This window comes from Hemitrygon akajei, chromosome 13, assembly GCF_048418815.1.
Source record: "Hemitrygon akajei chromosome 13, sHemAka1.3, whole genome shotgun sequence".
Taxonomy (NCBI): domain Eukaryota; kingdom Metazoa; phylum Chordata; class Chondrichthyes; order Myliobatiformes; family Dasyatidae; genus Hemitrygon; species Hemitrygon akajei.
In genome coordinates, this window is record NC_133136.1 from 101,587,396 (window position 1) to 101,731,574 (window position 144,179).

Here is a 144,179-nt window from a genome sequence, read left to right on the forward strand (position 1 = left end):
GCTGCTCTGCCGTCCTTCCTGCTAGTGTCCCTAGTGGGGTCTGGGGTCTGAGGCCGGGCTCTGGAGGCTCGAGGCTTGCATAACTGGGAGGCTGGAGCTTGGAGGCAGATTAGGAACTGTACATCAACATAGAGCCGGGACTTCTCCTTCGACAAGCCGGGACTCATCGTTCACAAGACACTAACATGAGACTGGCCAGTACATAGACATAAAGCCGGGACTTCTCCTTCGACAAGCTGGGACTCAACTTTCCCTCCACACCAAGGTGGGGCAGGATCATCCATCAGGTAACGGCAGAACAGCCTGACTTACCTGACAGAGGCAAAGACAAGACAAGACAGATTCCCCCCCCCCCCCCAGGGCAACAGCAGAACGGCCTGACTTACCCCACAAAGGAGAGGACAAGACAAGACAGATCATTCTGCAGGGCAACGGCAGAACAGCCTGACTTACCCCACGGAGGGGAGGACAGGAAGAGATAAAAACCAAAGAACGACAGACAGTTCCATCTCTGCATCGGGGTTGCTTGAGTTGCAGTTACGGCCAGCAGCCTTGGCTGGCCACGGAAACAACCGGATCCCTACCTAGCTCGGAGTGGCTAACAGCCACCCAGCTGGCCCGGGAAATGGCCAAATCCATACCGCAATGACCGCTCCGACTCGGACAGTAAGGCTCCAAGAAGCAATGGTTCTCCAAAGCAGCCTAAAGATGGCAAGTGGCCATTCTAACCTTCCACTAGCCATTTGATCCCAGGGAATCTTGACAAGATGACCCCCCCAAACCACATTCAATCCCAGGACCACTTATATTCCCAGCCCCAAGATGAGCATCAGGTGTTTATGGTTTAGTCCAACCGAAACAAAGGACAGCCGGAGGACCCGGAGTCCGGACTCTGCGGACCGGACCGTGACAGAATTCCTCTTTGTAAGAGCATGAATACTTTACACACATGCACAGAACCTGATTATCAACTAGTTTTCTCCATCATTTTGACCTCCACAATTCTGTGCTGATATATGACATTACTTGAGAATGTATAACGTTCTGTTTCAATTCAGGCATCGCTCCATGGCCAGATAAGAAATGGATTCACTACCAGAAATTCCTTCAATACCTTTGGATGCGTGCTTTGCTACGAATGCAGATCAATGTACATTTTTCTAATCATAGTTTCAATGCACATCAAACATTATTTCAGACCACAAACACAGATAACCATCAATTATGAGTTCTGATGAAGGTTAGAGTTCTGCAAACTATGGACTCACTGTAAAGGCCACAACAACTCAATTCTCAGTATGACTAATCAATTGATTGATTTTTATTATCATTATTAATTTACTTATTATTTACATAGTTTGTCTTTTTTGCACATTGGTTGATTGTCAGTCTTTGTTTGAAATTCAAAGTTCAAGTAAATTTATTATCAAAGTATGCATATATCACCAAATTTCATTTTCTAGTGTGTATAATCAACAAATCCAATAACCATAATAGAATCAATGAAAGACAACAGGATGGGCGAACAACCAATGTGCAAATGCAACAAACTGTGGAAACACAAAAAAGAAGAATAATAGTTATAATTACATAAGCAATAAATATTGAGAACATGAGATGAAGAGTCTTTGAAAGTGAGTCTGTAGGTTGTGGAAACATTTCAATAATGACACAAGTGAAGTTGAGTGAAGTTATCCCCTCTGCATCAAGAGCCTGACAATTGGGGGGGGGGTAATAACTGTTCCTGAACCTCGTTGTGTGATCCTGAGGCTTCTGTACCCTCTTCTTGATGGCACCAGCAAGAAGAAAGCATGACCTGGGTGGTGAGGGAGGGGGGTCCCCAATGATAGACATTGCTTTCTTGTGACAGTAGTCCATGTAGCTATGCTCAACGGTGGGGAGGGATTACCTGTGGTGACTTTGAAACATTGACTGCTTATTCCCTTCCATATATGCTGCCTGACTTGCTGAGATCCTCCAGCATTTTATATGCATTGCTCTAGATTTCCACCACCTGTAGAATCTCTTGTGTTTATAGCTTCATCATGTCCTGCTTCTGTGTCACATTGTACTTACTTCTCCTGTGACTCTATTTCAATTAGCTGGAATTGCCTTCCTTTGTTATTTTCTGTAATTGTCAACTCTTAAATTAGACTTCATTAAACTCAATTGCATGTGAAAGAGCCAAGACATTAGCAGCTCGTGATGATCATGCTATGCTATTTATTTAGTGTTTGTTTTATGAGTGCACCTGGCAAATAATCTTGATGCCCTGATGTTAACCAACTTTAACCAGTTAAAAGTTCAAATCTTCATTTGTCAAATGTATGTAAAATCTTCAGTAGGCTCTTGTCCATGTTGATCCACTCTTTCACAGTGTGTCAGTAGAATGGAAAATACTTGTTAAAGTATTTCCATGAGGGTTCAATTAACACCTTTCTAAGAGGATTTGACTTCATTCTGCAAATTAGTACAGGAATACATCCTTTAAGGTATGTTTACAGTGAAGTACTTCTGACTGGGTTCATCCATGTCCAAAATATTGAGCTTGCTGAAAATTCTGGATTCTTCCAATTTTTTAACAGATCTTCTGATGTTCTGATGCAAAGGATATTGTTCATTGTAACCTTGTAATCACAATGCTATCAAGCTCCCTAGCCTGCCTTGTATTTGACTGCTATTAGAGTTAGCCAATCACCATCAGCTAATGTAAATAGGACTCCACTTCTTTCCAGTTTTGCAACTTCTACTTCCCCTTCAAATAGCACTGCTGAGAGGCCAAATCTGCCTGTTAATGCTTTCAATTGCCAACCAGTGAATCAGAGACTAGAGCAGCTTTGTTTTGCAAAAGAAATAGAAGCCTAAATATATTAATCAACATTTAGCACATTTCTCACGTGCAGGTTGTTAGCCTTGAGGAAGTACTTGGCCTTAAATAGCTGATGTGCGCAGATGCTTATTTTACACCTGTAAAAGACCCTCTGTCTCCAGCCCATCTGTTTTGGCAAATTTTGTCAGATATTAAAGCCGACATATCCATTAAGAGAATGTAGCTTGAACCAAGTTACTATCTATGATTAGATGGCACCATCTAATTCCTGTTACTCTTTATAAAAACATTGATTTTTGAAGGAGGGGTGAGAGGAAGTCAAATGGGTGAAACCAGATTGAAACCAAACCTCCTGTCATTATGGTCAATTTCTCATTTTCCCAGATGCACAACACTGACAGCTGCCAAACCACATTTCAGTGGAAATACTCCCCATCTGTTGTTAACATCAATAGTCATACCTTCACTGACTAAAAGTCATGACTGAGTGTCCTCCAACACAGCACACCTGCAGTCGATTAGAGATGGCAGAAGAAAACCTTCGACAGTTTAGTCCTATTTCAGATTTTTCATGTACTGCACAAGAAAGAGGCACATTCCCAAAACAAAAATGTTGTACTAACTGTTTAATTTGCCATGCGAACTGAAGCCCAGGAGGGAAATTTCTAACTCACTGCTTGAGCGTAAAAACATGGAAGATTGGTTGCACATTATAACAATTGCCTGGGCCAGAATTTGCTGCAATAGGGAACATTGTGCCCTGCTCTTTCGATTGGACTACAACTATATAATCAAATAAGGTTTACCCGTAAAATGTTAAAAGTGAAAGCTGTTAAGAGTACACTATAAACAGCAAGAACTTGAGAAAGGTAGGGAACAATATTTACACAAAAAATGTTTCAGTGAAGCATTTATAGTTTCACAAATCCACAATAGGAGGCTAATGAAAAAGCAAATAATAAACACAGGAGATTCTGCAGTCGCTGAAAGTTTTGAGCAATGCACACAAGATGCTGGAGGAAGGGAATAAACAGTTGAGTTTCAGGTTGAGATGCTTCATCATGACTGGAATGAAAGGGGCAGAAGTCAGATTATTAAGGGGGGTAGGAGGAGAAGGAGTACAAGCTGGCAGGTGATAGGGTGAGACCCAAGTGAGATGAAGATGGGTGGATGGGGAGGGGAAATGAAGCAAAAAGCCAGGAGGAGATTGATGGATAGGGGTGAGAGGGTAACCGGAATGGGCAGTAGAAAAAGAGAGAAGGAGGGAAGGGGGAGAAATTTCCAGAAGTTGGAAAATCGACGTTCATGCCATCAGCTTGGTGGCTACACAGTAGCTTGTCCAACCTGAATTTGCCCTCTTCACGGCAGTAGAAGTTTTAAGAATAAATTGGATAGATACATGGATGGGAGAAGTCTGGAGGGTTATGGACTGGGTGCAGGTCAATGGGACTAGTGGAATAAAGTTTCGGCACAGACTAGAAGGGTCAAAAGGCCTGTTTTATGTGCTGTAGTGTTTTATGGTTCTAGAAACGGTTATGTACAGACATGTCAGAATGGAAATGTGAACTTGAATTGAAATGGATGGCCACTAGGAGATCCTGCCTTTTGTGACGGAAAGGGCAACGGTGCTTGACACAACCTGCATTGAGTCTCACTGATGTAGAGGAAGCTGCATCCGGAGCATTGGATACAATTGATAACCCTGACAGACCTGCAGGGGATCATTCACTTCACCTGGAAGGACTGTTTGAGGCCTTCTATGGCGGTGAGGAAGGAGGTGTCAGTGTAGGAGGTTTAGAACTTACCACATTTGCAAGCATAAATCCCAGGAGGGAGATCTGTAAAGAGGGACGAGCAGACAAGGGAATCAGAGTGGAGGGAGGGAGAGATGTGTTTAATGGTAGGATCATGTTGAAGATTGCAGAAGTTACAGAGAATGATGCGCTGGATATAGGGGCTCATGATTTAGTCTAAATTCCAAGAACCTGAGTTTACAGTTTATAGCTTTTTTTATGTACTTAAACATTGTTAGGGTCTTTTCAGGAATATTACTAGATAAAATAAGGCATTGAGCCCCATAAAGAGACACGTTGTTGAATTGTGCTTGGTTAGGCTAATGTCTCTGACAGATCTTATGTGTACACATGCCAAAATATTCAAGTTTTAAACATCCCATCGATGCATTTTCGGTGCATCTGCCCTGTTCCTCTTCACTGGACATTCGCTTGAACACAGTGATAGTGTACCGGCATGTTGAAGAGAGGGTCCAATTGCACTTTGTGTCCAGCCTCAGCTTTACAGTAGGAGAGGTTAGCATTCTTCTCTTTCATTTGATAAAGAATAAGGGGCAGTTCACCCTACCACATCCTTGTCATGACTTGAACTAGACATTGTCGCTGCATTAGGACTTGCCACCAGTAGAGCAGACATAATTGTCCAAACTGGCCAGCTAAGCTCTGAGAAAGGCTTGCAGATACTTCTTGAGTCTTTTGGAGATGAGAGGGTCATTCGGGAACTCCAGAAATCTATGCCGACTGTCTATGCTGGTTTTGTTTTGAGGCTCTTTCCAGCAGATCGCACTGCAATATTCCAGGTGTTGCTGCAGCATAGAGATCCCAAATGATGCAATAGCAATAATGTATTATTGAGAAACTCCTGTCAATGACTCCTCATCAATTGTACATTGTCAAAAACTGCACATTATCTTTACAATCTGCAGGCATTGTTCCTAATAAAACATGCCTAAGATCCTCTTTTTTACAATCATTCTGTTTTCCATTCTGCCCATCACTTTCTCTGTGTACCTTTGCTTCACTCGATACTGCCAGGTTGATGACCTAGGCTGTTGCCAGGGACATGAGGCTGATTGATAGTGCTGTGATTTAATAGCTGGTCTGTAAGAAATGTGATTAGCATGTTCTTCTGTCTCCTGGGCGCTAGCATTTCCAAAGGGGAACATGAAGTTGAGTGATTACAATAGCTTACTGAGGAACAAAGTTCATTTGAAATTACAGGAAGACTATGGGATCTAGCCAAGTGAGAAATACTTTAAGGAAAAAATGGATCTAAATGAAGACAGGGGTCTTTCTGTCACCTAGCCTCTTACTTTTCCATCATTTAACTCTTCCACCGACTAGCATTCATGGATTTCCAGATCTACCTCTCTGTGTGGAGTGAGGAAAGAATTAGAGAGAGGTTTTTTGGAAGTTGTCAGTTTCTGCAATGTTTTACTTGGGATAGGAGGTATTTAGGCATTTGGTAGGGATATGGTAGAGTGCACTACTCATTATTCATTATCAAATGAATGGGAAGACATTTCATTCACCAACATCTATCTTCTAGTGTAAAGCCGAGACTAGACACGAAGTACAACTGGACATACTCCCCAGCATGCCAGTGCTCTAGCCCTGGGCTCAAGAGGAGGACCACAGAGGAGAAGACAGATGCACCAACAATGAATCTTCAGTCTTCAACCTTATCAAGAACAAAATATACAGTTATCAGCAAATGAAACCTAATGGAGGCTTACAATTGTTGTGATATGGCCATGTTTGTAAGTCAGTCAGCAAAGAAACACTACAAGTTACTTATTTCGTTTCATTTACTCACTTAGAGAGAAAACACACAATAGGTTGTTACAGCCCAATGAGCTGCATAGCCCAGAAACCCCCTCTTCAATCCCAGACTAATCACAGGACAATTTACAATGACCAATTAACCTACTAACTAACCGGTACGTCTTTGGACTGTGGGAGGAAACCAGAGCACCCAGAGAAAACCCAGGGAGGGCTTACAAGCTCCATATGGATGACACCGGAACTGATCCCTGGTCTCTGACACTCCAGCTGTAATGGTATCACACTAACCGCTACCATGGTGCCTCCAAAAGTTAAAAGCTGTAGCTCAACAGTATCACTCTCTGTCCCGTCCTGAACATTTCTAAAAAACGCAATCTAATGCAGCAAAAGGCAGATATATTTACTTAAATGTTAAATGTTTTTTTAACAATTCTTGTCATGTCATGGGCATGGGACATTGCAATATTTGGTTGAAGTATGTGGGACTATGGAGTTGGTATTCATTATTCTGCTTCAACTAGGGTAGTTCAAAGTGTAGCCCTTTGAAGTGTCTGATTTCCCTGAAGAAATAAGTACTTCACTTCTCAAAAACGATCAGACTCATGTTGAGAGACATTTCCAGCAGCAGTGTCCATGTTAGTGCGGTCAGGAATCTACCACTCTCTTCATCTTATTGCCAATGGGCATCATTATCCATCAGAAAATAGATGCATAGGTCTCTGCTAATTCAAGCAGAGTACTGGAAATACTGTCTGCCGTCAGTAATGATGGATTGTAATGTGCTGATAATGTTCCTTGAGCTGGATATGTGTAATTGAATGGAAAAAAGTCTTACATGGTTCAAATTGTATTTAAATACTATGACAGTAATTTACATGTTCTATTTGCAGAGAAGATTGTAAAATTTTAGGTTAGATATGGTACAGCAAGTACAGATTATGATCTATTTTTGATACAGCAGCCAAATGTCTCCAAATATATTTCTAAATATGAACTTAAAATACTTTAAAACATTTAAACTTTGAATGTTCTAGAAGTTTAAGATAGTGTGAATTAATTTCTGGTGAATTATTTCTGCATAACCGGTTAGCAGTGGAGATCAGGCTTCCAGGAAAGGTTCACCAACATCACATGAATTGTCAAGATCAGTGAATGCATCCATCTGACCACCTATACCATTTACATCAGCCATAGTCAAGTTCTTATATCCCCTCATTCAATTCTCAATCAGGAATCAAAACAATATCTACATCCAACTTCTCACCCAAATCACATGGACATTAACAACCACATTAAACAAACAGTTTGCACTTGTAGATAACACAATGCTCACAGAAACTTTTGTCTCTACTGCTATTTTTTTCAGGTTTAATATCACAGGCACACGTCATGAAATTTATTGTTTTACGGCAACAGTGTATCGCAGTACATAATGATAAAACACTATACATTTTAATAAGTAAACAGTATATTTAAAAAATTAAATCAAATAGGTGGCGCAAAAAGAGAGGAAAAATAGTGAGGTACTGTACACGGGTTCATTTTCCGTTCAGAAATCTGATGGTGGAGGGGAAGAAGCTGTTCCTGAAATGTTGAATGAGTGTCTTCAGACCTGTACCTCCATCTTGATGGTAACAATATAAAGAGGACATGCCCTGGCTGTTTCAGGTTCTTAATAATGGATGCTGTCCTTTGAGGCATTTAATTCTGAAGGTATCCTTGATGCTGGGATGGCTGGCATCCTTGATGTAGCAGGCTGAGTTTACAACCTTATGTATATTTTTCTGATCATGTGCACTGACCCCTCCATACCAGACAGTGATGCAACCAGTTAGAATGCTCTCCATGGTGCTTCTGTGGAAATTTATGATTGAATTTGGTGACATACCAAACCTCCTCAAACTCCAAATGAAATATAGCCACCATTGTATCTTGTTTCTAATTGCACCAATAAGCTGGGCCCAGACTAGATCTTCAGAGATATTGGCACCCATGAACTTGAAAGTGCTCAGCTTTCCAATGCTGATCCCTCAGTGAGAATTGATGTGTGCTCCCTGACTTTCCCTTCCTGCAGTTCACAATCAGTTCTTTCCTTTTATTGATATTGAGTGCAAGGTTGTTGCTGTGACACCATTCAGCTAGCTGATCTATCTTGCTCCTGTATACCATCTGAAATTCTGCCAGCAATACTCATATCTTCAGTAAGTTTATAGATGGTGTTTGAGTTGTGCCTAGCCTCACAATTGTGAGCGCACAGAGAAGAGCAGCTGGCTAAGCATGCAACCTAGAGGTGCGCCAGTGTTGATTGTCAGCAAGGAGGAAACGTTATTCCCGACCTGCACAGTGGTCTCCCGGTGAGGAAGTCATGGCTCCAGTTGCAGAAGGAAATACAGAGGCCTAGGTTTTGAAGCTTGTCGTTGGTATTGAGGAGATGATGGTATTGAATGCTGAACTGCAGTCAATAACCAGCAGTCTGACATAGATATTACTATTGTCTAGCTGATCAAAGCTGAGTGTAGAGCCAGTGAGATCGCTTTTGTTGTAGACCTATTGTAGCAATAGGCAATTTGCAGCCAGTCCAGGCAGAAGTTGATTCTGGCCATGACCACCCTCTCAACACTTCATCAGAGTGGATGTGAGTGCCACTGGCTGATAGTCAGTGAGGCATCTCACCCTGCTCTTCTTCGGCACTGATATGAATGTTGCCCTTTTGAAGCAGGTGAGAACCTGAGACTGCAGCAGTGAGAGATTGAGAAGGTCTCCTGGCACAGGTTTCAAAGGCCTACCAGGTACACTACCAGGCCCTGATGCTTTGCGAGTGTTTGCACTCTTAAAAGATGTCTGACGTCAGCCTCCGAGACAGAGATCACAAGGTCACCGGATTCACACAGGTGTAGTACAGGTCCACAATCCCTTATCCAGAATTCTGAAATCTCCAAAAACCAAAGTTCTTTTTTGCCAACAGCTGATGTCACTCAGGTGTGACGTGGCAGCACGAGCAGAGGCCGCCAGACGGCAGTTGTGGCTCAGCGCTCGTACTGGTTACACGTGCATTTGCTGTTCGCTGATATTTTGTGTTCACTGTTGACTTTGTGTTTAATTTCACTGTGAAAATGTCAAAAAGAGCTGCAGATACTCCTATGGGTAACAATGAGATAATGAGAAGGGAGTATCTATCATTATCAATGACACAGAAAGTGGGGTTATTGCCGAAGCTTGATCGTGGTGTGTCTGTGCGGCGTCTTACTGAAGAATATGGTGTTGGAGCTACCACTGTATATGATTTAAAGAAACAGAAAGACAAGTTACTGAAGTTTTATAGTGACAGTGACATTCTACATTTATTCCAATAAGTTATTTACCATGTATTTGATTCAGTTTGTTTGAAGCTGTATATTTTTATGTTTTATTGAATGTTTTTTTTGGAAATAAAAAAAATTCTTGTCACTGTTCCCTAAACAATACAGTATAACAACTATTTACATAGTATTTACATTGTATTAATTATTATAAGTAATCTGGAGATGTTTTAAAGTATACGGGAGGATGTGTATAGGTCCGGAGCTCCGCCAGGTCCTAAATTCAGGTTAAATAAGGGACATGAGCATATGTGTCTTTTTGTATCTGCGGAGGGTCCTGGAACCAATAAAGAGGGATTCTGAAATCCGAAAAATTCTGAATTCTGAAATGCAACTGGCCCCAAGGATTTTGGATAAGGGATTGTGGACCTTTCAAAGTATGCATGAAAGGCATTGAGCTCATCTGGGAGTGAGGCATCACAGCCATTCATGATGTTAGGAAGTAGTGATATGCAAACCCTTCCAGATCTGATGTACTTCTGATTCTGTCTCTCACCTCAATCAGAATTATTTACTCTCTCTTAAATTAGCGTTCCATTAGTCATACCTGGTTTTCTTGTACAGTTCTGGATCAGCAGTCTTGAAAGCCACAGAAGTACCTTTCCTTTCAGAAGTATGAATCTCCTGGTTCATCCATGGCTTTTGGTGTGTGTGTGTCCAGTATGTGCTCAAAGGCACACATTCATCCACACAGGCCTTGATGAAGTCAGTAACAACTGTAGCATATTCATTCAGGTTCAAAGATTAATATTATCCAGTCCATTGACTCTAGGCATGGCTTTGTAAAGGGCAGATTGTGCCTTATGAGCCCAACTAAATTTTTAAAGGATGTGACTAAACACATTGATGAAGGTAGAACCTTAGATGTAGTGTGTATGGATTTCAGCAAGGCATTTAATAAGGTACCCCATGCAAGGCTTATTGAGAAAGTAAGGAGGCATGGGATCCAAGGGAATCTTGCTTTGTGGATCCAGAACTGGCTTGCCCACAGAAGGCAAAGAGTGGTTGTAGATGGGTCATATTCTGCATGGAGGTTGGTGACCAGTGGTGTGTCTCAGGGATCTGTTCTGGGACCCTTACTCTTCGTGACTTTTTTAAATAACCTGGATGAGGAAGTGGAGGGATGGGCTCGTAAATTTGCTGATGACACAAAGGAAGAGCAGAGGGGTCTTGGGGTCTGAGTGCTTGGACACTCAAAGTTTCTGGGCAGGTTGACTCTGTGGTTAAGAAGGCATATGGTGCATTAGCCTTCATCAATCATGGGATTGAATTTAAGAGCCAAGAGGTAATGTTGCAGCTATATAGGACCCTGGTCAGACCCCACTTGGAGTACTGTGCTCCATTCTAGCTGTCTCACTACAGGAAAGATGTGGAAACCATAGAAAGGATGCAGAAGAGATTTACAGGGATGTTGCCTGGATTGTGGAGCATGCCTTATAAGAATAGGTTGAGTGAACTTGGCCTTTTCTCCTTGGAGCGACGAAGGTTGAGAGGTGACCTGATAGAGGTGTATAAGATGATGAGAGTCATTGATCGTGTGGATAGTCAGAGGCTTTTTCCCAGGGTTGAAATGGCTAACATGAGAGGACACTGATTTAAGGTGCTTGGAAATAGGCACAGAGGAGATGTCAGGGGTAAGTTTTTTTACGCAAAGTGGTGAGTGCATGGAATGGGCTGCCAGCGACGGTGGTGGAGGTGGAAACAATAGGGTCGTGGATGGGAGCTTAGAAAAATAGAGGGCTATGGGTGACCCCAGATAATTTCTAAGTTAAGGACATGTTCGGCACAGCTTTGTGGGCTGAAGGGCCTGTATTGTGCTGTAGGTTTTTTCTGTTTCTAAAGCAGTTCTGGGAGTGATGCTCCACCTCTTCTTGGTGCAGACCACTGATGCTGCAGTCTTTAGTCACTGGGAGTAGAAGTACAACCAGGTGATTAACTTTGCAAGGTGTGGACTTGGGATAGCATGGCAAGCATTTTTGACGGTGGTATAACAGTGGTTAATTCTGTAGGCTGCTCTGTTTACAGGTGATACGTTGTTGGTGGTTGTTCAGAGATTTTTTCAAGCTGAATCCACCAGAATGATGGAGAATGCGTCAGGGTGTGCTGTTTCGTGCCTGCTGATCACCGTGCTCGGCTCCTCCACTGCCTACCTGACACTGGCTGAGGTGAAATGTACACCACTACCAGAATGATGGCAGAAAATGCCCTCAGCAAATAAAATGGATGACATTTGACTGCCAGATGTTCCAGGCTGGACTTGTGGGACTGAGACAGAACCATCATGTCTGTACACAATGATGAGTTAATCATAAGGCATATTCCACCTCCTCTGCCTTTAAAAGAATGAACTGTCCCACCTTTGCAGAGAATAGTGAAGCCATCAGTCTGCAGTGCTGCATCCAGAGTGGTGGGGATAGCCATGTTTCCACAAAGCAAAGTACAGAGTTCTCAGGTTGTATCCTTGAACCAAAATGTTTGTGCTTCCTAACTGTAGTTGGTGATTGATCCTTTGACTGCATTTTGTAACCAACTCAGTGGTTCCACCAGAACCTATGCTTTCACTCTGTTCTTTTTGACAGTCTATGCACTCTGTTATTCTTTAGATACTAGTTTTGAATTTGTGTTAATATAGAATGACATATTGAAATATCAGTTTTGATTATGGGTTTCTGTTGTGTATTAAATATTTGACTTGTAAATATATTATTTGATTAAGCATTCTTTGTTTAAATAATTCATTATGCAAAGTCAAAGAATGGCTTACATCATAAGTGCATGTCTTGGTAAAGTAAAAAGGAAACTAATGTAAATACATTCCAGACTCCCTTGTTTTTCTTTCAATTAGTTTTATGTTTTGGAGTTACAAAAATTAACAGTGGCAACAAGGAAGTTTTAAATGAACCTGAGATGACTAGGAACACCCACTACCCAGTTCATACTCTCTTTTCACTTTTGCTAACAGGAAGAAGGTACAGGAGCCCCAGGACTCACACCACCAGGTTCGGGAACAGTTATTACCCCTCAGCCATCAGGCTTATGAACCAAAGGGGACAACTTCACTCAACTTCACTTGCATCATCACTGAAATGTTCCCACAGCATATGAACTCACTTTCAAGGACTCTTCATCTCATGTTCTTGATATTTATTTATTATTACTTATTTCATTTTGTACTTACAGACTGGTTGAATGCCCAGTTGGAGTGGTCCTTCAATGAATCTGTTATGGTTATTATTCCATTATGGATTTTTCAAGTATGCTCACAAGACAATGCATCTCAGGGCTGCATACAGTGGCATGCGTCTACTTTGAACTTTGAACTACCTATCGAAGCACAGCAAGATGTTAGAGTTTTTAAAAGCACGGCAAGAAACCATTGAGGAGAAGAATGGTTCAACACGTGCTTCTTTGGAAAGGGACAGAGAGTCGAATTAAAAATAAGGCAGAAAACAGACTAATTAATGGGTTCATAAACTGTGAGGACTTGGTGATAATAATCATAAAAATATATAGAAATAGGTGGCTACTTCAGAAGGATAGACACGTTTGAGTGCACAAGAGATAGATCTACTGAGAGAATTGAGCAATATTTTAAAGCAAGTAGAATACCCGTGAGAAATGAGTGCATTGGGTGGAAGAGCGTACAGTTTGTATAGAAGCTTACTGCTCCAACCAAACATGCCGATCTAAGCTTTGCTGATTTTATGAATGTACTGTAGAAACAATTATAACCAAAACCTTTGTTAATTGCAGAATGATTTACGTTTCTTCAGGGGAATCAAAGGGAAGAGGGATTAATTTTGGCATATGATACTGAATTGTTGTCTGAGTATTATCAGTCTAGTGTTGGGCTTAATGATGCACTGAGAGATTGTTAGTGTGTGGAATCTTACAAGAAAACATTCAAAAATGGTTCCTAACTGAAACACGACTCATATTTAAAAGAACAGTTGAAATTACTGTATCAATGGAAACCAGTAGGCAGAGAAAAAAATTGAGCTGCAGTCAGGAATGAAAGTGAGCATGACAAACTTGTAATGTCTAAACGGAAACCAACCAGGCCAAACAAATTGTTACCATTGTGGCAGAGACTCATGTACATCAAACCAATGCAGATTTAAAGGTGGAACTTGCAGAAAATGCAACAAAATGCCAAATGAGAAAAGGTTGAGTGAACTCGCCTTTTCCCCTTACAGCGATGGAGGATGAGAGATGACCTGATAGGGTGTATAAGATGATGAAAGGCGTTGATCATGTGAGTAGTCAGAGGCTTTTTCCCCAGGGCTGAAATGGCTAACACGAGAGGGCACAGTTTTAAGGTGCTTGGAAGTAGGTACAGAGGAGATGTCAGGGGTAAGTTTTTACACAGAAAATGGTGAGTGTGTGGAATGGGCTGCCAGTGACAGTGGTGGAGGCGGATACAACAGAGTCTTTTAAGAGACTCCTGGGCAGGTACATGGAGCTCAGAAAATTAGAGGGCTATGGGTAACCCTAGGTAATTTCTAAGGTAAGGACATGTTCAGCACAGCTTTATGGGCTGAAGGACCTGTATTATGCTGTAGGTTTTCTAGGTTTCTATGCTACTATGTTCTAAAATAGGACACAAGCAAAAAGCATGTCGGGCACACCAAAATAAATGGACTGCACAAGGACGAGAGAAAGATGAAAAATCAGGTTGCAGTTTCAAAAAGAGCATGAATCTGCATGCTGTTGATGAAAACTCTGATAATAATGAGTGACACAGGAGCAGGTAGCCACTTGCAATTTGAAAACTAAAAGACAAGCAATATGGCTTTCACCAGAAGAGAACGGAAAATTAATTAAAATGGAATTGGAGTCTGGCTCGACTATTTCAGTCATTGCAGAAAATGAGTTAGAATGGCATTTTAAAGAAGTTGAACTGAAAATGTCCAATTAGGAACTTATAATGGAGGAAAGGTGACTCCTGTGGGAATGACATTTGGAACAGTGAAATACAACCAACAAGCCTCATTGGGCTTGTATGTGATAAAAAATAGGAAGTCCTGCATTATGGGACCATGATTAGCTGAGACAACTGCAACTTGATTGGAGATCCATCCATCATTTGCATGCCACGTTCCCTGCAATAGCCAACTGAATGTGAATTAAGACAAGTAGTGGAAGTTGCTACAGAAGTGTTCAAGGATGGCATTGGAAAAGTCAAACATATCAAGGGTAATATAGTGCTAAATGAAAATGCTGCATTCAACTTTTGCAAAGCCCATCCGGTTCCTTATACCATCCATGTGGAAATCACCAGTGAACTATATCACATGAAGGTTGAAGATATTCTTTCCAAGGTTGAATAGAGCTCATGGGTAATGCCAGTGGTCCCAGTAGCCAAGAAGAATGGGTCAGTCAGGATCTGTGGTGACTTTAATATCACCATCAACCCAGTACTGAAAGTAGATCACTACCATCTGCCCAGGATAGAGGACATCTTTGCAAACCTTTCCGGAGGGGAAACACTTCAGCAAAGTGGACTTAGCTGAGGCCTACCAACAGATGGAGATAGAAGAAGAGTCTAAAGTGTTTCTCATGGCAAACACACACAAAAGCCTTTATCACTATAATAGGCTTATTTTTGAATCTGTGCTTGTACTCTTGCAGAAAGCCATGAACCAGGCAGACAATGTTACCTGGATGACTTCATTTTTACCAAGAAGAATGACAAGGAACAATCTCAAGAGAATGTTAAAAAATATTCGAAGATTGTGGGCTCAGTGCATGAGGCAACAAGTGTGAATTCTTTAAAGCAAGCATCAATTACTGTTGACACACAATGATTACAGAAGTGCTCTGAGAAAATTTAAGCTGTGGTGGATGCTCCAGTGCCCAAGGACATGTCACAGATGTCGATTTAGGATTTATAAATTACTCTGATCATATCCCTGCAATCCAGTCCTTGTTGCTGCCCTGACAATACATTTATCCTGTAACTCATTAATGGTGGCAAACTACGTACAATGAGTACCAGGATATCTGTGCTGCACTCTGCTCTTCCAACATGATGGCTGAAGCGATGTCAGCATCAAATGTCTTCCCGCAAGTTTCCCATTCCAAAGTATATCTGCTCTCTACCTTCTTCCTGAAGGAAAGCAAGCATACGGTAGGGAAGAGTCAGCTGATCTTGAATCGTTAACACATTAGTACACAAGGTTTCTATGCCTGAAGGTCAAAAACATTTTTGGCTTCTTTTTTCTGTCGTGTTGAATTGTGTTGTGTTGAATCTCCCCTCAAGTTTCTACCACTTGCTTACACACCAGATGCAATTTATGGTGAACATTTATACTGGTGCCTAAGAAGAATGTATTAATCTGCCTTAAAGACTATTGCCCAGTTGTACTTCCAGTAAATCCGCTATGATGAAGTGCTTTGAGAAGTTGGTAATGAAACTAATCAACTTCTGGTGAGGAGCGATTTGGATCCACTCCAACTTGCCTACTGTCACAACAGGTCAACAGCAGATACTATTTCACTGGCCCTTTACACAGCCCTGGATCATCTGGACAGTGGATACGTCAAGATGTTCGTCATTGACTACAGCTCAGCATTCAATACTAACTTCCCCCCAAAACTAATGAATAAGCTCCAAGACCTATGCCCCAACATCTCCTTGTGCAACTGGAATCTCAATTTCCTCGTGCAGACCCCAATCAGTCTGATTGGCAGCAACACCTCTACAATCACCATCAGCAATGGTGCACCACAACGTTGTGTGCTTAGCCCCCGCTCTACTCACTTTAGACTTATAACTGTGAGGCTAAGCATAACTCCAGTGCCTTTCCTTTTGATACAGTGTGTATTCTTGGATTTTAAGCTCCCAAATATAATCTTCTTTCAACGACAACTCTGTGACACCCTTTGCTTGTTAACCAACAGCCCAATCCCCAGCACTATCATTCTGGTTCCCATTCAGTTACCAAATTAATTTAAACCCTTCCCAACAGCTCTAGCAAACCTGCCTGCAAGGATATTTGTCCCCCTTGGGTTCATATGTAACTTGTCCCTTTTTTACAAGTCATACCTTCCCCAGAAGAGATCCCAATAATCCAGAAGTCTGGAAAACTGCTCCCTGCACCAGTTTCTCAGCCACGCATTCATCTGCCAAACCAGCCTATTCTTGTCTTCTCTGGCCCATGGCACTGGCAGCAATCCAGAGACTGATACCCTGGGGGTTCTGCTTTTCAGCTTTCTACCCAAATTCTCTCTTGAGGTCCTCTTCACTTTTCCTACCAATGTTGGGTGCCAATATGTCCCAAGACTTCTGGCTCTCACCCTCCCCATTAGAATGTCACATTTAGAATGCCCCTTCAGAGACATTTTGAACTGAAGCAATTTCTACCGCATTACATAATCATAATTTAATATGTTTTAGTATAAACCATACCTGTCTTATGTTTATTGAGCATCTTACAAACCACAGTGTTAAATCTGAAAATCAAACTTAATAAAAACATTTAATACAATTTTTATAAAATGATTATAATATAATTTGGTAAACAATTGTAAATGAAATTTTCATTCCTTAATATAATGAAACACTTCCAAACCAAAATCTTTAAGTCAGAAAATATTGTAAAAGACAGTATATTGAAATTAGTCTGTTATTGCACAATACTGCAAATTTAATTAACAAACCGATCTCAACAACAGTAAAACAATTTTGTTTTCTGTTTTTGGTCCAGTGGATGTCCCTTTAGTTCAGTGATAAAATTGTCACTCTAGGCCACTCTGCTTTTGCCTTCATCAATAATGAATATTATGGGACTTGTCAGCTTTGCAAGTCTACATGCCTGAAACAGAAATCATCTCAATTCTTTCATGTATGTAAAAGGTACATTGGGTTTCCACAATATTATTCCAAATATTACTGGCTGGCATTATTCTTACAACAACATTTACAATAGGTGTATTAGAAGTTACAGCAGGGAAGGGTTCAAACCCTTCACTGTAGCTCCCTTGAAACATGGATGGCTGGCAGTTGCCAGGGTCAGGTGTGGTAGTATGGGGTAGGACAGGAGAGAAGGCAAATTACAACCCCACCAATGCCCTCTACAGAAGCTATTTGTGGATGTGCTTGAAAAAGGATGAGCGGCAGTTTCCAAATGTAAACGAGGGCTTACAAGTTTCAGACTGCACATTTGAATTATTTGTACCAGGCACTGAGTAGCCAAACAATGGTACGGAATAAACTTAATAAAAATGTATTTTTGTGAGGTTAGAAGAAACAGAAGAGGTTTCTGTCCTGAACTTTTCAATCCATATTCTGTCATTTTTGGGCAATATCTGGGTTGTCCTTTTACATATGTAAATTAGAAAACAGCCAATTTGTATTTGTGATTCTCTGGTCTAATTTTCCATGGGGTTGAAGGCCAGACAAAAGAGGCAGCAAAGCATACATTATGGAATTCATGCAGCTTGTCACTGTACAACAGCAATGGATGCATCTGCTCCTTAGGTGTACTCACTGCCACCTCTGCCAGGAGCATAATTTTATTACTAAACATTAGGAAATACTTCAAATTAAAAAAAAACTTACATTTTCTATCCCGTGTGAATATTTTCCCATGAAGAAACAGGTAGAACTAAATTTAAGCGGAAATTTTGGAATTTAACATTTACTGCTTACTGTGAGGTTACCAGTAGGGCTTTTATTAATGTCATATGATCATGTGATAGGGAACTAGCAGCCTTCATTACATCTCTCCTGATTCTTTTTGTCCTCAATGGAAATAAAAATAGGTTGATATTTAAAATGAAAAGTAATTCACTGTCACCAACTTGTGCACTAAAGCACAATGACCAACTTCCTTCATAATGTTAACATCACCTTTTGTGTCAATTTATAAATATTCTAGGAGGCAAAAGCATGATTAACATTTCAGTTTTAGATTGTTATGTCCTGCACATTTTCTGGGCCTGTGCTTCCTCTTTAACTTGTGTTGTGGTTCCCTGGGACACCTGCAATTGCCCTTCTGTTGCCAACACCTGCTGGGGACTGCTTAAAAACAAAGCCACTCCCACTCCCACTCTCCCTCTCCCAGTCTGCAGTCAGCACTGCCACACCACACATCACCCTTTTCCCCTTTATCTTAACTTTAATAAATACCTTTTGTTTGTAATTTCTGTTGTGGCCTGACTCCTTTGTGTTACTTCCTGAGAGCCGAGGCTGTAACAGAGAATCTCCATTGATCTTCACCTGCAACGTTGACCATCCCAATGCCTTCAAAGATGACATTTGAGCTGTTGAGTTCCTCTAACACTGCGTTTTTTCCCTCTGGATTCCAGCATCTGCAATCTGTTGGGTTTCCTTATATATATCCTACCTCTATAATGGAAAATAGACTTCAGCCACTTACAATAATAGGGTAAGTACTGTATAATAGTGACAGAAGACAGTACTCTATTCACTGACCTCAAGGCTACCTAAGTTTCAGCAATAGGGAACAAGTGCAGCTGCTAATATATGTGCATTTAGTGTAACCAACAAACATGGGGGCTCTGGAAGGATGACTAGATTTGTGGAGATATTGAAATTCAGATGTACCAGGAATCATACCAGCTTCAGCATCAACTCTCCAAACTGATTATGTTTATCCCCGTTACGTTTTGTAACTCCAAACATAAAAGCTAACTGAAAAGAAACGTGGAGCCAGGATAACTCATGTATGTTATTTGTTTTCCGTTTAGTGAGTTAAGCATGTATGATGTGGTAGCATCATAACGTATGCAATTCACCTATTTTTATATATAATGAATTATTTAAACAAACATGAATGCTTAATCAAATAATATATTTACAATATTACTCAAATATTAGTGAAATATCAAATACACAACACTCCTCCCTACTTAGTTATAAACTCCAACTCAACATAGAATGCATCTCAACTTATATATACAAATATCCAGTATACCATATAATACTATTATAATATTACTACTAATATAGTATACTATACTATAATATATACGATACTATATATATACTACATAGTATAGTATATATAAATATATACTATACTATAATATATATTACTAATATAATATTATTGATTACCTGACTGGCAGACGTGCGCTTGCAACACTGTGTGTCAGACAGAGTGGTCAGCAGCACTGGGGCTCCACAGGGGACTGTCCTGTCTCCCTTTCTCTTCACCATCTACACCTCGGACTTCAACTACAACACAGAGTCTTGCTATCTTCAGAAGTTTTCTGATGACTCTGCCATAGTTGGATGCATCAGCAAGGGAGATGAGGCTGAGTACAGGGCTACGGTGGGAAACTTTGTCACATGGTGTGAGCAGAATCATCTGCAGCTTAATGTGAAAAAGACTAAGGAGCTGGTGGTGGACCTGAGGAGGGCTAAGGCACCGGTGACCCCTGTTTCCATCCAAGGGGTCAGTGTGGACATGGTGGAGGATTACAAATACCTGGGGATACGAATTGACGATAAACTAGACTGGTCAAAGAACACTGAGGCTGTCTACAAGAAGGGTCAGAGCCGTCTCTATTTCCTGAGGAGACTGAGGTCCTTTAACATCTGCCGGACGATTCTGAGAATGTTCTATGAGGCTGTGGTGGCCAGTGCTATCATGTTTGCTGTTGTGTGCTGGGGCAGCAGGCTGAGGGTAGCAGACACCAACAGAATCAACAAACTCATTCGTAAGGCCAGTGATGTTGTGGGGGTGGAAATGGACTCTCTGATGGTGGTGTCTGAAAAGAGGATGCTGTCCAAGTTGCATGCCATCATGGACAATGACTCCCATCCACTCTATAATGTACTGGTTAGGCACAGGAGTACGTTCAGCCAGAGACTCATTCCACCGAGATGCAACACTGAGCGTCATAGGAAGTCATTCCTGCCTGTGGCCATCAAACTTTACAACTCCTCCCTCAGAGTGTCAGACACCCTGAGCCAATAGGCTAGTCCTGGACTTATTTTCACTTGGCATGATTAACTTATTATTATTTAATTATTTATGGTTTTATGCTGCTATATTTCTTCACTATTCTTGGTGCGGCTGTAATGAAACCCAATTTCCCTCGGGATCAATAAAGTATGTCTGTCTGTCATACAACTACGACATAGATATCCAGAGCAGAGTAAATTTTAAATTCTCCCATTCAGTCCTAAAGATTTAATTGCTGGGGAGGCTTTCTTATTCTTGTGGGATAATGTCTTTGCTGACAAGGGATATCACTGCATTTGGCAAGTGAGATTTGCTCTGGGAAACAATCTCAGGTTTTGGGGCCTCCTCCATTCTGGTTGTAGGAGTTGACTCTGGGTCTGCAGCAACTGGTTCTGACAGCTCTGGACTCATTTCTTGTCTAACAATTGATCCTGCTCTCCTCAACTGATCAGGATCAGAGTCTGGTTTAATATCACTGGCATATGTCATGAAATTTGTTAACTTTGCAGCAACAGTACAATGTAATACATGATATAGAAAAAACTGTGAAATGCAGTAAGTATATATATAAAGTAGTTAAATTAAATAAGTAGTGCAAAGAGTAGGAAATAATACAAAAACGTAGTGAGGTAATTTTCATGGGTTCATTGCCCATTCAGAAATTGGATGGCAGAGGGAAGTAGCTGTCCTGAATCACTAAGTGTGTCCCTTTTGCATCTGTACCTCATTCCTGATGGTAGCAACGAGAAGAGGGAATGTCCTGGATGTTGGAGGTCCTTAATGATGGATGCTGCCTTTCTGAGGTACCGTTCCTTGAAGATGACCTGGATACTACAGCAGCTAGTGCCCATGATACAGCTGACTACGGTAATTTTACCACTCTCAGCAGCTTACTTTGATCCTGTGTTGTTAACACCACCCCTCCCCCCCATAGCAGGTGGTGATTCAGCCAGTCAGAATGCTCTCCATAATATATCTGTAGAAATTTGTGAATGTTTTAGGTGATACACCAAATCTCCTCAAACTCTTAATGAAATATAGCCGCTGTCTTGCCTTCTTTATAGCTGCATCAATAAGTTGGGACCAAGTTATGTCCTCAGAGATATTAATCTGAAATTGCTCATTCACTCCGCTTCTGATCTCTCGATGAGGACTGGAGTGTGTTCCTTTGCCTTACCCTTTCCAAAGTCCCCAATCAGCTCTTTGGCTGAACTGATGTTGAGTGCAAGGTTGTTGCTGCAACACCACTCAACCAGCTGATATATCTCACTTCTGTACGCTCTCTTGTTGCTCTCTGAGATTCTGCCAACAATGGTTGTATCATCAGCAAATTTATAGATGGCTTTTGAGCTGTACTTAGACATACAGTCATGGGTGTAGAGAGAGTAGAGCAGTGGGCTAAGCATTCATCCCTGACTTGCACCAGTTTTGATTGTCAGCAAGATGGAGATGTTATTTCCAATCTGCACAGATTGTGGCTATCTTGTTAGGAAGCTGAGGATCCAGTTGCAGAGGGAAGTACAGAGGCCCAGGTTCTAGAGCTTTCTATCAGGACTGTAGAAATGATGTTGTTAAATGCTGAGCTGTAGTTAAAAAACAGCATCCTGACATTGGTATTTGTATTGTCCAGGTGATCCAAGGCTGTGTGGAGAGCCAATGAGATTGCATCTGCGGTAGACCTATTGTGGTGATGGGCAAATTGCAGTGGGTCCAGGTCTTTGCTGAAGAAGGAGTTAACTCTGGTCATGACCGTAGATGTAATCTCAAGATGACATCAAACACAATCTCCACTGTGTAAGAGAGTGGTCGTGTTCTGTTCTTAATCTTTCCGAGGACTCACTTTTGATCTCATCAGTAGTGTCTCGCCAGGACTGCTTGCCCAGGAGTGAAATTTCAGACTTCTTTGTTTGAGGAGCCTTCAGTTTGTCTCAGCTGTTTGTCCTGCATCCTGCTTCTGAAATTGTGTTTGAGTAGATCCAAGTGTGAAACCAAGGGACGACAAGGAACAGCATAGCTAGTGAGTTGTTGGCCGTGGAGTGTGCTGCATTGCAATCTCCAGGGAGGAATTTGATGAGCTCCTGATTCAGTGTCAAGGTTTTGTGATCTGCTGACACTCTGGTCACTCTGGTCTTTAAACTCTGGTCAATCCTTTCAATCAGGCTATTTGTAGTGGGGTGCAATGGTGCAGATGTAATATGTCTTATTCCATTCATTTTCAGGAAAGATTGAAACCGTTCCTGAACAAACTGTGGTCCATTGGCACTGACTAAGTGTTCTGGGACAATTGCAAAGACGCTTCTTTAACATATGAAGTGTGCAAGGCTGTAGTGAAGTCTATTGAGAACATTTCTGGCCATTTTGTAGCTGCATCCACTACTACCGAGAAATTTGTGCCCATAAATGGTCCAGCAAAATCTACATGAATCCTCTGCCAGGGTAATGCAGGTGATACTCAAGGATAGAGAGGCACTGCTCTTGGCATCTTCTGGATGTGTTGGCATCCTAAACGGTACATGGCAAGCTGTTCAATCTGCTGATCAATCCCAGGCCACCAGACAAAGCTTCCAGCCAGCACTTTCATTTAAACCATGCACAGATGACCGGCATGCAGTTCGTCCAACACTTTAGCTCTCAGCTTGGATGGTACAACAAATCTCAATCCCCACATAAGGCAACCTCTGCAAAGGGCAAGGTCATCCTGGCACTGGTAAAAAATGGATTAAGTGGAGATCATGTTGCACATTCCAGCAAAGTTTGGGTGGCCATGGAGACCTGAAAAAAATCTGGGGTCTTTTCTTATTTCCTTTTTGATCATCTCTACCAATAAAGGGAAACTTCTGATTTGTTTAAGGAAAAATATGGCAAAAAGATTGTCCTCTTTTGTAACTTTTTCTGATATTTTCTTTTTCAATGGTGAACAGGATAATCCATCAGGATCATTATTCATCCTCTTGGATCTAATTTTGTTAGGTTATCGCCTTCAAGAAACGGAGCCCATCTCTTCAAACGTGTTGCTGCTGTTAGTGAAACACCCTTCTGTGGATTGAAAATGGACACTAGTGCTTGACGATCAGTAATCAGAAGAAACTCTCTCCCATACAAGTACTAGTTGAAATGTTTTACACCCCAAACTAGGCTCAAGTTCACTCCGTCAATCTGTGCATGATTTGTTTCTGCAGCAATAAGCAACGTGATGCAAAGGCTATGGTGTGTTTATTTCCATCACAGATAACATGTGACATGACTGCACCTACTCCATAAGGCGAGACGTCAGATACAAGCTTTACTAGATGATGTGGATCAGAACGTGTGAGCACAGTGTCTGACGTCACTATTTGGTTAGAGCAGTTAAAATTCTAAGCAAAAGTATGTCTTTAAACCCAATGCACTCAGCAAAACTGTCACTTGCAGTTTATAGAGTATTTCATTTGCTTCAAAATACTGCTCAATTCACTCTGCATACCTGTACATTATCCGTTATTCAGTTGAACCAATTTATCTTTCCAATGTAGCCACTCATTCCTGCTTTTTTTAAATTTATGATTATTTTCACCTGGTACTCACCGTTTATGAACCAGTGAATTTGTTCATTTTCTGCCTTTTTTTAAACTCAACCATTTATCTCTCTCCCTTCCGAAGAGACATGGGTTGCACTTTTTTTTTGCTCAACCATCTTGCTGTGCTTCAACATGTAGGCAATTATCTCAGTTTTGTTTTTAAAATACTGCATTGCCACTTAAGCTTTGTAACACCAAACATAAAAACTAATTGAAAGGAAACATGGAGCTGGGATAACGTTCTTAGCTTTACTTTCAGTGAGACACGCACATATGATGTGTGGAGTCTTGCGCAATTCACCTACATTTACATATAACCCATAAAGAATTACTTAAATGAACAAGAATGCTTAATCTGTATATTTATTATATTGCTCAAATATTAAATATACAACACTCCCCTTTGTTAAATGTATACACTGGAAGGAGAACAACTTGAGTTTTAAACAGTTGGATGTAGCGAAAATTCAGCCTCATGGATAAATTAATCAAGGGTTCTAAAATTCCAAGGGAACACTCTGAAGTCAGTGAAGCCCAAAACACTTTCATCGGATGAGCTAATTAAGTTAGAAAATTGGTAAAGCAAATTGAGCAATTCTCAGAGCCAATCCATTATGGAAGAAAATGAAAGATATTCTAACAGACTCGAGGAAAATAAAATAGAGTTTGCAAAACCTTAACTGTGTAAATTTACTTCACTGTAAGTTATTATCTGCAAAATATTTGTAAGTAATCCATGCTTCTTCTGAGGCTGTTAGAGAGAATACAAGGTGTGTCAACTCAAATTGGTCCACTTAACAAGCAAATTAGCCAGCAGAGCTAAGAAGGGATACAGAGAATATTGGAATTTATTTTTATTTCATCCTAGGGCAAAAACTGAGAAATTAAACTGAAACGAATCTTCATTGAAGATTCAACATTTATTTCATGTTGTTTGCTTTGATGCTCTTTATTGGACCAAGTGGCTTTGAGTTTTACCAGGCAGGTCTGTCTCAGCCCCATAACTGTGCACCAGCATGGAAACATAGTCTTTTCCAGCGGTGAGATGGATGTCCATCTCCAACTCCAACAGGAGACCGTTGTCACAGCAAGCATAGCCTGTTTCATTTGGATAGTGAATCACTGACTTTCATTATCAATGTAAAAGGAACATGATTCTTTTCACCCTTTACAATTATTATTGGTGTTTTCAATTAATTCAGATGAGGAAAAAGTGTTTTAAGATACCTTGATTTAACTTTAGATTTGTCAAAGGAATCTGTTAATGAATTGTTTCAGCACTACACTTCCAGTGGTTACCTACAGTACAACTGATCTTAGCTTTTATGGAGTAAGGTCATTCTGTGTAAGTGAGAACATCATTAATATTAGCCAACCTGTACAAATACATTAAGCAAGCCATTCATGAATTGCCAGCACTCGATCTAGCAATCCAAAAAACTTTAACTTGATTGGTAATGGCATGAAGAGACAGCATAAATTTTGTCAAGTGCCAGGATTCACCACTGTTCAAAGAGACATAAATGGCACTCTGTTAGATTCTGGATGTTGCACCTGATTTCCTCTCATTGCATCCTTCTCCTTGTTTCTTCCAAGCCCTTGGCTGAAGAATAACAATGGAATACCACGTGGCACAATAGAAGGGCTTCTCAGTCTATCTGAACTATATTTGACTTTCTCACTTGACCATGGATGGTGGTTTCAGCCTTTGAATTTTTTCCTTTCACACTGGAATGTATTCGTTTACATATGTGAAAGATTCACTGAAAAAAACAGCTGAAACATCTTGATCAATCAATCTCTTCATTTAATTTGCCAGTTCTCAATAGCTAGCTCTGTTTTCATGCCCTCATAATTCCTCTTATTTAACTTCAAATATTATTCTTGGACCCATTATTCTTTCTCTCAAACTGAATGTAAAATACCTAAAGGTATTTTCACAACGAGGTTATTAATTAATCATAACTTGTTGCACAAGACTTGGTGTAATATAGCCTACTCTGGATAGGTCCCGAATGTACTTTCCTCAGAAACTACCCTGAAAACTCTCTATGGACACACCATTTGACTGTGGACTTCAGGAAAGGCGAGTTGGGAGAACACACAGCAGTCCTCATCAGGGAATCAGCAGTTTCAAGTTCCTGGTGTCAATATTTATGAAGATCTATCCTGGGCCAACATATTGATGCAATTTTTAAAAAGGCATGCCAACAGCTACAGTATATTTAATTCAGAGTTTGAGGAGACTTGGTATGTCACCAAAGACTCTAGCACACTTCTACGGATGCAGCCCATTCTGACTGGTTGCATCACTGTCTGGTATGAAGCTGCTAATGCACAGGCTCCGAAAAAGCTGCAGAGGGTTGTAAACTCAGCCAGCTTATTCAAGGGTATTAAACTCTCAACCATAGAACATTACAGCACAGTACAGGCCCTCCAGCCCTCCATGTTGAGGCGACCCATATAATCCTTAAAAAAAGTACTAAACCTACATTACCCCATAACTCTCCATTTTTCTTTCATCCATGTGCCTGTCCAAGAGGCTCTTAAATAGCCCTAATGTTTTAGCCTCCACCACCATCCCTGGCAAGTCATTCCAGGCATTCACAACCCTCTGTGTAAAAAACTTACCCCTGATGTCTCCCCTAAACTTCCCTCCCTAATTTTGTACATATGCCCTCTGATGTTTGCTATTGGTGCCCTGGGAAACAGGTACTGACTATCCACCCTATCTATGACTCTCATAATCTCGTAGACCTCTATCAAGTCCCCTCTCATTCTTCTACGCTCCAAAGAGAAAAGTCCCAGCTCTGCTAACCTTGCTTCATATGACTTGTTCTCCAAACCAAGCAACATCCTGGTAAATCTCCTCTGCACCCTCTCCATAGTTTCCACATCTTTCCTATAATGAGGTGACCAGAACTGAACACAATACTCCAAGTGCGGTCTCACCAGAGATTTGTAGAGTTGCAACATGACCTCTCTACTCTTGAACTCAATCCCCCTGTTAATGAAGCCTAGCATCCCATAGGCCTTCTTAACTACCCTGTCAACCTGCACAGCAACCTTGAGGGATGTATGGATTTGTTCATCCACGCTTGGGTGTGGATTGAGGACATTGAGGACATCTTCTAAGGATGATGTCTCAAAAAGGTGGCATCCATCATTCAGGAACTCCACCAACCAAAACAGGCCTTCTTCTTATTACTACCATCAGAGAGGAGGTATAGGAGCCTCAACATTATAGGAAGAACAGCTTCCCCTCCGCTATCAGAGTTCTGAAAGATCCACAAACCCATGAACATGACCTCGGTATTTTGCTCTATCTTTGCACTACTTGTGGATTTATTTTATATTTGTTGTTGTAACTTATAGCATTTTTGATTTACTACGCTCTACTTCTGCTGCAAAACAACAAATTTCATAACATATGTCAAGATAATAAACCTGATTCTGATTCTGCATGAGGCTGTCTCTATCTATCTGATTTGTGTGTTCTCTATGTAAACTAAAATTCTTGACAAGCTTCCATTATTTCACCAGTTAAATCTCTTCCACTATATGAGAGCCCAGGGAGCTGAATGTCACTTGCACAAATAACTTCTTGCCTTTATTTTCTCTTATCTCCATCCAAACCACTTCTATATCCTGGTGTCCTGAACAAAGAACTTCCTTTGCTATTGTGCTTAGACCTTTAGCAGAACCATTCCACACCTTTTCCTACAAACTGTCTCATGAGAACTTCCACTAAACTCAAGTAAAAATACAAACCTTTGAGATTCTGCTTCTTCATTGTTCACCTAGCTCCTTAAGTAGACCCTAAAGAACCTTTTGCCTTTGTCCTGCCTATATTATTGGTATGAATATGTACCATGATAACTGGTTCCTCCCCCTTCCTCTCCACACCTGATATCTGGAACACTGCCAATGAGGTTGACAACAAACGTTTCCAGACTCTTGTTTGCAGCAGAAAGCAGTGTCAATTCCCATCTCCATACTGTCACGTCATACTACTACTTTCTTCATTTCTGCCTCAAGGGCTTCAGTGTCCAATTACCAATGTCATGATCAGTTAACTCATCCACCCTCATCGAAACAGGTTGGAAGATTATTAAACCCACTGAACAGTTTCAAGGCTGAAGATCCTGCAGTCTTTGAAAAAGGCTATTAGGGTGATCCAGAATCATGGCCTTTGGATATACTGCCTGAGATCTACAGTACGCTCTACTCATAGATTGCTACACATGGTGGGATAGACATAGCAACAATTCCTGCTGTCTTATTTCAAGCATGATCTGACTTGCTGACAAATGTTTCAAGGGTGATGTAATGTAAAGATGATATGATCACACAACTGAATCTACAAAGTAGCTTGAGATCTGAAGAAGGATTAGTTCAGCTTCTAATTGTTTTTTGGTGTGGTAGTTCACTGGGTCTGTACACACTTCACTCAGTCTAGCATATATACCCAACTGAAATTTAATGCTGCTATTAGATGTAAAAACCATTTTAGTAGCAGGTAGAGCAAAAGGTTTTGATAGTTTTGTTTTCAGATGTTTGGTTAAGAGGAACTAGACAAATTGATAAGAATTGGTTGAAGATCTGGTCTTGTGGGTGGTCATAATTATACCATCAGCTTCTCCACATCTCATTATAACAAAGCAAAAAATGTCTCCCATTTCCTAGAGATAACTACATGTCACATATAACTGAACTACAAAGCTTTTATACCATTTACTGGTAATGGGCGTTAATAGGGACAAATGTTAGGGTTGCCAGTTTGGACCTAACAACAATAGAATAGAAAAATCAAAGTTCTGTTGGTTAGAGAGCCCAGAACCAGGTCAAAGATTTAAAATTAAAAATAGGTTTCTCTAGATACAGAAGACCTGAAGGAAACTTAGAATAATATTTGCAAATACCTATTACAAGTAGGACATTTGTTCATTTAAAATCGGAGTTTGATAAGTTTTAGTTGGACAAAAGTGCAAATGTAAATCTAGGTCATGGGCCATCCATGATTCTAGTAAATGGCAGACAAGCTTTCAGAGCTAAATTAACTACGCTTGATCCTTTGGTACTTTTCCTATTGGTTTCCTCTGTATGAACAAGCAACAATATATGGCAGCATATTAGATTACCTCAAGATGATACAGGAATGTATATACATCTCTGAGGCCTAGACCACACTTCATCCAACCTGCATTCTGACTAGTCCTGTAGCCTTTATACTGGTGGCAGGAACTAAAGTTCTGCTTTTAGAATGGCTGATGGTCTTCTGATTTTTAATACTTTAAAATCTTAACGGTATTAACAAAAGTGGTTAAAAATTTTAAATTGCTTAAAAACATTTTAAGGTCCTGTTAATTAATTAAAGTATAGGCATCTAGCCATATAAAGAAAAAAAAACAAATGTTTAGCTAAGCTTATGTCTTTATTTAAGATCTGTAAGTTCATGCAAAGTATTGGGGCCATGTTAAACAGGCCAGCTGTATGAGGCATTAAGCTAACATGACCAATATGAAATGCATTTAGTCCCTCTGCTCAACAAATACAGAATGCTTCAGAATTCACAAGTGAGTCCAGAGCAACAGAAAGATTGAACACAATCATGTAGAACTAAGATTGATACCACTTTGAAGTCAATATTGTAGAAATGCAATCATCTGTCCCATTTACCTAATCACCTTCAATACCAGTATGTTAACAGCAAATACCATTTCATTGGCTTGTCGTTCAGCTTTGGAACATCTGGACAGTGAAGATGCATATTGTACATCAGAATGCTCTTCATTGACTACAGCTTGGCAATCAATATTATCATCCGCTCAAAACTAATCAATAAGCTCCAAAATCTTGGCCTCAATACCTCGTTATGCAACTGGAACCTCAATTTCCTCACCTGCAGACCGCAGTTAGTTCATATTGGCAACTTCTCCTCTACAATCACCATCACCACAGGTATACCACAAGCCTGTGGGCTTTGACCCTGCTCCACTTGCTCTATACTTATGACAGTGAAGCTAAGCACAGCTCCAATGCGCTATTTAAGTTTGCTGGTGACACCACTGTCATGGGCTGAATCAGAGGAGGTGATGAAACAGCATATAGGAGAGAGATTGAAAATCTGATTGAACGGTGCCTCAAAAATAACCTCTCATTCAACGTCAGCTAAATTAAAGAGCTGATTATTGACTACAGGAGGAACTGGTGGTCCATGATCCAGTCCTCATTAAAGGATCAGAGGTGGAGAGGGTCGGTAACATTATATTTTTGACATTATCATTTCATAAGATCTGTTCTGGGACCAGCATGCAAGTTCCATTAGAAAGAAGGCACAGCAGCACCTCTACTTTCTCAGAAGTTTGTGCAGATTTAACATGTTGTCTGAAACTTTAATAAATTCTATAGGTGCACAGTGGAGAGTATCCAGATTTGTTGCATCACAGACTGGTATGGAGATATCAATACCCAAGAATGGAAAAGCCCACAAAAAATGTTGGATACAGCCCTGGCCATCACAGGAAAAGCCATCCCCACTGTTGAGCACATCTACAAGGAGGACTACCACAAAAAAGCAGCATCATTTATCAAGGACCCCCACCATCTGGGCCATGCTCTCTCCTCACTGCTGACATTGGGAAGAAGGTAGAGGAGATTTAGGTTCCACACCACTAGGTCCAGAAACTATCAGGCTCCTGAACCAGCGTGGATAATTCCTCTCACCTCAACAGTGAGCTGACTCTACAACCAATATATACTATAACCAGTCACGGGCACCACAGTAGGGGGGCAGTAAGAGTGATGCTATTACAGCTCGGGGCATTATGGAATGCAGAGTGCAATTCCTGCACCGTCCTTTCTACATCCTCGCTGTGGAATCTGTGGGTTTCCCCGGATGTTCGGCCTTCCTCCTGATGTCCAAAGATGCACAGGGAAGGTTAACTGGTCATTATAAATTGTCCCGTGATTAGATTAGGGCTAATTGAATGTGTCAGGGGCTGCAGGGGAAGTGCAGCTCAATGGGCTGCAAGGGCCAGCTCTGCACCATGTTGATGAATAAATAAGTAAGTCAGTAATGAATATCATAAACGCCCCGCATTCCAAAGACAAGCTTGTTGGCAGAATAAGTGGCCATAATAAATGTCCCCTAGCAGAAGAACTGAAGGAGGGAGGCAAGATGGCACTGAGCTGCTGTCTCCGTCAAAGGCACGGATCAGGTAGTTGTTTTGGGTTTGTATCGATGATGTTGGGGACAGAGAGGGGAATTGGGGGTCAGATTAGGGTATAGGGACAAGGATATAGGGGAGCTGAGGTCTCATTGTTTGGAAATGTAGAGGAGGCTTTACCCAAAAGCAGAGCAATGGAGATGACTTAGCATTGAGCAATAACTTTAATAATAATCTGTAAAATAATAAGTCATGAGGGGCCGTTAAACAAGAGAGAACATACTAAACACCACAGGAGACAAGGTTAAGCTGCAGGTAATGAGTTGGAAATGAATGCTGGAGATTCCTGTTAGCTAGGTGGAGACTGGAGGGTGCCTGCCTGTGCAGGCCTGATGGGACACCCCCTACTACAACCAGGTCATGACAGCCCTGGGCAATCCAGATGGGTCAGGTGGAACTTCTCAGTGATCAATGGATACAAGATGAAACTGGACAGCACCCAAGACTGATCCTCTGAGCAGTACCCTTCCCAGTTGACCAGGTATTGCATCCATCAACCAATTAAACTGTGTACAGCGGACCATCTTCCACCCTCAGAGATTCCAGAGATGTGGGCTCGGGTAGATTCAGTGGCCCATGAACAACAGGCTTGCAGCAGGACACATGGAAGGTAGGTGAGATCCTGAGGGATGGTGGCAGCTGGAGATGGCAGGCAACCGGATTGTGTGATGGGTGATCTTGAATGGACTAGTGAAACAGGTGAGAGTTTGTGGGAGTCAGTGCGCAGGAGCAGATCTTGGGTAGATAGCCAGATGTAGTCCCCAGGCTGGAATAGTCTGGATGAGCACCACCAGAGGTTGGCATGATGGCAGTAGGTGTGGTTGGCAGCTACGATGGCCCTCCATGACCTCTTTCAAGCATTCTGGCAGCAGCAAACCAGGGTTCTGGTGGATGGGTCCTCCACTATTGGCTCCTCTGCAGGAAACAACGTGAGTTGGTAGCCATGAAATACTTCAAAGGTAGGCGTACCCATGCTTGAGGAGATTTACAATTGTGGGACAGCCTGAAGCTGAGCATTTAGATTTTCTATATGGAAAGGTTAGAGGAAGCGAGGCACTACAGAAACTTCTCCACTTGCAGATTGGCTCTGTCAGCTGCTGTTGGATCTGCGGATGAAAGTCAGAGGACAAACTCACTGAGATGCAGAGAAGAAAACAGAGGGTTCAGCAGTAGCAGGAGACAAATTGTGGGCCTTCAACACAATGTCCTGAGGGAAGCCGTGGAGGTGAAATACATGTTGGAGAACCAGGTCTGCCATCTCAGTAGCTGTCGTACGTTTGGGGAGAGCAATGAAGCGCACCACCTTAGAGAACTGGTCCACCACTGTCGTGTCCATGGTCCCATCAGAAGGTGGCAGACCTGTGATGAAATAGATTCAAGGGACCAGTAGGACCCATAGGAGCTCAGAGAACTGCTGGTTAGAGGAATAGTTGAACTTGCAGAAGGAGGCAGCACAAGGGTGTGTTCTCCTATCCAGTCCTCACTGGGAGAGGATGGCTGCAGCACCCACGTTAGTTGTGTCCATCTCTACCATAAAAGGTCTGGAGGGATTTGAATGGTAAAGAATGGGAGTGATGGTGAAGAGTGTTTTCAAAGTGTAGTCTGTGGCAGCAGACCAGGTTATCCATGAGGTAGGCAACTTGGTAAGGGAGGTGAGAGCAGTTTGCTGTAGTCTGTGAGGAAACAGCTGTAGAAGTTGGAGAAGCCCAATAAACGCTGTAACTGTTTGAGGGAATGCAGTCAACAACAGCGCACACTTTCTCTGGGTCCAAGCTTATCTCTTGGGGAAAAGGGCGTAAGCAACTTGGATGTGGTAATGGCATTTTGTTTAACTTGCAATCCAGTTTTGATGAGACGCTGAAGAACTGAATGGATGTGACAAACATGTTCTCGGGGGGGGGGGGGTCCTTCGAGAAAATGAGGATGTTGTTGAAATCCAGTACAGAATAGGCTCTTCCAGCCATGAGCCATACCACCCAGCAAACCCCGATTTAAGCCTTAATCTAGGGGAAGACAGCCCTCAGCCCAAACAACCTTAAGAAATCTTGTTCGGGTAGAGGCTGCGCGATGTGTCCCCGTTACAAATCAGTACCATGGAATAACAAACAGTACACAACATGCAATACAATGATTGAGCTTTATAGTTGTTAATTTGACTATATGGTTAGTAAGGAAACAAAAAAAAGGGCCCATATTCATGAAACAGTCTAAAGTGCAACATTGGAGCTCACTGATAAGGCCTTTTGTCCACTATCGACCTCCTCCGTGTGTCGCTGACTTTTGGACCTTCGTTCCAAGGCCACTCCATCTGGTGGTCTACCGACTGTCTCCATTCGCGTCTTCTCTCCTCATTTCTCCCCGGCAAAAGACCGCAAAACCCTTACTCCCAGACACACAAGAAAGAACAACATCCCTCTCATTGGATAGCCCCACATTCCAAAGCCTCATTATCTTTAGTTATAACCCAAATATTGCTGCTACAGAGAAGCCATTACATTAGTAGTGAAACCTTACAGCACATCACACCCTCCCCCCACCAAATTTAGTCATGTCCTCATGAAGTTGAAATATTTTGCCAACCCTTCCTGCAAAACACAAAGCCCAATCCAGGTGTAAAAGGCAGTGACATAGCTCCCCAACACAGTAGGGGTCACACTCTGTTCCCTTGGTGCTACATAAGCCAGCCTATCTGATGGTCTCCTAAATCTCTGAGACCTCCGTACTCCCTCACCTAACTCTTCAGGATCAGACACTATTCGGGAGACTTCCAGTCTACCTGGTGAGTCCTCCCCCAACCTATCACTCGTGCCCAACTGCAACTCGGACCCCTCTGTCCCGTATCCAAACCCCGCTTCATCCCTTACAGGGTCCCGCTGCAACCCAGGCTGTCCACAGATAGCACCCCACCCCTATCCACTTCACCTGTCTCAGCGAGAGAAGGGCTGGAAGTCTCTTCCCCAATCAATGGGGAGTTTGCAAAAAGCAACATACACCACACATCCAACTCCTTACCCTCTGAATCAGTATCCCTCTCTGTGGCAGGGGCCGGCCTAACCCCTCCTGCTATGGGCCCTACAGTTGCCCCGTGTTTCTGCAGAGTCCTCTTACTAGGTATAGGCTCCAAGTCGAGCTCTGGGTCAGCCTGCACCTCTTGTCCCAGAGGCAGCAGGTGGTTCCTCTGGAGAATCTTGACAGGCCCATTCCCATCCTCTGGTTTCACCAGGAAAACTGGTAGGTTTGGCATCTGACTCTCCACCACATAGGGCTTAGACGCCCAATGGTTTACCAACTTAGGATTCTCAGGTAGCCCCAAATTCCTTATGAGGACCAGGTCTCCCAGCAGGAGTTGGGAGAACCTCACCTTTTGATCATACCTCCTCTTATTTCCTTGATTCTGCTTGGCAGACACGACCCCAAATAATTCATAAGCCCTTTTCAGCTCTCTTCTCATGTCAGACACAAACTTCAGATAAGTCTTCAGTGGTAAGTCCCCCTCGTCAGTTCCAAAGCAAAGATCAATGGGCAACCTCACCTCGCGCCCAAACATCAGGTAGTATGGCGAGTATCCGGTAGCTTCATTTCAAGTACAGTTGTAACTATGGACTAGATGTCCAATATGTTGATTCCACCTGCTCTTCTTGCTGATCTCCAAGGCCCCAAGCATATCTAGCAAGATCCTATTAAACCTCTCGGGCTGGGGATCACCCTGTGGGTGATAGGGCGTGGTCCTCGACTTCTCAACTCCAAACCTGCCCAGTAACTCACGGATGAGCCTGCTCTCAAAATCCTGTCCCTGATCACAATGTATCTGCACGGGAAGGCCATAGTAAATGGAATACTGCTCCCTTAACACTTTAGCCACCGTGGATGCCCTCTGGTCCTTGGTAGGAAAAGCCTGAGCATATCTGGTGTAGTGGTCCGTGATGACTAAGGCACTTGCAGTGTTTCTGGCATCGGGTTCTATTGACAGGAAATCCATACACAGCAGGTCCAGGGGCCCCGCACTCTGCCAGTGGGACAAGGGAGCTGCCCGCATAGGCAGCATCTTCCGCCGTATGCAGCGAATGCATGACCTGCAGTATTCTTCAACCTCCGACTTCATTTGGGGCCAGTAAAACCGGTCTCTGAGCAATCCATAGGCCTTTTCCACCCCCAAATGTCCAGAAGCATCATGAAATGACTTCAATGCAATCCTCCGATACTTCTCTGGGGCGACATGACCTGGTATAGGATCTGGTTCTGCAACTCCAGCTGAGGCCATTCTCTCAGTAATGGAGACACCACCGCGTGTTTAATCTTCTCTGCCTGAGCCATGCCTCCCTTTTCGACTGATGACCGGGTTGTCTCGCTGAGCCGCTGCCACTTCCCCAGAACTCTCTTCGAGCAGCTGATTTGTCTTCAGAGCAGTCAGGTTCCAGTAAACTTGAGGAATGGCGTCATCAGAAGCCCCCAACTGATCCACCACTCAATCCTGCCCCTCCTTTCCCTCTGCCCTCACGGTGATGGCAAACTGACACATGGCCTTCACCCCCGGGGCAGAAACGCTCTCCCACTCCTCGTCCCTGACCAGTCCCTCATGCGCCCGTCGGGACAAAGCATCGGCATCAATGTTCCTGCTTCCCGGCTGGTACTTCAGACTGAAATCACAGGCATACAACGCCTCTAACACCGAAGGCCTGTGGCATCCAGTTTCACCGAGGTCAGGATAGGAGTTAGGGGGTTGTTGTCTGTTCTCACCTCAAACTTGGCCCCATAGAGGTAGTCTTTCAGCTTATCCACCACCGCCCATTTCAACACCAGAAATTCCAACTTGTCTGTGGTGTAGTTTTTCTTGGAGGGCGACAGACTCTGGCTGACAAATGCAATGGGGCTCAACCCAGTGTCCTGATCCTGATACAGAACCTGATCAGATCCTGATCCTGATGCTAAGTCCTCTCGGTTAGCATCTGCATGCAAGTACATACGGCAATCGGGGGTCCGCAAAAGCCAGCACCGACACCTGAGTCGACAGCTCCTTCAGTGACTGAAAGGCCTCTTCACATTTTGCATCCCAACTCGGTCAAAAGGGCTCTGATGGGCTAAGATACTCTACACCCTCCTGTCCTTCTTTCATCTCCCTTTCTTCCCCAAGGGAGGGTAACCACACAGAAGATGATTCAACGGGTGACTCACTTTCACGCAGCCTTTCACGAACCTTTGATAGTAACCATAGAACCTGAGGAACGAGTGCAGAGCGCTTACAGTCTGGGGTCTTGGCCAAGTGGTCACCGCCTCTGTCTTAGCCGGATTGTAGCTACTCCTCTTCATGAGACTATGTGCCCAACATAGCTATCAGACATTTGGCAGAACTGGGAAAGTTTTAACCCTTCAGCTTTCAGGCGGCCCAGCACCTTCAGTGGCCTCGCCTCATGTTCTTCCAAGGTGGATCCAAATACTATGAGGTCATCCAGATACATCAATACCTCAAGCAAGTTCATATCACCCACTGTCTTCTCCATGACTCACTGGAAGGTTGCAGGGTTTCCCGATAAGCCCTGGGGCATCCTTTTGAACTGGAAAAATCCCAGGGGACATATAAATGCTGTCTTCTCTTTGTCGGCCTCACTCATGGGATCTGATAATATCCACACCTCAAGTCCAGCACACTGAACCACTTCACACCACACAGGCAGGCCACTGCATCTTCGACCCTTGGGACTGTACCACCATTGGCTTTGACTGGGTGAACCACACAGTCCCTCATCTAAATTCGGTATCCGGCTCAATGCAGCCACTCACTTCCTCAAATGCAGCTCGAAACCCTGGGTGTATGGACAATCTTCCCAGAAAGCTCTCCGCAGCCTTCTCCTTGCAGGCCCCCATGAGCCTCCTCAACAGAGGGTTGGTCCCCACCAGGATGAAACACCACCCTTCTCAGAGGGGTCTGGAAAAACCAGCACCAATGTATCAAGGACCTCAGACACTCCCACATCGGCCTCCAAGAAGTCCAAGTTCACTGACAAATAACCGTTGTATGGATAATCACTAGCACTAAGACCCCAAATCTCCAGTGCCCTGAATGGTGTCAATGGTAAAAGCTTCAGATACCGGGTGTAAAACGAACGGTACAACAACATAACCTGCGACCCAGTGTTGAGTATGGCTTTAGCGTAAATACCCTCTATTCATAGCGACACACTGAAGCATGGTCCCACTAAGACTTCAGGAATTGGGCCTATCGCTTTTGGGGGTTCCTTGGTACATTGCTGGGAATGTGTTCCCCCAGAGGCACCGGGCTGTTCCCTCACTGGATCTACTCTAGGTTTTCCCAACGACTCCCTGCTGAGATAGCCTCTCCTTCTGGTGTGACACCTGCTGCCAGCAGCCCTCCACATTGTTCGTCCCCTTGCGGAATCTGCCCCCCGTTAGCTCCATCACATGGGGGGTCACACCCGCTGATAACAGCTGAGACATCTTCGTTCTCAACTCTGCCACAATCTCCTGTACCACTTCCCAGGGCAGGCTATCCGTGGTCACTTCACTGCAGGGGACTACTACCGAGGACTGTACCCTGCTGACAGAGCCCTCCCACACTTCTGCCACGTTCTCCTCTTCCCGTACCTCTCTGACCAGCTCAACAAAAGATGGAGGGGGGCACATCCTACGAGACTGTCGGAGACCACACACAATCCGGTCATGGGACTGGGCGCCCCGGCTATCTGATCCCCCTCAGCCGCCGCCTGAATGACCCCTCTGTGCCACAAGCAATTTAGCTGCTTCTCTAGCTGAAAAATATAAGCAGAAAGCTTCTCCCCCTTCTCCTGATGCGTGTTCTGAAACCCCACCATGAGCTCCAGTGGGCTTTCTGTCAGGCCAAAAGCATTGTCCAGTGCTTGCGTGTAATTGACAGCTGTCGCTACGGGATACCACAATGTCAGCGACCCGCCCACTCAAACTCTTAACCAACCTCCATGGCTTTACATCATCAGAGCACTGCCACTCATCTAACAACTGAGAGGTCTGCTCCGCCCAAGTCTCATACTCCTCTTCCCCTTTAGGGGTGGGCGTTATTCCAGAGAATAGGTGGAGCCTACCATAGCAGGGACTTTGAACCTGATTTTTCCAAATTCTCACACTTTACTGGGGGACATAGTCTAGTTAGACATTTCAAATCCGACCACTCCTTCCCCACGCTCCTCAGAAACGATCGAATCCTGTCTTTGAAATCTCCATCCCCAGCTACCACTACATCAGCACTGGTCTGCTTTAAAACAAGAGCTTTGTCTGCCATTTTATAAAACCTCCACCCACAGCTGTAACTTTACAGTACTTAACAGGCAAATTAACAATTCATCTGGAGTACGAATATCTACCCCACTGGTTCAAAGCTCAGGGTAATCACACAGCATCCAACGGAATCAATCCTGAACAATACCCCCACAATTGTAACTCTCAGTTTGGCTAGTGGCTTAATCTAGGGGAAGACAGCCCTCGGCCCAGCCAAACTTAAGAAATCTTGTTTGGGTGGATGCTGCGCGATGTGTTCCCCATTACAAATCAGTACAACAAAACAACAAACAGTACACAATATGCAATTAAACGATTTAGCTTTATAATTGTTAATTTGACTACAGGCTAGTAAAGAAACAAAAAAGAAAAAGGGCCCATTCTCATGAAACAGTCTAATGCGCAATGTTGGAGCTCATTGATAAGGCCGTTCGTCCACCATCAACCTCCTCTGACCGCCTCTGCCCTTCGGACCCTCGCTCCAAGTCCACTCTGTCTGGCAGTCTACCAACTCTTTCCATTTGCGTTTTCTCCCCTCATCTCTCCCTGGCAAAATACCACAAAATCCCTGCTCCCAGACCCACAAGAAAGGACAACATCCCTCTCATTTGATGGCACACATTCCAAAGCCCCATTATCTCTAGTCATAGCCCAAACATTGCTGCCACAGAGGAACCATTACCTTAGCAGTGAAACCTTACAGTGCATTGCAAAAGCAACCTCACATTCTCTTTTAGCCCCCCCTGATTTTTTCTTAAGTGTTCTCTTGCATTTCTTATACTGTTCAAGTGTGCTGTTTGATCCTAACTGCCTATGCCTGACATGCACTTCTTTTTTCTTCTTAACTTGGGCCTCATTATCTCTAAAAAAACAAGATTCCCTAAAGCTGGTAATCTTCTCTTTTATTTGAACAGGAAAGGTTTGTTATGCTGCATCTGATCTCCAGGGAGCACCGGAGTCCTCCAGGCTCTGATACTCTTCCTCCCCTGAAGGTGAGTTGATTATCTTCACCCGTGTCTTGAGTTAGTTATCCGTGCACCAGGGCCTTGTTTTGTTTCTCTATATAAGCTTCCTATGTTTGCCTTTGCTCAGTATTGAGTTTACCTACCCTGTGTGTAGTGATCCTTGAGTCCAAGCCTGTGTTCTCTACAAACCAACCCTCAAGTAAAGATGCTTTGTTCAACTCCATCTTTGTCTCTGGTCTCCTCTGCACTTGGGTCCACCTGGTCTAAGCCTCTCCTGGTAGTCCTCTGGTTGAAGATATGAAACTTCACCATAACAATGCTGGATCAAAGCCAGCCTATCAACCACCCATTGTTACAGTAAGACTGAGCTGCACCATGGACCCAGCAGAGTATTGACATCTCCAATCAGTGCTAGCCAGTCAAGAAGGCACAGTGAGTGGACATGAGGGTGTGCTCCCGTAATCTTGACCACCCTGCAGACTCTCACCAGGATCATGCCACTGAGCCAGCAAACCCCTGCTGCCATTTCAACTCACAAGTTTCCAAACCGGCTGGTGCTCGAGTGTTCTGACGACAATGCAGGGACATGTAGAGGGTTTCTTACTGAATGTTCTTTGGCTTCTGAGCTGTAACCCCCAAAGTTCTCCTCTGATCACTGCAAGGTGGCATATATCCTCTTTCTCCTCTCTTACCTGGCTACCGCACTCTGGAAAAATAAATTTCAGGTGTGCAGATGTATCCGTTTGTGCAGAAGGTGCTTGATTACTCAGTCAGCGGATGACAGTCAGCTAACCGACTCCTGCAACCTCATCAGGACACCAGTAGCATGGCTGACTACACAACTGAGTTTCACACCCCAGCTGTAGAACATTGCAGCCCTTAAATACATGATCCACTGTGGGCTATTAGGTGAAATCAAAGATGAGTTGGCAACTAGGAACATAGTTAAAGATCTCAAGACCCTTATCAATTCCTCCACCTGGGTTCAACTCCTGGAAAGGAGAAGAGAGCACTCCAGTGAGTCTAGCCATCTCCATTCTGCCTGTCCTGAGTTGTGAGGAAAACATCCAAACCTGTCCATGGAAGGGAAGCCATTCCCCCCAGCTCTGCTGTATCCGGTGTCGTGCTGCCTACCTCCATCTCCTGCATTGAACAACAACATGTCCTTGGAGCATTTGTGGAATCTGGTGCAACAGGCAGTTTCATGGAGCTCAGGTTAGCAAGCCATCTCCGTGTTTCCCTGGCCTGCCATGGCCACTGCTCTAGAAGGAAGACTTCTGGGCCCTGCGAGGATCTGCCACCTCATTGCTCCCATTAATCTATGTACTCTATAGAGCAGCATACCGAGGCTATCTAGTTTCATGTTATTTATTCTCCTGAGTTCCTGTTGATCTTAGGACATCCCTGGTTAGTCCTCCACAGCCTACAAAATGTCTGGTCCACCAGTGCGTTCCACGGATGGTCTTCTCACTGCTGTTCTGCCCGAGCATCTACCTCTCCCAAGCTGTCCAGCGTTCTTCCCAAATATGCAGACCTGCTAGAGGTTTTCATAAGAAAAGGACCTACCTCATCAAACTCATGACTGCACAATTACATTGCTGCCTGGAATCTGTCTACCCTGAGCAATACTCTACTTCCTGTCAGCTCCAGAAAAGGTGGCCATGGAGGCATGCCTCTGTGTTGTCCGAGCATCAAGTTTCATTCACCCCTCCACATCCCCTGCTGTTGCGGGCTTCTTCATGCTGAAAAAGGATGGTGGATTCCGACCATGTATAGATTAGTGAAGCTTCAATAACATCACAGTGAAAAACACCCCTTGCCACTGATGACCACGTCTTTTGAGTTGCTATAAGGGGCAACCATCTTTACTAAACTGCATACAATCTGGACAACATTTGGTCCCCACTGGCCACTACAAATACCTTGTGGTGCTGTTTGGTTTAGTCAATACCCCAGTGATCTTCCAAGCCCTTATCAACAACATTCTCTGAGAGATGCTATATTACTTTGGCTTCGCACACCTGGATGATATACTTACAGTATTTTCTCCATGAACATGTTCAACATGTTCGATGGGTCCTTCAATGTTTCTTCCAGAACCAACTATTCATTAAACTGGAGAAAAGTGAGTTTCTCCACTGTCTCCTTCCTTGTGTTTGCTGTCTCTCAGGGGAATCTGCAGATGGACCCTAGAAAGACCCAGGCCATGAAGGATTCACCGCAGCTCCAGCAGTTTCTGGTGTTCATGAACTTTTACCAGAGGTTCATCCACAACTTCAGATCCAACACAGCAACCGTTACATCTCTGACTAAGGGAATTGCTGACCCATTTCGCTGGACATCAGAAGTCCGGGTATCTTTACAGGAATTGAAGCGTCACTTCACAATGGCTCCCATCCTTCTTCTACCTGACCCAGATGTGCCATTCATTGTTGAAGTAAACGCCTCAGACATTGGAGTTGGAACTGTTCTTTCACAATGACCTCTGTCTGACCAGAATCTCCATCCCTTCGCTCTCTTCTCCTGCCGGTTCTTTCCTGCGGAGAGGAATTATGACAAAAGGGAATATGTCCTAGAGAGCTGTTGGTGGTCAGCTTAGCATCGGAGGAACGGATACATCGGCTGGAGGGGATGGGGTGGCAAACATACATTTGTGTTCTGAACTGACCACAAGAGCTTGGCCGACACTAAAGAGACAAAATGGTTAGATTCGTGCCAGGTTCAGTGGTTTCTCTTCTTTTAACTATTTTGATTTTATCATTACATATGGTGCAGGTTCAAAGAATCAGAAGCTGGATGCCTTCTCCAGGCAGTTTGAACAACCAGAGTTGGTTGCTGTTCCAGAACCCGTCCTCCTGAGGTCCAGGCTGGCGACGCCTATCAAACGGGAAGTTGAAATCATTGTCAGGGGAGCACAACATGGGAGGCAGATGCAGGGAATGGCAAACCAGGTCAATTATTCATCCCTAACTCTGTCTGTTCAGATATTACAGTAGGGGGCACACATCACTTATTGCAAGACACCAGGGGCTGCTTGATCAGCAATATTCATGAGAAAAGACTCTGACAGGCTGGGATGCTGGTGGGGTTTACTCCATGCAATCTTGTACCAGGGCAGGACATTTGTCATTAACTAGCTGGTAGCCACCATTCTTTGGCACTGGCTGGTCACTTTAGTCCCACTCATTATATTTGTCGCTCAAGATGTAGGTGGACTTCTTCTGAGGCAAAAAGAGGCAGCTCATGCTGAGTGGGAAGAGTTCCTGAAGGAGATCTTAGGGCTTGGGTCCCACAGGCACCTCTGCTGCAGTCCTGAGTCTTCTGACTGTCGATCACCGATGTGCATTTATACCCAGCAGCCAGCTTCCCTCCTTAGGACCCTGCAGGGACACGCGTACACTGAGCACCGTCTGAGGTGGCATGCACTGGGAACACTCCTTCTTCAGACTTCAGGAGGGTACGGGGCTCCCAGTGGGGAGCATCAGCTGTGCCGGTTTAAACCGTGAGCCACAGTGGGTCTGGGGCAGGGTCTCCTCTGCTCAGATTGTTCCTACGTCAATAGGGAGTAGTGCTGCGGCCGCGGGGAGGGCATTTCCATCCTGCCACGATGGGAGCAGAGGTGGCTCTGGGACGTAGGATGGCTCTGCCTGCTGTGCCAGAGGTGCTTGTGGAACCTAAACCCTGAGATCTCCTTCGGGAACCCTTCCCACTCAGCGCCGAAGCAGCTCCTGTTTCAAGTCATTGTCCTCACCTGCCATTCAGACATGCTGTGGCAGTCTGTCTTAATATCGGGCAGTGAGGGAGGTCCCGGGTCGTACAGGGTACCTGGGGTGGAGGGTGCTGCACAGGTAATAGGTTCCTGAGCAAGTTCACTGATACCCCGTTTGCCTGTGCTTTCTGTGGGTGGGAGGAGTCAGCGTCTATATGGAGTGCAAGAGGCTTCAGCCCCTATTTGAATATTGGGGGTGCTGCTCCTCCAGCTCTGGCAGCATCTTACCCATGTGATCCTGGTTTATGGGCACCCCGCAACGAGGTCACTCAGAGGATGTCCTGGACGTCCAACCTGCCATTGCGGGTCCAGGCTCTGCCCAAGCTGAATGCCTGCCCCTGTTCTGGGGCTACATTCGTGCAGAGTATCCTTAGAGAGGGAGCATGAGATCACCGCGGGTTCAGTGGGGGTTTCTGGGAATGGGAGTCTGCTCCCCCAGGGAAATGAGTGCATTATAGATGCTTCTAACTGTATTTTAATTTGAATTCAGAAACTGTGTTTGACCCCTAAAGTTTGTATGTCTTTTGTAGTTGAATAAAGTTTTTATGGTTCTAAAAAAAACAGCAGAGTTCATCAAGAGATGGTCTGGTGTCTGGGCAAGGATGAGGATGTTAATTTATATGTGGCAGCCAGACACATCTATGTCCAGAACAAGGAGGTCAGCTCATGTCCTCTGCCCATTCCTTCCTGTCCCTGATCCCATATCTCTGTGGAATTTATTGACCGTCTGCCAGCATCACTAGGTATCATTCTGATTATGGTAGTAGTGCTGGACTGCTTCTCCAAGGGCAGCCTGTGTGCAAGTCGGCAGACAGCCAGCCTAATGCTGCAACGTGTGTTTCGGATACACCGCTTTCCCCATGACGTTGCATCAGTTTACCAACTGGTTCTGCAAAGTCTTCTAAAGGGTTAAAGATTAGTTTTCTTGTAAATGTAGGCATATACAATACAACTGATATTTCTCTTCTCCAGATAGTCATTAAAGACAGAAAAACCATGGGAGCTGTTGAAAAGAAAGGCCACCACTCCCCCAACACAAAAAAAAGAAACCAAACCCCCAACCCTACATCATACCGAAAAACTAACTGATCACCCACACCCCCCAAAGCCCCACTCCTCCCTTGAAAAAAAAGCAACAATAACATCAAATCCCCAGCCTCCTCCCTCGCAGAAAAACATAGCGACAATAACATCAAATCCTCACACCTCTCCTCACAGAAAAGAACAGCGAGAATAACATCAAATCCCCAGCCTCCTCCCTCGCAGAAGATAGATAGATAGATACTTTATTCATCCCCATGGGGAAATTCAACTTTTTTTCCAATGTCCCATACACTTGTTGTAGCAAAACTAATTACATACAATACTTAACTCAGTAAAAAAAATATGATATGCATCTAAATCACCGTCTCAAAAAGCATTAATAATAGCTTTTAAAAAGTTCTTAAGTCCTGGCGGTAGAATTGTAAAGCCTAATGGCATTGGGGAGTATTGACCTCTTCATCCTGTCTGAGGAGCATTGCATCGATAGTAACCTGTCACTGAAACTGCTTCTCTGTCTCTGGATGGTGCTATGTAGAGGATGTTCAGAGTTATCCATAATTGACCGTAGCCTACTCAGCGCCCTTCGCTCAGCTACCGATGTTAAACTCTCCAGTACTTTGCCCACGACAGAGCCCGCCTTCCTTACCAGCTTATTAAGACGTGAGGCGTCCCTCTTCTTAATGCTTCCTCCCCAACACGCCACCACAAAGAAGAGGGCGCTCTCCACAACTGACCTATAGAACATCTTCAGCATCTCACTACAGACATTGAATGACGCCAACCTTCTTAGGAAGTACATTCGACTCTGTGCCTTCCTGCACAACATAGCGACAATAACATCAAATCCTCACACCTCTCCTCACAGAAAAGAACAGCGAGAATAACATCAAAACCCCACATCCCCTCTCTCACAAACAAAAACTAACAGATAAACATCAACAAACACTAAAACCGGACCCCAAGTCCCCAACTTCACCCTCACATATAAAGTAAAATATCGTCCACCCGCCAATTTGCTACAAGACAGAAAACACTGAAAACTGAAGGAGACCAATAGAAAGTACAGTCCAATAATCACATAAATTTCATAATATTGAAAATGACCTTCCATCAGCTTTCGAGGAGAGCGGTTGCATGAACTCAGTCAAGAGCGACCACCACGCCGGGTACAAACTCAAGTGCCACTGTTCCTGTCTACTGAGCCCGTGGCCTCCATTGAGAGCAAACACTGATCTCCTCCAAATTCTCCTTGATGCTTCAGTTTTCCTTGCAGTTTCAAGATAGAGTCATTCATGACCCCACGTCTTGTCTCTGGTCTTCTCCCCGAGCCTGATCATATTCTCAGTCCTTTTCAGGACCCCATCCCCCGGTCTTCTCCACAAGGCAGCTTGTGTTCTTAGTCCATTTTGGACACAGCAGAGCACTAAATCATTTGATGGAATTCCAAACTGCACATCACATCCTCCAATAGCTGCTGTAACACAAACAAAACAAAAAGAACAGAAGACGTAGAGAAAGTGAAATAATTGAAGAGATCGGCTATCTGAAAGATGTCACCTGAGGAATAGTTATTCGCTGGTGCCATCTTGACTGGAAGTCATGATCTTCCAGTTCGTTGGAGCTACAGTCAGCCTCTCATCAGGATTTCACCCTCAGGACAATGGGCAGACAGAATGGACCACCCATGACCTGGTGAAGATCCTGCGGTGCCTTGTGTCGGGCAACCCATCAACTCAGAGTGATCATTTGCTCTGACAGAGATGGCCCATAACATTCTGTGCCACTCTTCCATGGGTATCTCTCCCTTTGAGCGTCAGTTTAGTTATCCACCCACTCTGATACCCGAGCAGGAGTCCGAGGTGGGTGTCCCATCTGCTGAACAGCCAAAGAAAGACTGGGCAGCCCTGCTGAAGGCTTCTCTGCAATGATAGTGGCATGTCCACCATCGAATGTGGTTGAGCCTTTGTCCTGTCCTAGTCAAAGGGTCTGCCTCTCCACTAAAGACCTTCCTCACACTGTTGTGTCTTGGAAACTGGTGCCATGCTACATTGGACCATTCAAGATTCTATGTTGGATCAGCCCAGTCCCTTACCATCTCTAGTTGCCACACACTATGCATATCAACACCACCTTCCATGTCTCTTGGCTGAAGCCCCTTCTATGCAGTCCACTGGGGCTAGTCCCAAGAATGCCCCTGGATCCTTGCACATCGGCTTCTAGACACCCATCCGGTTCATGGCTGCCTCCAGTACTTAGTGGATTAGGAGGGTTATGGCCCAGAAGAAAAGAAGGTCATGGATTCCCTCTCTTGACATCCTATACCTGAATCTGATCAGAGACTTCCACTGGTGCCAGTCAGATCGCCCTGGGACATCAGGTGCTGGGGTGGGGATTCTGTCATGCTTCAATCTGATCACCAGGGGCGCCAGAGTCCTCCAGGCTCCGATGGTCCTTCTCTTCTGATTATTAGTTGAATATTTTCATCTATGTCGTGTTTTAATTATCAGTGTACTTGTGCCTTGTTTTCTTCTCGATTTAGGTTCCCTCTTTTTGCTTCGTCTTTGAGTTTACCTAGCCTGTGTGTAGTCATTCTCAAGTACTAGCCTATGGTCCCTACAAACCAATCCAGAAGTGAAGATTCTTTCTTCAACTCCACCCTTGCCTCTGTTCTCTTCTGTACTTGGGTCCATCTAGTCTAACTCTCTGCTGGTAGTCCACTGGTTGGTAATATGGAACTTTACCATAGCAACCCCTGTTTGACCCAGCCTGTCAACCACTCCTCGCTACATATCTGAGACAGAATAAGTTCCATTTGGGGAATGAGACTGATAGGACTGTGCTACAGAATCAATGGGCCAATTATTTTCCTACTTGAAAAGAGAATATGAACATGATAAAAATTTTACAGAAGTATGTGGTCATTTGGTCTGGAGCAATTTCTTATATTCCATTCTACCTCATGTGGCATTGAACTCTGTAACATATGAACACATGAGCCCATTGGCTGGCTGTCAGTGCATTCCAATGTTATCCAATCACGTAACCATTGCTGTTTTCCCCATGCGGTTCTTCGGTCAGCAGATTATGGGAGGTTGCATATAGCCCTAGGGCTTTACCTTGTCAATCTCCAGGAAAAGCTTCAAGTGGGAAAATTAAAGAATATTCAAGAAATGCATAAAAATCGTTTGGAATTCAGTTTTTGATGTGTTAGAATGAGCAGCAAGTTCACATCAAGTAGCAGAATTTTTCTGGAAATCCTCCTTTTGGATTTAATGGCAACAAATTTCTTTACGCAAGAAAATAAAGAGCAAAATATTATTGAAGGGGAGCTCATGTATTGCTCTATGTTGCCATTTGATAACTTTCTATATATCATTTGTATCTCGTGCAAATCGTGGTTATTGTGGTTGCATCATGGCCTGGTACAGAAACACCAATGCTCTCGAATGGAAAATCCTACAGAAGGTAGAGGATATGGCCCAGTACTTCATGGATAAAGGCCTCCACACCACTGAGCACATCTACATGGAGCGCTGTCACAAGAAAGCAGCACCCATCATCAATGGCCCCTGCCACCCAGGTCATGCTCTCTTCTTGCTGATGCCATCAGGAAGAAGGTATTGGAGCCTCAGATCCAGACCTTCAGGTTCAGGATCAGTTATTACCCTTGAACCATCAAGCTCCTGAACCAGAAGGGATAACTTCACCCACTCCATCACTGAACTATTCCCACAACCTAAGGACTCACTTTCAAGGACTCTTCCTCTGAGGTTCTAAATATTTATTGTTTATTTATTATTATTTTTTCTCTTTTATATTTGTATATTTGTCCTTTGCATATTGGTTGTTTGTCCATCTTGTTGGGTGCGGTCTTTCACTGACTCTATTGTGCTTCTTATATTTACTAAGTATGCCCACAAGAAAACAAATCTCAGAGTTGTATATGTACTTTGATAAGAATCCGTCATATCTCTCTGTCACCAATACTAACAGATAGTAATGTTATATTTTACATCACTTATTTCCTTATTAAGAGGCTACTGTGAATCAGATTACTTTCTCACTTTCTAGATCACCATTAATCTTAATTCCCATCAGCCATCAGGAAATGGAGTCATTACTATTGAGAGATGGATGAAACGGATGCTGACTGAGCTTCTTTAATTTTGCCTGTTATTATTATGGATATTGATGATAGAATTTTATTTAGCACCACCATCATGACATAACATTTAAAATGTCTACAAGTTCCGGGGTGTCAACATCTCCGGAGGTCTCTCCTGGGTAAAGTGTATTAATGCAATTATGAAGATAGCACACCAGTGGATATATTTCCTTAGGAGTTTGAAGAGATTTGGTATATCACCAAAAACTTCAGCAATTTTCTACAGATGTACCACAGAGAGTATTCTGGCTGATTGTATTACCATCGGGTATGAGGGCACCAATGCATAGGCTCCGAGAAACTGTAGACTCAGCTAACTCCATCATGAGCACTAATCTCCCCTATAGAGGACATCTTCAAAAGGCAACCCCTCAGGAAGGCACTTCTGTCGTGAAGGACCCTCAACAATCAGGACGTATCCTTTTCTCATTACTACCATCATGAAGGAAGGGAACATAGGAGAAAATGAGATGATGGATTAAAAAAAGGGGGGAAGAAAATTTTGCTTTATAAAAACGATACCATGACTTGTAGAATTATAAAAACTATAATACAAAAGAAGGCCATTCAGGCCATCATAGATACTAGCCACCAAATCTTTATCCATTGCCTTGAAATTGTTCCCCTTTAAGTATGTGTTTACTTTCCACCACACTTCAGACAATACTTTCCAGATGATAATAATCTGTAGAGTAACAGAAATTGCTTCTGTCTCTCCCCTGCAGCCTTTTTGCCAACAGTTTTAAATCTACATCATTTTCATTATTAACCCAGTGGACATTATAGCTGTTTAATGTTTCGGAAGTTAATTTCCAAAACATTAAAATGAAAATTAATATTAACTGTGAAAGTAATTGTAAAATGCTTCAAGTAATCTCAAAGATTTGATAAACCTTTGTATAAATGTAATACTTTATTATAATAGTTTCATTAAACTTACAAAGCCATGGGTAGTATTTTACCCTGAATGGGAATGGAACTTCTAAAAAAACAGTTAAAAGTGTTACCAAAATATACAACTTGCACTAGTTCCAACACTTAGCTCTTCTTCAATAGAGACCCAGATGTCCTCATTATGTAAATTGTTAACAGACACATTACTGATATTAGCAGACTTACTCTTCATAATTAATGTTATAATCATCTGCTTTTTTTATCTCTTGAGAATCAGTGACTAATAGGGCCATTCCTGGATTATGGTGAATTTCAATCTAACAAATTAATTACAATGTTAAATGGGCACGCTGTCAAATTGCAGCAATTAAGGTATTTCTGAGCTGAGTTAAATTATTCAGACTGCGGCGGTATTGCATACAGCATTAACAATAGACCTGCACAACTTCATCTATTCCTCGTCAGGATAACATCAGGGCTTCATGCAGTTAAACAAATCACTAAATCTCCACTCACAATGAATATCTGTTGCCTCAGCGATGTTCCAGATTACAGGTGCTGTGTATGGAAATATACCCAAAGAATAATCAGCGTCATTCGGACAAAATGTAATGGAAAAGAAGGTGAGGCAGGAGTGGTGAATGGTCTCAGCCCAAAATGTCGACTGAACTTTTTTCCATGGATGCTGCCTGGCCTGAGGTGTTCCTCCAGCATTTTGTGTGTGTTACACAGGTTGATAAGGTGGTTAAGGAGGCTTATGGAATGCTTGCTTTTATTAGCTGAGGCATTGAGTTAAAAAATCACGAGGTTATGTTGCACCTTTTTAAAACTCTGCTACATCTGGAGTATTACAGACAGTCTGGTTGCCCCACTGTAGGAAGGATTTTGATGCTTTGGAGAGGTTGCAGAAGAGGATGCTGCTAGGTTTAGAGAGCATATGCAATCATGATAGGCTGGATAAGCTTGGGTTAGTTTCTCTGGTGTGCCGGAGGCTAAGGAGAGATTTCATAGAGGGTTTATAAGATTAGGAGAGATATAGAAAGTGTATATAGGAAGTATTTGTTTCTCAGGCTTGAAATGTCTAATATCAGAGGGCGTGCATTGCCCTCTGAGAGGGGGTAGTTTCAAGGGGGATATAGGAGTAAGTTTTTTACTCAGAGAGTGGTGGGTACTTGGAATATACTGCCTGGTGTGCTAGTAGAGGCAAATACATTAGAGGCTTTTAAAAGACATTTGGATAGACACACGGATGTAAGGACAATGGAGGGATAGGAACATTGTGTAAGTAGGAGAGATCAGTGTTTTTGATTTGCTTTTCAACTGATTTGGCACAACACTTTGGCCGAATAGCCTGTTTCTGTGCTGTACTCTTCTATGTCCTATTCTTTATGTTCTAATGGTAAGTTAGTGCTAAAGAAGAAATAAAAGCTATGTTCCGTGGTATCTATAAAATGTAAGAAGGTTTTGTATTATAACTTTTACTTGAATCTCCAAGAGGACCACAAACTTGTTGTAGGATTTGGACAATTGTTTGCCTCAATAACCCGATATGTTGATTGAATTCAGGATCTTGTGCTTTGGCTCATGGTAGGGTCACCCATGCCAAACAATAGAAGCTAGTCTAAGAGTGGTCAAAATGCTGGTGGAACACAGCAGGCCAGGCAGCATCTATAAGGAGATGCACTGTCGACGTTTCAGGCTGAGACCCTTCGTCAGGACTAACTGAAAGGACAGATAGTAAGAGATTTGAAAGTAGTGAGGGGAGGGGGAAATGCGAAATGATGGGAGAAGACTGGAGGGGGTGGGATGAAGCTAAGAGCTGGAAAGGTGATTGGCGAAAGTGATACAGAGCTGGAGAAGGGAAAGGATCATGGGACAGGAGGCCTCGGGATAAAGAAAGGGGAGGGGAGAAAGCACCAGAGGGAGATGGAGAACAGGTAGAGTGATGGGCAGAGAGAGAGAAAAAAACAACTAAATATGTCAGGGATGGAGTAAGAAGGGGAGGAGGGGCATTAACGAAAATTAGAGAAGTCAATGTTCATGCCATCAGGTTGAAGGCTACCCAGCCAGTATGTAAGGTGTTGTTCCTCCAACCTGAGTTTGGATTTATTTTGACAGTAGAGGAGGCCATGGATAGACATATCAGAATGGGAATGGGACATGGAATTAAAATGTGTGGCCACTGGGAGATCCTGCTTTCTCTGGTGGACCAAGCGTAGGTGTTTGTTACGTATTCAGGCAACAATAAATATATGTGAGTTAGGCAAGGGTTTTTATAACAAATAACACGTTTATTAAACACTGAAAATAAACCCCCCAAAAGTAAACAAACACTAACGTAACCGGAAAACAGCTGCTGTGCGGCAGCTTAAACAGTTCTTAAAGCGATGCAGCTCAAACAGTTCTTAAAGCGATGCAGCTCTAACAGTTCTTAAAGCGGTATGCCGAAAGTTCAAAGTGCTCAGAGTCCATTTAAAAGGAGAGACTTTTTTAAGGCGATTTAAATTCTCTTCCACATTGTTGTCCTTCGATCCCCGGCGTCGAACTCTTCCCACGAATAATTTTATGAAACGTAATGGTTTAAAGGCACTGACCGCTTCTTCCACACTCTGTCCTCAATCTCCTGCTATCCCAGCAGAGATTAACACGAGAACAGTCAACGAAATCCTTCCAAATGAGGATCACACAAGGTCGAACCCAATCCACCGTCGAAAATCAATTCTCCTCGATCTTTAACTTCCGAACTCCAAACTTCACTCTCCACTAGCAGTATTGTAAGAAACTGCTGGCAATGACCTTTTAAACGTTAGGCATTAGATAAAACTTCATTTTCCAACTAAACTGCGTCATCACATTAAATCACGCAGTGGCATGAAGTCAACATGGCAAAACCAGCCACGAACTGCCCCACCTGACAGGGTGGGGTCTTCCTTTTATACCCTGTAAAAAAAAACTATCACATGACCTCTACTGGCGGGAAAATGACGTCACTCCACCATCACAAGACCATTACAAGTCCAGTATAACTTCAACCCCAATCACGTGACAAGGGTACCACCGTCACGTGTCACGGGTACGTAACAGTGTTCAGCAAAACAGTCTCCCAGTCTGCGTCAGGTCTCACCAATATATAAAAGACCACACCGGGAGCACCGGACGCAGTATACCACACCAACTGACTCACAGGTGAAGTGTCGCCTCACCTGGAAGGACTGTCTGGGGCCCTGAATGGTGGTGAGGGAGGAAGTGTAAGAGCAGGTGTAGCACTTGTTCCGCTTACAAGGATAAGTGCCAGGAGGGAGATCAGTGGGAAGGGATGGGGGGGACGAGTGGACAAGGGAGTCGCGTAGGGAGCGATCCCTGCGGAAAGCAGAAAGAGGGAGGGAGGGAGGGAAAGATGTGCTTGGTAGTGGGATCCCGTTGGAGGTGGCGGAAGTTACGGAGAATTATACGTTGGACCTGGAGGCTGGTGGGGTGGTAGGTGAGGACAAGGGGAACCCTATCCCGAGTGGGGTGGCGGGCGGATGGGGTGAGGGCAGATGTGCGGGAAATGGGAGAGATGTGTTTGAGAGCAGAGTTGATGGTGGACGAAGGGAAGCCCCTTTGTTTAAAAAAGGAAGACATCTCCTTCGTCCTGGAATGAAAAGCCTCGTCCTGAGAGCAGATGTGGCGGAGATGGAGGAATTGTGAGAAGGGGATAGCATTTTTGCAAGAGACAGGGTGGGAAGAGGAATAGTCCAGGTAGCTGTGAGAGTCTGTAGGCTTATAGTAGATATCAGTATATAAGCCGTCTCCAGAGATGGAGACAGAAAGGTCAAGAAAGGGGAGGGAGGTGTGGGAAATGGACCAGGTAAATTTGAGGGCAGGGTGAAAGTTGGAGGCAAAGTTAATGAAGTCAATGAGCTCAGCATGCGTGCAGGAGGTAACGCCAATGCAGTCGTCGATGTAGCGAAGGAAAAGAGGGGGACGGATACCCATATAGACTTGGAACATGGACTGTTCCACAAAGCCAACAAAAATGCAGGCATAACTGGGACCCATGCGGGTGCCCATGGCTACACCCTTGGTTTGGAGGAAGTGGGAGGAGCCAAAGGAGAAATTATTGAGAGTAAGAACTAATTCCGCTAGATGGAGGAGAGTGGTGGTAGAGGGGAATTGGTTAGGTCTGGAATCCAAAAAGAAGCGAAGAGCTTTGAGACCGTCTGGGTGGGGGATGGAGGTATATAGGGACTGGACGTCCATGGTGAAAATAAGGCGGTGGGGGCCAGGGAACTTAAAATCATTGAAAACATTCAAAGCGTGAAAAGTGTCACGAACATAAGTGGGAAGAGATTGAACAAGGGGGGTAAAACAGTGACAAGATATGCAGAAATGACTTCAGTGGGGCAGGAGCAAGCTGAGACAATAGGTCTACCTGGACAGGCAGGTTTGTGGATCTTGGGTAGGAGGTAGAAACGGGAAGTGCGGGGTGTGGGAACTGTGAGGTTGGTGACAGTGGATGGGAGATCCCCAAAGCTGATAAGGTTGGTGATGGTATAGGAGACAATGGCCTGGTGCACCTTAGTGGGGTCATGATCAAAGGGTAAATAAGAGGAGGTATCAGAGAGTTGTCACTGTGCCTCGGCCAGGTAGAGGTCAGTACGCCAGACAACAACAGCTCCCCCCTTATCAGTGGGTTTTATACTGAGGTTGGGATTGGTGCAGAGGGAGCGGAGAGCAGAGCGTTCAGAAGGAGTGTGTTATAGTCCGGTCCGCAGACCGCTTTCCGGGTCTTGATCCGGTCTGCAGACTCCGTGCCTTGTAGCCGTCCCTCCTTTCACCCTTAAGCCCAAATAGGATCATCTTGGCTTAAGGAGGTGCACCTGAGACCTATTGGCTTGCAGGTGGATATAAGGGGCTCTGGGACGGAGTCTAGCTGGGGGGGTGGGGGGTTGTCTTGGTCCTCTGTGTGTCTTGTACCTGCTGTTCTGTCTGGTTTGCGCTGGTCACCTGGCTATCCTGTTTTGACAATGGCTTGAAGTACCCATTGTTAATCATCTAGTTCTGTAAGTCTGTTCTTGTAGCCACCCTGGACTGAGCTCCCTTCTGATCCCTTGCCTCTGTTGGGTAAGCAGGCTGGACTGCTGTTGCCTGGTGGGGGACTCTGACCCTTTCCTACCTCTCTTCTGATGGGTTGTGCCCCACAAACTGCCCAGGTGCTCTGTGTCTTGCCCAGGCCCCTGTGTTCCTGCCTGGGAGGCAGCCCTGCCCAGGAGCTATGTGACCTGCCCAGGGGGCTCTCCTCCCAGCATTCCTTGTCCCATAGACCCATCCTTTAGCCTAGCCAAGGTCCTGCTTTTGCCATGAACTCCAGGGTCCTGCCTTTGCCATGAACTCTCTGAATCACTGTTGCATGCCATGGTCTCCCCATCTTGTTCTATCCTTTAGTTATTCCTGTCCTGTCCCTTGTACTTCAGTGCCTGCGTCCTGCATTTGGGTCCAGTCTCCATGTCCCCTTTGTGACAGAGTGAGGTTGGAATTGGAACAGGGTGTGAAGTTGAGATGGTTGATGTCCTGTTGGCAATTAGCAATAAAGAGATCCAGAGTAGGCTGAAGACCAGAGTGGGGTGTCCATGAAGAGGAGGAGTGTTGAAGATGGGAGAAGGGCTCATCGGTGGGGTTAGGACAGTCCTTGCCAAAGAAATAAGCTTGGAGATGGAGCCGGCGGAAGAAGAGTTCAGTGTCATGGTGTACGCGGAACTCGCTGAGGTGTGGGCGAAGGGGGACAAAGCGGAGGCCCTTACTGAGGACAGAGCGCTTTGCCTCAGAGAGCTGAAGGTCAGAGGGAATGGTAAAGACCTGGCACAGATGAGAGATGGGATCAGAGGGTCCACTGGTCCTCCAGGTTCAGGGGTTCAGCTCAGGGCTAACAACCCTGACTGGTCAAAAAACATTGTTTCAGAAATAGTAATGAAGAATTCTTCTATACATACAGAGTTGGAGAACCTTTGTTGCTGCTGTAAATGCCAGCGGTGTAATGGGCAGTAAATAAGTAAATTTTATTTGGATCTTAAATATTGACTAAGTTGGAATGAAAGGAGATGAGAATACCAATGTTAAATAAAATAAATACAATAGAACATTAAAGATCTGAGAAAAATTGATCGGTACAGATAGAAACATTGAAAGTCATAGCTTGATTACGAGATTAAACCCAGTTCTAATTCTGTGCCTTTTAACCGAGAGCTTTGCACACAAACAAATACTACTGTCAGAAGTGAATAACATTTCTGGAATTAATCTGGAGCAGCCATTTGGTTCAAATATAATCATTGTTTACCTTCCCTTTAATTTAGTTTCAAGTATGGGCTTCAGCAAAACAGAAAAGAGTAACCGAAGGGAACGTGTGTGAGTTCATCATGACTTCATCACTTCAAATTTGCTAAACACAAGTTTTATTTGCACAATACTTCTTCCTTTACAATCATAGAAAATAAACATCAACTATGATTCTGTTGTAATGAAATATAAATTTTAAAAAAAGCTTTTGTTATTAATATTGACGCAGGACTGATAAAAGCTTGTTTGCAGGGTTAGTAAGTATCTGGGGTTACAAATAAATTCATTTAGAGTGCAGATTCCAAGACAGAAGGAATGTAATGAAAGGGATTCATGAACATTTATAAAATCAGCAAAAACATTGCCTTTGGAGAAGTGCAACTTAAATGACCGCACGCAATTAGAAAACGATGGAACCTCAGCTTGAATGCTTTTTTTCTCCTTGATCTTCAAAATGACTACTTTTGTGTATAATGAAGGAACTTCAAAGCAGCTGTAAAAAGTTTATGAATATGGAATTAGAGACCACCTAGTATAAGTACAAGCTTATGTTAACAGGATCGTTGTTAATGAGAAATAAAGGATCGTGAATCACTGAAAATGTAATACATGGCATGTTAAGCAAAATCAGGTACAAGAAAATTTAAGTGTTACCTGCATTAGACATTTTGTGAGTTAGGAGAGCTTTCACTTCATTTGTAAGTTAAAATTAGATGAAAGGGTGGAAATAAGAACTGTAAATCTAAAATTCATCTTTTTTTTTCCTGATTTGGGAACTGCAAGAACAATTGAATGATTTCATTACCTTATAATTGGCAATAGAACTGCAAATCTTTCTTTGGTCCTTTAGCGGTATTCTGCCTGAAGGGCACTACAAGAGGATTGAACTTCCTCTAGGCTTTTCAAAGAATAAAATTAAAATATTTTATTATTCTTTCAGAAATATATTTCAATTATTCCTTAATAAGCTCACTAGAAATGCACTAGCTACCACTACAGGCTTGGAATTCAGGTTGGAGGAGTAATACCTGATATTCCATCTGGGTAGCCTCCAACCTGATGGCATGAACATTGATGTCTCCAATATCAGTTAATTTTTCCCCATCCCCCCTTCTCTCTTCTTCATTGAACATTGAACATTGAACATAGAACAGTACAGCACTGGAAAAGGCTCTTCAGCCCATAATGTGCCAAACCAGCTAAAGAGTACATTAAGGCAACCCTAAGCACTCCAACTGACACAATGTCCATGTCACTATCTTTTTTATGCCTATCTAAACATCGCTTGAAAACTTTGAATGTATTTGCCTTTACTACCACAACTGGCAGTGCATTCCAGGCATCCACCACTCTCTGAGTAAAAAAGTAACCCCTCACACCCCCTTTGAACCTACCTCCACTCACCTTCAATGCATACCCTCTAGTACTAGGGATTTCTACCCTGGGAGAAAGATATTCCATGTCTACTCTATCTACGTCTTTCATAATCTTATAAAACTCCATCAGATCTCTCCTCAGCCTCTGCCATTCCATAGAAAACTACCCAAATTTCTCCAGCATCACATGATAGTTCATGTCCTTTAACCCGGCAGCATCCTGGTAAACCACTTCTGCAGCCTCTCCAAAGTCTCAACATCCTTCCTATGGTAGGGCGACCAGATTGTATGCAATACTCTGGAGATGGTCTATAAAGTTGAAACATAACCTCTTGACTTTTGAACTCAATGCCTCGACTAATAAAAACAGGCATTCCATAAGCACCTTAACCACCTGTGTAGCCACATTCATGGAGCTATAAACTTAGACCCCAAGATTCCTCTGCTCAGCAACACTGTTGAGGGTCTTGCTCTACCAATGTGCAACACCTCATATTTATCTGGGTTAAACTCCATCTGCCATTTCCCTTCCCATATTTGCAATTCTCAATATTGTGCTGCATTCTTTGCCAGGATTCTTCAATATCCACAACTCTACCAGTCTAGCTATCATCCACAAACCCTTTTCATCCAGGTTATTTATATACATCACAAGCAGCAGAGGTCCCAGCACAGATCCCTACGGAACTCCACTAATTACAGACCTCCAGTTCAAAAAAGTCCCTTCAACAACTACCTTCTGATTTTATGTACAAGTCAGTTCTGAATTCAAACAGCCTCAGACCCCATGTATCCTAATCTTCTGGATTAGCCTCCTGTTACAAATCAGCAACAATGAATATATAATCGAGACAGGTTTTTTATAACAAATAAAACATTTATTAAACACTGCTAAAAAAAACCCCCAAAAGTAAACAAACGACTAACTTAACCGGAAGTCAGCTGCTGTGCGGCAGCTTGAACAGTTCTTAAAGCAAGAATGCGAAAACAGTTCTTGGAAGTAGTAATGTGAAAGTCCAAATGCTTACACAGTTCGTTAAAGGAGAGACTTCTTGAAAGGATTTAAATTCTTTTTCGTGGAGTTACTGCTGATCCCAGCCGAAGTATGTTATTTTCCGGAGGATTTATGATTGATGGAAATAAAATGACTTAAAGGCACTGACCTTTCTTTGACAAAACTTTGTATCCAACCCTCTGCTCTTCTTTTGGCAAAGCAGGAGTTATCATGGATACTCGTTACTAATTCCTCGTGCGAAGATTAAACAAAGGTCGAATCTGTTTCACCGTCGACATTAACTTTTCCAATCCTTTGGGATATCCGAACTCCTTTAAAATCTTCACTCTCCACTGACCAAGCTGGCAGTCTTATAGTGAAACTGCCGGCAATAACCTTTGAAACTTAAAACAGAAAGTAAAACTCCACTTTTAAATGAAACTGCGTCATAATATCGGAATACGCAGCAGCATGGAGTGCGTGGTGAATTCAGCCACGAACTGCCCACGTCACAGGGTGGGGTTCTCCTTTTATACCTAGTTGAGAAAACTATCACATGACCTCTCACTGGCGGGAAAATGATGTCACTCCACCATCACAAGACCATTACCTCAGGTCCAGCATTGCTTCAATTACATCACGGTCACGTGACAGGTACAAGATACCCACGGGTACGTAACACTCCTATAAGGGACTTTGTCAAATGCCTTACTAAAATCCATGTAGACAACATCCACTGCTCAAGCTTCATCAATCTCTCTCATCACCTTGTCAAAAAAAACTCAATCACATTAGTAAGACACCACTTGCTCACACAAAACTATGAGGGATCTCCCTAATTAGGAAATTGGTTTCCAAATGCTCACATATCTTATCCCAAAGAATTTTCTCCAGCAATTCCTGCTGTGCCTTGGTGTGTTATTCCTCCCCCCCCCCCCCCCCCCGACAGCAGTATCCAAAGGGATATACTTGTTGCAGAGGGGAATGGCCACAGGGGAACCCTCCATTGACTGCCTTATCCCCTTCCCTCTCCTGGTGGTCACCCAGCTACTGCCTGAAGCTTGCACTCTGGCTGTGACCACGTCTTCAAAAGTCTCATCAATAATGTCTTCAGCTTCCCGGACAATCCTCAGTACACCAAACTCCAGCTCCAGTTTCTTGACCTGGCCAGTCAGAAGCTGAAGTTGGGTGCACCTTCCACAGATGTAGTCATCAGGGAAGCCATCAGGTATCCTGAATTCCCACATTTGACAGGAGGAGCTTTCCATCCTGACTACAGTGTACTAAAAATAAACAAAACTTTACAGTCAACAAGGGAGAAAAACAGCTGTCTTCTTATCTCTGCCTCCACCTACTGTATTCCCGCTGAAGCCTGTTAAGCAAAGCCTTCCCAAGCTAACAGTGGTCCACCCTGACAATGGCCGCTCTGCTTGGCACCACCTGCCTTTTATTTGCTGCCGAGTTTCGTCTTCTGACGCCTACACTTATTGAGCCTGAGCCGCTGAAAAATGGAGCCATTCTAGTTCCCCTCATCTCTCTCCTCACCTGCCTGTCATCTCCCTCTGCTGCCCCTTTTGTTCCCCTTCCTCCCATGGTCCATTATCTTCTCCTATCAGATTGCTTCTCCGTTAGCCCTTTATCTTTTCCACCTGCCTCCTCATTTCATCACATCTCCATCACCCATCTATCCTCCCCCACCTGACAAACACAGAAGTTGCACACTATTAGATGTTACCTTTCAGATTAGTGTAACCGTTCAGATGGTTTATGAAGCTGAAAGTGAGTTAGCTCTCTGTAAAAGATCCCATGCTATTAGCTGAACTGCCATTTTAGACCTTTATTGCATTGACCTTTATTGTGAGGCATAATTAGGTTACAAAAATAAGGATGTCATTGTGAGGCTGTGCAAGGCAATAGTGAGTTGGTGTGCAGTATATGCCATAGCGTCATTGTAATGTAAATTCATTGTGCTCATTGGATTTGGGCATCGAGTTGCAAACCAGCAGCCCTTCCGAGGTCTACTACTCAGGGCTTCAAATGCCTTGCTACAAAGCTTTTCAAATGAATTTTCTTGATACTAAAGGGACATAAATGTTATATAAAACTGGACTGGACTGCAAGATTGATGGGATTAATATTATGGTTTCACTGTAACATTGAGAGGTATGTGATATACTAAACCACTGCCAAAGGTGCTGTTTGAATAAGTGAGATAAAATATATGAAACCAATCCAAGTGTAAGTGACCTTCATTTCTCCTTCCTGTGAAAAATCCCTTGTCTCAAAAAAAAAGTTGCTAGTAGCAAAGGAGCAATAATGATTTCACACTTTCTGTTTGAGCACCAGTCTGTGGTGTGCACAATCTGCTTACTTAATGTCTCATTCTTGAATGTTTTTTCTTCCATTGGTCCTCTGTTCTCACAGCATGCAACCATTTCATGTCATGTAGTAGGACAGATTCCTCATTATTCAGGTAATTAATTCTTGAGAGTTCTTTCTTGATCTTAATGATTTACTACTGGTTAGGTTTTGATAGGTTGATTGATCACTGCAAACTAGCCCTAGCATAAGTGGGTAGCAGGAGGACTGGGAAGATCTGAGAAGGCACGTGAAAGAGAATAGTTAAAGGGAAATAAGAGGAGAGATGAATCATAGAGCCATGTTCTTATAGTCAGCAATGAGCTGCAGAGCGTTGATCTATGTCACAAGGGAAAGAGAGACATTAGAGAAACCATTAAACAGAATGAAAACCACCATTTTCTGGGGTGGTGAATCATTAATGCCTACAGGCAATAGGACAGGAATGTGTTGGACGACTCATTGTTTTGGTGGCAATAATGCTGCCTACTCACAGTAATGTTTGGAATACAGAAATTAATCAGAACAATAACTTTATTATTATTTTCATACGGATGATGTAGTTCAAAGTGTTTTACGGTGGGATAAAGTGCAAACATGAAAATAAAGTTAAAATAAAAATTAAAAAGATATTAAAAGACCAGAAGATGTTAGTTAATAGCAAGGTTAAATAAGCAGGGTTTGAGCTGTTGTTTAATAGTGTCAACTGAGTCTGCATTCCTTATAGTTTTAGGTATTGAATTCCAGTTTAGGAACGCACTTCAAAAAAGCTAACCTGCCAATTATCCTTTGAGGGATATTGTTTAAATTTAAGAGACTGGCAGAAGAAGATCTGAGAGCTTGAGCAGGATCATAAAATGAAAACAACTCTGTGATGTACTTTGGTCCCAGACCATTAAGAACTTTATAAACAAGTAAGAGAACTTTGAAATCAATTCTAAAAGATACAGGAAGCCAAAGCAGAGTAGGTAGTATGGGAGGGATATGTTCCCTCATCCTGGTTTGGCTCAAAGTCTAGCAGTGCCGTGAGAAAAGAAGTTAAAATTTCAAGATCAAATAAAGATTTTCTTTGTATTTCTCTTGATAATGGCTGCACATTGAGGTGACAAAACAAATAGATGAGTGCAGTAGATGCGGTGTATATAGATTTTAGTAAGGCATTTGACAAAGGTTCATGTAGACTCATCCAGAATGTCATGAAGCATGGGATCCAGAGAAACTTTGAAATTGGCTTTCCCACAAAGGGCAAAGAGTGATAATAGATAGAAACATAGAAAACCTACAGCACAATACAGGCTCTTTGGCCCACAAAGCTGTGTCAAACATGTCTTTACCTTAGAAATTACCTAGGGTTACCCATAGCCCTCTATTTTTCTGAGCTCCATGTACCTGTCCAGAACTCTCTTAAAAGACTATCGTATCCACCTCCACCATCGTCACTGGCAGCCTATTCCATGCACTCACTACTCTGTGTAAAAAAACTTACTCCTGACATCTCTTCTGTACTTACTTTCAAGCGCCTTAAAACTGTGTCCTCTCATGCTAGTCATTTCAGCCCTCAGACAAAGCCTCTGACTATCCACATGATCAATGCCTGTCATCGTCTTTTACACCTCTATCAGGTCACCTCTCATCCTCCGATGCTCTAGATGTAGTGTATTTTGCCTGGTGACCACAGGGACCTCTTCTGGGACTCCTACTCTTTGTGACTTTTATAAATGACTTGGATGAAGAAGTGGAGGGGTGAGTTAGTAAGTATACAGATGACACAAAGATTGGAGGTGATGTGGACAACCTTCTTTATCCAGAAGGTTTTTATAGGTTACAATGGGATATACACAGAATGCAGAACTGGGCAAAAAAGTTACAGCTGGAATTCAATCCAGAAAACTGTGAAATGATACACTTTGGAATAGTAAACCTGAAGTTGGAGTATAAGGTAGTGCCAAGATTATTAGCAGTGTGGAGGAACAGAGGAAACTTGGAGTCCAGATCCAGAGAACCCTCAAAGCTGGTTCGTAAGGCAAATGGTCTCCTGGCCTTCATTAGTAGTGGCATTGAGTTTGGGAGCCACAAGGTAATGTTGCAGCTCTATAAAATGCTAGTTTGACCAAACTTGGATTATGTGTTCATTTTTGGTTGCCACATTATAGGAAGGATGTGGAAGTTTTAGAGAAAGTGCAGAGGAGATTTACCAGGATGTTGCCTGGATTAGAGAGCATGTCTTATGAAGAAAGGTAGTGTGGGCTAGGGCTTTTGACTTTGAAGCAATGGTGGTTGAGAGGTTACTTGATAGAGATATATAAGATTATGAGAACTGCCTGTCTGAGCATGTGGAATCAGCTCTGGGGGATTGGGAGGATGAGATCAACAGTGAGATCCAACAGCCAGCAAGGAGGTTCTGCAATTATTCATGGAGTGCAAAGGTCATAACAAGGCACAGAAGAGTTCATGGTCATCCACTACAACCAAGAAGGACCCGAGTTCGTGATGAGTACTCGTACCACTGCATCTAGGCGTCCGAGGTCAAGAGAGTGGACCTGCCCCAGTGCAATGGCTTTCCCATTAAAAATCCTCACCAACACAGGCCTCCCGTCATTTTTGGACACAATGGATAACCAGCATAAGATTATGAGAAACACAGACAGAGTGGACAGTTGGCACCTTTCTCCTAAGGTGGCAGAAACCAATACTGGGGACCATCCATTTAAGATGGGTGGAGGAAAGCTTAGGGGAGATGTCAGAGACTGTTTTTTTCACACAGAGAGTAATGAATGCCTGGAACCCATTGCCAATAGTATGGGTAGAAGGTGAATCAATAGGGACATTTACAAGTCTTTTGTTCTCCATGAATTAAATCGTGCTCCTAAAAGGAAAGATCCAGGCATTCTAACTGTAAAGTTCCCAATACACTCAAGATAAAATACTGAAATTCCCACCAAACTTATCATTTCCTGGTAACATTTCATTTTAATCTAAGTCACTCCTTTAACCTTTCATCATTTAAAGAAACAACTATGTTTAACGTTTTTGTTCAGAGATAATGACAATAAAGAAAATAAGAGATTCAATTAATATGAAGTCTTTCAAGGACTTCAAAGGTCTCAGGAGATCCATCACTACTAATTATCTGTTGAAGTATTGTTTGTATTAAAATATCAGAGCAAATTTGCCCCGCAAAGTCAAATGAACTGCAGTAAGACAAGGAACAGATAATTTCATTTCTTATTGCCATATTCTGAATTGTAATATTCACAAATAGAAAGAGCAATTGCAAAATAAAGCTGCAATATATAATGAACCACGTGCTGTACAATATCAATGTTCTTTGCCAACATTTTGCGTTGGTTCACTTCAAAGCACCAGTTGATGCACTCACCCATTGCTTTCCTTAATGTTATTAATGTTGTTAATATCAGGGGATGAAGGCAAAATAATAGAAGAGGAAAGTGTAAGTTTGTAATGGAGCCAGGAGAAACACTCATACTCCATGTTTCAAGATAAAGCTCAAGATAAATATCTTTTACAGAGACTGCCCAGCTTTAGAGCTGTGTTGGAGATAAATAATTCAGGGAGAAGTAGGTTTCAATATGCATTTGCGGTTTTTAATATTTGATTGCGACGTATTTTTCAGCCTGCAGCCATTGACTAAAGGCAGACAGCATAAGTCTTTAAGAGGAACCTGGGGGAAGATGACTACCTGGATGAATTGCAATTAATCATCAGTCTAGATTCCACCAGCAGCACTCAGCTCCAGATTTCACTTCTGCCTGGATCCAAGCCTGAAGTCAAGTCTAACACAAATAAAAATAGTTTTAGTAACTGGAGGCCAGTCAACTCAGCTCCCAATCATCATTGCAAGTGTTCACATATTTCATATTTCTTGTATCCTTTTCACATAGAAGGCCATTCAACTCATCAAGTCTGTGCCAGCTTTCGGAGAGCAAACTCACTCATCTCGTTATCCCCACTTATTTCTCTAATACTTGCTCTTTCACACATGCCCACTAACACCCCTTGATCCTTTGGCCACCCCCTACCCTAAAAGCAATTTCGATTTGCCAAATAACCAAAAAAATTGGCACATCTTTTGGATCCGGGAGGCAATCAGGGCCGACAGGGGAAACTCGCATGCCGACTGAGTGGGCAGAACCACCCTTGGGTCTCCCAAGTTGTGGGTCAGCTGCACTGCGAGATTGCTCCAGTCCCCACCATCATTGTTAGCCATGCTTGTACCATGAAGTCTGACAGGAGAATGTTTGGTGATGACTGAACTGAGAACACAGAACAGTGCAGGGCACTTGGTCCACGATGTTGTGGCAGCCTTTTAATCTACTCTAAGATCAATCGAACCCTTCCCTCCTACATTACCCTCCACTTTTCTATCATCCATGTACCTATCTAAGTTTCTTAAATGTCTCTATGTATCTTCCTGTACCACCAGCCCTGGCAGGGCATTCCATGCACTCACCACTCGCTGTGAAAAGAACTTAGCTCTCACATTACCCCACACTTCCTCCAATCACCTCAAAATTATGCCCCCTTGTATTAGCCATTTTCACCCTTGGAAAATGTCTCTGACTAGCCACTCAGTCTATGCCACTTATCATCTGGTACATCTCTATCAAGTCCCCGCTCATTCTCCTTTGCTCCAGAGGGAACAGCCTCAGCAATTGAGAATTGCATCATTCTCAACCTCCAGATAGCAAAGAAGTTCATGCCCATATGCAGCAAAACACAGATAACATTCAGGATTTGACTTATAAATATTTGCTGTTCACGAGTCTTGGCCAATACCATTCCTCAATGACATCCAATGACAGTGCCAACATCAGAAGCCCTAACATGAACATCCTGTAAATAACTATTGGTCAGAAACCTGAAAAGGCCAGCTAGCCAATATTGTAGGTGCAGGCACAAGCCAGATGCTGGCTAGTTTTGCAGGGATGACTCACTGCCTTATATCCACAAAACCATGACATCACTTACAAGGCTCAAATAGGAGTAACCCTATTTATCCAGATTACTCCATTAATCAGCCGATTGTCCATCTTACTAGTCATGCAGAAGCTTGTCTGTGGACTCAGATGAGTCAACACTAGACAGACAAAACATAACAACTGTCTCCTTCAGTATAGGTAAGCATCCCAGTATGCTTCACAGGAGATTTATCAAATAAACTTCTGTACACATGAAGAGGTCAGTTTCACAGAATGCCACTCAGTGTAGACATGAGAAGGAAGCTCTTCTCTTAGGATCTTTGGAATACTACTCACTGGGCAGACTCTACGTGGAAACAGATCTTGGATTACAGTTTCTAGGGATCAAATGGGTAAGTAGAGTAGGGTCCATTGATTAGATAAGCCAAGGTTGAATCAGCTGGGGGCTATGACTTAGCAGGCTCTTTATGAAAAGCATCTCTATATCATAAGTCCTTTGTTTCCCATGGCTCCCTCTTCCTCTCTGCTGTTGACAAAGATGCTGGTGCTTTGCTGGGATTTCACTGGTGGTTTTCCTTGTACTCTGGTTCTTTTCCCCAGATTTTCAGATTCTGTAACTTGTCCATCAGACTCTGTGTTTGCAAGCTGCTCATTCTTCCATGACTATTGCCGTCATATTGCTGACTTTTGCAGTATACAGCAAATAATGATGAAACCTCTGCACCTTCTAGGCTAATTCTGCAGAGTGTTTCCAGATTGATGTAGACATCAGAATTTCACCTTGAGGAGGCATTTTCCACTGATATCTACAGCTCTTGTTGTGATATATTTAGCTCCTGTGGTATCGCTAATCAGGGAGAAGAGGCACAGAAGTGGAAGGTAAACCCTGTCTCAGAATTTTGATAGTGCTGGCATTGAAGATTATCAGTTTGCTCTCCCTGAGGATGACTATACCTTCAGCTTACAGAACTTTAACATCAGGAAAGTATTCTCACTGTCAACTGCCATCTGTTCCGGGTCGCTAAGAGTTTACATTGAGCACAAACAATTCTACCTGCTGCTTACACTCATGAGGAGGCAGCCATGGTGGCTAAACATAATTCCCCAGATGCCATGTGTTCCATACTTTGATTAGAGTAGCTGAACCCATTTTTCTGCCAACAATGACCTCTTTGTGCATTGGATTGGAGGACATCACAGAGGTCAGCTGAGGCTGCTTGGGAAGGTCCGGCAACTTTGAAATTGAGAGTAAAAGCAGCATCGTCAACCTCAGAGGAAGCAGTCCACCACAAGACCATGGTCAAAAGTTGTTCTCCAGAATTTCTCATTATCGATAATGATGTCCTTGGAAAAACATTCTTCCTCATGGACACCGACATAGGATATGTTGTGTCTGAAGGATCCCCTGGGGGTAGGTTCTTTGCTGATGGACAGTTGTTTTCCTCTTCTCCTGAGATTAGTCATTGCCCCTTGTTGATCCCTTCAGAAATGGATTGCTGCCAGCAGGGTCACTAATGAGGCACGCGTGTCAGCTGATGAATGATGGAGGAGGCTCTCCCTATCAATCATAGCACTCTCTGCATACTTCAGAAGGTGTCAGTGTGGCTTTTATCTGCTTCTGATGCTGTTCAGTCAAACTCCTGAGCTTAAAATACTATAATAATACAGGCTGTATAAAAACATGAAATGATAGTGAGAGATTTCTTGGATAAACCTGAGTCCAAAGAAACAGTTGACCATTATAAATTATCTGATGACTGTGTGTGGGTTCAACATCATCTGAAAACTTTAATTAAATTTCAGCTTTGTAATTACTCCAGGTATCATTATTTACTTCATAACGACATTCTATAATTCTACCAATTTACTATCATCAATCATGTTCTTTTCATTTTGCTGCAGGAAATTAAAATTGTCTAGAAACATCTTTAATTTTAGGTAGAAATGCATTGCAAATTAATTATGTAAAATAATGCACTGGATATATTCTGGTTGAAGAGTTCAATTATTAATTGAACAGATAAATATATTTAACCATGTGTCTGTTGACTACTGCATTGCCCTTTCATTATTCTCATTAATTTTAAGTTACTTTCTAAGTATTTAACACTATGAAAAGTATCAAAGCTTCCCAGACTCTGTCTCTGCCTTGTACCCAGTCCAATTTGTGATCTATTATAACTGTTTCATGTTTAGTAGTGACTGTGAGTGCGTTGACTCCACACATGTACTTAATGTGACTTGAAGACACTGGACTTACCTGAAAGTTCAATAATGTCTTGATCACAGAATCTTGGCACGTCAGTTGTTCTGTCTTGGCGCATCTTTTGCTGCAGTTGTATAAGACTATTAGAGAGAGCAGCAGAATTACACCATTCGGCTCATCAAGTCTGTTCTGCCATTCGATCCTGTTGTTTTCTCTCTCAGCCCCTTTCTCCTGCCTTCTCCCTGTAACCTTTGATGCCCTGACTAATCAAGAACCTGTCGACCTTTGCTTTAAATATGCCAAATGACATGATCTCCACAGCTGTCCATGGGAATGAATTCCACACATTCACCACTCTCTAAAGCTAACGAAACTTCTCATCTGTTCTAAAGGGAAGTCCTTCTATTCTGAGGCTGTTGGCTCTGGCACTAGGCTCACCCACTATAGAAAACATCATCTTCATGTCCACTTTACCTTAGTCTTTCAATATTTGATAGGTTTCAATGGGTCCCCCCCACCCCCCTTATTCTCCATTGAGTATAGATTCAGTGTTATCAAATGCTCCTTATACATTAATCCCTTCATTCCTGGGATCATTGTCATGAACCTCCTTTGTACTCTCTCTGATGCCAGCTCATTCTTTCTTAGATAAGGAGCTCAAGACTGCTCACAGTACTCTAAATGCATGTGACCAACGTCTTATAAATGCTCAAAACCAATGTCATTGCAACATTAAATAGGAAATAAAACTTGAATATCATATTAGCTGAGCCAAATAGAATCAAGAGTTTCAAATTCTAAGTTCACAAAGTTTGGCTACACCGCTCAAAATAAAAGCAAGATCTAAGTTAGGACAGTTAGTTCTGATTGGTCCCAGTACTTTAAGAGAAGAATATAAATGACAGCCAGAGAGGGCTGCAGGTCACAATGGAAACTTGGTACATTAACCCATTTGGTCCCATCCTAGCAGATACAACCCATTTGTTCTACCCTAATTTCTCAGCTACTAAAAATTAACATTTCTCTTTTTCAGAGCTAATGAGGGGTCCCAGGCCTGAAACATTTACTGGTCCGCTATCCCCAAAGCTGGATGGCCTGCTGAGTGTTTCCAATATTGTGTTTTTCAGATTTTCAGCATTGCAATCTTTTTTGATTCTTAAGACTGCAAATAATGAAAGTAACAATGATCATCTGGGATCAACTAATTTCAATGTGAAACGATTGACAATTATATAGTGTGAAACACTAAAGACAGTTTAGATATAAACAAGGTAAATTTACTTACAGAGTATTGGAAAGAATTTAAACGTTTTAAATGCAAGGTCACAATAGAGATTAAAGTGATAATGAGACTTTGTTTCCAGTTGTTCAAGAAATAAAGTGATATAGGACATTGAACTGAAAAGGAGGCAAACAAAAAGAAATTTACACAAATACTCAATGATAAGGAAATTACTGTACCTAGCACAGGTGGAATTTCAGGGCCAGCCACAACATCTCTTTCTTGAAGTCAGCAAGGGCAACTTGGTTAAACAGATCAGGACATGTCACTCAGGGGCTTGGGCTATATTTATATATCTTTTATGTGACAATATGTTTACTTGCCATCTTATATGTGTTATATGTGCTTTGTGCTGTGTATGACTGTTGATCCTGTGTTTTGTACCTTAGCCCAGGAGGAACACCGTTTTGTTTGTCTGTATCCATGACGATTCATGTATGGTTGAATGACAATTGAACTTGAACTTGATAAGTGGACAAAGACTGACAAACACCAACCTGCAAAAGCAGACAAACTGTCCAAATAAAAATAATACTGAGAACATGAGTTGTAAAGAGTTCTCGAAAGTAATTCTGTGAATCACAGAATCAGTTCAGGGTAATGATTCAGGATTCTGATCGTTGTTGAGTAATAACTATTGATGAGTAACTGAGGTGTGGGACCTCAGGCTTCTGTACCTCCAGCCAGTAATAGTGAGAAGAAGGAATGGCCTGCATGGTGGGGTCTTTAATGATGGATGTCACTTTCCTGAGGCAGCGGTCCATGTAAATTCAGTAATTGGTGGGTGGAGTTTCGCTTCTGATGGACTCGGCTGTATCCGCTACGCTCTGCATCCTTTTCTATTGCTGGACGTCGGTCTTTCCTTGTCAGGTCATGATGCCAAGGGTTTTTGGTAACGTGCCGAATCTGTGCAAACTTCTAAGAAAGTAAAGACACTGTAATGCCTTCTTTGAGATGGCACTAATTTAATGATCTCAGGACAGATCCTCTGAAATGTTCATGCTAAATAACTTCAAGCTGCTGGACCTCTCGACCTCCGTTCCTCTAATGAAAACAGGACCATGGATGTCCAGCTACTTCCTCCTGTAGTCAATAATTATCTCTTTGGGTTTGCTGACGTAGAGTGAGAAGCTGTTGTTGTGGCACTACTCAGCCAGATTTACAATCTTCCTCCTATAATCTGACTTGTCACCATCTTTGATTGGCCAAAAACAGCAGCGTCATCTTCAAAATTGGATATGACATTGGAGCTGTAATCAGCCGGACAGTGATAAATCTGAAGTGTGTAGAGCAGGGGTCTAAGCAAGGGCTAAGCAAAGGGCTGAGGCAGACTTGCATTGCCAAGTCACAAATTCAAGAATTGATGCTAGATCACTATACTGTATATCATTATACAATGTGTTATGGTAATGTGTTCCCTAACTGTTACCTTCAAAGGATTCTCTTCCACTCTATTACATGACCATAAGATATAGGAGCAGAATTAGACCATTCAGCCCATCAGTTCTGCTCTACCATTCAATCATGGCTGATTTATTATCCCCATTCTCCTGCCTTTGACACCACCTACTATTTAAAAGAAGTCCTACCTCTAGCCCAAGTTTTTTTAGACTTGCCGGGCGCTCTTCCCAGCATGGTTGAGGTGGAGCTTGTCCCATTGCAACAGCTGGTCACAATGTCTCTTGAATTAAAACCTATATTTCCCACACCAAGCTTTGAGCCACACACTTAGCTCTCTGATCTTATTAACCTTGTGCCAATTTGCAAGTGGCTCAGGGAAATATCCAGAGGTTATACTCTTTCTGGTTCTGCATTTTAATTGATCTAACTTTGATCTTATTTTGATCAGCACAGGACAGAAAGGTCTAACTTTCAAATATTGAAAACACAAACATATTTTAATTTCAAATTAAATTAATACAAAGTGATCTGCCAAATTAACTTTCCCGATATGTGATCCACCAATATTAGATATAGATTATTAGTAATTTTGATAAATTAGTTACTTTATCTGAACATCTGCTATGGGACCTGCACTGACTTTTAAAGGAAAAATTAAACTGTAACATTAATTCTGGACTGACTGTCTCCTGACATTAAAGAGTAAGCTCAACCAGCTTTGTAAAACACTAACATGAAAATATAGACATTTTAAATCAAAACAATAGATTACAGCTAAATTATTATCTTTTAGTTAGTCTTATTTATTAATCGCATAATGTTAATACAACTTGTCTGTTCCTAACTTTACCTCCCACTTTCCTCAGTCATTGAGATCTCTTGAAGGAAATCCTGGTCAGGAAATTGTGAATGCATGGGGATCAATCTTCCATCTTTTTCAGTGCATTAATCCTGTTCATCCTTTTCTGCTCACCCAATCAAGCTGCTTGTGTTTTGGAAAAACAAGAGTTTCTGCAGATGCTGGAAATCCACAAAATGCTGGAATTCAGCAGGTCAGGCAGTATTTATGGAACAGTTGGCGTTTCAGACCAAGATCCTTCATCAGGACTGAAAAGAAAGTGGGTGAGAAGCCAGAATGAAAAAGCTGCAGGAGGAGAAGGAAGAGAAGAAAGTTGAGGGAGGTCCTACTGAGGGTTTTTTTTCTGAAATGTTGACTGTACATGTTTTCATAGATGCTGCCCGGACTGTTAAGTTCCTTCACCATTTTGTGTGCACTGCATGGATTCCCAGCATCTGCAGATTTTCTTTGGTTTGGGAGGAGAAGGAGTGCAAGATAGAAGGAGATAGGTGAAGTCAGGTGGGTGGAGGAGGACGGATGAAGTGAGAAGCTGGCACATGATAGGTGAAAAAGGTAAAGCACTGGAGAAGAAGGAATCTGATGGGAGAGGAGATTGGGAAGAAAGGGAAGGAGGAGGGGCACCAAGATGAGATGATAGGCAGGTGAGAAGAGAAGAGGTAAGGGGGAGCTAGAGTGGGGAACAGAAGAAGAAGGAAGGGGGAGGGGGAGAAATTACCAGAAGTTGGAAAAAACTGATGTTCATGCCACCAGGTTGGAGGCTACCCAAATGGAATATGAGGTGTTGTTCCTCCAACCTGCCAGATGGGAATAGGGATTATAATTAAAACGGTTGGCCACCAAAAAATCCTGCTCATTATGGATGGAGTGAAGCTCAACAAAGCAAATTCCCAATCTACATCAGGTCTCACCAATATAGAGGACGCCGCATCGGGAGCACCAAGAACAGTAGACATCCCCAACAGATTTGCAAGTGGCGTTTCCTCACTTAGGGGAGAAACAGGGCTTACTTTTGCTATTGTTGTTTTGCTGCTTGTTGTGCTCTGTGTTTTTCTGTTGAGTATTGTGGGCATACTACGTTGGCACTGGAATGTGTGGCAAATTTACCGGTTACCCGCCCCCCCCCCCCCCCCGCACACCCTCGGGTATGTTGGTTGTTAACGTAAATGACACATTTCACTCTATGTTTCGATGTGCATTAAACCCTGCAGGTTTCCTTGGCTGTGCAAATCGAGGGAATATACTCTCCGGTCCCGCCAAACCTGTGAGACCGGGACCGCTCTCCCATCCCAAACCCCGGTTTGAGTGGATGCTGTGTAATTTGCAACCCTGTTACAACTCAGTGCCGAGAAACAACAGACAGCACACCGAATACAATTAAAGGAATTGTATTTATGAATCTTAACTAAAGAGTTAGTAAAGAAAAGAAAGAAAAAACAAAAAGGGCCTATTATAATTAAACAGTCAAATGTGCACCAGTTGGTGCTCAATTCACCAATCCTCAATCAATCTCAGCGCCTGCCTCCATTAAATCATGATCTCCTCACTGGATTGTATCCTATGACTGGGTGTCACATACGTATGACAAATAGACTTGAATCTTAAAAAAAGTTCAAGATCTTGAATATTGCTTTTATCGATCAAAGTAGCTTTTTTAAATGTTTGAACATATAATGTAATTAGTTAGAACTTATAAATGTGAATTGTCCTTGTCTGAAATCACCAGGGAAATAAATTTCAAATTCTGTCTGGGCCAATGATTATCAGAGCTTTGCAGAGGTCTTCAGGGACAACTGATGACAATATCAAGCTATGTGGCAAGGGGCAATAAGGGAGGATAAGCTGTATTCAAAAATATCTGGATCAATCAAAAAATGGGTCATAGAATGACAGATCAATTTTAATGCCAACAAATATGTGCAGAATAGATAGAAAGGAGGAAAATGTGTCTGAGTATTAACCAATTAATGATTTTTTTAAATTATAGGATATTATTATTAAAGTAAAATCAAACACTCTTGAATGTCAGGGTAAAAGTTGTAACATCATGGGCCCTCCGGTGATCAGAGTTGACCATGGATTTTGTATTCCAGCTATCTAAGCAAGCCAGGGCAGTACAATATAGAGAGCAAGCTGTTGCCCATGCAATAGGTTCCCCTTCTCCATGCAGATGCAGAAACAGGAGAGACCGATACAGTTTGTCACCAGTTGGACTCAACATAGGAATAGCCTAGGGATTCCAGCTCCAGAATTTTCCCTTGGGGCTTATTCCCAAATCCTTCCCCATGAGTGGGTACAGCCACAAGGCAGCAGTGGTTTGAGATCAGAGTTTTCCTTCTCCTAGGTGAGCTGCCAACCACAACTGATGAGCCTCATCTGCCCAAAGTGACTGGTTTAAAGGCACCAGAAACCTGCCTTTGCCTCTACTGCTGTCAGTAGGAACAGTTCTGCTGGGCTTAGTAGCAAAGGTATACTTGAAGGCCAGCAGCTGGACTTGGTTGTCAGAGCCTATTTGAGACGCACGCCATTGGGAGCATTTGATAGGTAGTGGGAGCTTGTCTCTACTACTAACCACAGCTGTGACAACCTAAAGGAACCACAGTAAAAGTGGAAAGGTGTTATTCTAGTATATAGATCACATTTAGAATATTATGCACAAAGGAAATTTGGCAGAACTATTGTATTTCCTTCTTTCTTCTTTCTCTGCAAACTAAAACATGCTCTTCTATGTTCTCATGAAATGTCAACAATTAAATAACCTCTGTGTTTCTTTTTTCAGGTGCTACATGGGATACTGCGGACTTTCTGTCTTTGGATCAGATTTGCAGAATCTAGTTTACTGCTTTGTAATTGACATACTGATGATTTTGAGGGTTAGGTGTGTCATATTAAAGATCCAAGCTTTAACTAATCAAAGTTCAAAGTAAATTTTATAATCAAAATACATATTTGTCACCATATACAACCCTGAAATCAGAGTCAAATTCAAAGTAATTCTATTATCACATTTATGATTACTTATTATAAATAATGAAAGGAGTTGTAGAGTTCAATTCATTTTACCAGTGAGGAGAATATATAATGTTTGTCATTAAATATCTGAGTAGATGGGATCTTTAGATGGTGAACTACTGATATGATTTGGATTATATACCTGTTCATGACATAAATTTCAAAATTTACCAGGAGACACAGGAAGTTAAAAGAACATTTTTCTTCATGAAAAATAAACAGTCCTTCAGCTAAAAACAATTGCCTTTTTAACAGCACCTTTAAAATGGATTTGTATAAATAATTAATGATAATATTTCATCTGTTAAAGGTGGAAGCTTATGTTAAATTTACAAATAAGCTTGCAGTTTGTGATACAGAGAAAAATTTCTCATGGTTGAAAATCAAAATCATGCTTAATATCACTGGCATATGTCATGAAAATTGTTGTTTTGTGGCAGCAGTACATTGCAATATATATAATAGTAATAATAAACTATAAATTACTCTAAGAAGTATACATAATAATTAAATTAAATATGTAGAGCAAAAATGGTGAGGTAGTGTACATTGTCCATTCAGAACTCTGATGGGGGAGAGGAAAAATCTGTTCCTTAAACGTCGAGTATGCCCCTGTTCCTTCTCTTTGGTGGTAGCAATGAGAGGAGAGCATGAAACTGAGTGATGCAGCTCCTCAATAACTGATGCTGCTATCTTGAGGCATCACCTTTTGAAGGTGTCCATGTGGGAGCAAGCTGAGTTTACAAATTTCTGTAGGATTTTCTGTGCAGTGGCCCCTCCATGCCAGGCGGAGAAGCAACCAGTTAGAATGCTCACTATGGGACCTCAGTAGAAATTTGCAAGGGTCTTTGGTGATGTACTATGTCTCCTCAAACTCCTGATGAAATATTGTACTGCTACTATTGTGCCTTCTTTGCAATCAATAGAATGGGCCCAGGATAGGTTGTCATCCAGGAATTTGAAACTGCTCACTCTTTCCACTGCTGATCCCTCAATGAGGACCGGTGTCTATTCCCTCAACATCCCATTCCTGAAGTCCCCAATCATTTCCTAAGTCTTATTGATTGAGTGCAAGGTTATTGGTGCAATACCACCAATCAGCTGATGTACCTCATTCCTGCAAACCTCCTCGTCACCATCTCTGATACTCTGCCAATAAAAGCTGTGTCATCAGTAAATTTATAGTGGTGTTTTAGCTGTGCCTAGTTACAATCATGAGAGTAGAGAGGGTAGAGCAGTGGACTAAGCACTCATCCTTAAGGTACACCAGTTTTGATTGTCAGCGAGGAGAAGTTGTAAGTTCTGATTTGCACATTGCGGTCTCCTGGTGAGGAAGTCAAGGATCCAGTTGCAGAGAGAGGTACAGAGACCCAGGTTTTGGAGCTTGTTGATTGGAACTCAGGGTATGATTGTGTTGACAGGAGCCTAACATAAATATTGCTATTGCCCCGGTGATCCATGAACAAGTGGAGTGCCAGTGAGATTGCATCCTTTTTAGATCTTTTGTAGTAATAAGAAAATTGCAGCAGGTCCAGCCCCTTGCTGAGACAGGAGCTGGTTCTGGCTATGACCAACCTCATCACAGTAGATGTGAGTGCATTTGGGTGATAGTCACTGAGGCAGTTTACCCTGCTCTTCTTGAGCACTGGTATGATTGTCACCCTTCTACAGCAGTGAGAGATTTTAGATGTCCTTGAACACTTCCTCCAGTTGGTTAGCACAACTTTCCAGGGCCCTTCCAGGTACATCATCAGGGCCTGATGTCTCGCAAGAGTTCATCCTCATGAAATATATTCCGATGTCAGCCTCCAAGACAGAGATCACAGGATCACCAGAGATTTGCACAGGTATAGCTTATTCTCTCTTTCAAAACAGGCATAAAAGGCACTGAAACAACAAAACACATAAAATGCTGGTGGAACACAGCAGGCCAGGCAGCATCTATAGGGAGAAGCGCTGTTGACGTTTCGGGCCGAGACCCTTCGTCAGGACTAACCGAAAGGAAAGATAGTGAGAGATTTGAAAGTAGTGGGGGGAGGGGGAAATGCGAAATGATAGGAGAAGACCGGAGGGGGTGGGATGAAGCTAAGATCTGGATAGGTGATTGGCAAAAGTGATACAGAGCTGGAGAAGGGAAAGGATCATGGGACGGGAGGCCTGGGGAGAAAGAAAGAGGGGGGGAAGCACCAGAGGGAGATGGAGAACAGGCAAACAACTAAATATTTCAGGGATGGGTTAAGAAGGGGAGGAGGGGCATTAACGGAAGTTAGAGAAGTCAATGTTCATGCCATCAGGTTGGAGGCTACCCAGCCGGTATATAAGGTGTTGTTCCTCCAACCTGAGTTTGGATTCATTTTGACGATAGAGGAGGCCATGGATAGACATATCAGAATGGGAATGGGACATGGAATTAAAATGTGTGGCCACTGGGAGATCCTGCTTTCTCTGGTGAATCGAGCGTAGGTGTTCAGTGAAACGGTCTCCCAGTCTGCGTCGGGTCTCACCAATATATAAAAGGCCACACCGGGAGCACCAGACACAGTATACCATACCAGCCGACTCACAGCTGAAGTGTCGTCTCACCTGGAAGAACTGTTTGGAGCCCTGAATGGTGGTGAGGGAGGAAGTGTAAGGGCAGGTGTAGAACTTGTTCCGTTTACAAGGATAAGTGCCAGGAGGGAGATCAGTGGGAAGGGATGGGGGGGACGAGTGGACAAGGGCGTCACGTAGGGAGCGATCCCTGCGGAAAGCAGAAAGAGGGGGGGTGAGGGAAAATTGTGTTTGGTAGTGGGATCCCGTTGGAGGTGGTGGAAGTTACAGAGAATTATACGTTGGACCTGGAGCCTGGTGGGGTGGTAGGTAAGGACAAGGGGAACCCTATCCCGAGTGGGGTGACGGGTGGATGTGAGGGCAGATGTGCAGGAAATGGGAGAGATGTGTTTGAGAGCAGAGTTGATGGTGGACGAAGGGAGGCCCCTTTGTTTAAAAAAGGAAGACATCTCCTTCATCCTGGAATGAAAAGCCTCATCCTGAGAGCAGATGCGGTGGAGACGGAGGAATTGTGAGAAGGGGATAGCAGTTTTGCAAGAGACAGGGTGGGAAGAGGAATAGTCTAGGTAGCTGTGAGAGTCTGTAGGCTTATAGTAGATATCAGTGGATAGGCCGTCTCCAGAGATGGAGACAGAAAGATCAAGAAAGGGGAGGGAGGTGTCGGAAATGGACCAGGTAAATTTGAGGGCAGGGTGAAAGTTGGAGGCAAAGTTAATAAAGTCAACGAGCTCAGCATGTGTGCAAGAGGCAGCGCCAATGCAGTCATCGACATAGCAAAGGAAAAGAGGGTGATGGATACCGGTATAGACTTGGAACATGGACTGTTCCACAAAACCAACAAAAAGGCAGGCATAACTGGGACCCATACGGGTGCCCATGGCTACACCCTTGGTTTGGAGGAAGTGGGAGGAGCAAAAGGAGAAATTATTGAGAGTAAGAACTAATTCCGCTAGATGGAGGAGAGTGGTGGTAGAGGGGAATTGGTTAGGTCTGGAATCCAAAAAGAAGCGAAGAGCTTCGAGACTATCTTGGTGGGGCATGGAGGTATATAGGGACTGGACGTCCATGGTGAAAATAAGACGGTGGGGGCCAGGAAACTTAAAATCATTGAAAAAATTCAAAGCATGAGAAGTGTCATGAACATTGGTGGGAAGAGATTGAATAAGGGGGGATAAGACGGTGTCAAGGTATGCAGAAATGAGTTCGGTGGGGCAGGAGCAAGCTGAGACAATAGGTCTACCTGGACAGGCAGGTTTGTGGATCTTGGGTAGGAGGTAGAAACGGGAAGTGCGGGGTGTGGGAACTATGAGGTTGGTGGCAGTGGATTGGAGATCCCCAGAGCTGATAAGGTTGGTGATGGTATAGGAGATAATGGCTTGGTGCTCCTTAGTGGGGTCATGATCAAGGGGTAAATAAGAGGAGGTATCAGAGAGTTGTCGCTGTGCCTCGGCCAGGTAGAGGTCAGTACGCCAGACAACAACAGCTCCCCCCTTATCAGAAGGTTTTATAGTGAGGATGGGATTGGTGCAGAGGGAACAGAGAGCAGATCGTTTGGAAGGGGTGAGGTTAGAATTGGAACAGGATGTGGTGAAGTAAAGACGGTTGATGTCCCATCGGCAATTAGCATTAAAGAGATCCAGAGCAGGCAGAAGACCAGAGCAGGGTGTCCATGAAGAGGAGGAGGGTTGAAGATGAGAGAAGGGGTCATCGGTGGGGGTAGGAGAGTCCTTGTCAAAGAAGTAAGCTCGGAGATGGAGCTGGCGGAAGAAGAGTTCAGCGTCATGGCGTACATGGAACTCACTGAGGTGTGGGCGAAGGGGGACAAAGCTGAGGCCCTTAATGAGGACAGAGCGCTCTGCCTCAGAGAGTTGAAGGTCGGAAGGAATGGTAAAGACCTGGCATGGATGAGAGATGGGATCAGAGGGGGGTGGGAGGCTGGTAGTGTCAGTGGAGAGGGAAGGGTTGGGGTGAGAGGAAGATGGAGCCTCTGAGGGCCCAGGAGCTGACGATAGGATCTGAGGGAGAGGGGATTGCAGAGTGGTGGTGGGGAAAGGGGAGACGGGAGTCACAATCGCAGCATGTGAAGACCCGGCCTGGAGTTCAAGGCTGGAGTCGCAGTCGGTGGTTGCGCAATCGCTTTGAAGCTGCCCATGGTCGCTGGAACACGCGTTGATGAGTTCATCTGGGAGTGAAGCATCACAGCCATTCATAATGTTAAGTTTCATTTTGGAGGAGAGTGTAATTGGTGAATATTTAGATAAGCTATATTAAAATGACTACATTGTGGATATCAAATGAATTGTATATAGCTATGCACAATTCAAAGTTTCTTTGAAGTGTTAAATGCTATTTTGTTTCATATTCCTGAATGTTTAGAACCAAACTCTTATGTCCCCTGAAAACATATCAGCATTGCAAATAGGTCATTGGGGTTCAATTTGTGGAAAGTTAAGTTTAATGAATTCCTAATAAATTGAAGCAAGGCTGGTTTGTTAATTGTCAATTTGTTAGCATGCTGGGCTAAGATGTTTGGCTCTTTCCACTGATGGAAATAATGCAAAGAGCAGCAAGCAAGAAATGTTAACCTGCAGTGCCATGTTTCATTCCAACAAAATTCTTTTACCTTGAGAATCAACCACATAATGGGAAATTTTCAAAGTCAATGATATATAAATATATTTCTTTAAATTAACCAGGGCAAACTTTCATGTTAAAACTCCAAAAACACTGCAGGATCTTATGTGAAAGGATATCCTTAAAAATATAAAAATATTCATAGGGGCAAGACTTGGCTATTGACCCCTGTCCAACCATCAGTAAAATCTTAGATAATCTAACCCTCACTTTCATTTCACTTTCAAACCCCATACCCATAAATCTTATATCCTTCTAAATCTAAAAATGTGCTTCAGCCTTGCATATGCTTAATGACTTATATTATAAAAGAATTTGTTAATAATCATCCATGCAAATGAGGCTCCTTGTACATGAGCAGCAAGTACAAAGGAGTGTTTTGGAATACACAGTGTTAAAGTAAGAAAATAATTAAAGAAAATTCTTCTTGGTTCAATGCACCACATTCCTAACCATCTATTATATCTGGTTGCTACTTTTACTTCCAACCTACCACACTCTTGTATAATGAAATAGCAGATGCCACCTCATTTGGTAGAATTCATAGTTCTATCATTCAATAGGAAGAAAAATATCCAGTGATTCTGCAACTAGATTGCATAGCACAACATTTCTGTGAACTGTGTGATTCAATTTCAATTTAAAAAATGTAAATGCTTAAGTTGCATTAAGCTAATTTTCATATTGTGGAAATGTACGAAAAATGCCAGACATTCAAGCGACATCCAGCAATGTTCAATTCACATCTGGATAGTACTGTTATAATTTTCATGAGTATAGTACTTGGCTGAGGGCTACTCCTTTGGAAAACCCTTTAGAGTAGATGTGAGCCCTGTTTCAGCCCGACTTCCAGGTGCTTAGTCTGATCAATTTCAATCCAATGCTAGAAAGTAAATCCCATTAAGTAATGTCCTTAACTGACACTTCCATTGGTTTTCCAAAACTCTCACTGTCACCAGCACAAAACAATGATCTGATTCCTTGTTGACTTCCCCACTGGCAATTCCTCACTGGCAATTCCCCACTGGCAATTCCTCATTGGCAATTCCCCACTGGCAATTCCCCACTGGCAACTCCTCACTGGCAATTCCCCACTGGCAACTCTTCACTGGCAACTCCTCACTGGCAATTCCCCACTGGCAATTCCCCACTGGCAACTCCTCACTGGCAATTCCCCACTGGCAATTCCCCACTGGCAATTCTTCACTGGCAATTCCCCACTGGCAATTCCCCACTGGCAATTCCTCACTGGCAATTCCTCACTGGCAATTCCCCACTGGCAACTAATCCTCCATTTGCAATGATTGATCTGCTTCTCAAAATTGAAAATCAAACAAAAAACATGATGGCAGATGCTCAAAACGAAATAAAAATATAAATAATGCTGCATACATAAAAAGGGTCTTAGACCATGACGGCATTTGATGTCTGATCAGTTGATGTTTCCAGCATTTTCTATGTTCCCTTCTCCCATCCACTTCCATCAATTGTCCGCTTCCCATGTTCCTTCAAAATTATTGATCTTACTGTATTTCCAGTTTCCAATCACTAACACCTTCCCCAGCTGGCTGGCTTTCACCAGTTTCTTCTATCAACTGCCTCAAATACTGACCTGTCCCATTACCCTCAGTCTGACTAGTCTGCTTATAAGTCAGCACCGGCCTCTGCTCTGGACACCCTGACCCCACCGGACATCTTTCTCCCCAAACAGTCTGGATCATGAATGAATTCCTGTGCACACTTTACCACAGCCAATGGTCTGTGCACAAATGAACTTCAAAGGAACAGCTGTTTGTGGCTCACTGAAAACTATTTTATATATCTATACAAGTGTCTTCAATTTCAGAACATTTACAAGCTACCTATTTGAAACCTTTTGTGAATAATATGCATATAAATCAAAGAATTTATCACAATGTAATAAAATCCAATACACTGCTATTTTACAAACCTCATTTAAAAAAATAATCTAAATGTCTTTCAAAAATAGTAATATATATAATATGGGGTATATGGGGTTTCCAGAGAGGGGTAGCACCTCTGATTTTGGGGTTTGTTATCTCCATTCTGGGGCAGCACACTCACCTTTGTTCCCTACCAGACACTGACCTCTCACCTGCGACTCCAAGTAGCTGTTTGTAAGCGACAGGTGCCACACCCCGGTACATCACTTCAACAGGTGAGGGCAGCCAGTGGCCTCATAGCCCGGTGAGGTAGGGTCATGCCTTACCTGGCACGCAAAGTCTGCTCCAGCGGACTGGGCAGACGAGCTCTACAGTGAGGTCCCTTTGCAACGCTTCGTGGAGAGCACAACAAGGTACAGGAGACGTCATGGTCATCCGCTGCAAACAAGAAAGACTTCCATTTGGGATCGAATCACAAGCACGAGAAAATCTGCAGATGCCGGGAATCCAAGCAACACACACAAAATGCCGGAGGAACTCAGCAGGCCAGGCAGCATCCATGGAAAAAAGTACAGTTAACGTTTCGGGCCGAGACCATTCAGCAAGGCTGCTGTTTGTGATGCTTGTTTGTATCTCTGGAGCTGGACTTCTGAGGTTATGAGAGTGAAACTGCCTCACTTTTCCACTTTAGAAATCTCCTGCACAGGTTTCATGTCATTGTTGGATCGGACATGACAGACAACTGCCATAATATAAATATATAATATTTTATAATATATATTAAAATATTTATTGGGTACCAGGTACTCATAATGGTTAGTGCAACATTATTACAGCTCAAAACATTGGAGTTTGGAGTTCAAATCCAACGTCATCTGTAAGGGGTCTCTATGTCCTCTGCATGGAAGTCATGGGTTTCCTCCAGATGCTCCAGTTTCCTCTCACAGTTAGTTGGTTAATTGGTCATTGTAAATTGTCCTGTGATAAGGCTAGGGTAAGTTGGGGGTTGCTGGGCAGTGCAGCCTGAAGGGCCGATTCCGCACTGTATCTCCAAATCCGGGGTTTCCAAACTGCGGTCCATGGATGTTTTGCTTAATGGCATTGGTGCATGGAAACCCCTTCTTTAAATAAATAAATAGTATTGGTCTGGATTAAGCCTGTCTTTAGCCTTCAGTTGTGCAGGGAGCTGCTGGGTTTCTGCATTCCACTACACCGCATTTTTCTGAGCCAAATACCGAAGGTATGCCAGGGGTCATTCTATCCCAGACCCAGCATTGAGTCTAGCAACAGCGAATCGGGGAACAAAGTCCTCAACTTTATGCCAAGACTGCTGGTATAAAAAACCTGGTGCAATTCATTTGAGCTAAATTTGGTGAGACTTTGCATCAAGGGAAATTGTTTATACTTACTTCACTTCAAAGTATTTACAAGCAGTTTAGGTGTTGTCATCATATTTAATTTTAAAATCAAGTGTCACTTATGTTTGGTATTTAAAACTATTTGGACAGTGTCCAAATATGTCTGACAATCAAAGCTTGAAAAACAGTTCCAAAGGCAAAGTTAAAATAAAATTTATTATCAGAGTACATATATGTCTTTACATACAACCCTGAGATCTTTTTTCCCTTGCGGGCATACTTAGCAAATCTGTAGAACTGTAACTGCAAACAGGATCTGAAAGCTGTACGCATCAGGAACTGTAAACTGTAAACAAACTGTGCAAATGCAGATAATAAATAAATAGCAATAAATAATAAGATAAAAAGTCCTTAAATAAGGGTAGCTATCCCCTTTTGTTCAGAGCCTGATGATTGAGGGGTAGTAACTGTTCTTGAGCCTGCTGGTGTGCGTCCTGAGGTTCTTGTACCTTCTACCCAATGGTAGCAGTGAGAAAAGAGCATGACCTGCGTGGTGAGGATCTTTGATGATGGATGCTTCATGTAGATGTGCTCACTGGTTGGGAGGGTTTTACCTGTGATGTACTGGGCTGAATCCACTCCCTTCTGTAGGACTTCCTGCTGAAAAGCATTGGTGTTCCCACACCAGGCCGTAATGCAGCCAGTCAACAGACTTGTCACCACACAGCTATCGAGGTTTGCCAAGGTTATTGATGACGTGCCGAATCTCCACAGATTCCTGAGGAAGTAGAGGCACTGTCATGCTTTCTTCACGGTAATATTTATATGATGGGTCCAGGCCAGGTCCTCTGAGATAGTGACACCAGGAATTTAAAGTTACTGACCCTCTCCACCTCTGATCCTCCGATGATTACTGGCTCATGGACCTCTGGTTTCCCTCTCCTGAAGTCTTCTATTAAGAGACTTCAGGAGACTCCTTGTAAAACCCTTTTACAGGGAGAAAATGTCAAAGATCACCATGGTATTCTGGAGGTGGGCCCTAAGGGTCTCACCCTCTCTGCCAGACCTTGTTCCTCCTTCATTTGACAATTCCCAGGTACAGAGGCTCAGCTCAGTCAGCCCTCTATATCCTGAATAGGTTAGTGTAGATAACCAGGCAGGCATTGCCAAACAATTTCCAGCATCTGCAGATTTCCTCGTGTTTGCTCTTTAAAGGCATTGCCAAAGGTGATTCTAGTCAGTAGTCCATACTCAGGGTAATCAAGGCCATATTTACTAGATCAACTGCACTTCATCCAAATTGAGGGACCAGGTCTAAGCAAATATTAACTTATTCAACTTGTGGACTGACATTGTTGAATTCAATATTATTTTTTGAAATAAACAGCATAATTTGACGCCACCTTAGACTTGACTATGTTTATTCAAATTTACAAGATATAGATAACAAAAAGGTCAATGATTTTTCCACATTTCTGATTTCTCTTGAGAAGAATTGTCTCCTTACATTTCTACACCGGGCACATTCCCACTGTGCCTTTCGATAGGGTGTTCCAGAGTAGAAAGAACAAGGATATACTCTCAGGTCAGGGAGGAAATCTAGAGGTGGCAGAAAATCTCCTGTGTCTTTAGAGCTGCATTTGCTCCTTCTGTGGTGACCCTTTGTACTCGTATAGACTGAGGGTAATTTGTTTGAGGTCACCATATGTTTGACCTGGGGCCTGCAAATTGTCGAAATACCTTAGTGAGTCAGTAGGTAAACTACCCTTTACAGGATGCCTGCTGCTCTAGCCAGAGTAGTTCCTGTTTGGTCCAGCACGTCAGTCAGAGAGGAATTGGCAATGGCGACGCCGCTGAATGACAAGCTCTTTTGTTGCAGACACAGGAAATAGCAGATGCTGAAACCTGGAGCATGAAATAAACTGCTAAAGTGAACTCAGAGTGCCTCCACCTGCTGCTCCCATCTGCCTACCTTATCTGCTCCTTAGTTGGTTCCTCTTCACCTCCTTTCCCATCAATCCCACAATCTGGAGCCCTCTGTTGCCTCCACCTGTCACCTCTCAGCCTCTGTCGATACCTCTAGCTCTTCCCACTGCACCTGAACCCACCTGCCATTCCTCACCTGGATCGTTCACTCACTTGACAGCTCTTGCCGTAACCCACCCCTCCTCCCTTATACTATCCCCTATCCCCCTTCTATTCTTTCAGTCTAGATGATTTGTTCTCAACCTAAGATGTCGACTGTCCATTTCACCTACAGCCGGACCAGCTGAGTTCCTCCATCAACTTGGATTTTGCTCTCCGTTGTTGGATATAGCTGTGACCCGCAGTCAGCAATTCTATGCACACTTCCACAGTAAATGAAGTAGTAACTTCTGAGGAAATTGTAATGGGATTATACAAACATCAGCAAGTAACTGTTGCTGGATGGCAGGTTAACCCCAACCCTCTCGACCCCCACCACCCAAATACAATTGGCTTCAGTTGCAGCAGGAGCTCTTGAAGAGACTCGGTCAAATGCTGCCTTGCCATCACAAACCATCAGTACACTATGGAATTCAGCTCTGCTGTGGATTTGTCCTGCTTTTATGTTTTCATCTGGAAGCAAAATAACATAAGGATAAGCCTTGAGAGACTTGTAAACTGATGACTGCTCTGATCTTAGGGTGCAATTTTACCTCCTAGCCCAATTCCCATAACCCTAAAAGCAAAACAAATCTGGGTAATTTTCCACTGTGTTGAGTAACTACCAAAATTAGAGCTGTAAGTAAACAGCTTAGCCAGCGGCACAGTTAGTTCTGAAGCAAGTCTTCACCACAATGGAAAACATGTTTAGTTCAAATGCATAGCTGCTTCTCTCTGCATTTAGCCGCTACCTGGTACCTCATTGGCTGAATCAGATTGACTGAAGACTGACTATGCAATAATGGATATGAAGATGGTTTTCAAAACAGCAGGGTGTAAAGTGGAAGACTTGAAAGCTGATGGAATGTAGTTTTATTAGGGAATGTAAATTGAGGTAATGATGCATTATTCATTGATCTTGATGAACTTTCCTGATGAAGTCAATGTGAAAAAGTATCTATTGAGGTTTAAAATAGACTTTCTGTTTATTAATTGTGTGTCAAGTTATTTAATTTTTTAACCAGCAAGACTGTCAGCTCCTCATATTCTTACAGTATATGTATGCTATTGAAACAATATGCACAAAACACCCCATTAATCCCATCTGTTTGACATGTTCCCTCAGGAATTAAGTCCAGTGAGTCCGATAGTTTCACTTCCATTCTCCAATGTGCAGTCCATATTACATAACACCCATCTAAAAAGACCCGTGAATTGTAGCTGTTGCCTTCAGGGTAACTACACATGCAGCAACCACCTCATCTGGTCCCTGGGTGCATATGCCAAATGTGTTGCTCTCAACAGTCTCCGACTCCACCAGATTAAACTGTTCCTTCAAGCACACTGGCCAATGTTTTGTACAGCATGTCTCCAGCATTAAATAGGTCACAAAGTTACAAGCTCCCTCTTATGTGTCACCAAATTGCTCTGTTCTATAAGTGCTTCCGTGGTACTTTGAAGATATCAGCAGTCTTCAGGAGCATTTTCATTTATGCCATTCACAGCACTGATGCCTGGGTAGAATTTCACCCACACTTTCACATGCCCCCCATTTTCCAGACTCACAGAGTCAGAAATGATCAACTAGAGACAGTTTATAATGAGTCACTCATTATCACTGGAATAAGTGCAGCATGGCCCGAAACTTGATGGAATAGATAGGATCATTTGATGGGTTGGAATGTAAAATTTGATGGAATGGATAAGATCATTTGACATTGTTATTATGTAAATTGGTCTTCTGCAATGTTGCTCTTCTGTGAGAAGACTTGCTTGGGTGATAGTAGTTGTACAGGGAACAACTTATGATGAAGATTACCATTTAGAGCCAGTGAAAAACAGTAATTCTTAATGGTGTGGAATGACATTTTAGTATGATAACTCATCAGGTTTATAAGAAAATAACAGATTTAACAGTTTAATCTTACTCCTCCTCTCTGTTATGCATTTCTATCTTAATCCAGTCCTTTTTTGTCTCTCATAATGTTTCTGATTTCACTTTAAACTTAGCCCATACCAACTCCGACCTTCTCCATCTTTCCATGTGTAGGGACTATGCCCCAATTGACTCCCGTTTGTCTGGGGTAAACTGACACGGACCCCGCCAACTCTGTAATCGCGTTGGTGTGGACACGGTGTGATGCACTCCGGTACCCACCCACAACAGGCACCACACTTATCAGAGTTTATCAGTTCGTGCACAAAATTGTTGGAGCTCAAGAAGCAGGGTAATCTCTCCTCCGAACGCCTCGACCCTCGGGCTGGGACCAACCACAGTGGTTGACCAGAGCGCTTCCTGCAAGTCCTTCCTCCTCGCCTCTCCACTCCAAAGGTCCCAAAACCTGCAGAAACTAACAGCTTTAGACAGACAAGAAAGAATAACATCTCTCCGATTGGATAAAAGTCCCATTATCACTAATCATAACCCAAACATGCTACTGAAACCCATTACCTCAGCAGTTAACATTACAAAGAAGTCATCTTATTATTGTGTGTAGGCCTCCATTAGTCTCGATAGACCATGAATTTGCACCTTGGAAAGTTTCCAGGGCGCAAGCCTAGGGAAGGTTTTTTTTTATGGAAGACCGGCAGTTGCCCAAGCTGCAAGTCTCCCCTCTCCACGCTACCGATGTTGTCCAAGGGAGGGGCATTAGGACCCATACAGCTTGGCACCAGTGTCGTTGCAGAGCTATGTGTGGTTAAGTGCCTTGCTCAAGGACACACACGCAAGCCTCAGCCAAGGCTCAAACTAGCAACCTTCAGGTAACTAGACGAACGCCTTAACCACTTGGCCACGTGCCAACACCATCTTATAATTAACACTACAGAGAAGCCAATTTATTAGCAGTTAACAGTTAACATTACAGGTAATAGTACTAAGAATCCTACACATTTTATTCCTAATCATCAAATCTTGCCATTGAAGGAGAAAAGCACTGTCAATTGTCCTGTTCACTCATAGTTCAAGTAGCTTGTGTGCATTTCTAGCTACATATTGGACCACATTCTTTGAGACCACAGTCTTGTTACCACAAAATGTGGTCCATTTTCTCTGTATATTAGAGTAGTGAAGTGGTTAGCGCGACGCTGTTACAGCTCAGGGCATTGGAGTTTGGAGATCAATTTGTACATCCTCCCTGTGAATGCATGGGTTTCCTCCGGGTGCTCAGGTCTCTTCCCACATTCCAAAGACACACAAGTTAATAGGTTACACAAAGTACACTGCAGATGCTGGGGTCAAATCAACACGTACAAACACGCTGGAGGAACTCAGCAGGTCGGGCAGTATCTGTGGAAATGAGCAGTCAATGTTTCGAGCCGAGACCCTTCATCAGTCCTGATGAAGGGTCTTGTCCCGAAACGTTGACTGCTCATTTCCACGGATGCTGCCCGACCTGCTGAGTTCCTCTAATATGTTTGTACGAGTTAATAGGTTAGTTGGCCATTGCAAATTGTCCTGTGATTGGGCGAGGGTTAAGTAGATGGGCTGCTTGACGGTGCGGCTCATTGGGTTAGAAGCACATGTTTCATGTTGTATCTTTAAATAAATAAATAAATTATAATAACTGGCTTTACTCTTAAGTTCTTCAAGTTCTGCAACAGATTATGCTCAATTTCTGAAGAATAATATTTACCTGTGGCATAATAGATAAGAGATGGTTAATGAACTACACGGATTAATATATTAATAATGAAATGGATAGGCTGAAAGACCTAGACATTTTTTTCTACTCTGTACAATTGTGTACTTCAGGACAATTGTGTCTTTTTCATTTTAGTTACATGTGCACCTTGACTGTATTCACACCACTTTCTATTTAGGATTTTAATATTTGGAGATTTTTTGTATCCATTGTATCATATTGGTAGCAAATACCGTATGTATTTCTACCATGTCTCTTTTAATCACAGAAAGCTTTGAATCATTTCAAAAGATCAGTAAAAGCAGTTTCTCTGACTTTAATCAGTAAAATACAATAATACAATAACATTGCAAGGTTAATTAGATAGATAGATAGATAGATAGATAGATACTTTATTCATCCCCATGGGGAAATTCAACATTTTTTCCAATGTCCCATACACTTATTGTAGCAAAACTAATTACATACAATACTTAACTCAGTAAAAATATGATATGCATCTAAAATCACCCTCTCAAAAAGCATTAATAATAGCTTTTAAAAAGTTCTTAAGTAGTTTACTTAAATACATTGAGTCCTAACCCCGGCACTTTAACATATCTTACTCCTGGCGGTTGAATTGTAAAGCCGAATGGCATTGGGGAGAATTAATCTCTTCATTCTGTCTGAGGAGCATTGCATCGATAGCAACCTGTCACTGAAACTGCTTCTCTGTCTCTGGATGGTGCTATGTAGAGGATGTTCAGGGTTTTCCATAATTGACCGTAGCCTACTCAGTGCCCTTCGCTCTGCTACCGATGTTATACTCTCCAGTACTTTGCCCACGACAGAGCCCGCCTTCCTTACCAGCTTATTAAGACGTGAGGCGTCCCTCTTCTTAATGCTGCCTCCCCAACACGCCCCCACAAAGAAGAGGGCGCTCTCCACAACTGACCTATAGAACATCTTCAGCATCTCACCACAAACATTGAATGACGCCAACCTTCTAAGGAAGTACAGTCGACTCTGTGCCTTCCTGCACAAGGCATCTGTGTTGGCAGTCCAGTCTAGCTTCTCGTCTAACTGTACTCCTAGATACTTGTAGGTCTTAACCTGCTCCACACATTCTCCATTAATGATCACTGGCTCCATATGAGGCCTAGATCTCCTAAAGTCCACCACCATCTCCTTGGTCTTGATCACAAGTTTCAAGTTTAAGCATTGCTTTATATATTAAAAACAAATATTGGAATTGGTAGGCATCTAAAACAGAGACATATATTCTAATAAAAGGATTCCATTCCAAACATAATTATTCTTCTGTGTGCTTTATACACTCAATACACACTCAGTGGCCACTTTATTAGGTACACCTGTACATCTGCTCGTTAATGCAAATATCTAATCAGCCAGCCATATAGTAGCAACTCAATGCATAAAAGCACGCTGACATGGTTGAAAGGTTTAGTTGCTGTTCAGACCAAACTTCAGAATGGGGAAGAGACGTGATTGGAGTGACTGTTGGTGCCATAAGGAGTGGTTTGGTTATCTCAGTAACTGCTGATCTCCTGGGACTTTCATGCATAACAGTCTCTAGAATTTACAGAGAAGGGTGTAAAAAAAAACAAAAAAAAATTCAGTGAGTGGCAGTTCTGTGGGCAAAAATGCCTTGGTAATGAGAGAGATCAGCGAATAGCCAGACTGGTTCAAGCTGAGAGGAACGTGACAGTAACTCATTCCTGAACAAGGGCATCAGCCCAAAATATCGACAATCTATTCACTTCCATAGATGCTATCTGAACTGCTTAGTTCCTCCAGCATTTTGTCACTCAAATAACCACGAATTACAGCAATGGTGTGCAGAAAAGTATCTTTGAACACATAACACATCGAACCTTGAAGTGAATGGGCTACAGTAGCAGAATACCACAAACATACACTCATACTGTCCTGGTCTATCACAAGCCCAATTTACAAAGCCCTTTGCGGCAGTGGGACACTGAATAATGTAATATTGCCAGAAGGCTGGGGCGGAGTAAGCTCCATCATGGAATGGCTAAAATACTGGCAGTCATCTGACTTCCATGCTTTGGTTTTCTTGACTGTCAAACCTGCAAGGATTTTGAACTGCTAAATGTCCCAAACATTTAGAAACGTGTGCAACAATTTCAAAAATTATCATTGTATAAAGTGGCATTTAAAAGAAAGCATTAAAACAATAAATCAATTTAAGTGGATTCATTTAATTCAAAAATGTTAATTGCCATTCTATTTAATAACACATTAAAAATTATTCTGATACTCAAATTTTAAAGTATCCTGATCATGCAAAAGATCCATTTTTTTCTGAATGAACATATCCCGTGGGATTATTTCTCAGTCGAACTATTCTTCCCATAAATTTTTATTCCCACTCTTTAAGGAGGGAGGGAGGCAGAAGAAAGGAAATTATATGCCAGTTAACCTGACTTCAGTAGTTGAGACGATGTTGGAGTCCTTTATCGAGGATGAGATTTTGTGGTACTTGGAGACACATGATAAAATAGGTCAAAGTCAGCATGGTTTCCTTAAGGGGAAATCTTGCCTGACAAATCTGTTGGAGTTCTTTGAGGAAATAACAAGCAGGATGGACAAAGGAGAGTCAGCAGATATTGTATTCTTGGATTTTCAGAAGGCCTTTAACAAGCTGCTGCACATAAGACTGCTTAACAAGATAAGAGCCCATGGTATTACAGGAAAGATACTGGCATGGATGGAAGATTGGCTGACTGGCAGGAGACAAAGAGTGGGAATAAAGGGAGCCTTTGCTGGTTGGCTGCCGGTGACTAGTGGTGTTCCTCAGAGGACATTATTGGAACTACTGTGTTATGTGTCAGTAAGTTGGATGACAGAATTGATGGCTTTGTGGCAAAGTTCGCAGACGATATGAAGAGAGGTGGAGAGACAGTTAGTGCTGAGGAAGCTGGGAGTCTGCAGAAGGACTTTAACACATTGAGAGAATGAGCAAAGAGGTGGTGGATAGAATGTAGTATAGGGCAGTGTTTGTCATGCAGTTTGGTAGATAGAATAAGGAATTTTCTAAACAGGGAGAAAATTTAAAAATATCAGCAGTTCAAAGGGACTTGGAATTCCTAGTGCAGGATTCCCTCAAGGTTAAGTTACAGGTTGAGTTGGTGGTAAATAAGGTAAATGCAATTCAGCATTCATTTCAAGAGGACTGCAATATAAAAGCAAAGGAGTAATGCTGAGGCTTAATAATCCAAAGGGCAAACACCACTTGGAGTATTGGGCCCCTTATCTATGAAGGATGTGCTATCTTAGGAGAGGGTCCAGAAGAAGTTCACGTGAATGATTCTGGGAATGAAAGGGTTAATGTCTGAGATGCGTGTGATGGCTCTGGGCCAGTAGTTGCTGGAGTTTAAAAGAATGAGGGGGGATATCATGAAACCCATTGATTATTGAAAGGTCTGTACAGAGTGGATGTGGCAAGAATGTTTCCTATAGTGGGGATGACTAGGACCAGAGAGTTCAGCCTCGGAATAAAGGTTTATCCATTTAGAACAGAGACGAGGAGGAATTTCCTGAGCCAGAGGCTGGTGAATGTGAATTCGTTGCCACAAGTGGCTGTTGAGGCCAAGTCAGTAGAGGGTGATAAAGTCTTGATTAGTTAAGGCATTAATGGTTACATAGAGACAGTAGGAGAATGGGGTTGAGAGGTATAATAAATCAGCCATGATGGAATGGCACAGCAGACTCAATGGGCTGAATGGCCTTATGTCTTATGGTTTTAACTTCCACTACCAACTGAGCCCCATTCCTCCTAAACTTCCCACTTCAGTGGATGTCAAAAATGTTTACATTCTGGCCTGAGTACATAAATAATTGACCCAATTCTGAGTTCATTGGGTCAATAGGAATCAGGAGAGGAATCTGAGGCAAAACAGGTCTAAACATTTGTAGGTTCTGTTGTATCTTTAGCCTCTTGTGTATTGGTCTTCACTAAAACTAGTAACAGGACAGAACCACTAACTAAAATCCTAATGGAAGGTAATCAATACTCAAACAATACACTGTCTGGTGGCATAAATCATATAACAAGGTATTCACAGTTAATTAAGTTACATTCACACTCACATAATCTATAGGTTTGTTATCGACTAGACTGGAGGCACTGCTACAATCTAGAATAAGGCAAAAGACCTGATACTGTTCTGGGAGCTGGTGTTGTGGTGCTGTTGTTAGCGATAGAGCTGCCGTTAGTGGTGATTATGATATCGTAGATGGTGTCCTTCTTGTTGATAGTGATGGAATTGCTGCATTTGATATGGAATAAAAAGCTAAACATCTTGACTTCTAGACTTCTGAAAAGTGGGACATCTTTTGTACATAACTTGCTGCGCAACAAACACAAGCGAGGCACACATTGGGACTTAGTCTCTTTAGCCTCAACAATTTAACTTAACAACCCAGCTGTCTGTTCCAGAGCACATTTCTATTTGCTTTGTCCTTGAAAGCAAAGTGTGGTTCATTATTGTCCTTGAAAGCCAGCTTGATCTGTTAAAGTGGAAGGCAACCAATCACCTTGGCTGTGCATCCATGCAGTACGTTTTATTCACTTACGGACAACAGATGCCCAGTTAATTGCTTGTTCAAAAGAACATTATTATAGATGTCCAGCAGCTTTGAAGGACGTGATGTGAATGAGCTCTGTCATTCTGTGTGTATAGATTTACAGATGGTTATCTTTCACCTTAGATTTATGTTCCTTTTTTATTGTTTCCCCACATGATGCAGCTTTTCCTAAGTAAAGAGAAAACAAAAGTTTTAAATTTCAGGTACATGGTGATTATATCAAATGGGAATATTTAGCCAGTAAATGTTTAATATTGTGCATTTACTACAATAGAATGGAGTGCACATCAACATGAAGGCTAAATGGGTTTATTCATCAATAATAGTTGGATGTTTAAGCCTGGGGATCATGAGTGGATCATGTACAATATGCTCTTAACTCTTCCTGTTCCAGTTTTCTTCCATATTGAGCTTTACGAGTCCAGACTCTCGACCATTTGTACTGCATATGTGTCCACAATCACCATCTGACTTTAATATCCACAGTCTCTTGCAGACAGCTTTGCTTTTAGATTTCTGAAGGAGATCTGAGACATTTGTGGATGCTTTGACTGGTATACAGTCTGCCTCTGTGGCTTCATTACAACACATTAAAGCCATTGGCAGACCACTTACTTAGTGGTGTACATGTGAGTCTTTTAAAGAAAGATCAGTTTTTCAGAGTTGGATTTAATATAAGGGAAACAACGTTGAAGTGCTTTGTACATGCTCCTGAAAATTCTCTTTCCAGAATTCAATTAAGATGCTTCCTTATTTCAACCTTCCTTCATCGTGAATCCAGTTTATAACTTATAATACATGGGTGTCAAAGAACAAGATGAAACCTTGAAGATGGAGATTCCTGGCATTGGATTTCAGTATTAGTGCCAGGATATGCTGCCCAGAAGTTGGCAAAATCCACTGGGGTCAGTAACGGAATCTCTTCTTGCCAGGGACACCAGCACCATCAATCAACAATATTCAGTTCCCTTCCCATTCCAGTGGGTCATGACGTTCAGCTGAAGTGAAATGATTTGAGAGAGATGGGGACTTCTGCTCCCATCTTTCCGCTTTCCCATTAAAAAGAAGTTTATAATTCTTTAGCAATAAGATGAAAAGAATGAAAGAGTTAAAATGATGAGGCATCATCTGCCTTATTTAGCTTCCCAAATGGCCCAAGGGTCATCACTCAGCAGTCTGGTGCACCTGGTTTCGCTCAGTATGTTGGTTATTTATCTGCACCTGCCAGCTTGCAAGTTGGCAATGCATTAGGATTGTCCAGGTTCAGCCTGTGGAGAAGTCACAGACCCTGTCACAGACTGTTCATTTGGCATTGTCTTCTTTCCTCTCCTTAACAGGTGTCCAAGGCTGAGATCAAATTTCAGACACCTTGCTGTTTTATCCAATTCACATCATGTAATAAAGTGGACCACCTATTTCCACTACAGACATCTTGCCCCATCTGAGGTCCTCTGTCAATGAAATTCTTATTTGTGTCTATCCTGAGCACTGATGGCCTGCCTTTTGTTTCCATGAGTGTAAAGTAATTCAAATGAATGTGCTAATGTTCTAACCAGCACCATGTTTACCTCTCCTACCTGCTCCCTGGGCTAACTGACACCCATTCGATCCAGGACTGACTTGATTAATCACAATGCGTTATTAAAACCACTATACAAATTTGTTTTATGGATGTCGTTTAAGAATTACCCTTGGTTGGCAACTTTCAGGGAAGGGAGAATGGGCAAAAACACTGGAAAAGGGAACGATGGGTGCTTTTTACCGAGTAATCATGTCTTTGTTCACAATGGAAGGACTCCATCAATGCATCTATATGATAAGCATTAGCAAGTAATAACAGCCTTACTTTTCAAAGCTGTGGACTTATCTGACAGCTGGGATGAAAAGGGTAAGGCCCATCTTGTTCTCCGTTCAGCATTGCCTCTGATCTGTTCTGGATGCTGGCATACTGCTCTGCAGGTGATCTGAGAAATACAGCAGGTGGAGAAATATATTTGGTAGCTCCTTTCTACATTCAACGTTTGAAGGCTGTTTATATGCCAGCTTCACAGAGCAATTCCTGTTGTTTTCCAATCTACTTTTTCGTATTTTTTCATAGCTTAAGATCTGCAGTAATTGCATCCATATATAACATAATCTATTTCAAAACCACCTGTGAGATCTCTCCTACTGTGTATCAATCCCAACAATTAGTCCAGGGTTTCAGGCTGGAATCCACCTTGGCAGGGACCACCTGCAATTTAGTCCGTCGGACATTGATGATACAGATAATCCCATGAAAGCAAGCTTAACAGTCTTGCAGCATTCACTTTTCAGTGTAATTGTCTTTCAGGAACACTTATAATTGATGCCTGAATGTGACTGCAGATAACCTTGATTTTCTCCAACATGCAAGATCAGAAATGCCAGCTTGCTTGTAAGGGGTTATGTTATTAATGAGCATAAACTGCAGAGACCTCATCTGTTACAGCCACAGAACGTGAGCGTGCCATGCTGGTACTGCAAACTAGCGTTCGTGCATCTATGTGAGAAGAATAACAAGACATGGAGAACTTGAAAAGAAATTCCAAACATATCTTAATTAAAGGGATTTGATTACAATGTTTGACTGGTAATTAAGCATATCGCACTGAAGTTTTATGTTTGTGTACTGCATAACAGAGATACAAGTCACAGGCACTGAAAGGAAAGAAGTGTCACATCTGAGCAGAGTACAGACAGTGACAGGTAGAAGCCAGCAGTAATATGTCTTGGTTTTATAGCATACAGAAGAAAGAGTGTTGAAACACATCAACTTCCATAATGAATGTAAATGTACAGAGGAACACAAGGAGATCAATTAAATTTATCTCTTGAAAAGATTATTGTTTACTGACAAAACAAATAACCAGCTGCAAATGGAAATGTTGAGGATAAAATCTGTTTGAGAGAATAACAAATGATTAGAAGGTAGCAAACTGAAGTGAAAGAAATTAATTATCTGTTTGATACAAGAAAAAAGAATGATTTTGCATAGATGGTTGATAAATTTGTCTTTGAAATGGAGCAATTTAAATCAAATTGATCAAGGAACACAGAACACTGCTGTCCCACTATCGCAAGGTAAATGATACCTTGCAGAGCACATGTGGCCTATACAGGTACATAGATCCAGCCAGCATATGCAGACACTGTTGTAATGTGAGTATTATTAAAAGTAAGTTAATACTAATCGGGGAGCTGTTGGTAGCAAGAGGCGGGATCTGGTTTGGTGGGGTCCTTACTTCCGCTCTTTTTACTCCCAGTATGCATTGTATATAGTTCCTCCACCCAATGCCGCATGAGGTACCTGGAAGCCTCTGTATTGTAAATATCAGTTGCCATCCCAGATAAAGATGCTGTTTTGGCCATCAAGTTGTCGAGTGGTCTTTTTGTAAAGTAGAAGTTACCACAGACACCACTGTTCATCTGAACTCAATGTCATATAGGCAGCTGTAAAGCACCTGCAATGCTCCGCGAGCCAGAGGCCCTGGCTATGTTTTATTAAGAAGTAATCATTAAACTCCTAATGCTGATGTGGATCAGGCAAAAGCCAGCCACTGGATTTTTCACCTTTTCTTCTAGTAAATTTATAATCAATATACATAGATGTCACCATATACAAACCTGAGATTCATTATTCATAGCACTCATGCATCAATTTACATTATCATTGAGATGCATCTCTAACAAGAGGCGCTCCTTCCCACCATTAGCCTGCAGGTCACACTTTGGTGAGGTGTAGCACCCCACTGATCAGGATCATGTGAAGCCGGGGAAGCAGGCGGTGGATGGTTGTATGAGCAGCTGGTGCAGATCACAAACCACTGACACCAGGCAGACAATCTTTGAAGAGGGTTGATAATGGCTGGGGTTACCCATCTTGTAAAGACACTGCCCGGAAGAAGGCAATGGCAAACCACTTCTGTAGAAAAACTTGCCAAGAACAATCATGGTCAAAAAACCACATCATACAACATAGCACTTAATAATAATGATGACCAGGAGATTCAATTTCTTACAAGTATTCACAAGAAAATAAGGAAATACAATAGAATATCATGAAAAGCTATACATGAAGCTCAAGATCAAGCGGTGGGCTTGTCTGTCATAACATTCCAAAGAGGAGACACTGGAGTCGGTGTAGAGTGGCATGCATGCTGGGTTGGGAGCTGGTCCCCTCCTGTCAGTGCTGCTCTCCAGTGATCACATAATGGAGTGATTGTGTGCGTGCATACTTTTGTATGCGGACTGCTGATAACTGCTTGTTAATGCTGATAACACCCATGCACCATCAGTTTCTAGGACATGCCACTGAGGAACGGGCTATATATATTTTGTTGGTGTGACTATATGTTTAGTTTCTGTATTATACGTGCTATATGTGCTTTGTGCTGTGTATGACGTTGGTGCTGTGGTTTGCATCTTCACCCCGGAGGAAAACTCTTGTTTGTCTGTATCCATGACTATTCATGTATGGTTGAATGACAATTGAACTTGAACTTGATAAGTGGACAAAGACTGACAAACACCAACCTGCAAAAGCAGACAAACTGTCCAAATAAAAATAATACTGAGAACATGAGTTGTAAAGAGTTCTCGAAAGTAATTCTGTGAATCACAGAATCAGTTCAGAGTAATGATTCAGGATTCTGATCGGTGTTGAGTAATAACTATTGATGAGTAACTGAGGTGTGGGACCTCAGGCTTCTGTACCTCCAGCCAGTAATAGTGAGAAGAAGGAATGGCCTGCATGGTAGGGTCTTTAATGATGGATGTCGCTTTCCTGAGGCAGCGGTCCATGTAAATTCAGTAATTGGTGGGTGGAGTTTCGCTTCTGATGGACTCAGCTGTATCCGCTACGCTCTGTCTGCATCCTTTTCTATTGCTGGACATCAGTCTTTCCTTGTCAGGTCATGATGCCAAGGGTTTTTGGTAACGTGCCGAATCTGTGCAAACTTCTAAGAAAGTAAAGTCACTGTAATGCCTTCTTTGAGATGGCACTTATTTAATGATCTCAGGACAGATCCTCTGAAATGTTCATGCTAAATAACTTCAAGCTGCTGGACCTCTCAACCTCCGTTCCTCTAATGAAAACAGGACCATGGATGTCCAGCTACTTCCTCCTGTAGTCAATAATTATCTCTTTGGGTTTGCTGACGTAGAGTGAGAAGCTGTTGTTGTGGCACTACTCAGCCAGATTTACAATCTTCCTCCTATAATCTGACTTGTCACCATCTTTGATTGGCCAAAAACAGCAGTGTCATCATCAAAATTGGATATGACATTGGAGCTGTAATCAGCCGGACAGTGATAAATCTGAAGTGTGTAGAGTAGGGGTCTAAGCATTGGCTAAGTAAAGGGCTGAGGCAGACTTGCATTGCCAAGTCACAAATTCAAGAACTGATGCTAGATCACTATATACCACTATACAAGTGAACCCCCGCTGGTCTCCTAGGCTGCATAAGTCTAGGGAAGACACACTCTGGTCCCGCCAAACCCGTGAGATTGAGACGTCTCTCCCATCCCAAACCCCAGTGTGTGTGGATGCTGTGTAGCTTGCTACCCTGTTACAACTCAGTGCCGAGAAATAACAGAGAGCACGCTGCATATGATTAAAGGAATAATATTTATGGATCTTAACTAAAGAGTTCATAAAGAAAGAAAAAACAAAAAAGGGCCCAATATAATGAAACAGTCAAATGTGCACAAGTTGGAGCTCAACTCTCCTACTGATCCTCAGTCAACTGTGGACCCTTGCTTCATCGAATCATGGTTCCCCCACCGGGTCGAATCCTTCAACTGGCTCCCTCCAGCGTAGCCAAACAAAGGAGCGGGCTCACATCCCAAAGCACCCATTATCTCTAACCAGAGCCCAAGCACTCATAGGCAGCTTCTTCCTCCGTATACATTGAATGCATGACTTGCAGTACTCTTTGACCTCCAGCTTAATTCGGGGCCAGTAGAACTGATCTCTGAGCAATCCATTGGTCTTGTCAACCCCCAAATGTCTGGAATCATCATGCAGTGACTACAACACAATCTTCCGCTACTTCTCAGGCAGAACCAGCTGGGAATGCTGAGGCTGGTCTGGAGGCGACATAACCTGGTATAGAATCTGGTTTCTCAACTCCAAACTGGGCCATTCTCTCAGTAGTAGAGACACCACAGAGTGTTTCATCTTGTCCGCTTGGGCCACATTCCTTTCTGCAACCGCTGACCAAACGGTGTCAGTGCACGGTATCATCTCGCTGAGCAACTGCCCCTTCCCCAGGACTCAATTGGGGCAACTGCTTCGTCTTCAGAGCTGTCAGGTTACAGTAAGCCTGAGGAATGGCACCATCAAAGCTCCCAAATGATCCACCACTTCCTTCTGCCCTTGCCCTTCCTCTGCCTTCACCGTGATGGAAAACTGGCACATTACTCTAACTCCAGGAGCAGGAACGCTCTCACACTCTCCATCCCTGTCCAGCCCTTCATGCGCACATTGGGACAATGCATCAATATCAATGTTCCGACTTCCCGGCTCAAATCATAAGCAGACAATGCCACCAACCACTGTTGGCTTGCTGCATCCAATTTTGCTGAGGTCAGGAGATAGGTTAATGGGTTGTTGTCCATCCTCACCTCAGACTTTGCACTACATACAGTTAGCTTAACCACCACAGCCCATTTCAGTGCCAGGAACTCCAGTTTGTACATGGGGTAGTTTCGCTCAGAGGGTGACAGACCCCGGCTGACAAACGGAACATGTTTCCACCCTGTGCCCTGATCCTGATGCAGAACGCCCCCAAGCCCTTTCTGCTGGCATCTGTATGCTGTACATACGGCAACCGGGGGTCTGCAAAAGCCAGCACAGGCACTGTCAGCAGCTCCTTCAGTGTCTGAAAGGACTCCTCACATTTCGCATCCCATCTTGTTCCAAAAGGCTCTGAAGGGCTAAGATAATCTTTACCCTCCTTCCTTTCATCCTCCTCCTTTTTTTCCCCAAGTGAGGTTAGCTGCACAGAAGCTGATTTAAAGGGTGACTCACTTTAGAGTAGTCCTTCACGAACCTCTGACAGTACCCACAAAACCCAAGAAATGAGCACAAGGCACTCACAGTCTGGGGCTTTGCCCATGTGGTCACTGCCTTTATCTTAGACGGATCCATAGCTATTCTATCCCGTGAGAGTATGTGCCCGACGTAGCTGACAGATGTCTTGCAGAACTGGCACTTGTCCAGGGAAAATATTAACCCTTCAGCTTTCAGGCGGCCCAGCACCTTCAGTAGCCTCACTTCATATTCCCCCAAGGTGGACCCGAACACTATGAGATCATCCAGGTACACCAATACCTCAAGCAAGTTCATATCCCCCACCGTTTTCTCCATAACATGCTGGAAAGTCGCTGGGGCTCCCAATAAGCCCTGGAGCATCCTTTCAAACTGGAAGAATCCCAGTCGACATATGGATGCTGTTTTCTCTTTGTCAGCCTCACTCATGGGGATCTGGTAATACCCTCTCCTCAAATCCAGCACACTGAACCACTTTGCACCACTCAGGCAGCACGTCCTCAACTCTTGGGACCTTATACTGGTTGGGGACTGCATTCCACACACATCTGTACCTTCCCATTCTTCTTCCTGGCCACCAGTACTGGAGATGCATAGGGGCTTCCGGTGATGATCCCCACTTCCTTCAGCTTCCGCAGATGCTGCCGAACGTCCTCTACCCTTGCAGGCACCAGTCGCCATGACCTTTCTCTGAACGGGGTGTCTTCTGTCACCCAGATGGTGTGGTGAGTGCTCTTGGAACAACCCACATCAAACTCTTCAGTAGAAAAGACATCTCCCATCTTCAACATCTTCTTCCGACCTCCAAGTACCGGGGAGTCCCCGAAGTTGAATGACTCGGCAGTCAATTTTCCCTTTTTGGAGAGAGTTTCTCTTCTGCTTGTCTCACAGGGACACTAGACATTACCATCACCCGAAAGAAGCGCACCATTGGCATACCCCACTTGAGGGTGACCTCACTCACCAAAGTGTTCCTGACAATCACTGTCATCCTGTTCTCCCATACAACCGAGAGCTTTGGCAGTCTGGGCCTCACCAGTACCCCAGCAAGTAAGACTGAGTCCTCAGCCTGGTCTTCCGGATCATCCACCAAGAGGGCCTCGGCATCAGGCATTCTGGGAATTTGGGGTTTCCCGTCACTCTAGCTACTTTCCCCAGGCGGTAATATGACTGGTTTGGACTGGGTGAACCACACAGTCCCTGTTTATGCTCATCATCTGACCCACTGTGGCTACGCACTTCCTCTAAAACAGCTCAGAACACAGGGTGAATGGACAATGATTTCAGAAAGCTCTCTCCAACTTTCTCCTGGCAGGCTCCCACCAGCCTCCTCACCTTAGGAGTATTCGGCCCCACAAGAATTGAATCTTCACCCTTCTCGACCGGGTCCAGACAAACCAGCACCAATGTATCAAGGACCTCAGCTAGTCCCACATCAGCCTCCGAAAATCCTAGCCTCAATGACAAGAAACCATTATACTGATAGTCATTCGTACTAAGATCCCAGATCTTCAGCACACTGAACGGCATTAATGGTAAATGCGTCAAATACTAGTTGTAAAATGAACGGTACAGCAAAGTTAGCTGAGAGCTGGTGTCAAGCATGACTCCAGCATAAATATCGACAATCCGTAACAATACACTGGAGCTTGGCCCCACTACGCCTTCAGGAATAGGCTTTTTTTTGGGAGTTCCTTGATATATTGCTGGGAATGTGTTCCCCCCGACGCCTGACCAGGGGCGCACTCTCCAAGGGTTTCCCTGTCCTTAACACTCCCACAGTTATAGCAGACAATACCGGTCGCTCCCCGTCTCACGGGACCCCGTTCAGTAGCAGCCCTCTGCTTTGTCCGTCCCCTCAGAGGGCCTGACTCCCTCGGTTCATCGTGCAGGGTGGCCGCACCCACCAGTTACAGCCGGAACATCTCAGTCCTAAACTCTGCCACAAGCTCCTTTACCACTCCCCAGGGTGGGCTATCAGTGGTCACCTCAGCCAAGGGGGCTTCTACCTAGGACTGGACCCTGGTAACGGTGGCCTCCTGCACCTCAGTCACATACTCTCCTCTCTTACTTCTCTGATCAACAAACGAAGGAAGGGGGCATGTCTTATGAGACATTCAGAGACTCCAAGCGATAATGTCTTGCGATTGTGAACCTTTCGCCACTTGGTCCATCCTTAACTGATTCACCTCAGCCATTTTAATGGCCCCTCTACCCCACAGGCGGCTCAGCTGTCTCTCTAGCTGAAAAACGTAGGCAGGAAGATAAACACGTACAAACAAGCTGGAGGAACTCAGCAAGTCGAGCAGCATCTGTTGAAAGGAGCAGTCAACGTTTCGGGCCGAGACCCTTTGTCAGGACTTAGTCAGGTCTCGGCCCAAAACGTTGACTGCTCCTTTCAACGGATGCTGCCCGACCTGCTGAGTTCATCCAGCTTGTTTGTACGTGTTTATTTGACCACAGCACCTGCAGTGTACTTTTGTGTTTACTAGGCAGGAAGATTCTCCCTCTTCTCCTGAAACACATTCTGAAACCCCGTCATGAGCTTCATTGGGCTTCCCGCCGCACCAAAAACATTTTCTAGTGCTTGCATGTAGCCCACAGAAGCAGCAAAGGGGTTCTGTGCCTTTAAAGATCTCACTACATCCTCAGGAACTCTACCAATCTCTGTCTTTTTACATTATCAGAGCACTACCTGTCACCCAGCATCTGAGAGGTCTGCTCCACCCTAGTCTCGTGCTCCTCTTCCTCTTTAGGGGTAGGCTTCATTCCTGAGAACATGCTGAGCCTACGACAGCTGAGAATTTGAACTTGGGCATTTTGCCATTTATTCACCAGGGAGGTAAGGGCGGCTACCAACTCAGAATTCTCACCCCTCACTGGAGGACTCATTGGACCTTCTACATCAGACTACTCCTTCCCCTCGCTCCACAGAAACAAGAGCAAATTGTCTTCAAAGTCTCTGCCCCCAGCTACGGGAAACTCGGCTTCCGATTCGGCATCCTCGTCTACATTCCCCTCCTTCTGGAAAGTATGGACAGCCCACAGCTTCCCCACTCCCTCTCCCAGGGCCCCAGTAGTACCGGACAGATCCACTGCCGTTACATCAGTAATTTGCTTGTCATTTTTTCAAACCTCTTCTCCATGATCATAACTGTTCCGAAAGCTTTAACAGTACTTAAAGTTTGAATTAACAATTCCTTGGGGCTACGAATATCTACCCCACTCAATAAACACGCATTCACTTGCGGTAACCCCGTGGATTTGCACCACTGCTCAACTCCTGCAGCAACCATAACCACATATCTTAATCACTTTACCATATAACCATATAACAATTACAGCACGGAAACAGTCCATCTCGGCCCTTCTAGTCCATGCAGAATGCTTACTCTCACCTAGTCCCACTGGCCTGCACTCAGCCCATAACCCTCCATTCCTTTCTTGTCCATATACCTATCCAATTTTTTTTAAATGACAAAATCGAACCTGCCTCTACCACTTCTACTAGAAGCTCGTTCCACACAGCTACCACTCTCTGAGTAAAGAAGCTCCCCCTCATGTTACCCCTAAACTTCTGCCCCCTAACTCTCAACTCATGGCCTCTTGTTTGAATCTCCCCTACTCTCAATGGAAAAAGCCTATCCACGTCAACTCTATCTATCCCCCTCATAATTTTAAATACCTCTATCAAGTCCCCCCTCAACTTTACCAGACAATAGTTCAACACCAGCCTAAACATACAACCCACTGGATCAATGCTCAGGGCAATCACACAGCTTCCAACAACATTGATCCCAGAAGAGCCCCCACAAATGAAACCCTGTTGGTTTCTTTGGCTGCATAAGTCTAGGGAAGACACACTCTGGTCCCGCCAAACCCGTGAGATTGAGACGTCTCTCCCATCCCAAACCCAGTTTGTGTGGATGATGTGTAATTTGCTCCCCTGTTACAAATTCAGTGCCAAGAAATAACAGACAGTACACTGCATATGATTAAAGGAATTATATTTATGGACCTTAACTAAAGGGTTGATCAAGAAAGAAAAAACAAAATAAAAGGGCTCATTATAATTGATCAAATGTACACAAGTTGGAACTCAACTCTTCCAAGAGTCATACTCACCAATCCTCATTAGACTGCGGATCGTGGCTCCATCAAATCACGATCCCCACCAGGTCGAGTCCTACAACTGGTTCTCTCCAGCGTCTTCCCTCTTCATCTCCCACCAAACAAAGGACCCAGTTCACATTCCAAAGCACCCATTTTCTATTATCAGGGTGTTACACAAGGTACTATTATGGAAGTGCATTCCCTAACTTTTACCCTCAATGGACTCCCTTCTATTCCATTATAAAACTATAAGGTTTAGGAGCAGAATTAGTCCATTTGGCCCATCGAGTCTGCTCTACCATTCAAACATGGCTCATTTATTATCCCTGTCATCCCCATTCTCCCGCCATCTCCACTAACCTTTGACACAATTGCTAAACAAGAACTTCTCAACCTCTGCTTTAAATATACCCAATGACTTGGCCTCCACAGCCCTCTGTGGTAATGAATTCCACAGATTCACCACCTTCTGGCAAAAGAAATTCCACCTCATCTCCATTCTAAAGGGGCATCCTTCTATTCTATGGCTGTGCCCTCTTATCCTAGGCTTGTCTACTCTATCTAGGCCTTTCAATATTCAATGAATTTCAATGAGATACCCCCAAATACCAATGACCACAGGCCCAAAGCCATCAAACACTCCTCATATGTTAACACTTTCTTTCCCAAGATCATTTTCTTGTATTCCTCCGGACTCTCTCCAATGCCAGTACATTTTTGTTGATAAGGGGAGCAAAACTGCTCAACGTACTCCAAGTATCTTTGAAAGATCCCAAGTAGTAACTGAGTTGAATTGAATTAACTTTATTACTTACATCCTTCATATACATGAGGATTAAAAATCTTTACGTTATACCTCCATCTAAATGTGCAATGTGCAATTTATAGTAATGTTATGTTCAACAGGACAGTCAATATAACATAGAAATACAATTGTGTCAGCATGAGTTAATCAGTCTGATGGCCTGGTGGAAGAAGTTGTCCTAGAGCCTATTGGTCCTGGCTTTTATGCTGTGGTACCGTTTCCCGGATGGTAGCAGCTGGAACAATTTGTGGTTGGGGTGACTCGGGTCCCCAGTGATCCTTCAGCCCTTTTTAAACACCTGTCTTTGTAAATGTCCTGAAGTTCACATCTACTGATATACCGGGCTGTCTCTGCCACTCTCTGCAGAGTCCTGCGATTGAGGGAAGTACAGTTCCCATACCAGGCAGTGATGCAGCCAGTCAGGATGCTCTCAATTGTGCCCCTGTAAAGAGTCCTTGGGATATGGGGGCCACACCAGATTTCTTCAACTGTCTGAGGTGAAAGAGGTGCTGTCCTTTCTCACCACACAGCCAGTATGTACAGACCACATGTGATCCTCGGTGATGTGTGTGCTGAGGAACTTAAAGCTGTTCACCCTCTCAACCACAGATCTATTGATGTCAATAGGGGCTATCCTGTCTCCATTCCTCCTGTAATCCACAACCAGTTCTTTGTTTTAGCGACATTGAGGGAGAGCTTGTTTTCTTGCCACCACTGTGTCAGGGTGATGTCTTTCTCTGTAGGCTGCCTCATTATTATTTGAGACAAGGCCAATCAGTGTAGTGTCATCAGCAAATGTAATGAGCAGATTGGAGCTGTGGGTGGTGACACAGTCATGGGTATACAGAGAGTGGCTTAACACAGAGGGCAGAGGTGAGGGAGCCCACTCTTACCATCATAGGGATAATACTATTTTTATCTATAGTTGTTCCTCCTGTAACTGAAGAAATAAAGCTGGCTTTCACATCAGCATGGTTGATAACAGGGTCAAACTATTATTTCGTTTTAGCGCAAGGTCATTATGACAGAAGTTATCAGGGAAATTCCAAGGGCCAACTCACCAATGATATGTGCAGGAAGGGGTGGAGGAGGAGTACACTACAGGGAAGAGAAAATCAACTTCAAAAATAATTTAGGCCACTTTGGAAAATCCTGACACTTGACAAAATTGTCCTGCATCTTCATGTGATTGTCAATCAATTACAAGAAAATGGGATTACTAGATATTCATTAACAGTTTGCCTAATGCACTTGTGCCTAGCTGATTTGCTAATATTAATGATGTTCTCAGTTACAATGAATGACCTCATACCATAAAAGTTACGAGCAGTCGTACCCTTGGTAATCATTGGCAATATGATGCCTTTGGCAGAGATATTCAACCCATGCAGTCAATAAACCTTTCTCATCGCTGAACAAAATCGCTCCTGAATTTTAAAAATTCCAGGTTGAATACCCCTTGTGGAAATGCTTGGGGCCTGAAGTGTTTCAGATTTTGGATTTTTTGGGATGTTTGTATCTTTATGATAAGATAGCTAGGGGATGGGACCACAGTCTAAGCACAAAACCCATTTACATTACATATGTACATACAGTATACCCTGAAGGTAGTTTTGTGTATTACTTTGAATAGCTAACACAACCTTGGCCGTCCAAGTGGACTATCAATGGCTGCTTGGCGTTACCATTATTTGAGGCTCTAAATTTATGTGCTACTGATAAGCAGTCTTTGTTCATCACACATTTGTACTGTTGCAGTCATTCACCATATTAGATTTTCATTAGCAACGATCTTGCCAAACTCATTAATGAATTGCTCTGCTGTTTCGTGATCAGTAGACACTTTATCACCACAAATCTTTAAAAATGTAATGCCATATCTTTTTTAAAATTCCTGCTGAAAATTCACAATTGCCTTCTAATTTTGGTTCATCATGATGTTTCGCGATTAGCATATGCTGCAATATAAGCTGCGATAAGCAGCGTATGTTCACACTAACTCTGACAAATCCATCTTTTCAATACACGGTGCAGATCTTCACTTTTCGCTTCATACAGTGTTTTTCTATTTTTCATTAACTTCTGTTCATTACGTTGCTGCAGTCACTTCTCAGAACTGTCCGTGGTGTGCAGTGACCTGCACATTGCCTGGGAACCTTCTCAACACCTTGTGGAATTTTCCATTTTCTTACGTCAAAATCTGGATTTTTCTGGTTTTCAGAATTTGGAATTTTGGATAAGGGGTGCTGAACCTGTAAGATGAAAAGAGCTCTGATGCACTTGGAAACGATGTTGAAGATGCTGAGATACTGCGACAAAGGAATTGATAACTGTCCCCATGTCTAACAGTTTGGGAAGATATCACAATGACTACGAAGAGCAATGAAAACTTTCCATTTGTCACCCATTTGTTAGATCTGCGCTCACATGGAGAGACGCCTGTTTAGAGCAGCTGTTTACATAACTCCAGCTGTAATAATAAAAGATGGGAGCCATAACTAATCACATTGCTTACTGACAGCTCAACACCAGGGAGGATGGAAAATCCAGTGGGAATGCCATAATTTGACATGGAAGTGGAGTGTTCAATAACGTTCAACGACAGTTGATTCCACTAGTCTTTGGATACTGCTGTGGTTGAACATGCCAAAGACAGGAAGGAAACTGTCTACTTTGCCAAGAAGCCAGGAAGCACAGAAGGAAGTGAGCCATCTGTGCCAGAAGCTTCATTGCTAAGTTTTGCTGACAGTTTTGAAAAAGTGTAATGGCCTTATCAGGACTGTTAGAATTAAATCCTTTTAACATATCTTTTCAGACACAATGATTTATTTTTCCATTTTACTCATTTGCGCCCACACAAAGCGTTCAGTCTAAAAGCATCTCTTACTTTGCACTGTCGTTTATTTCCTTCTGCTTTATCATGGCATTATATTTTAATGCTTTACATTCTGCTATTTTCTATATAAATCTTGATAATTCATTATAAGCAGCTAGACAAACTGAGGAAGCAAACCCCTCATAGATACTAAAGGCTCTCACTCTTCATCAGAGCAAAATTAGCCTTCACATGTGCTATGTGCACTGAGATTGGCCTCTCCCAAGTGACTCATCACACATCAGCAGATGCAATGGAATGGACTGTCCAGGAAGTGCTCAGCGCAGGACAAACTCCTGGTTCCAGTCTGCTGCAGGAAACAAATGCACAACTTTTAGGTGCCCAAGATTGCTCGAGGAAAACTATTTCCAAAGCAATTTCTGGGAGTGTTTTGTTGCTAATCAGACAGCTGAACCTGACAGTAGATGCCTTTCAGTGGAACACTCTACAGGACCTCTATTGCTGTTTCTGCAGCTGATTCTTCTCCATATCCTTTAATTAGAGACCATAGATTAAAATTAAAGCTTATAGAATTGAAGGCTAATTATTGACCTGCTTTATATTATTTGGAAGGAAGATGACTGCCTTAATAGCAGCAAGGATAATAGCAACATACTTTGATTGTAAAAAAAATAACGAATGGAGTTCCAAAGGTTTCATATTGAACCTACAACTATTAATTTTATTTATTAATGATTTGGATAACACAATAGAAATCCACATATACAAGTTCTCCAATGACACAAAGGTTAGTGGTCCATAAAGGGGTGCAGACAGAACCTTAACGTTACAAGGAGACATTGATAGATTAAGTGAGAGGCTGAAAATGGGGCAAATGGATTTCAGCATTGCTATTTGTGAAGTTATGCAGTCTGGACCAAAACAGAACAGAATTTAAGTATTATTTAAATGGAAAAAGTTTAGGAATAATGGAGTCCCAAAGAGATTTATAGATTTATGAACTCTGGTCAGTAATATAGGTGTCAGATTCAAACATTAATGAAAATGTTTGTGGAATGTCGTCCTCTATTATAGAAATCTAGAGAATAAGATGGAGGATGTTTTGCTGCAGCTGTACAAAGTCCTGGCTGAACCCTGTATGGAGGAGTCTTACAGATGGATTGTCATCGGAAAGTAGCACAGTTTCAACTCTGTTCCCAGGGATCTGAAAGTTAGATTTTGACAAGGGATTACATAGATTTATGTATGCTGAAATAAAGATGGTTAAGAAGTTACTTATTGAAATAACACCTTCCACTTTGGCCTTTTACCTATTCTCAGCTGCCTATTACTTCCCCCAGGTCCTCTGCTCCTTCCCTTTCTCCTATGGTCCACTCTCCTGTCCTATCAGATTCTTTCTTCTCCAGCCCTTAACCTTTCCAACCCACCTGGCTTCACCAATCACCTTCCAGCTAGCCTCCTTCTTCTTCCTCCACCTTTTTACTTCTTCCCCCTTCCTTCTTAGTTCTGAAGAAGGATCTTGGCCCAAAATGTAAACTGTTTATTCATTTCTATAGAGGCTGCCTGACCTGCTGAGTTCCTCCATCATTTTGTGTGTGTTGCTTTGGATTTCCACCAACTGCAGACTTTCTCATGTTAATGAGTTGATGAAAGTATTTTTGATTTTGAAAGGTTAGTTGGAGAAAATTGTTTTCTATTAATAATGAGTCCAGGTCAGAGGAATTTAACAGTAAATCCAGAGCTCAGTAATTAAGGAAAGAAATTAGGAAACAACTCTTCCTGCAAAGGGTGGTGGAAATGCAGAATTTCTACAAAAATGTAATCATTTTAAATCTGAAACCAGACTACCATTTCTGGGAGATATTAGATTAATTCAAATTTCTAGCTAATTTTAGTTAAATGATTTGAAAGCAACATGATCATTATGCTCATAACTGCTGTTTCTTTCTAGTTTAGGTCTGTAGTTTCTTCAGTTTTGACATCTCCTGCAGCAAAGTCATTTTTCTCTCATCAAAAACTTTTTTCTTCCCCCAGTCAAACTTCCAAAATTCATAAAGTCTCTCTCTAAATATGCAAAAAATTAACTTATTGATAATGAACTAAGAGTCCTGATAGCTCTCTTAATTCATCAATTAATATAATTAACATTCTATTCATAAATTAACTTAATTTTGAAATCATTTCAGTTTGTAGCCAAAAGTACATTACCCATACACCCAGAAAACAAAGAGACTAAAACCTGTTCAGATAAAACTACTTTCTTACCTTGAGTGGATAAGAGCTGATTGGGATAAATTCTCCTCTTCACTGTATGGATGTGACATTGCCTCATGAAAACAAAGGAAAGAAAGTCAGGCAGATCCCATACAGGCAGACACTCTATCATTTTCACTGCAACAAAATTAGTGTGGTGAGTTTTCTCCCGTTCTGGAAGTGATGCCCTCTATCAATTTTTAAAGTTAGTAATAGAGGATATAAATCCCAATCTGTCAAGGCCCTCTTCTTCCGGACACACGGATAGATTAAAAGTCTGTACAGCATATGCATTTGAGTGTTTGTGAGGCATCATCTCTACTGACAAGTGGAAAAGCATTACACGGCCTGGATCACCTCTTTGCTGCTATAATTTAAACTGTGTTTTGTAAGTACAACATGCTGCTGGAAATGAAGAACTGGGTTAAAGCTAATGTAATCTCCAGCATCAGTCATCCAGGAAGAAGCACCACTCCAGCATCCCTGTGTCAGTACTCTTGCCTTTGCCCATTTCCTTATGAACCAATATGTCACCCACATTTATCACGAAGGAGATTTAGGTTCAAATGGGTAAGAAAAGTAGGAAATTTAATTAAATTTAAAACTCTTTATTAAATAAATCTGGAATATAAGTTTGTATCAGTAATGAAAATTATGAAATTGCCATGAAAAACTTAAAATCTCCCTGTTATGTTGATCATGCGAGAGTAATTTTAAATACTTGCACACTACCACAGTAATGTTGCCAACTAATAGCACATAGATGAAATGCAAGTGATCTAAGTAATTTAAATAAATATTCAGAAAATTACATGGAATGGATTTGTAGTAGAACAGAAAATTAAATACCAATATTTCCTCATACATTAATCCACAATATCAGTATGAAAGCTTGGTTTCAGTTTGTTTGCAACATCTTCTAATCCTTAACCATTAATTGTTAAACATCGGATTCCAGAGTTAGTGTACAATTGATCAGTAATGATTAGCTTCACAATACAAAGGGTTGAATTTTGTTGTTGATATTGATTCTTTGAGCTTCCTGTGGCTTGAAACAAGATTATGGCAGGCAAACAGGGGAATTACGCCATCAACTCACACTAGAGGTAGCTGGGACAAGAAGTCAAAAGCATGGAACTGCACAGCATTTCTGCTGAACTGTTGCCGTCAGCTGTTCCCAAATCATGTATTCTGATACGTGCTCATTATCCCGATGATTTACTGCCTGACATTGAATGCATAATTCGTAGTTTTCAGACAAGTATTAAAGTGTAAAGTATGCCCAAAAGGACAAACAAAATAGCCAGACTGGTTTCATACCAGTTAATCTGTTGCTGCTTCATTAGGATTTAACAAATTGGATCCAGAAAATTATTACCTTGAGCATCTTGTCAAATGCTATCTGGGTTGGCTTTGAAAGAAAGGAATAATTCAAATCTTTTGAATTACTGTCAATGATAAGCACTGAAATGTCTGCTGTCCTGACATTTTCCTCCACAGTTTATGTTAAAGAATCATTCTAATAGAGGGTAAAGTCTGAGCACATATGTCTAGTCCAACCATTAAACAGGAATCAGGTGTTTGAGATGTTTTACCAAGCAGATTTTCTTTCCTACATGATTTATTGCAACTGCCGAATCATCTGATAACGTAATTTCTCAGGGATAGTCATCAAGTCTAGTATGTATTGTATTGTAGCCCATTTATCCACACAGCAAGCAAGCAAAATAGAATAACCTGTCTCTTCTCATTATGAATATGTTTTTAATTGTGCTGACAACAGAAAGCTTGTTTGAAAATGGTCTTTTACTCACGTTCCTATCCAGCCAGATGGGTCAGAAATGTTTTGCTGTTGAACATAATGCAGCTGCAAAAATCACTAAAGTGCAAATCCAAAGCTTACTTCAGGCAAAAATTTGCTAAACCTTGAGTTTTAACTCTCTAACTTAGGAAACATTTTAGTGTAATTTGCATAGGTACTTGTAGCAGAATTTATGTTACCCATGATCAATGATCAAACTTGTCTTTCTTGAGGCAGGTTCTAAAGCCAGACTGAGTTAGTAATCAGGTCTACATCAGCATTAGTGGACAACTGGGTATATGGGTAAGGACAGACTCTGCTAAGTTACAATCTTTGGGAAACTTTGACCCACTTGTGGCTCACCTTCATCTCAGACATTCCAGTGGCTTGCTATCTGTTTACCTATTCGTAGATGGAGATTCACCCATTTCTGCAATGGACTCATGCATCAAATTAATCGCAATTCAGGCTTCAGCTTTTGACTGCAGTTCATCAGTTGATGCCCTTATAAAGAAGTCAATTGTTCCAACAATAAGTTACTCTGCAAACATTAATGGTGTCATTTCAATGTTTTTTAAGGAAGATTTAATGATGATTGGTTTAAGATGTTCTCAGATCTTGGCAATATGCTTGCAAATGTTTTGTCACAATGCGAGGAGACATTATTTGTACATTGTTGATTGTAGTGTGTTCTCCCAAGGCTTGGCTTTTAAATACTTTTCAATCAGCTGATTGGACGTCATTTGGAAACTCAATTGTGATGTGGGGTGAAAATTTCGTCACTGATTGGCTGTGTACGGCAAACTTTGTGTGGTGTGGTTAGGAATTTTGCCCACTTCAGCTCATAAGTAGGTTAAAGTCTACGTGTTTTGTTTACAGTTTCTGAAATGATGTCCAATCACCTGATTAAAAAGTATGTAAAGGCCAAGCACTTGGAGGACACACCACAGTCCACAGTGCACTGAGGATGTCTCCTTGCATGGTGACAAAACGTTTGCAAGTAAATTTCTAAGATTGGAGAACATCTCAAACCAACCATGAACCACCACGTTATGCATCTTTCAAATTATTTCCAAGGTTTAACTATATATGTGATTTAATAGGTTTCTCCAAAAATAACAGCAAATCACCACTCAAATCATCAAGTTAGCTTTTCAGCAAATTTGATTCTTATCCACAGCTCCGCTTTTTTTTAATGTCATTCCTCATTTTAGATTGGGCCAGATAGGACAATTTCACAGAGTTGTATGTCCTTGGATCTAACCATCTAAGGCAGAATACTTGAAAAGAATTTAAAACACGATATGAAAAGTATTTTTTAAAATCTGAAACTGCTGGATATCTGAATCAGAACCAGAATATGTTAGAAACTCTCAGCCGATCAGGCAGCAAAAAGAAACAAAGTTAACACTTCAAGTCAAAGACTCTTCATTAAAATCAGAAAATACTGTAAAGTCAGTTTATCCTAGTTGCAGTTTGATCTCAACTCTATGGCCAACCAATAGCAGATGCTGATAGAAGATATATTGTAGGAAGATCTCACCAATTATTTCCATTGAATTACAGCATTAAAATTGTGTTAGTGTAATATCTCAAGAATGTTCATTTGAACATTCATTGTACACGACAGAGTCATTCGTGGTACAAGCAGTGATCTGAAGAAGAAAATTGTTAAAGGAAAGAAACTAAATAGAGTTGAAATGGGATTAGCATTGAAAGCTCTGATGTGAAACGAACACCATCACATGCACCTTGGTCTTAATTGTCTCTTCCTCCACTGAAGTTTCAATAGTTTCACAGAGGAAAATATCAGTTAACATTAATAACTGTACTCATCTTTTTGCAGTGTGGTTACTTAATTTGTTAGTACTATAATTGATCTCAACTGCTTTCAAAAAAGATTAAAGAATGTAAACAAGCTTTATTTTGAATGATTTGAGTTCTGTTGTCAGTAATTTGACCACAAAACTCAAGTAATTAGTGTTTTCTTTCTCAGGACTAGCTCAACGCTATTTTATTTAGCTCTGTGTGGGTTCACCGAAACAACTCGGGACCAAGAAAATAAAACCATATTTCTTCTGCTGTCAAGTTAAGTTTATGATCCTTCGTTAGACACAGGTCTCTGATAATTTACAAGCAGACACATTAATCCCACCAGAAACACATGCTTTTGAAAGTGTTCCAATAGATAATAAATCACCTTGAATGTCCTGCTTTGCTTACACCTCAGTTTCTGAAAACCTATCGGACTCTAATAACTCTACATCATGATGGCCACTGCCTTGCTTTAGATCTAAGATTTCTTTTTGTTAAATGTGACCCGTTGTAATATATTTTTATCACTCAGGAAGCTGTAATTTGCAGGAAAAATCCTCTATTGTCATGATAATTATTTGATTTCAGCAGGCAAATACTGGCAGCAGGTGCTTCTTGTCAATGGAGGGTGAACATTTCAACAGTCCTACGCTGCATACTTTATCTTTTGAATGATGAGATCTGTACTCTAGGTGACCCCTGTTCTCTGCACCACCACCACCCTCTACTACTGTCAGTATTTAACATGATTTATGCAACATTTAGTGGGATTACTCAATGCAATTGAGTACAACAGTGCACTGTATGTTGTATCATTATTGACATTTTAGGTTGCTGTATTACCTGGAGCACCTAAAATCTTCAAGCAACTCCAGCCAAGATCTATTTATATAACATTTGGGAATCTCAGACAGGAGGAGTTAATTTCCATTTTATGAAGAGATGGATCCTGAAGCTGTGCTCAGAGACTGAAGTTCACTGTTACTACTGTACGAAATATATTTTAAAAGGTTTGAATGAGCCTATGAGGTCATGCCGTTTTTCCGACTCTGTATCAGATGTTGAAAGGTTAAAGTCCTTCGGCAGACCATTGGGTGAGTGGAAGCTGATCTTGACATTTAGCAGTCTCCCTCATCCGGTTAGAGAGACCACTGTTTTGGTGGTGACATTCCTATCTTTGGTCTAGAAGAGCAGCATTCAGGAGCAATTAAGATAAGTGTAATAAGCAGAGAACAGAGCGTGGGCTTTGAGGACTAGACTGAGGTTCAGAGGGACACCTTCCTTGAGTAAGTTCTAGTTGTACCTTCCCAACACATGATATGCCATTCCATCCTGGAATAATTTTCCAGGCACATGATTAAATAGTCTTAGTCCTCAAGGGAAAATCTTGCCTGACAAATCTGTTGGAATTATTTGAAGAAGTAACAAGCAGGATAGACAAAGGAAAATTGGTTGATGTTGCATTCTAGGATTTCCAGAAGGCCTTTGACAAGATCCCACACATGAGGCTGCTTAACAAGCTGTGAACATGGTATTACAGTAAAGATTCTAGCATGGATAAAGCAGTGCCTGATTAGCAGGAGGCAGAGAGTGGGAATAAAGGGATCCTACTCTGGTTGGCTGCCTGTAAGTAGTGGTGCTTCACAGGGGTCTGTTTTGGGACCGATACTTTTTACATTATATGTCAATGATTTGAATGCTGGAATTGAAAGCTTTGTGGCCAAGTTTGCAGGCAATACAAAGATAGGTGGAGGGGCAGGTAGTTCTGAAAAAGTAGAGAGGCTATAGAAGTACTTCGACAGATTAGGAGAATAAGCAAAGTGGCAGATGGAATACAATATCTGGAAGTGTATGATCATGCACTTCCATAGAAGAAATGACAGGGTTCAATGAAAGGGAGAGAATAATCTGAGGGACAAATGGACTTGGGAGCCCTTGTGCAGGTTTCCCTAAAGGTTAATTTGCAGGTTGAATCTGTGGTGAGGAAGGCAAATGTGATGTCAACATTAATTTCAAGAGGACTAGAATATAAAAGCAAGACTATATGTTCAGGCTTTATAAAGCACTGATGAGCCCTCACTAGGAGTATTGTGAGCAGTTTTGGGCCCCTTATCTTGGAAAGGATGTACTGAAACTGGAGAGGGTTCAAAGGACATTCACAAAAATGATTTCAGGATTGAATGGCTCTTGGCCTATATTCACTAGAATTCAGAAAAGCGAGGGGAGACCAAATTGAAACCTATTGAATGGTGAAAGGCCTTGATAGAGTGGATATGCAGAAGATGTTTCCTATGATGGGAGATTTAAGGCTGAGGATACAGCCTCAGTATAGAGGGGTGTCCTTTTAGAATGGAGATGAGGAGGGATTTCTTTAGGCAAAGAGTGGTGAATCTGTGGAATTCTTTTCTACAGACATCTGTGGAGGCCAAATATTTATGTATATTTAAGGCAGAGGTTGATAGGTTCTTGTCTGGTGAGGGCATGAAGGGATACAGTGGGCGGGGGGAAGGCAGGAAACTGCAGCTGGGATGAAAATTGGATTAGCCATGATGAAATGGCTGAGCAACTCTTTGGGCCAAATGGCCTAATTCTGCTCCTATATCTTATGGTCTTATGGTCTTCTACCCCTCCTCTTATCTTTTCAAAGGATAGTTGGGTACCTAGAAGGAAAGAATCTGTAGATAAAGAAAAACAAGAAAGGCAACAGGAAACCATGGCAATATTTTATTATAAATCCAACTTATGGAATCTGAGTTAGCACCTTACAAGGACTCCCTGTTGAAAATTACCTTCAAAGTAATTAATTGTTAAATCTTTCATAATTGTTTTATTGCTTTTTATATAATTATATATTATTGATTAATGCTTCATAATTGTCTACACCAGCTGATGAGTGAGTATCATATCTTAACACAAGGCTAGGCAGTTGACTCTTCCCATTACCATAATTGGTGCCAATTTTTCCCTCTTGATTAAATCTATTTGCCTTCATTATGAAGTACTTGGGGATGTAAACTATTCTGGATTTTCATTTGCAACAGAACAGGCTATTTACTTCAAATGCATTTTCCTTAAATATAACATTCTGTCATAATGCTGGAAATTTCCACGTTACTCCTTCATGTTTTTGTGAAGAAAATGTTTCTAATAAAACATCTTTTCCCAACCAATACTGAAGACTTCAAAGAGGAGAGGAGAGGCCCTGAGCTATTCCGAGGGATGCTTCAAACCTTCCCTACTGACAGTAGTGGCTACTCCTAATGGATGATCAAAAATTTACTAACCGAGCATAGAGGCTTTTTAAGATGATCTTACACCACACATGCAATGAGTTTCTACCACACTCCCTGTCTGTCACTATGTTCCCATGGAATTAGAGCACGGTTTGGTTCCAGTCAGATGAACAATTTCACATCAGCTAGATTCTTTGGATAGATTCCTCTGTACTGCCTTTTTCTTAAACCTGAGGACCTCAGTCTGACTTAACATGAAGGAGGAAACAGTAATATGATATTAATTACCATCCAACACGCAGGAAGCACTATAATGGTGCAAACTGTTTTTGTCTGCATAAAAGTTGACCTAACTGAAAATCATCATTTAAGGTTGCAAAGTCAGTAAACTAGCCAGTGCCAGGACACCTGAACTATTTTTGTGGCTGCAATAATAGCAGCAAGCTGCAGCCACAATTTGGATCGCATTTGCAGCCTGCCAGTTATTGGAGTGTGTGAGCAGTGTGCTCTCCTGGAGGGGCGATGGAGGTAGGGGATGGGTTGGGAAGTGGTAGGGTGGGGTGGGATAACCCTTCTGCTACAGCTGGAATAATTCTCACAAAACAAGATATAAAAATAAGTTTATCTGTGTGTCTTATGGTCCACAGTGCTCCATTATACCGTTAGGACATTCCATATGTGGAAAGGCATGAACAAACATCACTGGCTTCAATCAGCCTAGCTGTAGAGCCTTGGAATGCAGCCGTGAATCGGCTAATGAGTTAAACTAATTCTTCAACAGAATTCCTCCTGTTCACCCCCCCCCCCCCCAGCACACCGGTCCAGGTGCTGAGGCACCAAGTGCTCCCTCAGCACCAACGCCTCCCTTCCTCCCTCTTCCCCCCTCCAGTTCAACTCGTGGATAAACAACACAGGCTACTGCTGTTTACATCCCTTTTTTGCCCTGCACCTACCATCGACATCTCCACATACCAACTGGTATCGTCCCAACCTTCACCTCCTCTAGCACCCACCACCCACCAACCCCCCAGTCATCAAGGACTCACCTTCACTACTGAGAGCTGAGGATGGCTCTGGGGAAACTCAGACATGGCAAAGCATTGGGACCAGATGGTGTGAGCCCCAAGGGCCTGAAAGAGTGCACTGAGCAGACGTGTGGAGTTCTTCAGCACATTTTCAGTCTGAGTCTCAGCCTGGAAAGTGTCCCGACTGTGTGGAAAACATCATGTCTGGTCCGAGTACCCAAGGAGGGGTGACTGAAAGTCTTGAATGACTACCGTCCAGTGGCCCTGACCTCACACATCATGAAGACCCTAGAGAGGCTGGTCCTGGCTCACCTCCGACCCCTGGTCAGATCTCCCCTCGATCCCCTGCAGTTTGCCTACCAGGAGCACATTAGAGTCGACAATGCTGTCATCCACCTGCTAAACAGAGCCTCCTCCCATGAGGATGAGCAGGGCTGCACTGCGAGGGTCATGTAGTTCAGTTTCCCGAGGGCCTTGTCTTACAGCCCTCACTGCTGGGGGAGAATGAGAATCAGAATCAGGTTTATTATCACCGGCACGTGACGTGAAATTTATTAACTTAGTAGCAGCAGTTCAATGCAGTACATAATATAGAACAGGAAGAATAATAATAAAAAAACTAAAATAATAAAATAATAATAATAAGTAAGTAAATCAATTACAGCTTATGTATATTGAATAGATTTTTTTAAATGTGCAAAAAAAAGAGATACTGTATCATTTTTTTTTAAAGAAGTGAAGTAGTGTTCACGGGTTCAATGTCCATTTAGGAATTGGATGGCAGAGGGAAAGAAGCTGTTCTTGAATTGCTGAGTGTGTGCCTTCAGGCTTCTGTACCTCCTAGCTGATGGTAACAGTGAGAAAAGGGCATGCCCTGGGTGCTGGAGGTTCTTAATAATGGACGCTGCCTTTCTGAGACACCGCTCCCTGAAGATGTCCTGGGTACTGTCTGTCTGTCTTTGTAGGCTAATGCCCAAGATGGAGCTGACTAGATTTACAACCTTCTGCAGCTTCTTTCGGTCCTGTGCATTAGCCCCTCCATACCAGACAGTGATGCAGCCTGTCAGAATGCTCTCCACGGTATGACCATAGAAGTTTTTGAGTGTATTTGTTGACATGCCAAATCTCTTCAAACACCTAATGAAGTATAGCCACTGTCTTGCCTTGTTTATAACTACATCGATCTGTTGGGACCAGATTAGATCCTCAGAGATCTTGATGTTCAGGAACCTGAAACTGCTTATTCTCTCCACTTCTGATCCCTCTATGAGTATGTGTTCCTTCATCTTACCCTTCCTGAAGTCCACAATCAGCTCTTTTGTCTTACTAACGCTGAGTGCCAGGTTGTTGCTGCAGCACCACTCCACTAGTTGGCATATCTCACTCCTGTACACCCTCTCGTCACCACCTGAGATTCCACCAACAATGGTTGCATTTTCAGCAAATTTATAGATGGTATTTGATGGCCACACAATCATGTGTATACAGAGTGTAGAGCAGTGGGCTAAGCACACACCCCTGAGATGCACCAGTGTTGATCGTCAGTGAGGAGAATCATCTCTGTTCAATGTGGGTTAGCACTTCCATTGGATCCTGGATAAAGGACTACCTGAATGGCAGATCTCAGTTTGTGAGTAGGTGTCAGCCATGGTTATAAGCAGCACTGGGGCCCCACAGGGAACTGTATTGTCTCCCTTCCCACTTACCCTGTATACCTCAGACTTTAGATACAACACTGAATCATGTCATCTGCAGAAATTCTCTGATGACTCAGCAATAGTTGGGTGTATAAAGGGAGGATGGGAGGATGAATACAGGGTCCTGGTGAAGGACTTTGTCAAATGGTGCAAGCTGAATCATCTGCAGTTCATCATCAGAAAGACAAAGGAGATGGTGATGGAAGACTAAGCCTGAACTGCTCCCTGTTACTATTGATGGTGAGGATGTGGATGCGGTGAGGACCTACAAGTACCTGGGGGTGCACCTGGATGACAGACATGAGTGGAGCACCAACACAGAGGCTGTGTACAAGAAGGGCCAGAGTTGCCTGTCCATCCTGAGGAGACTGAGGTCCTTTGGAGTATGCAGGCCTCTCCTTCACATGTTCCACAAGTCTGTTGTTGCCAGCACAATCTTCCATACAGTGTGTGCTGGGGCAATGGGATCAACATGGGTGATGCCAACAGGCTCGGTAAACTGATTTGAAAGGCTGGCGCTGTTATAGGAGTCAAACTGGACACACTGGAGGCTGTGGTAGAACAAAGGACTCTACGGAAAATCCTGGCAATTCTGGACAATATTTCAAACCCTCTGCATCGTGATTGAACAGAGGAGCACTTTTAGTAATAGACTAAGACAACAGCACTGCTCCGAAGAGCGCCATATGAGGTCATTCTTACCCTCGACCATTAGTCTCTATAATGAGTCAACCTTTAGCCAGGGAAGTGATGACCCCCTCCTGTTTGAGGTAACTTATTTTTTATTCATTCTTAATTCGCTTCTAACATTTGTATATCTGTATATCTGTGTACTTTTAATACTACGATGGCACTGTACTTTCCTTTGGGATCAATAAAGTATCAATCTGTCTATCTCCTTGGTACAATTGGGTGAAGCATGCACGGTGCTCATTCATACCTGAAAATTACAAAGAGCATTACAGAATCAGAGGGGGGATGTCATTTTGGATATTAATAGCTTGACCCAGAAACAGGATGTATGACGTTCACCAAGGCCTGCTAGAAAACTACACCAGCCAGCCACTGAGCATCAATCATGTAAATAAGAAAATCCCCTCCTCAGTTTTCAACAGCCAGCCACCTGCACATTAGGACAGCCAATGGTTGAAAATTGTTGTCCAATTGTCTGAAGTGCAGACATAAAGCAATTTGAACAAATTCTGTAAAAGTGCATTTGGAATATCCTAGGCAGTATGAAACATTGCTATCAACACATAATGTAGGCCGTATTGGAGTCAAAGGGAATTATTTGTGTGGCATGATTCTGAGGAATTTCTTCACATCACACTCACACATGTATCCTGACCTTCATAAGATAAATGCACGACTTCCGAATTGGATGAAATTGCAGAACAATGCGTTTCCTCACTTTTGTAACTTTATAAAGTATTTGCACTCCTTCACACACACTGGCTGATCTTTTACAGTGCAAATTACTACAAATAAACCTGAACATGCTGGAATCATGAACTCACTGCCTTTTTGTTTTACCAAATAGTAAATCATGAGAGATGAGTCAAGATAAATGCTCCACTGATGGTACTTTTAAAAGAACATTGGGTCTTAGATTAAAACTTCTTCAGGGCTGCAGTTGCAATCAACAGTGTATTAGAAACAGATACTTCAGATCAAAGAGTAGTGTGATATTTTTAGCTCCGACACAGTGGAGTTGATGAAAAGTGTAAAGGAAACATGCTAGCTGCTACAGTCACTTAGATCATATCAACAGCTTGGTCCATGAACACAAATGACCATCGGAGAAGGCATCATTATTTAGAACTTGTAAAGGTTGCCGGATAAAAGCTTAGAAATTCACTGGCGCTACTTACCTACATCAAAAATTCAACCATCCTGTATAGACTGTATATATTATATATTTAACAACTGTGAGACAGGGACATGCGTACAGATGGGAGCAAAATTCTTAGCTCCGGATTTCCTAAGCACCAAAGTCAAATACACAAATCATTTACAAAGTAGTACATTTGGTTGCAATTTATTTCAATTGTGTGAAGAGGCTGTGATAATGTGGAATAAAGCAATAGCAGATGAAAGAAATAGAATCTTTGGTATGTGAGTTAGCACAGGGCCCAAAGGGTCTATTTGGCAGCCACACTGCACAGCAGGGAGGGAGGGAGGACTGTTCCTGGCTCAAACAGATGGTGAGCTTAAGGACTTCACCAATCCAAACTTGTAAGATAACTCTGCCTGCCATCAAAAGTACAGAACAGGATAATGTAACTGTCTTCAAATTAGTTGAATGTCTTCCCCTTACATCTGATCAGGGTTTTAAATTGTTGGATAGCCAAGTTATGGAACATGCAGTAAATTATGACATCCTCATGACGATTTTCACGGATCAGCAGGGCTCTTTTGAAATATGCATGCTTCCCTTTTGCAACTTGGCATTATAATCTCTGGCATCCAAGTTCATTGTCACTGGCATTCAGCTTGACACAGTGATTCTTCTTGTCCCAGGGTATCCCTGGATGTAGAGATCCTGGCAGATAGGGACAGTGGTCCAGGAATCCAGGTATAATGGCACTGCAATTTCAGACATCTGGGTCTTGCGACTGTAGGCATCCGTGTGTTGTAAACTGCCAACTGTTCTGGGTATCATACTTTAGCACCACAATTTTGGTCATGCAGGGAGTACTAGGGAGACTTACTTGAATAATACCCCTCCAGACATAAAGAGTTAAATCCTGGGAGAGATTACAAGAGGCTAGCTTTCCCTAAAATTCAGAAGGTTTCAAGATATTAAGGGGAACTAATAGGATAGAGAGAAATTATTTCCACTGTTTGGGGAGTCTAGGACCAGGAGCACAATTTGAAAATTAGAGCCAGATCTTTCAGGGGTGAAGTTAGAGAACACAGCTACTTGCAAAGATAAATCGGTGGCAACATTGAAATCCATTTGCCACAGATTTGCCCATTGCTTAATCTGTTAATATCTCTGGTAATTCGGACCTTTCTTCAGCATTACTTACAATGTTGCCTCAGTAGTAATTTTGAATTTTTTTCTGCACTTGATGCTGGGTTACTTGTTTACTTTAAGTATAAGATTGATATAATTTGTTAACCAAAGGTATTAGGGGACATAGAGCTTTTGGAATCAAATTGCAGGGAATCTTTATTTTGATGAATTATGGAACAGGCTCAAGAAAAAGTGGCTGATTCCTATTTCCACATTCTGATGTCACTTCAATGGTGGGCAATCACTTGCATTCATGCACAATATCGTGTACAAGGTGCAAATGTGGACACGTAAATGCTATCAATGATACACTCAGGAATCATACAATCTGAAACCAATTCTACAGACCTGAGTCTGCTGCCAGTTGTCCATGGTGAAAGTTTTGAAATTGCTTGAGCTGACAGTTAAAGTATCAGTGATACAGGCATTGATTAACTGCAGTCACATCACTTTAAGGCAACATGAAATGTTGTGCAAATGCAAAAGATGAAAACATTGAAAACATTCATGACCATACCTAGAGAGGAGTAATAGTCACAAACTAATAACAGGGTAAGATACCTGGGCTTTTATTTTGGATAAATAATTATTCACTCTGTCTTTTAAACCACTATAATTAATCAAAGGACCACTACTGACAGACAAATCTGGCTTCTCTCCTATCTCCTGATTTCAGACTGTAACCCACACACAAGGGTGTCACAGGAACTGCTCAGACATACACTGCATCACTGAGAAGATTTAATCAATCCTTCCACTGTCTACATGCCTCTGGTGGGACTTGACACCATTTAATGGAGCAAATCTCCAAATCTGCATTGCCACCTGCCAGTCAGACAGGTTTAGACCTTGTCAGCAGTTCTGAGGAGGATCTGGAGCAGTGTGAAGAGAAGAAGGAAAAAAGAGAGAGAAGACATCAACAAGAGACGGGGGCATCGCCAGCTAAGCCAGCATTTATTGCCCATCCCCGCTTGCCCTTGAGAAGGTGGCGATGAGCTGCCTTCTTGAACCACTACAGTCCCTGAGGTGTAGGTACACCCGCAGTGCAGTTAGGAAGGGAATTCCATGATCTTGACCCAGTGACAATGAAGGAATGGCGATATGCTTCCAAGTCAGGATGGTGAGTGACTTGGAGGGGGACTTCCAAGTGGTGATGTTCCCAGGTATCTGTTGTTCTCGTCCTTCTAGATGGTAGTGGTCGTGGGTCTGGAAGCTGCTGCCTTAGGAACTTTGGTGTGTTGTTGCAGTGCATCCTGTAGATAGTACACACTGCTGCAACTGTTCATTGTGTTCATCCACTGCAGCATCTGAGTGCAGACGTTCCATTGTGTTGCTTTGGAAAATGAGAATTCAGTCATCACACACTTCCTGATGGTCAAGTCTACATGTGCTGAAGTGTTGGCCTGGTATGGAAACACCAATGCTCTTGGACAAAAAGCCACAAAAATTAGAGGATACAGCCCAGTCCATTGTGGGTAAAGCCTTCTCCAACACTGAGCACTGTCTCACAAAGCTGCATCCGTCATCACGGACCCCCACCATCCAGGCTATACTCTTTTCTCGCTGCTACCATCAGGAAGGAAGTATAGGAGCCTCAGGACTCACATCTCCAGGTTCAGGAACAGTTATTACCCCTCAACCATCAGGGGATAATTTCACTCAACTTCACTCACCCCATCACTGAACTGTTCCCATAACCTATGGGCTCACTTTCAAGAATTCCTCATTTCATGTTCTCAATATTTATTGCTTATTTATCATTATTTTTAATTCTTTTTTTTCTTTTTCTATTTTCACAGTTGCCTTTTACACATTGGCTGTTTGTCCATACTGTTGTGTACGGACTTTCATTGATTCTATCGTGTTTCTTCTATTGTCTGTGAATGACTGCAGGAAAATTAATCTCTAAACTCTATACGGTGACGCTTATGCACTTTGAATTTTGGAACTGCTAGCACCACATCCATACTGCAACGTAAAGGCTCACTTATGTTCCTTGACATTCTAAGCATCAGAAATTACCAGTGCATTAGACAATTTCTTGTGCTAACCCATTACCTTCCTCAATACCTCCCCTCCAAAGTCGATATCTGAGACCAACAAAGAACATAACCTTTATATTCATGGGCTGATGCCTATGGCATACATTTCCCCATATCTGAATCATCTCAGAAAGATGAACATACAACGCAACCTCTGCTGTGTTTGACCTGGTGGCAACACAGTGAGAGACAGTGGACCTTCACCTGCACTCTTCCCCAGCTCTGCCTGAAAGGAGAAAGGGCATAAGGTGCTAGGAGAGAAATGAGAGAGGTATTTCATTGCCTCATCTTCATCTTCCCATTCAAAATGACTGTGAGACTGAGCTGGGAGTGGATTGAACATACTATGATTTTCAATGGTTTCAAAGGTTCATTTTACCATATAACCATATAAAAATTACAGCATGGAAACAGGCCATCTCGGCCCTTCTAGTCCGTGCCGAACGCTTACTCTCACCTAGCCCCACTGGCCTGCACTCAGCCCATAACCCTCCATTCCTTTCCTGTCCATATACCTATCCAATTTTACTTTAAATGACAATACCGAACCAGCCTCTACCACTTCTGCTGGAAGCTCATTCCACACAGCTACCACCCTCTGAGTAAAGAAATTCCCCCTCGTGTTACCCTTAAACTTTTGCCCCCTAACTCTCAAATCTTGTCTTCTTGTTTGAATCTCCTCTACTCTCAATGGAAAAAAGCCTATCCACATCAACTCTATCTATCCCCCTCATAATTTTAAATACCTCTATCAAGTCCCCCCTCAACCTTCTATGCTCCAAAGAATAAAGACCTAACTTGTTCAATCTTTCCCTGTAACTTAGGTGCTGAAACCCAGGTAACATTCTAGTAAATCTTCTCTGTACTCTCTCCATTTTGTTGATATCTTTCCTATAATTCGGTGACCAGAACTGTACACAATACTCCAAATTCGGCCTTACCAATGCCTTGTACAATTTTAACATTACATCCCAACTCCTATACTCAATCACGAGGAAATCTGCAGATGCTGGAAATTCAAACAACAACACACACAAAATGCTGGTGGAACACAGCAGGTCAGGCAGCATCTATAGGGAGAAGCACTGTTGACGTTTCGGGCCGAGACTCTTCGTCAGGACTAACTGAAAGGAAAGATAGTAAGACATTTGAAAGTAGGAGGGGGAGGGGGAAATGCAAAATTATAGGAGAAGACCGGAGGAGGTGGGATGAAGCTAAGAGCTGGAAAGGTGATTGGCGAAAGTGATACAGAGCTGGAGAAGGGAAAGGATCATGGGACGGGAGGCCTAGGGAGAAAGAAAGGGGGAGGGGAGCACCAGGGGGAGATGGAGAACAGGCAGAGTGATGGGCAGAGAGAGAGAAAAAAACAAACAATTTTTTTTTCTCTCTTCTTCTTCCTCAACCCTTCTGAACTCATCTGCCATTTCTCCTTACTGACAGGTTGGTGATGATGTAACTGGGGACCTCTCACTCACTCATTTCCTCACAATAACCTTGTTGCCCAGTTTATAATGAGCAGCATGCAAGACTGGTGCAGCTGGTGGGAAATGCAACTTAAAAATGAGGTCATATGCATGACATCACTGAACTTTGTGTGTCTATGGTGGTTCTGACCATAACAAACTTCACTTTCCTCTGCTGCTTCTCCCAACCCACCATCACCTGATCCTCTCCAACTCACCTAAACACCTCCAAAGCTGTGTCTAAAAAGCTGGTTCCTTTCATTCAGGTATGCTTCAGCAGGTTCTCTATAGAACCATAGAACACTACAACACAGAACAGGCCTTTCAGCCTTCCATGTTGTGCTGACCCATATAATCCCTAAAAAAAAGTACTAAACCCACACTACCCCATAACCCTCCATTTTTCTTTCATCCATGTGCCTGTCCAAGAGGCTCTTAAATACCCCTAATGTTTTAGCCTCCACCACCATACCTGGCAAGTCATTCCAGGCCCTCACAACCCTCTGTGTAAAAAACTTACCCCTGATGTCTCCCCTAAACTTCCCTCCCTTAATTTTGTACATATGCCCTCTGGTGTTTGCTATTGGTGCCCTGGGAAACAGGTACTGACTATCCACCCTATCTATGCCTCTCATAATCTTGTAGACCTCTATCAAGTCCCCTCTCATTCTTCTACGCTCTAAAGAGAAAAGTCCCAGCTCTGCTAACCTTGCTTCATATGACTTGTTCTCCAATCCAGGCAACATCCTGGTAAATCTCCTCTGCACCCTCTCCATAGTTTCCACATCTTTCCTATAATGAGGTGACCAGAACTGAACACAATACTCCAAGTGCGGTCTCACCAGAGATTTGTAGAGTTGCAACATGACCTCTCTACTCTTGAACTTAATCCCCCTGTTAATGAAGCCTAGCAACCCATAGGCCTTCTTAACTATCCTATCAACCTGTGCAGCAACCTTGAGGGATGTCAAGGATCCCTCCTAGAGGGATTGCCTCTAGACCTAGCAATTACTCCCATCAGAAGCACTTCCTCTATAAGAGGTGCAGGCTGGCTTTAATCAGTGCTACCTGGTTTAAAGGATGGATAACTACTCATGAAATTGGGCCCTGTGGCAATGTGCTTGGGCAATAAACAGCATATATTGCCGGCTGGACATTGACACTAAGAAACGAGCAAGAAGCTGCCTCTATAGGATTAGGCAAATGAAGCCCATGCCTTCCGGCAAAATCTGCCTTAGTTCCCTGTGATTCCATCTTAAGATGTTGACTTCCTGTTGGAATCTACCTAGAAAGGAGAATCCTTCAGCATGTGATATCCATGGAAAACCAATTTGCCAAAGACGGAGAGAAAAATTTGAAAATGAGATAAAAGAGTCTCTGTAGATGAAGATATGCGGTATGTTTTGGTATTCATTTAGTCTTGGCGAGAATTTTCCCAGATTGCTCTTGAACAAAGAGAACAGCTTGCAGTTTCAGAGGACAGTTTAGTGTCAGCCATGTGCCACGGGGATGGAGTCATGTGTAGGCAGATATTGTACCCTGAAGGACACTGCCGGAGTATACAAATGTTAAACAGAGTGGTGAGCCGTCCAGTCGTGATGGTGCCAGCAAACGTTTCCTCAGGTGATGTCTTCCAGGTAGTCCACAGAACTGTTTATTCTACTTCTTGCTATCTTAACTGTGTTTCTGGAACTGTTAGTCTGTGATTTACAGTTTGGAGATCAATTGAGTGATCTAGCACTCTGCTATTCCGATCAAATTCCAGGAGATGAGCATGGGCCTTGAAACAAACCATTGAGATGGAGTTCGAGCCCATGATTGACTCAACTTTGCTGATTCAAGTGTACATTAATCGCCAATTAAAACATCGAGGTGAAAGCGGAAGGCAAGCGAGTGTTCAGCAGCGACTAGCTGCCTCTCACTCACCACTGTGACAGATCTCTGCCAGATAAGGTGCCTGTAGGTGAAATCTAATCTCCTCATTGCTCTGCATCTATGTTCGAGTGGCCTCCCTCTCCATCAAGACTGACAGAGGATGTTACCAAAGTTTTGTGATCTATGGATTGGACTGGACTCTTTTCGGTTTTATGTCTTTTATATTCAGTGTTTTGTTGTCGTTGTGTGATTTTTTTTGCATATGGGTTTGATACTTGTCTTGCCATTCTTTCCACAATTTGTTAGATTTTTGTGGGGGTGTGTTAATGTTTTTCTTTGAACAATTTACACCGTTTTCTTTGTTTCCTGGCTTTGTTTCATTAAGACGAGGGACGCCTCACGTCTTAATAAGCTGGTAAGGAAGGCGGGCTCTGTCGTGGGCAAAGTACTGGAGAGTATAACATCGGTAGCAGAGCGAAGGGCACTGAGTAGGCTACGGTCAATTATGGAAAACCCTGAACATCCTCTACATAGCACCATCCAGAGACAGAGAAGCAGTTTCAGCAACAGGTTGCTATCGATGCAATGCTCCTCAGACAGGATGAAGAGATCAATACTCCCCAATGCCATTCGGCTTTACAATTCAACCGCCAGGAGTAAGATATGTTAAGTGCCGGGGTTAGGACTCAATGTATTTAAGTAAACTACTTAAGAACTTTTTAAAAGCTATTATTAATGCTTTTTGAGAGGGTGATTTTAGATGCATATCATATTTTTACTGAGTTAAGTATTGTATGTAATTAGTTTTGCTACAATAAGTGTATGGGACATTGGAAAAAATGTTGAATTTCCCCATGGGGATGAATAAAGTATCTATCTATCTATCTATCTATCTATCTATCTATCTATCTGGAGAAGACGAATCTCAGAGTTGTATACTGCATACATACTTTGATAATAAATGTACCTTTGACTGCATAGAATGCCCCACAAGGGGTGGTGGTAGAGGCAGATCAGTTAGTGGCATTTAAGAAACTCTTAATGGGCACAGAGAGGAATGAAAAATGGAGGGCCGTGTAGCAATGAAGGGTTAGATCGATCTTAGAGTGGGTTAATGGGTCTGCAGAATATTGTGGGCTGAAGGGTCTGTGCTGTGCTGTAATATTCTATATTCTATATTGAATGTAAATCATACATTTGTAATGTTATTAATAGAGGAATCAGCTACTACTGTATAAAACTGGGGAACGAAGTGGGGATTTTAGTCAGGCCATTTCTTGTGATTGTGACAAGGATGAGAAGCCATGCAGAAGTAATTATATGGCTTCAAAAGGAGAAAATCAACTTTCCCTGTTAAAGTGGTAGTAAGTTTATGTTAAAAACAGTGGTGCAAATTCAGGCTCTAGTCTTTACTTTATGTTTAGAATTGGAGGGAATAAAGATATGGGCAGGAAATACAGGTTTTCAAATCCTCCTACAGTGAAAGACAGTATTTGGTGTGAGAACAACGGACAGAGAGTGTGGGTGGGAAAAGATTACCGAGGGTGATGAGGTGGTGCCCAGGTGGAACAAGTGAGGTGATAGTTTAGTGAAGCTTGGTTATGAAACTGTTAAGTTTTTGCTTAAAGTATGCTCTCATCCTTATTGCTTCATCACTGGTCATTAATGAATTGGTCTGTTTCCCTGCTATATAATCTATGATTTGAAGCAGTAACAGCCATGTGGAGATGAGGTATTGTGCCGTGACATCAGATTTACTAAAGGCTAGCAGCCCCATCTCCACATTGCTGTTACTGCTTAGAACATTGGAGTTATACTGTGCAGGAACAGACCATTCATGACAATCAGGATGTCTATTAATGTGGATCCGGAGCAAGCTAATCCCATTTGCTTACATTTGGCCCATATCCCTCTCAACCTTTTCTCTCCAGGTATCCGTTGAAATCCTTTTTAATTATTAAACCCACCTCTACAGCTTTCTCTGACATCTCAGCCATACACCAATCACCCTTGTTTGTGCTGTGTTACAGATTCTTAACTCTGTTCATCTGCTGAACTTTTAGAAAGCAGTGCTTGAAGATAGAACAACTGTTAAAATTAAAGCAGGCCACCATATTAATATATTTAAATGAACCACCTCCCTATAGAGAATGATTGGGCGCTTGCCTCTCTATCACACTTAGATAAAATCGAAAGTCAAGTGCTTTAAGGGAGGTTCGTTGCTGTTTCAAACCATTTGCTTTTTAACCTTCCAGATGAATCAAACCTTGTCATTTCTGCTGTTTAATTAGGCTCTGATGTTCCAATGCTGTTAACATTAAGTTCTAGGTTAATGTAGCAATGTCAGTCATGTGTGAATGATAATAGGCCAAATTGAGCTGACTGACAGCCAGCTGTTCTGTCAGGAAGTGCTGGCATCAGTAACTCCCAGCTTATTTGAATGATGACATGAAATAGGTGCAGAGATGTCGATGTACAATTAACCCACTGCCATTGTACTGTGTTCTCATCATAAAGAATTCAATGCTCTCCTCATATTAATTGTGTTCATTGCTTCAACACAGGCTCTAATTTTGTGAATGGCTAGTTTAAGCTAGGGTAGCACTGATTAAAGCCACCCTCATCTCCTAAAGGAGAGATGTTTTGGTTGGTACTGATAATGGAAGTCGTTGTGAAGAAGGTGGTAGTTTTCTAAAGGAGATAGGAAAAGGAGAAAATGCAAATGCCTTGATTTGTTTACATTGATTTTAAAAGTGAAGAAGTCACTGATTATAATGCATGGGTATATCTCATTTCCTCATTCGCTCATCCCACTTCCCTTTCATCCCTTTCATACATTTCTGATTTATAAGCTGATGATTGCATATATCCTTATTTGCCCTTCTTTGCACACTCCACTTTAATCTTTTTCTTGTACCTTTAGATAAATAAGGTCTCCCATCTGGCCAGGCAAAAGAAACTCTATCTGATGCTTGCAGACTTTGACACCATGGGCTGTAAGGGTTTGTCTAGAGGTGGGTTCTGCACGGACTAAGGTTGAATCAAGGGTTAAATGCCCAGCAACCACGTAACCAGGTTACCATCCACTATAGATGTCAGCATAAAACCTCCTCAATGCTTTAAAGCTCTCAAGGCACCCAACACAAACATACCTTTACAGCAATTTTTGCTTCCAATCAATCGCCATCAAAACTAGATAAAACTAGTTACACTTGAATATAGCACAGGTAGTGAAACAAATGTGTGAGGCAGGCTCTTCCTGCTGTTGAAGGCGGTTTGTCTGTGCTAATCTTTACACAAAGCCCGTTTTATAGAGCTAGCATCAAATTACTGTTGCAGAAGGATTGCGTGTAAACTAAGTGCACCATTGGCCTTCTGAATGTGCTGCATAGTGTGAGATGAGCCAAAGATATAGTGGTGAGCATCAAGTGCAAAATTTCATCCAAGTTGATGTATGAAATGTCCAAACTCCAAAGTCAATTTCACAGTCTTTGGAGAGATGTGACACAATGAATAATGAAGATGTCAGGGTTTATATAGTTGCTTGTCTGATGGGGAATCTGTCTTTTTTGGCCAAAGTTATTTTTACTCCTTATTACTGTTTTCTCTAAAATATTGAAAAGCAGTATAAATAGAAAGATTAGCTCCTTCTGTATTGCACTAAGATGGTTTACAATGTCAGCTATCGATTGTTGAGTATGCTTCATCAGCAGAGCAAAGTGACATTTTGGACAAAAAGAAGAAATGTTTTTGAATTCTCATTCTGCTATGACATAGAGAAAGGGCATTTGGTCCATGAAGTCTAGGCCTGTCCTCAAAGCATTCCCAACAATCTTAATCCCAACTTTTTTTCTCTAACCTATTCTCTCTCACATGCTCATCACTTTTTGCAATCTACCTAGGAGCTATTTAAAATAGCCAGTTAAATCTGAGCATGCTTTTAGGATGGGCACCATTACTTGGCTGATGAATCATACCCACCACTCATCGCTGTCACTGTGTCTTAATGCACTATTACAGCATAGAACATGGAACTTTACAGCACACTACAGGCCCTTTGACCCATGAGTTCCGACCTTTTAACCTACGCTGTGACCAATCTAACCCTTTCCTCCTATATAACCCTCCATTTTCCATGTGCCGATCTAAGAGTTTCTTAAATGCCCCTAGCATATCTGTATTTACTCTGTTAGAGTGTTCCACGCTAGCACCACTCTCTGTGTAAAAACAATCTTACCTCTGACACCCCCTATATTTTTCTCCAATCATCTTAAAATTATGCTCCCTTATATCAGCTATTTCTATCCTGATAAAAAGTTTCTGCCTATCCACACAATCTATGCCTCTATCAAGTCACCTCTCATTCTCCTTCACTCCAAGGACAAATGCCCTAGCTCACTCAACTTATCTTCATTAGACATGCTTCCCAGTCTGGGCAACATCCAGGAAAATTTCCTCTGCATCCTATCTAAGGGTTCCACATCCTACTTATAATGAGGCGACCAGAAATGAACACAATATTCCAACTGTGATCTAACCAGGGTTTTATAGAGCTGTAACATTACTTCATTGCTCCTAAATTCAATACCCTAACTAATGAAGGCTAACAAACCACTTACCTTCTTAATAGTCCTATCAATCTGCATTGCTACTTTGAGCAGTCTATGAATGTGAGTCCCAGGATCACAGTGTTCCTCCACACTGTTAAGAATCCTGCCACTAAACCTATATTCTGCCTTCAAATTTGACCTACAAAAGTGATCACTTCACATTTTACCAGTTTGAAATCCATCTGGCTCTTCTCAGCCCTGTTTTGCATCCTGTCAATATTCCATTGCAACCCACAACAACCCTTCACACCATCTACAACACAACCAACCTTCGTGCCATCTCCATCCTTCCACTTCTTCATCCAAGTCATGTATAAAAATCTCAAAGAGCAAGGGTCCCAGATAAGATTCCTGTAAAAGAATTATGGAAAGAGCTGATCTTTTTATTCAGTCTTTTAATAATGAGACAAAGACTTACAATAAAAAGGAACAAAAATTGCTTTGCCAAAAAAATGTTCCATATCATGCTCCATGCTCGTTCACAGAACACCTTCATTATTTCTCCCTGGTTGTCCTAGGGAGAAATAATGAAGATGTTTTGTGAAGGAGCATGGAGCACCATTAGAGTTAGAATATCAAGTGTCTAAAGAGTTTGGGGGTGGTGCAGAAACACCAAATATCACAAGTGGTCAAGATTACGAAGAATCCCAAAGTATTTTATAAGCATATTAAGGAGAAGAAGACTACCAGGGAAAGCAAGGAACCATTTGGAACCAAAGTGGAAATCTATGGATGGAGCCCAGAAATGATGTTATAAATGAATATTTTTCATTTGTATTCACTAAAGCACTGCAGAAACAGTATTGGAGGTCAGATTAAACAAAAATCTCTGAGGCTTTGTGGGTATGGCATCTTGAAGTCAGGATGTTGAATTGAATTATGTTGCTGTTTTGTGCGATGGATATGAATTAAGATCCCGAAAGAAAGTCAAGATTTGTATGACAAGCCAAAGGATGATGGAGAAGTATTCCAATGACTGTCGTCCAGTCGCACACACCTCAACTGTGATGAGGTGCTTTGAGAGGATAGTGATCAAATATATCAGTTTGTGCCTGAGGAGCAACTCGGATCATCTCCAATTTACCTATCATCCCAACAGTACTGTAGATGCCATTTCATTCACTCTTCACTCAACTCTAGTACATCCCTTCAAAGCTAATGGATAGGTTCCAAGAACGAGACCCCAATACATCCTTGTGCAGCTGGATCTTCAATTTCCTCACTTGCAGGTGCCAGTCTGTTCAGATTGGCAACAACATATCCTTCACAATCATCAGCACAAGTGCACCACAAGACCGTGTGCTTAGTCCATTGCTTTAATCACTTTATAATGATGACTGTGATGCTAACTACAGTTCCAACACCATATTTAAGTGACACCATTATTGTTGGCTGAATTAAAGGTGGTTACAAATCAGCACATGGGGGGAAATTGAAAATCTGGCTGAACGGTGCCACAACGACAACCTCTCACTCAATGTCAGACAAGGAGCTCACTATTGACTTCAGGAGGAGAAAACTGGAGCTCCATGTGCCAGTCCTCATCGAGGGATCAGAGGTGGAGAGGGTTAAGAATTTTAAGTTCCTTGGCATTATCATTTCAGAGGATCGGTGTTGAGTCCAGCATGTAACTGCTTATGAATGCATGGCAGCTTTTCTACTTTACTAAAAGTTTGTAAAGATTCAGCATGTCATCTGAACAAACTTCTATAGATGCACAGAGAGTATACTGAGTGGTTGGTATCAAAACACCAATGCCCTTGAATGGAAAAGCCTACAGAAAGTACAGCCCAGTCCACTCTAGATAAAGTGCTCCCCAACATTGAGCAAATCTACAAGGTGTGCTGTTGGAGGAAAGCAGCATCCATCATCAGGGACACCCACCATCCAGGACATGCTCTCTTCTCGCTGCTGACATCGGAAAGGAGGTACGGGAGCCTCAGGTCCCTCACACCAGTTTCAGGAACAATTATTATGCCTGAAACACCAGGCTCTTGAACCAGAGGAGATAACTTCACTCACCCCAAAACTGAACTGATTCCACAAGTTATTGACTCACTTTCACGGACTCTACAACTCATGCTCTCAATATCTATCACTTTAGTATTATTATTTTGTTTCCTTTTTCTTTTTTATTTGCTTAATAAGTTGTCTTTTGCACATTGCTTTTTGTCCATCTTTGTTGTGTGCAGTTTTTCATTGACCGTGAATGCCTGCAAGAAAATGAATATCAGGGTAGTGTCTGGTAACATATATGTACTTTGATAATAAACTTACTTTTGAACTTCTTTTGAGGTACTCAATTAATAACAAGATATGTGTTAATCACTGCCAATAAATCTACAGTATTGAAAATTAACTATTGTAATATAATGGAATTTTCTGACACTGGACGTTTTTGAAATGATCAGCATATTTTTTTCTTCTCTTTTTTTAACAGATACAGCTAAAATTTGCTAGGTGACAAAGATAATATACTGTATCAGTTTAATGCTAGCAACATCAATCAATGCTGAAACAGTTTAACTGCCAATGTATGTTGCAATGGGGATATGATAACTGCAGTATTTTTCCACGAGTGCATTATTTCATTTCCTCTTCAGTATCTTTAATTATGTTTAGATTAGTCTGTTATCCAGTCAAATACCTACCAATCTCATTATGTATCAACTATCTATGTGCCCTTCACCCTATGTATCTACATAATCTTGACATTTGTTCCATTTTAATTCACTGTTGCCTTTTTCTCCTACTTTATTTTATTCTAATTCATTTTAATTGCCTGCATGGATTGATCAAAAATTCTGCAAGTGACTTAATTTGTGGTGCAAGGCATTCAAGGTCTAAAAAGAGGCAAGAATCTCTTTCGTGCTCTGAGTGACATTTTTTGAAGCTACATGGCTGTATTTCCATTGGACAAACATTTAGTATTTTGAGTGATATTTGTTGATGCTTTTAATGAGTTTCCAATTGGACTATAACAACAGAGGCAAAAAGCAATCTACATTTACAAATAACAATTATGGCTGTTAGTGTAACATATTGAAATACTCTGAGCAGGGTAGGGATATTCAATTCCTAGAGGCACCAGACTGTTCTGTTCTTTCAGATTCTGACTATTAACAACCAAAATTGGAAATAATATCTATGAACTAATGATAGACCCACAGGGGGATGAATAACTTCACATTCAACGGACCTGGTAATGAACTTAGCCAGGTGACCGACCTTTCAGTGGATGTGCAGTTAAGGAACACTAGCCACAACTTTTTAAGTTTTAAGATGGATGTAGATAAGGATAAGTATGGACCTTACGGGAAATTATTAAATTGGAGCAGAGCAAGTTATGAGAGCATTGGGCAGGAATTAGGGAACAGTTGTTTGTGAGCAAGTCCACATCCAACACATGGAGGGTGTTTGAAGACCAACTGCACAGAGCACAGGACAAGTATGTTCCAGTCAGAAGGAAGGACATGGCTGGCAAGCTAAGAGAACCTTGGATGTCAAGGGAGGTGATAAATTTAGCCAAAAAGATAAAGAGAAAGTATGTAAAGCTTAGGAAGCTGGAACAAAACACAGCACTTGAAGATTATAAAGAGGCTAAAATGAACTCAAGAGGGAAATTAGGAAAGCCAGAAGGGGCCGCAAAATGTCTTTGGCAGTAGGATTAAAGAGAATCCCACAACATCTACACACACAGCAAGAGCAAAAGGATAACTAGGCTGAAGATAGAGACTCAAGGATAAAGGAGGGGATACTTGCTTGGAAGCAGAGGATATTGTTGGGGTTCTTAATGAGCACTTTTCCTCAGTATTTGCCAAGGAGAAGGACGTGGAGGATAGGGAGATAAGAGAGATTATTGATATGGTAGGGCATTTTGAGGCAAAGGAGGAGATAGCATTGGGTCTTTTAAAGTGCATTAAGGTGGATAAGTCCCAGAGCCTGATGTGATATACCGCAGATTATTGAGAGAGGCAAGAGAAGAGATTGTTGGGGCCTTTACCAATGTCTTTGCATTCCCTTTAGCCACAGGTGAAAGTCCGGCGGACTGGTGAGTGGCTAATTTCATTATTCATGTTCCATTATTCATGAAGGGAACCAGGAAAAATCCTGGAAATTGTAGACTGGTTAGTCTTACATCAGTGGCAGGGAAGTTACTGAAGAGAATTCTTAGGGATAGGATTTATGAGCACTTGGAAAACTATGGCCTAATTAGGGAGAGCCAGCATGGATTTGTATGGGGCAAGTCATGTCTTACTGGCTTGATTGACTTTTTTGACAAGGTGATGAAGGTGATTGATAAAAATAGAGCTGTGGACGTTGTATACATCAGTCTTATGTGTCTGGCATGATTCCTCATGGGAGGCTCATCTAGACGATTAAGATGCACGGGATCCATTGTGAATTGGCAGTTTGGATTCAGAACTGGCTTGCCCACAGAAGTCAGGGGGCAGTGGTTGAAGGAACATATTCTGCCAGAGGTCTGTCATTAGTGGTATTCTGCAGGGATCTGTACCGGGACCTCCGCTGTTTGTGATGAACAACATATAAATAACGTGGATGAAAATGTAGATGCGTGGGTTAGTAAGTTTGCAGATGATACAAAGATTGGCTATGTTGTGGATAGCATAGAAGACTGGCAAAGACTACAGTAGAATATAGATCAGTTGCAGATATGGGCAGAGAAATGGCAGATAGAGTTTAACCTGGTCAAATCAGAAGGTTTGCACCTTGGGGTAGTTTAAATGCAAAGTGTGTTAAGTGCAAGATCCTTACCAATGTTGATGATTTGAATGGACCATTCCATCAAGGATTCTCATCTAAGCTAGTTTTGATTTGGCCCATATCCCTCCAATCTTTCCTACCCAAGGCTCAAACTTCAAAGTGCATGTATTATTAAAAGTAATTATACATTATACAACCTTGAGATTCATATCCCAGGGGTCACCAACCTTTTGTGCACCACGGATCAGTTTAATATTGACAATACTCTTGCGGACCGGCTGATGGGGGGGGTGTGGTGGGGGGATGTTAATCACGACCGGAATATAGGTAGGTGCTAAGTCAACTATCAGTCACTTATAAGTGGCTAATACACTCAATTTCTAAAATGGTTTATCTAACAAATTTAATATTAAACACACAGCACATACTTTCCTCACATAAATATAGTGATAAGTCAATTATAACTCACTTACAGCATCATAACATTTTAAGCAACATTTGGATATTAAACACACAGCGCATATTTTCCTCGTATGAACATATAAAATCATTGCAACACTCAGTGAGAGGACAAGGTAAGGGCTGGGGGTCCCCGTGCCGGAGCCACGGTGGTCGCACTCTGAAGAGAGCGACCGAGCGAGGAGTGCGACAGGGCACATGCCAGCCCCCCTTGTAGGTAGGTAGGATCTACCGGCTGACAAAAGTTTGTCTCAAGAGATGACTTTCAGTAGATCGCAGCGAGGTAGCTGTTCTGTTACATGAAACCCTGAGCCCTAATTAGGTCGTCTGTGAATATTTTAGCACTGGGTTCCCCATGAACATTCAGTGTGCTAAACAGGTTTAGAGGTGGTGCCCATCTGTCTGCGCTCCAGGCCAGTAGCAATGGCACTTCTCGCTGGCCACGCGAGGTGGTTAGTTCCGGAAGCCAACCAGTGATTCCTGGCGCTAGGGTATCACTGCGTTTAGGCGTTCAAGTTCAACCGTGGGCGTGACAGGGAATGAGGGAAGGTGCAGCTGACTCATATCGCCAAATCATATCGTTTCCTCGTGGCCTGGTAGCACATGCTTTGCTGCCCGGTGGTTGGAGACCACTGTCATATCCTAAAGACAGTCATGAAACAAAGAAATTCAGAGGAAACCCTTAATAAAAAAGACCGTCAAACACCCAACGTGCAGAGAGATCATGCGAACAATAAAAGCAAACGAATAGCACTCTGTACTGAAACCCACAGAGAGTCCATCCATAGACCGACCCATGGCTCAGCACAGAGCCAGGCAAACCTCGTAGAGCAGCAAGCTGAACTGGCCCATCCCCCGCCTTGCCACCTGCACTCAGCCCGTGTCCGGCTTTTCAGATTCAACCCAGCATTTAAATCAATCGAACGTCGGGTCTTCCTCACTCTCGGCAGTGCACCCACTGTGTTGCCTCGCCTTGCTTCTGCCACATCAAATTGCCTCCAAGTCCAAAGGGAAGTTACAGGCAATTCTCGTTTACCAGAAAGAGAGTGATTAACAAAGGATTTAATAGTTTTGTTGTTTCTTTGGCCACCAGGCAGAAGTTGCTGAGATTCATCAGTGCCACCTTAAACCACGTAATTGTCCAAACATCTTTTAAATGTTGTTAATGTACCTGTCCCAACTAGCTCCTCTGGCAGCTCATTCCACATACTGATCACCTCTGAGTGAAAATGTTGCCACTCATATGCCTGTAAAATCTCTCGCCTCTCACTTTAAACTTATTCCCCCTAGTTCTTGATTCCCCAAACCAAACTGTGCACATTCACCATCTTTATTCCCCACATGATTTTATTTGGAGTTTGGAGCTATCAGCAGAGGCTGGGAGGTGCTTTTGGAGGCAATATTTGGCTGTAAATTATGCAATTCATAAGCAAGGAAGGTGAAAATGAGGCAAGTAATGGAGGCATGGTGGGCAAATGCAAGTGGTGGGGCAAGGAGACCCAGTGTGGAAGTGTGTGCATGACGGATGTGTGAAGTAGGCAGAGGAAGTAAAAGGAAACAGGACAAAGGGGGCAGGATGGGTGAGCTGGCCTGTGTAGATCAGAAAGCAAAAGAAAGGTAGAGAGTGAGAATGGGTTACCTGAATTTTACATGTCATCAGGTTCCCATGTAGGTTATGAGATGCTGTTCTCCTTGTTTCATTTTGGCCTCACCCTGGCAGTGAAGGAAGATGGTGAATGACAGGTCAATGTGGCAATGGGAAGGGGACTTAAAATGGCAAGTAACTGGGAGCTCCAGATTTGCATTGTGGATAGAACGCAGGTGCTCGGCAATGCAATTGTTTAGTTGTGCTTGGTCTCAGCGACGTAAAGGATGCCATAACAAGAGCACTGAAGGTTGGGGAAGGTGCATGTCAATCATTGCAAGGTCCATTTAGCATCCTGGATAGTGGAGATGATGGGATGGGTGTGAGGGTTAAGTATTTGGTGAGGGGGAGGGATGGAGGAGATGAGCAATCCAAGGAGATGTGGAGAGATTGGTTCCTGCAGTAGCAGAAGGGGGGAGGGGGGAGTGGAGTGTTGTGGAGAAGAATATGAGACTAATTGTGGAACCTCTTTGGAGCTGGAGGAGATGTTAAAAAAGTATTGCTGGATGCAGAGACTGGTGGGTTGAAAGGTTAAGACCAAGGGAACTTCACCCCTATTACATCTGTGTGGAGGCTAGGTCAGAGTAGAATTGTGGGAAATAGAAGAGATATGGTTGGGGGCTCCATCATCTACAGCGGATGGAGATGGTGGGGAAGCCATGTTTTCTGTAAAAGGAGGACCTTTCAGCCTTGGTTTGTCTTCAACTAGTTATTGACTAATCACTTCAACAGGTTGCAAACTCCTGTGACTATCCCAATATGACCAACCCAGAAATATATTTTAAGTGTGCAGAATTCAGTTAGTTAGATACAACAGGTTGTAAGTGATTGTAACTTAGACATATCCTATAAGCTGGAGGAACTCAGCAGGCCAGGCAACATCTATGGAAAAGAGTAAACAGTTGATGTTTCAGGCTAAAACACTTCATCGTGAGTCCTGATGAAGGGTCTAAGCCCAAAATGTTGACTGTTTACTCCTTTCCATTGATGACTTTCCACGTTCCTTCAGCATTTTGTGTATGTTGCTTTGGATTTCCACCATTTGCGGATTTCCTCGTGGTACTGATGTCCTGTGAGGCTTATTTTTTCAATATTTCTGTCGTCACTGTTAGTTCATATATAGGGAAAGTATTATTGGAAGAATTAAAGATAATAGAGTGATTCACATTTTAAGAATGTCGTGGCTTCCTTTCTGGGATTCATGTTGTTGTAATGTGAGTATTATTAAAAGTAAGTTAATACTAATCGGGGAGCTGTTGGTAGCAAGAGGCGGGATCTGGGGTTGGCGGGGTCTTTACTTCCGCTTTTTTTACTCCCAGTATGCATTGTATATAGTTCCTCCACCCATGCCGCACGAGGTACCTGGAAGCCTCTGTATTGTAAGTATCATTTGCTGTCCCAGATAAAGATGCTCTTTTGGCCATCAAGTTGTCGAGTGGTCTTTTTGTAAAGTAGAAGTTACCACACATGTCTTTAACAGCTCATTTAAAATGTGATAAGATTTGTGTTCCTGTCATCAATACTGAGTGAATTTATGAATTTATATTGATATTATCCACAAACTGATCTCAAAATAGGCAAGATTAACTCCAAATTAATAATCTTTGGCAGAAGCATTACTGTAACTGGAAAAGGTAAAGTTACAGCAGAACTAGTGGTTAGAATTGAGACCTAAATTTTTCAGTTTATCCTTGTTGCATCAAATTCCATTTTTGGCAGAAGACCATATTCCTATTTGTTCAATTAGCGTGTACTATTGATCTAAACTTCATTTTCTTGTTCCCATTGATCCTCCAAGCTTGAGTTTCCTTCTGTTGGCCATTATGAGTCCTAAGTGGCCATTATGAGTTGTGCAATTAGAGTACAATGCAGCAACCTATGCTGCTTATCCGATTTTCCACTCCACAGAGCAAAGCAAATCCTTCAAAGAATGAACCAGTTCCAAGCTGGTTGAAACACAAAGTAAGATCCTGGAGTAAAGCTCTGTTTGGAATGGTAATCAATGACCAAGGGCTATATTCAAGTGTGGTAGAGCTGCTGTAAAATGAATTTCAACAAAAAAGTGAATTATTCCTTATGTTTGGGTATGCTTGATTTTATTTTCTGGCTTTGGTTGCCAGATAAAATTACATGCCCTTCATTTTGTGCAACCGGATTGTGGAGATTCATTGCAGGTGGACTGATGAAGTATGTCAATAATTACAATTGTTTTTGTCAGTAGCATTGAAATGATCAAAGTACCAAACTTCTATGCCAATAGCTGTTCTAGTCCTTGATAGTGAGTTTAAGAAGACGGCACATTGGCCAAGTGTCCTTCTGTTAATCAATTAGCAGCTACACTGAACAATCAAGGAGGTCATAATTGTTGTGCTAAAATCTTTCAGCATGTTTTGCAGTGCTTCTTACTCTGTTTAGAATCCACACATGTTGAACTTATCATAAGCAAATATGGGCTTTTCAATTGCATTCAAAGCAGTGAGGGTAATTTCAAGAGCAGATGTTCTATGTCAGTCAAAGCTGTTAAATCATCAAACTTTCTGGCCTAGACTTTCAAAATAGTCAGGGAATCATTTGATTATGTTCGATAGTATAGGCCAGTCTTTCCCCTATACTTTTATAAACAATGCAGATTACGTAAACAGGCAATTTAGCCAAACTCAAACATGCAGTATAACTTTTTTAAACAAATATTTGATCAGGCATGAGGCTCAAATAAAGAACTTCCATTTTTTTATAATTGATCAAAACTCTCTGTCATTAGGTAACCAAAGAATGACTTTTTTCTCCATTTCCTCCTGTTAAAACAATGGTGGGACATACTCTGAGTCTTCAGATAGCTTGTGAATTCATTGAAAGCAGAGGCATTGAAACCTTTGAGAACCTCATCAGATATTAGCTGAAAATTGCTAGCAGTTGGCATTCAATTAAATTGAGGCCTGAATTCAAAATTTTAAAATTCTGTCACCCTGCTGTGTGCTATGCAAATTAATTTTAGCAAAAATGCTAAAACTAGGAAAAGTGGGGAACTTCTGTACATTACATGAAGTCTTCAAATTTCCTCTTTTTTGTCCTCTGATGCACCAAAACCCAGAGGAGCTCATATATGGGCAGTGGAGCACAACAGCATGCAAAGCACTCCTGGATATCAGTTCTCGGATTTCCATTACACATGCATGCTCCACAGCTTTCTTAGAGCTTGAGAGATCTGTTTCAATTTTATGTAAAGAAGACAGGCCATGGTGTCACACATGTACACTAGTACGTCTGTGTGCATTTCAAAGCTTCACCAATTCTAATTCATCACATTTGATGTGTTTTAAATTTTATTAGCATTTTACTGCAGTTCTAGCATAGATAGGAGAAAAAAGGATTCTTTTACTTCCAAATTAAAAAATGCTACACAAGTGAATTGTTTTCCCAGTCAGAAATACTCTGAGTTTGCTTCATTTCTAATTAGACTGAAACAAAAATCAAAGTGGCCACATCAGAGAATGTACTCTAAATGAGAAAAAAAACTTCAAATCATTCACTCATTCTTAAATACCTTGATTTGCCACAGAAATCATCCATCCAAAGTTCAAACAACTTATTATGTATAATCATAATCATAATCACAGTGCGATGCAAATGCTGGAAATAATATGAAGAGTATGAGACGGATGTTCAGAAAGGAACGGATTACTTGTTTTAGTCATTTACAGTGGCTAACACTGCCACTCAAGGAGGGAGATGCTATTCTGAGGAACGTGGTTGAATTTTTGAACTTGCATTGCTAGTAGGGGGCATTATTTGCTCCATCACACTTCAGAGAAATCACAAAATTGAGGACATATTATGACTTAGAAGCAATGAGTCAATCTTCTCTCTGTAATGTGCAAGAAGAATCATCCTGACTAGTTTATTACCTTACTGCAACTACAAAATGTTTTTAAATTTGCTGAAAAGTAGCAGTGAATGTTATTGCTAGCTTGTAAAATGATGGACAATTTAGAGTAAATAAGAGATCATGTGAAATGTGAATTGTCACAACTCCACAGGTAAATTCATGAAAAAGGCACACCCCTCTTTCACATTGCCATGATATTTCCTTACAAGAAATTACATTTAATAATTAATGAAAAATACACTTCTTAGTGTGGGCAGCACAATGGTGTAGTGGTTAGCACACTGCTTCATAGTACCATTGGCCTGTCACTGTCTGTAAGGAGTTTGTATGTTCTCCCCATGACTGCATTGGGTTTCCTCCGAGTGCTCTGGTTTCCTCCCACCATCCAAAGACGTAGGAGTCAGTAGGTTAATTGGTCATTGTAAACTGTCCTGTGATAGGCTAGGGTTAAATCAGGGGTTGCTGAGCAGCAAGGTTCAAAGGACCTGAAGGGCCTATTCAATTAATCAGTCAGTCAGTCAATAGAGAACATATAAATTGGTACATACCACCAACCAACTTCTCTGGCCCAGAAAGTGAACAATTAAAGTCAGGTCTGTCACATTGTCAGAACATGAATTATTCTTGGAGATTTAAAATCTAAC